Below are 143,802 nucleotides of genomic sequence, written 5' to 3'. Positions count from 1 at the left end.
TTCCCTTACCTATCTGTCCGAGGTGATTTTTGCCCATTGATGGAAGAAGGGCTTCAGACGTTGGTGGAATATGCGGATGGGTAGCTGGATGACATTGCTCGGAGGTGGATGCGTGCCCTCAACCGAAATATCAAACTTGCTGTTTGGTATTGGGTGTGATCCTGTTGCAGTTGTTGTTGTTGTTGTTGCATCGACATTGTGGCGCCTGGCGAGAGCGCTGGGTGTCAAAGGGCCTCTGAGGTTGCATGTGTTGTTGCAGCCACTGTTGACGGGCATAAGAGTAGTCGTACCTCCATTAATAAGGGATATAACGTTTTCTTCTAAATGGGGGAGTATCCATCCCAAGGGTGCACAATGTTATGCGGGAAACCTTGGAAGAATGTAGAACCGTATCAGTCTTTACAGTGAAGAGGTTGTCCCTTTCAAAAGGAAAGTCTTCAACCTTTGATTGTAACTCTTTGGGTACATCTGCTGAATGTAGGTAAAAGGCTCTGAGCATTACTATGGCAGTGACTCTGGAACGTGCCGCCGTGTCTGCCACATCGGTAGCCATCTGCAGCGATGTCCTAGCTGACGTGTATCCTTCCGGAATGATGGATTTGAGGATAGATTTCTTCGATTCCAGCAGGTAGTCTATGAGCGTAGTCGCGAAAAAGTGTCAAACACATGATTAGAAAGATGAGCTGTGTAGTTCGTGATACAAAGTATCAAGTTTGCAGATGTATAGACCTTTCTACCAAAGAGGTCCAATCTTTTACTCTCTCTATCGTTGTTCGGTTGTTTAAACTGTAGAGCCCTAGATCGTTGTTGGGCTGCGTCAACAACCAGTGAGTTAGGCTGATGCTGGAGTCTGCCAGATCTCATCAGCAATGTCAAGGAGCACTTCGTTCAAAGGAATTGCAAGGCAAGACCTATGCTGTGGCTGTAGATTTTTAAACAGCTTGTGTTGTTTGTCTTTGACCTCCTCAAGTGGTATCTCCTGTGTGATAGCAACCTTCTTAAACAACTCTTGAAATTGACGCAGGTTGTCCGGTGGTGAAACCTGGTCTGGAACAATTGCTTCATCAGGTGGTGAGGACTCTTCAGGAGAAATCTCGGTTGGTCGATCGTCGGGAGGTATGTGAGAGACCTGTGAAATCGTGCAAGGCGGCAGTGTGCTCTGGAGTGGTGGAGTAAATGGAGCAGAGAGAGGTGAATGTCTAGCGGAGTTGTAGCCGTATCGAGAACAGGAATGTGATAGAGAACGGTAGTAGTAGGAATATCTATTGTGAGGGTCACAGAAATAGCGGTCGTCCGCGTGATAGAGTCTATCCAAGGGCGATCATCTCTCAGGGTAGTAAGATGGGTGACGCTGCCAGTGATGAAAGCGTGGGGAACCCGGGGATCTCAATTGATGATAGGAACTCGCTGAAGGGACAGGAGAGAAGGAGCGTTGTCTATAAAGTCTAGTATCCCGCACGGGAAATGCCGCAAGAAAGGGAGATGGACTATCCCTTGGTGGATCAGGAGATTTATGAGGGCTTTGGAGATAGCTTGGGGATCGTGGTGCCGGAGGGGATGGCGATGGTGCCAGTGAGAAAATGGGCGAGTGAGACGTGCTTCGGCACGCGGGTATTGACGGTGCCGGAGTATCAACAGTGCCGGAGCATCGGTGCAGCTGACAATAGAGCGGTGGGAGACGTTCGTCGGTGCCGGTATGCCCGGTGCTGCTTCCTCTGCGAGGAGCACATCACGTGATGTCTGCCCCCGCACCACTTCCTGGGTCGGTGTCGAGATGGTGCTCGATGCCGACACTATCAGTGCCGAAGACGCCCTGGGTACCACATCCCTCGGTGCCGAGGGTTTAGTTGCTGATAGTCCGAAGCTACTCGCAGTGCCGGAGGCGGTTGTTTTGCTGAGGATATAGAGTGCGATGCCGACATGCCGGATGTGCCAGGCTTATCACTATGGCTGACTCAGCTATGGGTAGAAATCGGGAGAGACCCCATTGAAGATGGTCTGGGTCTCTTCTTAGACAACGGATCAGGCGATGACGACCTCGTGTTTGAATGCTGCTCAGATTGTGAAGAGCTTTGCTGTTGCACGGCCTTATCAAATCAGAACGTGCGTAAGTGTCGTTCCCTGTCTTTGTGTGCTCGCGACATTAGTTTGGAGCACTGTGAGCACTTCTGGGGTACATGAGATTCCCCCAAGCATTTAATACACTGGTTGTGGCTGTCAGAGGCAGGCTTTGCCTCATGGCATTTCTTGCACTTTTTGAAGCCCGGTGAGGATGGCATTCTAAGAGTTCTGCTCTCACCTCAGGCTTATTTACAGATTCCTTTTCCGTTTTTTTGGTTTTTTTTAAACAAGGTTGGGATAAGTGGGAAGAGAAATAACAGGGGAAACAAGGAATAACTCGCCAACGGGCGCAACAAGGAGATTTCTTTTTTTTGTATTTTCCTCTTTTTTTTTTTTTTTTTTAAACTAGGGTAGAAGGGAACAACCGGGGAAGGAAGGAGAGAGAAAAAACTTTATACAAATAGACTCACAGCAAGACGCCCGTTGCCAAAGAGCACAGTTCCATCTATCTGCAGCCTGAGGCGGTCGAAAGGAACTGGCGGGGGCCGGACCGCACCTCACAAAAAAGCGTGAATGCCGCGAGCAGCATGGCACGTGCGCGGTCCAGCCAGAGACTGCTTTCCAGAAAGATCTCCGTCTGCGGCGCCGGGGCAAGCCCAGCACCAACAGTGGAGCACCCGCGGGGACATCCTCGAAGAAGAAGCTTCATTCTCTGCACACATTTAAAACAGAACATCATGAACTCTTTGTATTGTTGACTCAGTACCTTCGCTCCATGTCCACATCCATCCCTGGGTAATAAGAAGGTAGTTACTATTTTCACCCTGGGGAAATTAATTTAATGCATTTCCAAATGGCACACTTACATGAAGTCCCTGCACTCCACCTTCTTTCATGATCTGGGTTGATGTACTGACTTCCCATCATACGATGGGACCCTAGGTGTTAAATTGGGATAAAGACTTTGATGTGGAAGACAGAATTCTGAGTAATACAGGACACAATTTTTGCTTAAGCCTCCACATTTTACACCCCCCATTTTGCATGCCTAACTAATAAAGCCTGCAAAATTTGTGTGACAACCTGGAGGCTGTGGTTGAAAGTTCAGGCTTACACTTATTAAAAAAACCAACAACCAAAACCTAAGTTTCTGGCCTTGAATTTTACATACTAAGTACAAAGTAAAGACAAAAATGGACATGAAGCCACACACACACACAAATATATCACACCGCAACATGGTCATATTCAAGTAAATAAAACAGACTTGGACACCTCTGCAGACTTTCAAATAAAAAATACTTTATTTGTATTAACCATTTGGTAACTACTGCAGGGTCACTTTAGCCTCCTATATAGCTGAAAAGCCTCCTGAATATCTGTTTTCATATTATAAAATGGAAAGTGTAAATATGCTGAAATGTCAACTTCTAGGTACTGCCGTAAATACATTCTCTTTGCATTACTGACTTCCATATAACCTTTAGTCTATGAAAGAAAATAGTCCCATATACATGATTATGTTAAGGGATCCAGAAATTCAACCCAGTAGTTCTCCAACATAATTAAAACACAGTTCAGTGTTCATGAGTAGCTGTGGTCTGAGGTATAGACCCCAGAGTACCAAGTAAGAATCTATTCTTATACTGAATAACAATTGAACTTACTCTAGTCTGTCTAAGCATTTACAGCACATTCACCTCTGTGGTATCTAATACTATACTGCAGAGCTATTCAACTTTGGAAGTCCCGGGGGCCAAATGATACTCTCAGCACATGCTGAGGGCCGCAACTTAAGTGTGGTTGTATATACATGCAAATATATATGCAAATAGCTTCTTTCACACTGATGGGCATGAATACAAAGCACTTCCCACAATGCCCTGGTGCTCCCAGCACCTCCTCCCAGGGGGCTAGAAATGCTGACACACTGTACCTGTCTGTTCTAGCCAGCCCAGCCGCTTGCATCTTTCAATGCTCACCCCCCTGGGAAACGCCTTGCCGTTGTGAAGCGTGTTCCCAGTGGAGGCCATGTTCAAAGGATCCCACCCGCAGGCTGTGTCTTGAGCCCCATGTAAACCCAAACGCACAGTGGGCTGCAAACAAAAGGGCCACAGGTGGCCCAGGGGTTGCATGTTGAGTAGCCCTGCTATACAGAATTACACATTTCACCACATAGTTCAATCACAGCTGCACTTTGGTTCTTTGGCCTCTTCCTCTGGATGGGAGGAAAAGGTTTACTCCCCCCTCCCCTTAATTAATGTCATTTTGTGGGAATGCTATAGCAAAGAGACATCATTCTGTCACAACAATACCAAAATTCATGGTCATTCTATTTCTCTCTTGTGGAAGCCCTAGAGCTAATGAGAAAGCAGTGTCCTGTTTTCCTGAGTCTCACACAAAGTCTGTAAAGCTTATCTTCTCAGGAACAAGAGCCTCAAAATAGCTAATGCAGAGGACTTGGGACTGTGACAGCTTGTCTGTCATTAAGTTAAGTTAAAGGCAAAGAAAAGTCTGAAAAGCATGGAGTTATTGCGGTGTGTCTTATTTCCTGCAAAGCTCAGCATAATTTGGGTTGGGAAGGAGCACATATTTAAATCATTTGGTGATGCTAACTCCTTTCTTGCTGTCAAGTAGACAGTGGGAGGGGCTCACGTTCCTTCAGAGAACCTGATACTTGGAACATCTGCTTTGCTTGGCAGACCTCACTAATGTGACTCTTCAGCTAACCATAGACTCTATCGTCATTTGGAATGCTCTTTACAAACAGTAAACAGAGCATTCACAGAGAGTAACTTCTTATACTGCTAATCTCGCTCTGCCAGAGTGGCTGTCTGAGAGCTGGACAGTTATGGACGCTTCTGGTGGTGTAATCATTACGCTGAAGTCTTTAGATTTTACTTTTATTTGGGCAAAACTGCCACTTCAAGATTTAAAGTAAAGACTTCAACAAATGTCTATTTAGCCTGTTCTTGTACTGCCCAGATACCTGATGCCAAGCACAGTTGTTAGTGTTAAAGTTAGAAGAATGCATAGAGAACAGTGTTAAAGTTAGAGGAATCCACAGAAAGCATCTTCCATGGGGTAGCTCGTTCATGCTTTAACATAGTGGTTTTCTAAGATGGGCAAAATGTAGCCCCTGGGTCAAGTCGGACCTGCCAAACATTTGGGTCCAGCCTGCTTCAGCCCAGTGGGACCATCAGGCAGGCTTCTTGGCTGCTGCAGCCCCACATACCGCTCAAAGGAGCTGGCTGCAGGGGCCAGCATATGTGTCTTTGTGCAATGCATGCCCCTTAGGGAGAGGGAAGTCTCTGTGCACTGTTCCCACTCCCAGAACAATCCCCGCAGCTCCCATTAGCTGGAAATCAGCCAATTGGAACTGCAGAGGCAGTGCTTGAAGGTGGCTGCAGCATATCGAGACCCGCTGTGCCCTCCCCCCAAAGGGCACACCACACACAAATACACATGCTGGCCCCAGGAGCCAGCCAATGTGAGCAACATGTGGGGCTGAAGTATTCAGGGAGCCTGCCCAAGGGTCCCACTGCCACCCTGCACCTGACACCCTACCCCCTTCCACACTCCAACCCATTGCTGCAGGTCACAACCCCCTCCTAAACCTCTCCCTCCCAGGTCAGAATCCTCTCCTGCAGCCCAGCCTCTGCCCCAGGTCACAACCCCCTCCTTCATCCAACCTCTTTCCCAAACCCCGCACTGCTTCCATTAATATAGTAGAAAAGTGCGGCTTTTGACCACTTACCGAATTCTTGCTGTGGCCCCCCCATCAAAAATTGTCTACCCCTGGTGCAACCTCTACTCCTATGAACGTTACATTTTAGTTTTGTATGCTCATCTACAGGGCTCAACACATCAGTGAATCTACTCGCCCATGGCGAGTAGATTTCAGCCGGTCACCCCGTTTACCAGGGGCGCGCGCATGCGCAATGTAGGTCTGGCGCATGCGCAGTGCGGGACTGGTGAGTAGATTTCACTGTGGTTTGTCAAGCCCTGCTGATCTATAAGGGACATAAATACTGCTAGAACGGTTCATATGCAAGTTCATCAATGCAAGTCAACCTGTTCTTCATATCTCACATTACTTCAAAAAGCTATGTGTTCTGTGCACATGGAAGGAGAAAAGGTATGCACTCATCATATATTATTCCTGGGTGCATTCTTCACAGTACATAAAGAGAAATAAGCATTTTACACAGGTTCATGGCCCCCATAAATCTTCCAGGCAAGAGAGAAGAGGTAATAATCAACACTGAGAAGAAGGAGCTGGAGAGGTCAAGACATGCTGTGGCATAAAAGAAAGGCAGAGTCTCATTCTTCCTAGAGTTTGCAAAGTGCTTTGGAATCTTCACACAGAACCTACTACAGAAATATAAAGTATCTTCATCATTAAGGGTGGGTTTATACTGCAGTGTTTTTCCGGAAAAACAATACTTACATCCACACTGCTATTGAGTTCTTTTGACAAAGTCAAAAGAACAGAGGTGTTTTTCTGATGGTGGTAAACTTCTTTCTACAAGCAAGAAGCCTTTTTCTAAAAAAGCTTTTTTGGAAAAGGGCATGTGTGGACACAAAAGAGGGTGTTTTTTCAAAAGAAGAGGCCTCCAGGAAATAACACAGGTGCCCTGCTGGCTACTCCATCCAAACTAATCAAAACTCTATAGTTCCTGTCTCCTGGCAGCTCTTAAAGCTGCAGCCACCCGGTACAAGCCTTGTGGCAGGGAGCCGGGCCTGGGAGCTGCACCTCACTGCACAGCTCTGACTGCCACCCATGGCTCAGCCACAAGCCCTCCCCAAATCCCTTTGGCCCTCACAGGGAGCACCACCAGCCTCCCAGGACCCAGCCAGGGGCACCAAATGGCATACACCCTCCTGGTCCGGGGCGGAGATCCTGTCCCTCCTCGAGCTGTCGGGGGAGGAAGAGACCCTGCAGGATCTCTGCTCCCAGTGACGAATCACCAACATATACAGCTTGATGGCCGAGGCTCTGGCCAAGAGGGGACAGCCCCTGGGACATTAGAACAGGTGAGAAGCAAGGTTAAGGAGCTCCGCCAGGGTCAGGGAGCGCAGCTCTCACTCTGAGGCAGAACCGCACTACTTCCCCTACTACCAGGAGTTCCACCAAATCCTGGGGGGGTACTGAAAGCTCTTTCCCCACCTGTGATGGTGGACTCAGGGCTACAGACATCTGTCATCGCCTGCCTGCAGCTCCCTGCCGAAGAGGAGGAGGAGGAGGAAAAGGAGGATGATCATCAGCTGCAGGAGGAGGAGGAGGACATGGCCAGCATGGTCACCCTGACCCTGGTTGTCTTCCAGGCATCATCTGAGGGTGGGGAGGGATTATCAGGTGAGTGCTCTCAGTTTTACACACACACAGGGCAGGGGAGGCAGACGCAGAGGGGATGGGGTGCAATCATCATTTGGCCTGCTTGGCCTGGACATCTTGCTGCAGTCCATACACATGGAAGCAAGTGCAGCGTCAGTCTGCACCACACGGCCTCAGGAAGCAGCCCCGGAGTACCTCCGGGCTCCTGCTCACAGGCTCAGGGGTGGCCACACACACGTCTGACCTCTGAGGGGATGCCCTCCCACCACCAGCCACCATTGGAAGCAGGCTGGGCACCAGGGTGCACGCACAACCCCACACAGACTGAGGAGTGCTGCACACAGCACATGGGCATGCCTGCCCGTGCGAGGCACCACCCTCTCCCACGGACAATGCTGCCAGATGCAGGTGTGTGTGCGGGCCCCATGGAAGACCAGGCTGCTCCAGGCCCCTCTCCAGCTCATGGGATCCCACTGTGGCCAGACACTTCCCTTGCTTGCTTGTCCGTGGGATGCGGGGAAGCAGGAAGCATGGTCCCCCTAGGCGCCTCAGGGCCCATGTGAGGCAGGGCCTGCTGGGTAAGCTACACATAGCCTTGCTCCCAGGACCTCCCTGTCCTCTGGCTCGAGGACTGTTGGTCGCAGCTCACAGAAGAGGGCACGGCCTCAGGGACTATGTCTGCATGGATGACTGACCGCCTCTCCCTCTTCATTCTCCACAGCTGGACGAGCCCTCACTGAGGGGTGATCCACGTCATCGGAGACAGCTGCCTGACCCTGGGGGAGCCACAAATGCAGGAGGATTCAGGAGGACTTCACGAGGCAGCACGTGGGCATCCTGCACAACATGCAGCAAACTCTGGCCCAGAAAGTCCGGGATGATGCTGAGTGGCGGAACCACATGGGGGACCAGCTTGTGCAGCAGGGCAAAAACATGTGTGCCACCATCCAGGAAATGATGGCACGCCCGACTCCTGTCCCTGCTCCTGCCCCCCTGCTATGCCTATGCCCCCTCCCACTGCCCCCTTGCCATACCTGACCCCACTCCAGCCCCCCCTCCTGCCCAGACCCCACCCAATTTCAAGTTCGCCAAGGTCCCCTAAAGGGAGGTGGCACTTCCAGCCACACCACAAGCCACTCCCAGCCCTGAGGCACCCTCCTCTCTCCCCCATCCAGGTTGTCAGCCCCATCCTCCCCAGTTTATTATAAAAATATATATACAAAGTTTGTTTTGTTCAACTCAAAACAGATGTGTTTACTGAGAGTACAGGGAAGGGAGAAAGGGAGGGCTTGTGGTGGGAAAGATATAGGGGAGCAAGGCACAGGCCCCTAGTGGGGAGGCCCTGGGGAGAGTTATTGGGGTCCTTGAGAGAAACTCTCCCTCAGGGCCTCCTGGATACCCACCCCCAACTGATGGGCCTGGCGGATGGCAGTTGTTCACGGCTGCTTGAAGGCCCTCCCTCCCCAGCCGGCCTCTGCCCCCAACCCCAGTAGGAAGGCCTCCCCCTTCCTCTGCACAATGTTGTGGAGTACACAACATGCTGATACCACCTCGGGGATGTTGTGCTCCCCCATGTCGAGGCGGGAGCATTTGACCTGAATTCAGGCCCGGCTGAGGTAGGCACTGAATTGTTCCCAGGTGGGGTCCAGGTGGCTGGTGTAGGGCTTCATGAACCAAGGCATTAGGGGGTAGACTGCATCCCCGACGATACACAGTGGTATCTGCACGTCCCCAACCTGAAAGTCACGCTGAGGGAAGAATGTGCCAGCTTCTGGTACAGGCTGGAGTTTCTAAACACATGGGCGTCGTGTGTTCTGCCCGACCACCCAACGAAAATGTCAGTAAACCGTCTGCAGTGGTCGACCAGGGCCTGCAGCACCATCGAGAAATAGCCTTTGTGATTTATGTATTGGGTGGCTTGATGATATGGTGTGTGGATTGGGATGTGGGTTCCATCAATCATTTCCCCACAGTTGGGAAACCCCAGGGTGGCAAATCCTGTGACAATTGGGTCCAGGTTTCCCACACAGATGACCTTGCACAGCTGGATGGAGTTGATGGCCCTCACAACCTGCAGAAGCATACAAACAAACACACATAAAACAGAGCATGAGAGGGAGTGCCTGAGCCCTTGGGAGGTGCCCACCCTCCTCCCCTCCCAAACACCTCAGGAGCCACCTCCTATGAGGCTGCCACACCAGCAGCAGGGCTGTGTGAGGGCAGGACGGCACAATCCCCCGGGGACGGGGCTTCCCCCCTACCCCTAACCCACCCCCACACCCCTTTCCCTAGGATCCCCCTTCCCAGGACTCCTCCCCCATGCAGGAACTGCAGCCTGAGAGTGCCTTACCTCCATGAGGAGGGCCCCAACAGTGGACTTTCCCACACCGAACTGGTTGCCCATCAACCGGTAGCTGTCTGGGGTGGCAAGCTTCTAGATGGCAATGGCGACCCGCTTCTCCAGGGGGATGATGGGCAGCAGGTAGGTTTCCCATCGACAGAGGGCAGGGGCAAGCCAGGCACACAGCTCCATGAAGGTGGCCTTCTGCATGCTGAAGTTTTGGAGTCACTGCTGGTCGTCCCACCGCTCCATGACCAGCTGGTCCCACCAGTCGGAACTGGTGTCCAGCCTCCAAAACCATCTCTCCACTGTGGGGTGCAGTTGCAAGGGTCTTGTTCCCACACACAGGGAGAGGGTCTCAAGGATGAGCTCGGTGTCGAGCTTGTGGAGGGACATGAAGGCAGCCTGCACAAACTGCTGCAGAAACTGCAGCATGGCATTGTGGGGCCATCACATACCCAGGGGCAGCTCCAGCTCCATGTCACGAGGAATAATGCTGTGGCATCCAAAAGCTGGGCAACCAGAGCATGCACTGCTAAAACTTTGCTGTCCCTCGGAGAGGTAGGCAAGCAGGCAGCAGAGGTAGCAAAACAGCTGTCCATGGGAGTCCCTTTAAGCACGAGTCTCAGCTAGCCTTAGGCAACAGTACCTGGAAGCAACTGCTGATCTAATGCCTTGCCTGAACTGGTTCCCGGTGGCCTTCTATGTGAGATAGCGACCAATCAATGTGGATGCTGTCTTTCGAAAAAGCAGATCGCTTTTTTGTTGCGTTTTTGCTGTGTGGATACTCTCTTTCGAAAAAAGTTTTTCCAGAAGATCTCTTCCGGAAAAGCTTCTTCTGAAAGAAGCTTGCAGTCTAGACCTTGCTCTTAAGGGTGTGTAAGCCAATACATGTTACTTTCCACTTACCAACTGAGTAACCAGCTGGTAAGTTTCAACAGTGATGCAAGCAACATATGAGGTAGGAATAAGGAATCATCACAGCTTGAAAGGGTGCCTCATGAAGCACCTGTCATCTGATTTTTGCACCAGCAATGAAGATGTGTACAATAAGCAGAAGAATTCTGAGGCTGTACAATAAGCAGAGGAATTCTGAGGCTGGCTCTATCAAGGTGACACAGCAGGAAGCCCTTCCCCTAGGGAAATCTGAGAGCTAGAGAAAGACAGCACAAAACAATTATACTGGAAAGTAAGTAACTGTACAATTACTGCTGTAAGGACAGTTTTAGCCATAAGCTAGTAAAGAGATGAAAAACTGACACTGAAATGAAAGTGCTGGTTACAGAGCTGAATTGCATGCAACACAAAAGTTAGCAACTGGATGGAAGAGAGAAGGAAAAATTATTCAAAATTTTCAGAGTCAGCAACATTTGGGGGAAAACCTCCAAAACAGATTGTGTCTTTAAAAAATCATTTCCAGTGATTTTCTTTCCTCCTGGGTTACAGCCTGGATGTTCTCATTCCAACTGAATAGGGTAATCTTTTTGCTGATTCAGAACACAGCTTATTGGTTCATTTTCAGTACAATGCACAGAGAATGAGGTGCACAATTCCTGTTAACAAGAACGGAGATTGTACCCTTCTCCTTCATTCTTGCACATCATGGAATAAATAATTATAAGCATGCAGTGCAGAATGTTAGACATAACTCTTGCTTTGGTTAATAGGAACTGGACAGTGTGCTTAAAAGCATTCTTATAAAAAGGAGCAATATTTCTCAATGTGGCAGTTCTTCCCATCTGCCACTTACAAGACTAGTGACTGGTCTCATTATGCAGGAGATGAATACAGCTCATCTTGCTAGCATCATGCTGTGCAAAAACACCTGAAAAAATGTCTGAGTTTTATACTGCCAGGAAGTAACGTCTTGTAATCTGCACATACATCCATTAAGTACAACATAATACCATTCAGGGCCCAATCCAACTCCCATGAGATCCAATAGGAACTGGATCAAGCCCTTATAAGGATGCAACTCATATTGACTTTAACGAGAGCAGAAGGGTACACTTCTGAAAGGTGTAGAGCACTTTCAACACCCATTGAACTCAAGGTGCTCATAATCCGCAGGGTTGGGCTCCAAGGGCCAGATGCTGCAACCCTGAAGTTAATGGGATTTTGGTCTTTGATGGAAGCAGGATTTAGGCCTCAGAAGAGGCAGCATTGGATCAACTGACATCAGAGAAACAAATTTGCTTTCTATTATGATTTAAAGAAACACATGAAATATTGGTGACAAAGGTTCTAACCTGACTATAGAATGACACTGCCTAAGGTTTTGTTCTGTGTTTTAACTAAATTTTCCTCTCTATGATATTCACAAAAGGTGGTAAACTAACAGCTTGGGAAAACAGACAACCTCAACCCAAACTTCCCCATGCAAGTAGGCAATATCAATCTACATTGCTCTGGACTAGAGGGATGATCTCCAGGGGTTAATGAGTTGTATGTTTTCTATGTCTAATCAATCCTTGACTGCCATGCTACTTTTGTGATAATTATGGTGGGTTAGTTTGTGATATGGTCACCTTTCCACTAATAAGGAGACTGAGACCACTGACTCATCTTACATATGCCTCCAAACAACAATCAGAAGGCTTCTCTCGAGCAACCAAAAGTGAAACCCAACCCAAGCACTGGAGTCCTCTGTTGTACTGGATGCAAGCTATAATATGTGTTACTTTTATTAAACAACTGAAACAAATACAACATCTTTCTCAGTGAGCTGACAAGCAACATAAGTTACACTGGCAAAAGTACAAGTATAGATTGTGCCATATTGGTGGGGGATATGCTCCAGCTGACATAGCTTCCATGGCTTATTGGGCGTTTCATTATTTTGACAGGAAAGCTCTCTCTACACAGAGTGACCACATGGGAGATCTTACAGCGGGGCAACAGCATGGGTGCAGCTGTGCCGCAGTAAATTCTCTAGTGCAGACATGGCCTTAGTCATCTTCATTGTGTCTTCCATTCCTTGGATCACTACTACTGCTGCATTCTGTATCTGTCATAGCCTTCCCATTGAAAGTTGGGGAAAAACAAAACCAAACAAATAAAAAAAATCTACCACTTCCCCAAACTCCTGTTTGCTGGCTCCCATGCTGCTTTTTGGCTGCATTTTATAGGACCTCTAATCAGGAAAGCCCCACTCCCTAATAAAGGCTCGGCTTCTCACAGCTCACTGCTCCCTACCAGCCTCTGCAAACTGCGCAGAACCCTTCCCTCCCCACACATACACACAAAACAGAAAAAACACACAATACACAAAATCTCAACCACTCACTATTCCTAAGGAACATGGACTTGCCTCCTCCTCAAACAGAACTCCCACTCAAACTCCCCTGGCTATGGCTCTGTTTACTGGGTCTTGTGCTGTTGCTCCTGTCATTAAATCCTCTAAGAAGAGAAAACAAAGCTTATTGCATTTGGGTTCTTCAATAAGTCTTGTTCCAAATTTGATCCTCAGAACAGGATTTCTAATAAATTGAAGCAAATTCTTCCCTGATTTAGGCCCCATAAGAATGCAGTAAGGGAGCATGGTGTGAAAGGGCTCATTTTGCTGAGAAATGGAAGGAAGCACAGCATCATTTTTTTTTTAAATTTAAACAAAACAGGGTTGCTAAAGAAAAGAGGGGCAAAATATAGCAATGATATCTATTATGTTTCAGGCCTGCGATAGTGTGCTTGCAAGGCACCTGTGCACCGCATAGACACAGAGCTATTCCCCTCACCCTCAAACAGAGTTTGCATATGAATCATGAATTCCATTTTGTTTGCAAGTCTAGAAACGAGTAATTTCCATACAGCACCAAATAGTGTCCCTGTCTGGAGTTCCTGTCACTGAGCCTTTCAGTGAGTCTATAAATAGAAAATCATCAACTCACCTAGTCTGAGCTCATCACATACTCACTTTAGTTCACTGTCCTCATGTTTGTTAAAGCTGTCACCATGAGTCAGATTTCTCCTATCAGATTCTGTGTGGGGTGTTCCCAGTCTATTATATGGCGTTGTGCAGCTATTAAGCTACTTAGGTTTATATCACCTAAGCTGCTTAGGTTTATATCATGAAAAATAATATGCTTTTGAAGAACTTGACATTTGAAGCAGTGTAATTATAGTCTAAGGTCTCAGAGCTCCTAACCGCTTAACTTAGCAGAAAGAATCTGTATCATTTTAATAGATATATCGAGAATCTAAAGAATTTGAAAAAGATAGGAATAAAATGCACACATACAAACAATGAAGAACAGTAAGACTGCAATGAAAACTTCATAATGTAAAATTGGTGAATTCCAAGGATCTATTGCCTTCTTGTGGAAATCTTTACTATGGATGGTAAAATGCATTTATTTAGGTAAAAGTGTGACTGCTGAAAAATTCAGTGGTTACTCATTTACACAGTGCGAAGGTGGCTCCTGTGGTACTGCCTCCCTCCGCCTACCCTCCATGCTGCTGCCTCTGTATCATATTGATACAGAGGCAGCAGCATGGGGAGGCCAGCAGCTTCATGGGAGTTGGTACATGCAGGGGGCTGGTTTAAAAGCTGGCTCCCTGTGCACGGGCTCCCGCCTGCCCTCCACAATACAGAAGCAGCAGTGGGGGAAAGGCTGCATGTAACAATGTACACATTTACATTTTCACATCTCTACAATCTAAAATGTTGAGTTTTAAAAAAAAATAATTTGAATTTCTCTCCTTTGTTCCATGGACTGCAAGAATATAGTTAACAACATAAAGCAACATGCTCAGTAGCCTTGGGGGACAGACTAAAATAGTAACACTAAAAAACAAACAAACAGATTCCACCAACCCTGTCCCTTCTTAAATTAATGAGGTGTTAATTTTCAAGATTTGTTATGATTCACTCAATTACAGTAATAGGAGTCCTAATCTAGCTCTCAAATTTATATCATGTTATTTCTAATGTACCTATCATACCACTAGACTGATTGCACAAGAAACCTCCAGCTAACATATGAGGTTGGATATCCCTGTCAGGTCCCACCTGATATTTCATTCATTTTAAGCAATGTTTCATAGGCTTCAGGTTCTGAATGTGCACATACTAAAATATTCTTTTGATCATTCATATAGTTGAAACATTCTTATCTGTCTTTAAAAATGAAGGAAAAAATGGTTTGTACTATGCAGTCAGCAGGACTGCTCAGTTCAGTAAGGTGATAGATACCTAGTGACTCACTTTGTGCTTTGCAGTTCATAGATGCATAGATTCCAAGGCCGAAAGGGACCATTGTGATCATCCAGTGCAACCTCCTGTGTAACATGGACCAAAGAATTTTCTCAAAATAATTCCTACAGTAGATCTTTTAGGAAAACATTCAGTCATGATTTAAAATCTGTCAGTGATGGAGAATCCATCACAATCCTGGATACATTGTTCCAATGATTAATGCCTAGCACTATAAACATGTACACCTTTATTTCCAGTCTGAATTTGTCTAGCTTCAACTTCCAACTCTTGGATTGTTATACCTTTATCTATTAGATTGAAAAGCCCATTATTAAATATTTGCTTCTAGGCAGGTACGTTAGCTTAATCAAGTCACTCCCTAAACCTTCTTTTGTTAAGTAAACTCAAGCAGCTTTATCTATCACTATAAGGCATGTTTTTTTAATCTTTTAATCGTTCTTGGGGGGTCTTCTTTGAACCCTTTCCAATTTATCAACATCCTGTTTGAATTATAGTCATAAGAACAGGACATAGCCAGCTGTGGTCACACACGTGTCCAATAGAGCTAAAATAATTTGCTTGTTCCTACTCACGTTTCACTTTTTTATGTATTCAAGGGTTGTATTTGCTCTTTTGGCCACTGCATCATACTGGAAGCTCATGTTCGGCTAATTAACCAGGACTCCCAAATCTTTTTCAGAATCAGCGCTTCCCGGGATAGCATCCCCCATCTTGTAAGTACAGGCAGTCCCCGGGTTATGTACAAGATAGGGACTGTAGGTTTGTTCTTAAGTTGAATCTGTATGTAAGTCGGAACTGGCATCAGCCGCTGCTGAAACTGATCAGTTTCAACAGCCACTGAATCTGGACACCAGTTCCACTTACATACAGATTCAAGGTAAGAACACCAGGCGTCCCCAAGTCAGCTGCTGCTGAAACTGATCAGCAGCTGATTCCAGGAAGCCCAGGGCAGAACAACTCTGCCTCGGGCTTCCTGTAGTCAGCCGCTGGTCAGTTTCAGCAGCGGTTGACTTTGGGACGCCTGGGGCAGAGCAGCTCGGGTGCTGCTGGTTTGGTCCAGTAGCGCGGCCGCTCCTCGGAGCTACTGGACCAACCCAGCAGCACCACAGCTGCTCTGCCCCAGGCATCCTGATTCAGCCACTGCTGAAACTGATCAGCAGCTGAATCAGGACGCCTGGGGCAGAGCAGCTGGGGTGCTGCCGGATTGGTCCAGTAGCGCCAAGGAGCGGTGCTGCGGGACCAACCGACAGTGCCCCACCTGCTCTACCACAGGCCCCCGGCTTTGCTCCACGTCTCCCTGGTCTGCTGGGAGGGTACTAGCTGCGTCCCCCCCCCCCCCCAGCAGACCAGGGAGACGTGGAGCAAAGCTGCGGAGGACCCGGGCCGAACCGTGGCGCTTCCAGATCAGCGCCGCGGTCCGGCCCGGGTCCTCCGCGGCTTTGCTCAGCGTCTCCCTGGTCTGCACACCAGGGAGACGCTGAGCAAAGCCACGGAGGACCCGGGCGGACCCACGGCTTCCAGATCAGCTGAAAGCGCTGCGGGTCCGGCCCGGGTCCTCCGCCGCTCTGCTCAACGTCTCCCTGGTCTGCAGACCAGGGAGACACTGAACAAAGCGGCGGAGCACCCGGGGCCGGACCCGCGTCGCTTCCAGCTGATCTGGAAGCGGCCGTGGGTCCGGACCTGGGTGCTCCACCGCTTTGTTCAGCATCTCCCTGGTCTGCAGACCAGGGAGACGCTGAACAAAGCGGCGGAGCACCCGGCCGGACCCGCGCCGCTTCCAGCTGATCTGGAAGCGGCCGCGGGTCCGGCCCCCGGTGCTCCGCCGCTTTGCTCCCGTCTCCCTGGTCTGCTGGCTCCGCCAGCAGACCAGGGAGACGGGGAGCAGCTTTTCTCACCCCGGAGAAGGCGGGCGGCGGGACCAGGCGTCCCGCTGCTCTAGTTCTCCGGGGCGAGAAATCCCCGTTCGTAACTGCGGATCCGACATAAGTCGGATCCGCGTAACTCGGGGACTGCCTGTATGCACAAGTTCTTTGCTTCTAGATGTATGCATTTACTTTCTTTTTTCTAACATTATTCTCCTGCCAATGTTGCTTCACAGAGAAAAACCTGTCTCATCCATTACTCTTTCATTTGTTGCTGCTTCCATTTGCTGTGTGGTGTTGAGATTGACTATTCTAACCTACTGCTAATATGTCTTCTTATGATTTCTCTTGGGTGCCCTCATTTCCTTCCACCAGTTGGTTTCCTTTAACAGCTTCATGTGGGAGGCTGTGTTGGCATCCAGTGTACATGCCCCAAACATATCTAGTGCTTCTTTCTGATTATGGTGAAAATGAGTTCTGGTTGGTCATTTCTCAGGCCTGGTCTACACTGAAAGTTTAGGATGAACTTAGCTGCGTTAGATCAATTTTCCAAACAATGAGTCTCTACCACTAAGCCTGTTCTGTTAACTTTAAGGGCTGTTAAAGTTGATATCTGTACTCCAGCTTTCACAAGGAATAACGCTAAATTCAGCCTTGCATGGCTGACTTTATAGTAGTGTAAGCAGGGGCTGAACTGCTGCTTGCTATCAGCCAGCTAAAAGGAGGGGTGGGTATGCCCGCTACAAGGCTATGTCTACACTCGTGGCTTCTTGTGCGAGTAATATGCAAATGAGGCTAAGCGTGGAATATCGCTGAGCCTCATTTGCATACCTAATGAGCCATCATTTTTTTCAGAAGAGGCTCTTGCGCAAGAAGGAGCATCTATACTGCTCCTTCTTGCGCAGGAAAAACTCTATTGCTCCATGCCGTTCTTCCTGTTAAGTAATAGGCGTAACGGCATTGCACAAGAGGGTTTTTCTTGGGCAAAAAGGGGCAGTGTAGATGCTCCTTCTTGCGCAAGAGCCTCTTCTGAAAAAAATGGTGGCTCATTAGGTATGCAAATGAGGCTCGGCAATATTCCATGCTTAGCCTCATTTGCATATTACTCGGGCAAGAAGCCGCGAGTGTAGACATAGCCCAATTGTTTAGCTCTGCAAGGTAACTAACTGTTAACTGTTGATATGTAAATACAGCTCAGGAGAGAATCCGAGGTGTGGCTATGTAAATCCCATTCAGCCAGGGCTGATGGAGGGTCAGTGTTGGAATGGAATGTGGAGAATTGTAAATAATTTGGGACTGTTGTTGGGGTCACTAATCATGCTACCCCTAAATGTGGGAACAGTAAAACATGCCACCAGTGCTTGCAGGAGAGACACCACCATCATGGTAAGAGATCTCGGAGGAACAAGACTCCCCCCTTCCAGAGTTGAGTGAATTGAGCTGGGAGGGCGGGGGAAGGGATAAAGGGCTTGAGGCAGCCTGTTTCACATCTGCCAGGTGTGAGCTGTAAGACTGGCCCAACCTGCCCTTTTCCCCCCTTTGTTTTAAGGACAGACCTAAAGCAAACTCCCTGAGGAGTCTTTTCTTTTGCTAGTCTAGTGGAAGCTGGATTCCTTTGCCAGTCCAGCTAGTGGCTAAAGAGTTGAAATCACTGAGAGCTGAAATTACTGGTTTGGCTGAGGGCCAGACCCATTGCAGCCAGTGAAGCAGTGGCTGGTGGGAATCACTGGCTGGTGGTGTAACGGGGCTGGTAGGAGTGGCGGCAGACAAGGAGTGGCGACCAGTGGCGTGGTGTGGAGCGGAGCGGCAGCAGGCGACCAGAGGAGTGTCCGGTGGCATGGGACGAGACAGTTGGTGGAGCGTGGCGGAATGTCGTAAGGTGCCCCCTATCTATTCCCCCCCACCCCCATTTCTACCCAGGTTGGGAGGTGAAACCCTGTGGGTGAACTTTGGGACTCTGGGTGGCACGGACCAGGGACAGAGACTTTTGGGGTGTTGGACTCTTTGGACTTCAGATGATTCTTAGCTGGCGGTGGGGGGCTTAGCTCATGTTTGGGTTATGAACTCTGTTTATGGTGTTTTTCCCAAGTTAATGCTGTATGACTTCTCTCTCTGTTTCATTAAATGTTTCTTTCCTACATTCAGACTCTGTGCTTGCAAGTGGGGAAGCATAGCCTCTCAGAGGCACCCAGGGGTGTGTGAATTTCCCAGATTACTGGGTGGGGGCTCGAGCTGGTTCTGTGTGAGATGGACCCCAAGATATTGAACCCAGCCCTGGTTACTGCCAGGCCTACCCGGCAGAAGGATTACAGTAGTACATATGCTGCACTGTGAAAGTTAATGTTCTTAGCCTCTGGAAGGTGTGCCATAATGCTATGCGGTGACTGCTCTGACTAGGACTTTCAACTCTATTGCTCTCCAGGTGAACAGGAAAAGCTCCAAGAAAATCTGAATTTCATTTCCTGTGGCTCCCGTGTGGTGAGCAGACCCCAGAGAAGGCAGCATACCGGCGCAGCACACCTGACCTTGAATTCCATGAGTTCCCAGAATCACAGAACTACAAACCAGCAAAAGAAACACTGATATCTCTGCCAAGATCGCAAAGTGCAGGGTGGAAAAAAGATGCTCTAGAGACGATTAGCAGTGCCGAGTGAAAATAAAGGAGCTGAGGCATACTAAAAGACAAAGGAGGCAAATGGATGTTTTGGAGAATCACCACAAACATGCCGCTTCTATGAGCAGCAGCATGCAATCCTGGGGGTAGAGGGCAACCAGCTTTCCAAGCCAGACTGTGGATTCCCCCCAAGTCCTCTATCAGCCTTGGGCAGCAGCGAGGAGGACAGTATGGTGGAGGAGGAGAATGGTCAGCAGGCAAACAGGGCAACCCATGTCGCTAAGAGCCGAAAACTTTTTATAATCTTGGAAAAAATCCCCTCCTTCCTGGATATTTCACAGTTGAGCACTGATCCTAGGAAGGGCGCCTTGAAACAGTCTGCTAATGTGTCTGGAGATGGAGCAGGAATCTTCCCAGCACATATCCATAAAGCTCTCTTACAAGAATTCTTTAATTCTTCTCTCACAGTTTCTGGGGAGGCCTGCCTTATTCCATCCTTCACAGCAAGCCACCAGGAGGGCTATGTCTACACTCGCGGCTTCTTGCGCAAGAATCCGCAGAGCATCTACACTGCCCATCCGCTCTTGCACAAGTAAATGTACAGTACGGCATGATGAGACAGCTCCTTGAGCAAGAGCTAGGCTGTTTTCTATCTCTTGCGCAGGCGCTCTTGCACAAGAGGGCAGGGTGGACGTTCGGCCAGCGCGTACTTGCACAAGAATTGGCCTCCTGTGAAAAACACAGGTGGCCTCTCCGACACTCCATACAGGCAATCACCACTCGTTGGTTCCCCCTAATTGCCCCCCCCCCCGCTTAAAGGCACAGGCACGGAGCACAGCCATTTGCCACGTGCAGCCCGGGTAGCAGCCAGAGGGAGCAATGGCAGCTGCTTAGCCTCAGCCAGGTCCCTCAGACACCACGGAGGAGCCACCCCAGAGCACTCAGCAGGCCCAAAGGGGCACCAAGCGGCGGGCTCCATGCTGAAGCACCGCTGAAGTGACTGCCCTCCTGGACTTCTGGGGAAAGGAGGAGGCCCTCAGGGACCCCAAGTCCTGGAGGAGAAATGCGCACATTTTCGCCCAGTTGGCCCAGGCACTGGCCGCAAAGGGACACCCAGCCCGGACCCTGGAACAGGTCCGGGCCAAGGTGAAGGACCTGCGCCTCACCTACGTGTGGTCCAGCAAGCATGGGGGTGGCGGAGCCACTGCCTGTCCCCAGTATCACCGCCTGCACCACTGCCCTGCTGTCCCGGGTGGACACGGCGGTGGCCACCTCAGTGGTCCAACCCAGGCCACCGGAGGAGGAGGAGGAGGAGGAGGGAGACTGGTCCTCGGATGAGGAGGAAGAGGTGGCAGAGGACAGCAGCCAGACCTCACCATCCCGGCCCAGCAGCAGTCAGGATGTGTCCCAGGCATCCTCTGATGCTGGCAAGGGATTGTCTGGTGAGTGCAATGGCTACCATTCACAAGTGTGCTGGAGATGGGGGGGAGGGGAGCGCCACAGGGTGGGGAAGAGGTAGCGGCACATGGCACAGCCTGGCCACAGGCTGCGCAGAGGCATGTAGCACGTGCAACCTCGTGCAGCTAGGATTGCCAGATTAGAACCGGACAGTCCAGTCTAAGCTTTCTGTTTGGGAAACAAATTGAGAGGATATAAATGAGAAAATATACGTCTGTAAATGGTCATGTAATGTCAAGTGTGTCCGGTATTTTTGTTGAAACCATCCGGCAACCCTATGTGCAGCCAGACCAAGTGGCACAGAGAAGCGGCAGCCAGCCCCAGCACATGCCTGGGACCCCAGGGATTCCGCTCGACCAGACCGGGGCGGGGGGAGAGGGAGGTTTGGCCAGGAGTAGGCCAGCCCCAAGGTTGCAGGCCTAACCCCACACAGCCTAAAGGGTGCTGCACATAGCACACATCCATGGTCACCTCTGGGACACTGTAGCTTCCCCTGGGGAAGGCACAACAGCCCCCCCCCCAAGCACATGCAGTCCCCCTGGGGGCTCCTGGGCCACCTTGGGACCCCCCCCTCCTGCTGCCCCAGGGGAATTCCCCCTCACCAGCCACACCTGTCCCCAGGCATTGTGACGTGCTGGGAGGAGGGAACCGGGCTCTGGAACACCATTTGGGGCAGGGCTCACTGACCATGTCGCTCTCCTCTGCTTCTCCTGCAGTGGGACCCCCTGCCTGCGAGGGACCTTCCAGCCCCATCCCGCCGGCGCAAAGGATCCAGGGCCTGTCACAGTGCTCCCGGGACCGCCACCACATCTGCGCGATTGAGCGTGCTCTGACAGAGAAGATCCGCGCCGATGTGGAGTGGCGGGATCGGGTGTGGGGCCAGTACCTGGAGCGCTGCGACCGTGTCTGCACTCTCCTGGGCACCATTGCCGACCGGATGGGCCCTGTGCAGCAGCCCAATGCTGCCAGGCCCCCCTCTGTCACCCCCAGCTCTCCACCTGCTTCTCCCCTTGCCTTGTCCATGCCCCCTCCTGAGGTCCCCCACCCTCGGCACCTCCTGGTGCAGCCTGCCCCAACCTGGCATGAGGGGCAGAGGCGCCCCCGCACCCGTGGGGGTGGGATAGGCCTCCATTATCAATCATGAGGCCCTCCCAGTTCAGGGTCCTGTCCTCCCCCCTCCTCCAAGTTCAGGGTCCCCTTCTCCCCCCTCTCCACAGTGCACTCCCTTCCCCACGTAAATAAAAAAGTGCCTTATCTACAGCAAGTGCATTTTATTTATTGGGAGGTGAGGGAAGGGTGGCAGGAAGGGGTGGTGATGGGAGCGGGAAGTGGGGGTATGGAGGCATCCCTGCGGTCAGAGGTGTAGGAGCGGCCTATTGTGGGGTCTGGTCCAGCATCACCTAGGGTATGTCTACACTACCCCGCTAGTTCGAACTAGCGGGGTAATGTATGCATACCGCACTTGCTAATGAAGCCCGGGATTTGAATTTCCCGGGCTTCATTAGCATAAGCGGGGAGCCGCCATTTTTAAATCCCCGCTGCTTCGAACCCCGTGTAGCGCGGCTACACGGGGCTCGAACTAGGTAGTTCGGACTAGGGTCCTATTCCGAACTACCGGTACTCCTCGTGAAACGAGGTGTACCGGTAGTTCGGAATAGGCACCCTAGTCCGAACTACCTAGTTCGAGCCCCGTGTAGCCACGCTACACGGGGTTCGAAGCAGCGGGGATTTAAAAATGGCGGCTCCCCGCTTATGCTAATGAAGCCCGGGAAATTCAAATCCCGGGCTTCATTAGCAAGTGCGGTATGCATACATTACCCTCCTAGTTCGAACTAGGAGGGTAGTGTAGACATACCCCTAGAGAGCTTCCCGGACCCGAACCCCATGGCGGTTGGTCTGCCGGGTGGTAGCCATGTGGGGCTGCTGGTAGGCCTGACCCTCACCTACCATCCACCCCGGGAGGAAGGCCTCCCCTCTCCCCTCAATAATATTATGGAGCACGCAAAATGCCGAGATGACCTCCGGGATGTGCTGCATCCCCATGTCCAGGTGGGTCAGGAGGCACCTAAACCGTGCTTTCAGACGGCCAAAGGCGCACTCGACCGGATTGCGGGCCCAGTCCAGGTGGCTGTTGAAGGTGGCCTGGCTGTGGTCCAGGTGGCCGGTGTATGGCCGCATCAGCCAGGCCATCGGGGGTAGGCCGCATCCCCGAAAATGCAAACTGGCATCCTGACATCCCCAATGGTGAATTCCCGCTGGGGGAAGTAGGTGCCCACCTCCAGCCTGTGGCACAAGCCTGAGTGCCTGAAGATGCGAGCGTCGTGGGCCCGCCCAGACCACCCCACATAAATGTCCTGGAACCGGCCCTGGTGGTCCACTAGCGCCTAGAGCACCACTGAGCAGTAGCCATTCCGGTTTATGAACCGGGCTGCTTGGTGCTCTGGAGCCCAGATGGGGATGTGGGTCCCACCTACGGCTCCCCGACAGTTTGGGAACCCAAGGCTGGCGAAGCTGGCAATTGTGGTGTCCAAATCCGGGGGGCGGATCACCCTCTGGAGCTGCACGTCATTGATGGTGTTGACGACCTGCAGAGGGGCACAAGGGAGCACAGGGGATGCATGGAATGAGACACAGTGTGTACATGGCCCCCTGGGGTGTGCTCACCTCCCTTTGATGGCCCCTCCCCCCATGCAGGCCAGCGCCCTCTGCCCCCTGGGATCTCCCCCACACACACCAGCGTGGCTGTGTGCAGGAGGGACAGCGTGACCCCCTGTGTGCGGGGCTTCCCCCTGCCCCTACAGCCTCCCCCCGCCTGGTCTGGCCCCTTTCCTCCCCCAGGATGAACCCGTGGTCCACGGAGGGCCTTACCTGCTGGACGACCGTGCCAACGGTGGACCTGCCCACCCCGAACTGGTTCACCACGGAGCGGTAGCTGTCTGGGGTGGCCAGTTTACAGAGGGCTATCGTAACCCTCTTCTCCACAGGGATGGCGGGGCGCAGGCAGGTGTCCTGCTTCCAGAGTGCAAGGGTGAGCCAGGTGCAGAGCTCATGGAATGTCCCCCTGTGCATCCAAAAGTTCTGCACCCATTGCTGGTCGCCCCATTGTCCCAGCACCAGGCGCTCCCACCAGTCCCCACTGGTGTCATAGCTCCAGAGGCGCTAGTCAGTGGTGGGGTGCGGGTGCCTGAGCCCAGCTGCAGCCGTGGCGAGGTCCTGCACCTGCTGCCCAGTCTCCAGCTCCTGCTGGAGCAATGTGGCTCCCCGGTGGAGGAGCTCCACAGCCTCTATAATGGCCATGAGGAGCAGATGTTGCTGGCTGGGGTCCTCCTCCGGCTCCATGGCTGTGACTGTGGCAGCGAGGGTGCCTGGGGCACTTGCCAGGAACAGAGGTGACAAGTGCTGTTGTGGCTCTTGCTTCCTCAAAAGGGTGCGTGAGCATGCAGCCACAGGGAAACGGCCGTCCAGGAGTTCCTTTCAGTACGTTTCCCAGTGGAGGTCCGGCGCATGCCCACAGATGCTGCTGGTGACCTCTTGACATGGCCGATTTGTTTCCGGAGATACGTTCTTGCGCAAGGGCTTCCCACCAGAGTGGACGCTCTCTTGCGCAAGAGCTCAGTGTTCTTACGATGCAGTTCTGGACAGTGTGGACCTTTTTTTGCACAAGTATACTTGCGCAAGATATTCCTGCGCAAGAACCCGCCAGTGTAGACATAGCCTAAGTGACTGGTGTCATTGCAGTATAAAGCATTGCAGCATAAGGTCCGGGTTTCTGGCCACATTCAATCAGCATCATCTCCCTCTCCCTCTGTTGGATTCAGAGAAGACTGATATCTTGCATAGCAACCTGGATGAAGCAGGGGAAGCAATTAGCCACTAGTTAGCAATTAGTGCGCTTCTCCACTGTCAGAGCAGGTCTCATTCAGGTGTTCCTATGCTTCAAGGATGTTTATTTTAGTGTAATAATTTTGAGTATTGCTTGGCCTGCTGTTTTTGTCAAGTTGTTTGTCTTTTACTTTTAGCTGTACTAAAATACATATTGTTTGCTTGCACTCAGCTTACCAAGCAATCCAGATCATTCTGTATCAATGATCTGTCCTCTCCAGTATATATCACACTCACAGATTCACAGACTCATTGACCAAACTCTCCATTAATGTTGACTGTCCTTTCTCATAATTAAAATGGTGTATGGCATGCACTAATATATTTTTGCACATACAAAATTGTGGGTTCGTGCACTAAATTACCTGTATTCAACTGATCAAAGTTATTATGAGCATCCTATGCTCACTGAAATTATTGACAAAAGGATTTGAGATGAACACTGGGGATCTGATTCTTCTTAAAAATGCAGAAATTAGCAAGATCTGTATTTGTTTATCCAGATCATAAATAGATGCTGTGACATTATTACCTGCAATACAGTATGGCAGACATAACTATAGTAGTTAGGGTACTGCCTCTTTGAGGTGCATATGCAAGTATTGTTATTGCCAAAGGTGGGAGTTTGTTGAGCATTCAGGTAACAATATATCCTTTTTATTTACCTGCTGTGTAAGCAGAACATCTGGGGAAGACTAAAAGCAGTAATAGTTGGAGTCTCTTTCAATTCTCAACTCTATCAAAAACCATTTTAAAGTTGAAAACATTTTGAAAATCATTTTCAAACTAACATCATAATGCTTGAGTGCAATTCAATAAAAACACCTTATGCATAATATTGTAATGACATTCTAGAATTGTTGTTTAGCTAGGTATATAAAGTATTATTTATGTTAGCATACTTGGATCCAAGTGACAGATTAAAAACATGTATTTGAACAAAACAAAAGGAAATATTTATTTTTTATCTTTTTGGAGGCAAACTGCACTGTGGGTCTTGAGTTCTTGGAGCGCCAGGACATGTACTGGAGACAGTTTGGTCTTTTGCTTGTGTGTGCCTAACTTCCTCATTTTTTAATTAAAAATAAAAAATGGTAAGAATAAATATTTATATTAAAGCATTATACTGTTGCCCATCATTGTAATTCCTGAGCTTTAAGGGCAATGAGGTCTCTAATGAGACCACTATTGTGCTGACCAGCATTCTCCTTGTATTCCCCTCCATCTCTTCTTCTAAATGTGTCTATTCTTACATGCAGACTATAAGTTCTTTGGAGAAGGAACCATATTTTTGTTTTGTGTTTGCACAGCACACAACACAATGGGGTCTAGTCCATGACTGAAATTCGTATGCACTATGGTAATAAATAATAAAACAAAGTATTAAAATGATAAAATAAAATGTAAATAGGATATTGGCCTAGCTATGAAACAGGCAGGGAAGGACCTTTATGTCAGTCAGTGAAAACTAGGTTCCAACCTGCTGTAAAACAGCAATATTCAGAAATCTTAGATCCTACATATATTAGTAATGTGGGTGTGTTGAGGAAGACAGCTACAAGTAGACAAGAAGACTCCTGCAGTAGAGAAATCTAGCTCCATATTAAATTAAAGTCATGTTCTCTCTCTAGTCTCATACATCTTTACAAAGAAAACGGCAAGCAATCTAGAATATTCAAACCTAATCATATTCAGATTTGTTTACACATAAATAGCATAGTCTAAATGAAAGATTTCCTCCAGGAACCATAGAGGAGCCCTCAAAAAGAAAATATTTAAAAACTGACTATGAAATCATAAGTCTTAGCCTCTACTTCAGGGAGTAAATATATCAAAAAGCACTACGAAAGGAACAAGAGAACTCTCACCATAATCCAAAACAAGGAAGATCTTTATTTATAGGTAAAATCCTGGCCCCCGTCAACCGCAATAACTCTACTGACTTCAGTGGGGTCAGGATTTTGCCTATAAATCTCAACTAAAAGAACAATGTCCAGTGTTGTTACTGGATGGCTTCCCATTTAAGAGCTAAAAGCCTGGGGCACTGCTCCAGCCCACCTATGCCACTTGAACAGCCTGGATTGGGCTTGATAGATGACAACTGATTCCCTTATAAAAGGCAGCAAAAAATAGAAGAAGGCTTCTACAAGGAAGACCTGGACAGTAGGGGAGTTAAGAAGTCAAAGCCGGGAGGCTTAACTTAAACCAGTAAACGCCTGCGAGTGATTCTGAATTGTGACCCAGATCTTGGAAGTAGTGCTGGGGACTCCCTACCAGGTTCCTTCTAACTGCGTGGCAGCATGGCCCTGCAGCTGTTTAATCAGCCCCACTAATCTAGGGGCTCAGGGCTCCCCTAATGGAGCTGCCTGGCTGGGAGAGGGGCAATTCTCCCACAACAACAGCAACAGTTCCCTACTGAGGACAGAGCAGTAAGTCTCTCCCAGCTGGTAGGGATAGTTCCCTCCCTCCCTAAGACTATACACGTAGGCTACGTCTAGACTGCTAGCCTCTTTCAAAAGAGGCTTTTTCGACAGATACTTTCGAAAAAGCCTCTTTCGAAAAAGAGCGTCTAGACTGTAAGCAGTACTTTCGAAAAAGCAAGCCGCTTTTTCGAAAGAAAGCACCCAGGCAGTCTGGATGCTCTCTTTCTAAAAAGCCCTGTTTGCATTCAAGAACGCCTTTTTTCGAAAGAGCACTTTTGAAAAAAGGCGTTCTTTCTCGTGAAATTAGGTTTACCGCCGTCAAAAGAAAAGCCGCGTTCTTTCGATTTAATTTCGAAAGAACGCGGCTGTAGTCTAGACGCAAGTGAAGTTTTTTTGAAAAAGGCTACTTTTTTCGAAAAAACCCTTGAGTCTGGACACAGCCTAAGAAAAATCGTTTCAAATGATAGTTCTCGCCCTATTTCTTATTTCAGGAAAAATCCTTCAAACCATAGCTGACTTTTTCTCTGGTCCGGGTCTAGCAGCTTTTTGTATATTTAGAGTTCTTTGTTTTAAGGCTTTTTCATGTGTGTCCTCCATAGGGTGGGAGAAGCTGTATCAAAAGCCAGCTAAAGACAATTGTTGCTTGCTTCCCATTCCTTAAACAGAATTTCCCGAGCAGGAATCCCCATCCCTATATAAAATTACCAGAACCAAAATGGATTCCAGCACCAGGTGGCATGATCACATGTCTTTGTAGGACCAACCACAGTCTGCACTTACAGTAAACACAAAACCATTTACAGATTGTTGCCTTGAACACTGGAGCAATAAGTCCTTTCAGCACCAATAATGACTCTCACTGGAAATTGTAGATTAATAAGTATATTTCATATTTCTAACTTCACAAACATGAATAATACATGCACACAAATAGAATATACACAATCTGGGGATTACAGGCTCTTGAATGATAGGTTACTTGACCTGCGTTGCATAAAGCATATTCATGTCATGTATATTCATATTCAAAGACATCTCTCTCTCTCTCTCTCTTTATATATATATATATATATATAAAACAAAAAAATTTCCTGTGAGATGACAGTGACATCATCAAGTCACTCTGCATTCACAGGAGCCGAGTCCCACCCACTCCGAGCTTGGCCCTCCCCAGGATCCACGTGGAGATCTGGGGTGCCCAGCTCTCCCCTCCACTTCCCAGCAGCTGGGGAGAGAGTCATAGTGGCTGCAGCCTTGGCCCAGGCCTCCCTGGTGGCAGGGCAGGGAGAAGAGACAAGGCTGGTGCCCAACACCTCCCAGTGGCCGGGGGAAAAACCAGGACTGGTGCAGCTTCGACCCGGCACCTCTCAGCGGCTGGAGGGGGACCAAGAGCTGTGGCTGGTTGGGGGGGCAAGAGCCAGGGTGGCCTCAGACCCTCCCCAGCAGCTGGTGGGGAGAAGAGCTGGGGTCAGGGGGGCCCAAGGAGCCGGGGGAGGCACCAAAGAGCTGGGGCCGGCAGGGGAGGGGATTGTGTGGCCTCGGGGCTGGGGCGGCGTAAGGGAACTAACATTTCTCTTATCTGTATTATACCTCAGCTAGCCCAGCCCTGGGTAAAATACAGCCCACGGGCTGCATCCAGCCCACCTAGCCACCAGATCTGGCCAGTGTACGCTGCGGAGAGCCCCAAACGGGCTCCCCACTTGCCATGCCCCACCCACATGCCGTTCAGAAATGCGATTTCACTTTAAAAACTGAGCCCAAAAGGAAGGAGAAGCTTTAGTACACAGTACAATCCCATTGGCTGGCTTCTGGCCAGAAACTGGCCAATGGGAGCTGCTTGTTTCAATAATAAACAGCCAGGAAGCACAAGGGACTGGTAGTTATTCACAGAGCATATGGCTGCAGCTTGTGTGGGGACAGGGCAGACGCAGACAGGGAGCCTGATTCAGGAATGGGCTGCTGGCGGGTAAGTCTCGTGGCCAGAGGCTGCCTCTGGCACTCCAGCCCCTCCCTTCCCCAACCTTTTGCTCCCCACTCCTGCACCCCTACTTCACATACCCAAATCCTCTGCACCCATACCCAATCCCAGATCCAGCACCCCAGTCCCCTGCCCCAGATCACAATACCTTCCTGCCCTAGCTCACAACCAAACCCCCTGTCCCCCTTCTTGCACTCCAACTCCCTGCCCTAGGTCACAATCCAACCCCCTGCACCGCAGTCCAGTGCCCCAGGTCACAACTGCCTCCTTCACCTCAACTCCCTTGCTTACCCCAAGCTCCCTTCTGCACCCAGCTTCCATCCCAGACCCCACACTACCTCCATTAATATCATGGAAGAGTGCAGCCCGTAACCACTTTCCAAATTCTTGAAGTGGCCCCGTCAAAAATTATTGCCCACCCCTGAACTAGCCAGACCTAAGCCAAGCTTCAACCACCCCAGACACTGACTCCCTTACAAATGAGTTATACAGTTGAGTGTCCTTTGCATAACCTGTATGCTTTATCCCATTTTTCCTTACTAACCATCCTCACTCTTTGTATATGAGTTGAAACATAATCTGGGACCAAACATAGGCTAGAGACTACAGCCTAGATTACCACAGCTGCTTTAATACCAGCTGTTTGATTATTTATCCAAAGGCCAGGAGATTCAGAGTTACCTGATAGCTAGTTGGTGAAATCATCCTTATTATGGATTAATTTCTTCACTAGAAATCTTTGCTGTCTGAGAGCACCTGGCACTCTCAGAAAGAGGTAGTGACTTTATCATTGCTGACCTTTAACAGCCAGAAGGGATATGCAGTGGCCTCCTGAAATGCCACAAATACTTCAGAGAAAGACAGCGGCCATGAGTCAAACAGAAAAAACTCTGCATTTGTCCCTATAAGATTCTACCCAGCAATAAGTGTCATGCAAATTCATCTTAATTTGCATGCTTTCAATCTCGTCTGTTCTCTTTAACCTACAGAAGAAGCCAAGCAAAACAACAACAAAACAACACACACGCACAAACAAAAAAACAGCAACAACAAATTCACCTAGAGTGAATAACTTACCTACTCCAGTCCTTCCCCATTCAATAAAGATCCTGCTCTTCCTCTCACTGAATTTCCCACTGACCAACGCCTTCGGTTTCACTTAGGAACAGCATCATGTCCATTGCATTTAACCACAAATACTTTCATTCCACAAATTCTGGCTCAAATTTAGTGTCGCTTTAAAGATCTCTGTAAACAATAAATTTCAGATTCCAGGGATATCAGTAAAGGAACTTTCACAAGCATCAAATGTTCAATTTGCAAAATAGTTAACGGGTTTCAACGGAAACTAGCACAATAAAAACACTTTAGTAGATCATGCAGTGGCCCATTAAACAAATAAATTAAGCAGCCTTTTTAAGTGACATTGGACTTAATCTGAAATCTAAAGATGATGAAAGAAAACCTCTCACTAACACATCACAAGGTCAGTAATGTGTAAACAGATAATAGCAAGAGCTGCATCACTCATAATTAATCAAAAAGAGAAGACATTTCTTTTTGGTTTAGTAACAAAAGACAAACCACTCCAGATACTGTACATTAAAGGGCTGTTTTCAAAGTCTAACCTCCCACAACTCTACTTCCACCATAATATCAAATAATAATACATCATTTACCAGACATTTGCTTGAATGACTGAACTCTGGCAACAGTCCCAATCCTATGGTCTTCTCTCAATACCCAATGAGGTCTGAATGAAAACAAAAGAAAATAAGTCAGTAAAGCATGCATTACCTAATTTAATGTTTCTAAAACACTGAATAGAACTTTTGAATGGCTGTATGAACATACTAAGATGGAAGACGTCACATAAGTAAGGATTCAGGATGAGCTTCCTTTAATCACAGAAAGGAGGATATAATTCACTTGTATGCATATTTAAAATCCACATTTATGTCTAATCTATGGAAGATAGGAGCATGTTAGAACTACAAAACCTTAGCTCACCTTAGTTCATGCTTTTAGCTCTACAGGTACCCAGTGTGTCATCCAAGATGGTAGCTGTCATAATTACTCAAGCTGGAAAAGACACAGCCAGCACCCGTTTAATATCTTTAAAATAATGAATTTTAAGATTTATTACTCAATTTTACAGATGGGGAAACTGATGAAGGAGTTAATTAACTTGCTCAACATCAGAGAAGTTAGTGGCCACATTGCTATTAGAACTAAGGTATCCTGAATTTCAATCCAGCCTCATCAGACCACCAGCTCCTATATGCAATAGCTTCACTTTAGATGACTGTGTTTACAGACAGGAATAATTCAGTATACATTGTCAGATTCCAGATTGTCCCATGCTGGAATTGACAAAGTATTTAATTAATTTTACTGGTCTTCTCACTGGTTAACAAAAACCATGCTGCATGCCTTGGAAGAGCAAACAAAATCAGAAGGAAAAAAGGCACAAATTGCTGCATTTGGGACATAGAAGAACATCATTTGTTTTAAGAGTCTTATTCTTACTTTTTAAACAAGATACAGTTTTCGCATAATCTAATTTAGAAATGCCATATAACAAATATAAATAACAATCTGACACAGCCATGGGGAACTGGAATATTAATGATTGTTGGCAGGATAGTTCTAAGCACAGAAGATAGTCCACTTTAAAATCTATTGGTACTGCAGAAACATATAAAAATGATAGAAAATCTCTGGAGAATATAGCAATTTCCATAATCTTTTTATATCAATTACAGCTGTTATGACAGATATTCTAAAGTTGGGAAGGGCATGTTATTTGTTCTCTGTTCATGGTTACTGTGATTTGATAGCTTCAGAGGGGTAGCCAAGTTAGTCTATATACTATGGAGTTTTTCAGTGGTCGATAGGAACATTGTCCAAAGTCACATGGCGTGAGGAGGCACCACCGTTAGGCTGTTTTACGCCGTGTTCACAAGCACGTGGCGCATCATCCATACTGTCACCTAGGACGCAATTGTGTTGTGTTGCCAAGTACCACTCCCAACTTTGAAAAGCTTGTCAGTGAGAAGAGAATCCAAAAATCTGTTAGTAAGAAATAAATTTCAAACCAAAATGTTCGTTGTCTGCTTTTTTATATCATGTCTCAAAAAGGAGATGGCCCTCGAAAATTTTGTGATTGGCCTGGTGGTCCATGGACTGAAACGAGTTGAGAACCACTGCAAGGAAACAACAATAGACTAGTAGCACCTTAAAGACTAACAAAACATGTAGATGGTATCATGAGCTTATGTGGGCACAGCCTACCTCTTCAGATGACAGGAGTGTTAGAAGCCCAGATCCAAGAATAAATAAGGGAAGGAGAAGGGGGGAAAGAGAAGGAAAAAAAGAGAAAGAAAAGGAGGAAAAAAGGAGGGGAGGAAGAAAAAAGAGAGACATTGAGTAGATAAGCTTCAGAGGGGTAGCTGAGTTAGTCTGTAACAGGAAAAACTTAAAAAACAACAAATAGTCTAGTAGCACCTTAAAGACTAAATAGTTACAAGAGGCTGATACCATTAACACCTTCATTATTTGGTTGGTAGGTTAAGTCATAGGATGTGGAAAGTAGTGTGCAAGCCAGCCGATGTCTTATGCAAATGGCATGAACAAAGAATTAAACTTGTAAATGAAGTTAAGTTCCAATCCTTCTCTGTGTACTTGGCTTACGGAATTTGCCTGAAACAAAATGGTGACCTGGAGATCCATTAATGAGTGTCCAGGTTGATTAAAGTGTTCTCCAACAGATTTTTGTGTATTGCCTTTTTGGATATCTGATTTATGTACATTAATTCTTTCCCACAGAGACTGTCCAGTTTGCCCAATATACATGGCAGTGTGGCATTGTTGGCATTTGATGGTATAGATCGCATTAGTGGATGTGCAGTTAAATGAGCCTCGGATCTGCTGGCTGATGTGGTTGGGTCCAGTGATGAAATCGCTGGTGTAGATGGGTGGGCAAAGTTGGTACCACGGCTGATTGTAGGGGTGGGTTCCTGGATGATTATGGTGGAGGTATGCTGCATGATTACTGGAAAGAATTTGTTTAAGGTTAATGAGTTGTCTGTAAGCGAGGTTTGGCCTTTCCCCCAAGGCTTTTAAGAGTGAGGGGTCATTTTCCAGGATAAGTTGTTGATAATGCGTTGGAGGGATTTAAGTTGTGAACTGTAGGTGGAATTCTGTTGTTTTCTCTTTTTGGCCTGTCTTGAAGTAATTCATGTCTGGGTACTTTTTTGGCTCTATCAATCTGTTTTTTCACTTCTTCGGGTGGATATTTCAGTTTTATGAATGCTCTACATAGATCCTGTAGGTGTTTGTCTCTGTCTGCGGGATTGGAGCAAATACGGTTGTATCTTAGGGTTTGGCTGTATACAATAGATAGAGAAATGTGTCTGGGATAGAAGCTAGAGGTATGAAGGTAAGTAGGGTTACAAGATGGTTTTTTAAAAAAATACCAGACACACTTGATCTCAGATGGGGGTGAAAGGACCTGCCGGGGGGGGAGTGGGGCTGGCCGGGAGTGGGCCAGGGGGAGCAGGGCTATCCAGGTGAGATTGAGGGGTGGGGGAGAACCGGCCAGCGGGAAGCAGGGCTGGCCGGGGCGGGGGGTGGGGTGTCAGGGAAAGCGGGCCTGGCCAGAGGAGATGTGGGGGGGAGGTGGAACTGGCCAGCAGGGAGCAGGGCTGGCCCAGGTGCATGCAGATCCCGGAGTCCTGCCCGTCCCGCGCATGGTCCCGGCGGGGTGCACAGGCGAGTCTGGCTCTGGGATTCCATCCTGCCCCACCCTCCTCCTCTCTACTGCGTAGTTGCATACTGCCTGGTTGGTAGACACGCTCACGCAGCGTGAGTGTGTTGTGTACAGCCAGGCAGTACACAACTGCGTACTGATACTCATAATAGTAATAAAAACTTAATTAGAAAATACCAGACATTTATATGTCCGGTATTTTCTCAATTTGTTTCCCGGATAGAAATCTCAAATACTGCACTGTCTGGTTCAAAACCAGACACCTCGCTTACCCTAAAGGTAAGTGTAGCAGTCAGTAGATTTCCAGTATAGGGTGGTGGAAATTTGTCCATTACTTAATTGTAATGTAGTGTCAAGGAAGTGGATCTCTCATGTGGATTGATCCAGGCTGAGGTTGATGGTGTGGTGAAACTTGATGAAATCCCTCAGAAATTCTTCCAAGGGTCTCTTCAAGGTGCAAGAGGATCACTGGGGTGAGGAAGGAAGAACAGTCCAAAGTTTGAATGTCATCTTGATTCTTAAATTCTTGTATCCAAACTTGCTAGAGCTTTTCAAAATTCCTTTATCATCCAGCTCAAACGTCACTACTTGCCCTCACTAAGAGAAGTCATACTGAAGTTCATAGAGTAACATATATTCTGTTTTTAAAAGAATTACTCTGTCCTTTATGTTTAAAATAATTTGAGAAGTGGGAAAATGTTTGGAAGTAAGGCCTTTTATTTAATTCTTATCTATTTCTGAGTCTAGCTCCTTTTTCCTTTTCCTCTACAGTACTTTTCTTTAAATAAGCAAAAGTGTTGTAGAGTTTAGGCTGGGATTGATAAAGGTATTTAGATGCCGAAACCTGAGGTGCCCAAGTCCCAGTTTTAGGCTCAATTGCAAGCTACAAAATTCCTGTCAAACCCTGGAGGTGCCTAAACTCACTTGGCACCTAAGTTTTCAGGATAAAAGTTCCCTTAGCACTTATGCCTGAGAGAAGCACATGTACTATTGCTTCCAAGTAAGCTTCCAAATGCCAAACTCCAAGCTAAGCCCCAGAGCAATTCACAAACCACAAAAAGGTTGAATGTGAGGCCCGTTCCAAAAGACATGCTTCGTAGCTGCCTACCAGACTGGATCCTATTAAAAACCAGCTAATGGAGGATGAGGAGGTGATGTTTCCAATGACTACCTTATAACTTTTACCCCAACAGTTAAGAACACTCACCTGGGATGTTGGAGACACACCTTCCTCTGCCTGAGGAGAAAGCATTTGAACAGAGGCCTCCCACACATCCCAGGAAAGTGCTCTATGCAGGGACGGATATAGGGCAGGGCGAACGGGGCGGCCGCCCCGGACCCCGCGCTTCAGAAAGCCCCGCGCATGCGCCGTGGCGCCACCACACATGCGCATGGCGTTACTGCGCATGCGCCGTGGCAAAGGGGGGCCCCGCGGAATTATGCTGCCCGGGGCCCTGCAAAACGGTCATCTGCCCCTGGCTCTATGAACTGAGTTATAAAATACTCTGTCTTACCTATCTTATTGAAGCTAGCCACACTGGATAAATGTTGGAACAGAGCAACTGCACCAGGAGTTCTCACCTACCAGGCAGGTGCCCTAACCAATTCAATAACAACTTAAAGTGTTTACTCCACAGTGATGAGATGGTTATGCTGCCTCTTACTGGACACTTGTCAAGTACTACACTCTCTGAACCTCAGGTTGCTTTTATCACAGGCTCAATGCAAAAATATTTCAAAATCAGTGTATCTGTTCCTATCTAGTAGGCATTTTTATGATACCATTACCAGATTATCTAAGCATCATTCTGATGGGTCAATTTTTTATTAGGGATAGAGATGCAGCTGTGTTAGTCTGGTCTAGCTGAAACAAAAGACAAGACTATGCAGCACTTTAAAGACTAACAAGATGGTTTATTAGTTGATGAGCTATCACCTAATAAACCATCTTGTTAGTCTTTAAAGTGCTGGTTAGTCCTGTCTTTTTTATTAGGGACCTACTAATTGCTAAATATCTAAAGATATATTTGTTTGACACTTTGAACTCATTATTATTTCAAAACCTTGCATTCCCACAAAGCAGATAGGGATGTGCCATCAAGCTGTGACTTCATCACATCCCACAGCTTAAGGCCTTGATCCTGCAAACACTTTTATGCACATGCTTAACTTTACTAGTCATTACTGCTCACAATAGTAAAGTAAAACGTATTTGTGTTTGCAGCATCAGGACTTAAGTTTTGGGCAGATCTGTTTTGGTGGTTCAATATTAGGTACTTCTTCCTATGACTAAATTCTGAATCTGGGAAAAGGACAACATTATGGTCAAAGCCAAGGATCGAGAGTCAGGAGAAATTTACAGATTTGGATTTGCATTCTCTGGTCTATTACTGACCTTGAACAAGTCATTCAAACTCTCTGCCTCAGCTTTCACATCTGTAAAATAGGGCTAACAACACATACCTACATCATATGAGAGCTGGGAGGATTAATTTAATGTTTCTAAACTGATTTCAGACTTTTATTTAAAAGTCTATGGAAAGGAAAGCTATTATGAACTTTTTTATTATTAATGAACCAATATCTCAGAGAAGATATAAAAGCCTACCTTGATTACTAACTTCTCTTAATACTGTCGCGAGAATCATGGGTCCGATGATGAATACCCAAAGGGGGAAGGACAGAACCAGGTGGACAGTTTTATCAAATAAAAATTATTTATTTATGACAGTGGTGAATGTATAGTATTTATTCTAAGATTTTTAATAGACCATGTTAATAATGAATTTACAGTTTTTATTATATTTATTCTATGGCTTCTAGTAAAACGTGTCAGAGATATAAGGATGGGAATGGCAAGGGGAATAGTCTCTAATCTTAAAATATCCAGCTACAGTAATTAAATAACAGTGATAACTACAAACTCTTATGGACTACCCAAAAACAACTACAACACTAAGCTTATACAACAGGAAAAAATCAAATCATACATACCAACTTACACAGCACATGGAACATTTCACAGATATTGGTTCGGTTGCGAAGGCCTTGGTTACGCCCGAGAGTCGGGGGAGGTGGCTGGTCGGTTGATCAGGCCGGCAGCGCTTTGAAGTATGCGAGAAGGCACACGTACGGTGGTACGTGTGTTGCGAAGACCTCCTAGAGCGAACTGTGCCATGGGTATTTATCCCCAAATCTGCACATCGCTTTCCTTCGCTTGCATATTACCATATATGGCCCAATGGTCACCAAGTGGGGGGGTCTGTGTCCCAGGGGTTGGGCCGAAACTGTGCAGGTTTCATGCGACCAGGTAAGCCCTGCAGTTCTCACGCCAAGGTGACGGGTGGGAGAGTCAGGCTATTTTCCCCTTTTCACACCTTCCCCTTTTCTAAAGGCAATGGTATGCAGGAAGGGTGCAACCGGTTTCTCTCAAGGAGTCAAGAGCAGCCTGGCCAAACTTTTTTAGTGGGGGGCAGTTTCTTTTCTCTAACAAATACTAGCAAATTCCATTTTGGTTTATTACATTCTGCCTTGCTAAATTCATTTTTTGTAAATGCAAAAAGAATCCAGAATGAATAACCTCTTCAAGAAGACCAGATGGGAGCTCTTCATTCTTGTGATCATTTTTAGGCATCTCTATTTACTGTGAAATTTTTATATTGTTTAAAATAGTTTGCTGCTTAATTTCAGTGGATGTCCCCTTGATCTTGTATTATGAAAGGGTAAAGAATACCCCCTCATCACATTACCTCCCATTCATCTGCTCTCTAACACTAAATAATCCTTTTTCATTGCCTTTGTAAGGCTTTCCAACTTCTAATAACTTGTATTGGTCTTCTTTAGATCATTTCTATATACTTTTCTAAATGAAGTGCCTAGAACTGGACCCAACACTCAGAAAGAAAGCACACCATCAATTTACATTGTCCTTAATATATTTTCCATTATTCATCCCTTTTTTGATCACTACTGAACATTTTTATGAGCTAATCATGGTGATAAGTTTTTTTTGCAGAGTGATTAATGCAGAACTCAGCAATATGCATAAATAGCTCAAATTGTAAGACCCAACATACATCCCCAGGTACCTCTCACAGTGAATTTCATAGATGCCAACATGTCATCTAACCCAGGCCTGCACAACTTGGAAAGCGGCGAGGGCCATATTACTCCAAAGAAAACAGCTGTGGGCCAAAAGTAGGGATGCTCTCCCAAAAAATACCGAACACGTAGGCTAAAAATTTTGGTCGAGCAAAAAAAAAAAAAAAACCACACTTGGCCCCCTGGCATTTGTCCCTCCTGCACCCTACCCATTGGTGCTTTCCCCTTTCTCCCGACCTGACCCCCTTCCCTCAGCACAGGCCCCTTCCCCTCCCCAACCTGGCTTCTGCCTTCCAGGTTGCAGGGCTGCCGGAGCCTTTTTTAATCCGGCAGTCGCCGGCCGTGACGTCACAACGCCACTTCATACAGGAAGCCCGGCAGCAAGAATCGCTGCACTTCCCCCTCCCCAGTGGCGCTCCGCTCCTCCGCCCAGCTGGCGGATCAGATGCAGCCGCGCCACCCGTAGTCGGCACGGGCCGCACAGTGAGCCCCTGCGGGCCGCATGCAGCCCTCAGGCCGTATGTTGTTTAGGCCTGATCTAACCTATAAGTGCCAGCTTCCTCTGAGCCCAGAGAGAGCTCAGCTCCCCACTCTGCCCCTGCTCTGGTCGCTCATTATTTGTGTAAAAATAAAAGAGATTGAGGAATACACATCAGAGTATTTTATAAATAACTCACTTCTTAGAGCACTTTCATGAAAGGTGCAAGAGCCCCCATCAAATCCTTTCTTCTTCTCAGGGAGAGGAGTAATTCCCCTCTCAGACAGATGCTGAATGTGTATCCAGTCCCCACTCCTCCTTCATTGAGCCTCCAGCATCTCCAGCATGCTGAGTGGGAAGCACTGGGAGGGAGAGGAGTTAATTGGGTAGGCTGCCTGCCTGTGCTAGCTGTAGATGGGTGCTAAGCACCCACTAATTGTTTTTCCTGGAGTACCCACTGAATCAGTGCCTATGATCTAATCTCCTAGCTTTATAAGGATTTTCTAACCTTCTACACACTCTTTCTGAATTTGGAGCAAGGATGTAAAATCCCATTTAAATAGTTAACCCATTAAACGTTAGGGCTACGTCTACACTGGCCCCTTTTCCGGAAGGGGCATGTAAATTTCATGAGTCGTAGTAGGGAAATGCGCGGGGGATTTAAATATCCCCCGCGGCATTTAAATAAAAATGTCCGCCGCTTTTTTCCGGCTTTTAAAAAAGCCGGAAAAGAGCGTCTACACTGGCCCCGATCCTCCGGAAAAAGCGCCCTTTTCCGGAGGCTCTTATTCCTACTTCAAGTAGGAATAAGTGCCTCCGGAAAAGGGCGCTTTTTCCGGAGGATCGGGGCCAGTGTAGACGCTCTTTTCCGGCTTTTTTAAAAGCCGGAAAAAAGCGGCGGACATTTTTATTTAAATGCCGCGGGGGATATTTAAATCCCCCGCGCATTTCCCTACTACGACTCATGAAATTTACATGCCCCTTCCGGAAAAGGGGCCAGTGTAGACGAGCCCTTTAGGTGTAACTTATTAAGCAGGATTCCTGGCGAGGAACTGCTCCAGTCTGGCTGAAGCAATCCCCAGCCCACAGGGCTGCCGGCTCTGTCAGCATCTTGTGGGGCTCCTATCTCCAGCCATAGCCCACAACATAGTGGAACCTATGGGGTCTGCTCCCAGACACAGGTTAACCATTTTCTGAACCAAAAATAAGGACAAATTAGCCAGGCCCCCCCCCCCCCCGGCCTCATTAGTCACACCCCTGATCCCTTAGGCCCTGCCCACCTGATACAAGAATTCCCTTCCCTAGAGGGGGATCTGGGATCAAGATGGACACATACCGAAAGTATAGGATGTTCTGTGACCCCTCTAAGAACTTCTCCCACTGTCCTCTACCAATAGGTATGGGTTTGGGGCCCCATACAATTATGCTGCAATTGCATTAATCCAACTTGTATTACATTAACTCGGGGTATGTCTACACTACAGCGCTAATTCGAACTAACTTAGTTCAAATTAGTTAATTCAAACTAAGCTAATTCGAACTAACGGATCTAGACTAAAAAACTAGTTCGAATTAGTGTTTTGCTAATTCGAACTAGCATGTCCACATTAAGTGGACCCTGAACCAGGGTTAAGGATGGCTGGAAGCAGTGCCGGCAGGGCATCAGATGAGGACTTAGAGCGTGGAGCTGCTGCCTCAGGCTAGCCGAGGGCTGTGCTTAAAGGGACCCAACCCCCACCCCGGACAGACAGTTCTCAGGGGTGCCCCGCTTGCAAAGCAGTCCTGGCTTCTGGTACAGGCAGTGGGGGGAAAGTGGCACTGCAGAGATCCCCCCAGCACCAGCTATTTCCCCCTCCTTGCTGCCTCTCATAGAGTGTCCACTACTCCCTAAGGGTATGTCTACACTACCCCCCTAGTTCGAACTAGGGGGGTAATGTATGCATACCGAACTTGCTAATGAAGCCCGGGATTTGAATTTCCCGGGCTTCATTAGCATAAAGCCGGCGCCGCCATTTTTAAAAGCCGGCTTGTTCGAACCCCGTGCCGCGCGGCTACACGCGGCACGGACTAGATAGTTCGGATTAGGCTTCCTAATCCGAACTATCTGTACGCCTCGTTCCACGTTCCACGAAGCGTACAGATAGTTCGGATTAGAAGCCTAATCCGAACTATCTAGTCCGTGCCGCGTGTAGCCGTGCGGCACGGGGTTCGCACTAGCCGGCTTTTAAAAATGGCGGCGCCGGCTTTATGCTAATGAAGCCCGGGAAATTCAAATCCCGGGCTTCATTAGCAAGTTCGGTATGCATACATTACCCCCCTAGTTCGAACTAGGGGGGTAGTGTAGACATACCCTAACATCCCTAGTTGGGTAGTCGACTACTCCCTAACATCCCTAGTTCAGGGCTTCTCATAGGTCAGATTTACTTTTCTGGGATTGCAGAGTTAGTGAATTTTATGGACCCCCTTAGGTTCTGGTGCAGGGAGAAAAAGAGGAGTTCAGTGTGCAGGGCAGGGCTGCAGGATCTGGCTGGGAGGTTGGGTGCAGCTGCAGGCTGGGGGTAGGATCTCTGGCCAGAAGGGAGAGTGCAGGAGGGGGTTTGAGGTATGATGTCTAGCCAGGAGGGAAGGAGGGAGGGAGGGAGGGAGGGAGCAGGAGCAAGGGAGGGTACAGAATCTGGTCAGCGGGGAGGTGCAGCAGAAGTAAGGGAGAGTGTCAGAGCAAGCTGAAGGCGCAGGGTCTTGGCAGGGGGAGAGAAGCGAGTGAGGGGGATTTGGGTGCGGGGTCTGAGCATGAGGGGAGATGCTTACTTGGCTTTGCACCTCCTTGCAGCAGGCTGTCATTCCCCCAGCAGGTGGGAAGGGGGAGGGATCTCAGTCCCCTCCTCCATACAGAAGGGATCCCAGGGCAGCTATGAGGCTGCAGCACTAGTAAGATCGGGCTTCCTGCTGTGAGGGTGTGGGAGCTGCAAAAAGAGACCCTGCCCCTCCCAACCCAGACCAGGCTCGCTGTCATTCCCCCAGTGGGGTGTGGGGGGGAGTGGCAGGGGGAGAGAGAGCGGCAGTGCAAGGGGGGCACCAAGCCCAATCTGAGGGGGTGGCAGTTCCCCACCCAGGTTCCGTGGCCCTGCTGGGGCTCAGGCAACAGTTCAAAAGCACCAAGGTCCAGGAGCGGCTACTCGATGCCTTTTGCCTCAGACCCAGCCACCTCTCCCTCCTAGCAGCAGCGGCCACTGTAACAAGAACAAGCTGCCACCTGCACATGTGGAGGAGGAGGCTGCGTGGCTGGACCACGGTCCCTGTGCAACAGAGGGGCTATGTCTACACTGGCGGGTTCTTGCGAAAGAATGGCTGTTCTTGCGCAAGAACCCACAGAGCATCCACACTTCCCGTCCGCTCTTGCGCAAGATTTACAGTACAGCATCGGAAGAGAGGGCTTCTTGCGCAAGAGCTACGCTCTTTTCTAACAGGAGTAAGTCCTCTTGCGCAAGACGGCAATGTGGACGCACAGCAGGGGTTTCTTGCGCAAGAAAGCCCTATTACTAAAACGGCCATCAGAGCTTTCTTGTGCAAGACGGCGTCCACACTGCCATGGATGCTCTTGCACAAAAGCATATGGCAGTGTGGACGTGTTCTTGCACAGGAAACCTTGCGCAAGATGTTCTTGCGCAAGAACCCGCCAGTGTAGACATAGCCAGGCAGTTCTGTGGGGGAAGGAGGAGGCTGCGTGGTGCGCAGTGGTGGGGCTGTGGGTGGTGGAGTGGCCAGAAACCATGCGCCACCAAAAGTCTGCTCTAGCCGAAAAAGCTCCAATAAAGCCGCTTACACACTCTCCAGGAGGTGGGGGAAGGAGGACGCTGTTCTGTTAGGCTGAGTCATGCAAGGAACAATGGCAATGCACAGACCCAGTCACTTCTTCCTGAAAGTTGGTGTCCCCATCAAGTAGTGAAATGTCCGGTGGGGCTTTCTGGGACATTTCAGTACTTGATGAGGACACCGGCACATAGTACTTAAGATTGGGACAGTCCTGGAAAATTCGGGATATTTGGTCAGCATACCATTATGCAGTCACATCCCTAGTTCAGAGCAGTGGTTTTCAGCTCACTACGTGCAGCCCATTCAGCACACAGCTGCAGTTCATGATATCCACATAGTCAGACACAGGGCTCGCCAAGCCATGGCAAGCCCCACTTGCCAGCCGCACTGTCCGGTGATATGCGCATGCGCAGATCGCCCAAACCAGGCTCTTCCGGGTTGTAATCTACTCGCCACGGGCGAGTAGATTACATAGATTGTTGAGCCCTGGTCATACAACCAATATGCCTTGGCTTATTGGTTAATCTTGTCAACTATATGCATTCCCCCTCTCACCCGCTGCCTCTGTATCAAAGATAGTAGAGGGTAGAGTGGTACCTGTGAGGAGCTGGCTTAAAGCTGGCTCCCCACGAGCACTGGATCCACCTGGCCCTCAACCCTTGTGCTGCTGCCTCTGCTAGAGGCAGCAGCATGCAGGGTGAGTGGGGTAGGCTGGAGCCAATATGTGTGGGGAACTGGCTTTCAAGCCAGCTTCCCATGTGCATCGGCTCCAGCAGGCCCCCCTCCCCCTTGCTGCCTCCTACAGAAGCAGTGTGGGGAAGGGGGCAGGAAGGAGCTGGTGCTGGAGCAGCCAGCTTACAAGCTGGTTCCCCCCAGCACCAACTCTTCATTGCTGCCTGTCCTCCCAAGTTGACATAGCATGTTTCTATCCGCGGGGAGCTCGGGCCCCTGACAGACAGGGCTGCTGCTGCCACCCCACACTGCTGCCTCTGTATTAGAGGCAGCAGCACAGCATGGCAGGCAGTTGGTCTGCATGGAGATCTGGTTTTTAACTCGGCTCCCTTGCCAAACAGGAGCCAGTTCGCACTCTGCACTACTGCCTCTGATACAGAGGCAGCAGCGTGGAGTGGCAGGGGGCTCCCTGATAGTGGGCCAGGAGTGCACTGGCTGCCAGCCCCACATCCAAGGACTATTGAATAGTCATTTAACCTCATGCAGTTAGACAACTATTCAATTACACGATAACTAACAGCCCTAATGTAGGTAGTTTATATATAGTTTGGATGTGACCCACATAACGCAGACAGCTGCATGAGCAATCCACAATGGTAAAGAGATTGAGAACCTCTGGTTTGGAGCAAATTTTACCCCTTCATTATTCACCCCTCATTCCAGATCATCAGCATAGCTTGTAAGAACATAAGAACAGGCACACTGGGTCAGACCAAAGGACTATATAGCCCAGTATCCTGTCTTCTGACATCACTCAATGTCAGGTGCCCCAGAGGGAATGAATAGAATTGGCAAATCATCAAGTGTTCCACCCTGACACTCATTCCCAGCTTTTGAGAGACTAGGGACACCATCTCTAACCATGTTGGCTAACAGCCATTGACGGACCTACCCTCCACACATTTGGCTAACTCTTTTTTGAACCCTGTTAAAGTCCCGGCCTTCACAACATCCTCTGGCAAGGAGTTCCACAGGTTGACTGTGTGTTGTGTGAAGAATTTAAACCTACTAATTTCATTTGGTGACCCCTAATTCTTGTGGTATGGGAAGCAGGAAACTTTCCTTTCCCTAGTTACTTTCTCCACACCAGTCCTGATTTTAATTGACCTCTATGGTATCCCCCTTCTCATTGCTCTAAGGCAAGCGCCAGCAGGATTCCTGAAAGCATCCCCTTGTTAATCTATGTCCTCCCTGAGAAGTGACCATTCATGGTTCCTCTGTGGGCCCGATTCTCTCGAAAGCGGGGAGTCATGCCCGGGACTAGTCCCTGAGGCGGCAGACGCGCCCCGCAGAGGCGGGGAGAGCAGCGCCCGGTCTCTCGGCGTTAGAGTTGCGCCCCCAGGTGAGGAACTGGGGCTGTGTCCGCCCCGCACCTGCTCCTAGCGGGTCCGGGCCGGGCCTTCTGCTCGCAGCGAGCCTGGGGCGGGTTCCCGCTGCCCCGGCTCCCGCCCGCACTACCAGGCACCTGGCGGTATCCGCTGGGCGGCTCCAGCCCGCGCCCGGGAATAGGGCCCGCCTAGCGCGTCAGGGGCAGCCAGGGCCCAAGGGCGAGTGGGAGTAACGTGGCCACGGTTGCTAGGCAACCTCTCCCCCCCCCCCCGCAAGGGGCCTCTCAGCACCGGGGCTCGGACCTGACCCACCCCCAGTGAGCTCGAGCCCGCCTTGGGCCGGGGCTCAAAGGTGGCCGAGGTCTTCCAGGGCAGGCGAGTTCGCAGGGCAGAGCGGCGGTTGCGTGGGCCGCTCTAGCCCGGCGCGTGCGGGGGGGCTCTGTGGCAGCCGCTTCCGGTGGGCGCTGCTCGGTGGTGGCGGGATGGTGGGGGAAGAGGAGGAGGCCGAGTTCCCCGAGCGCTTCCGCGCCTACTCGGAGAACGAGCGGCACTGGCAGGCCCGCCGCGAGTTCATCCTGCGCAACCTGCCGGCGGGCGGAGCGCCGGAGCCCGCCAGCCGCATCGACCAGCTGCTCTCGCTCTCCATGGTGTGGGCCAACCACCTCTTCCTGGGCTGCAGGTGCGGGCCGCTAACCCTGCCCGGGCCTGGGGCAGGGGCCCCTCCGCCACCAAGAGCGTTGGAGGCCGGTTTCGTCCCCAGAGGCAGCTCCCTGAACCAGCACCATCCTTAGGATGTAGGGGGCCCTGCGCAGCACTGAGGGCCCTTTGCGGGGGGGGGGGGAGTGTTTTTAGAGGTGTGGCTCTATAATTTTCAGCAGCACACTATTTTAAACTAAGGTCCTGTCGGCTAACGCAGTAAATTCAGAAACGGAGAGTGTGTTATCTCGGATTGGCAAATGCCCGTTAGCTGGCTCTTTCACAGACAGGTTCAATGTCTGCTAATAGGTCTGGCAGGCTTTTTCACTTTTAAGTTGACTAGATCCTCTGGGAGGAAGCAGAGCCACAGAACAGATAATAGGGTGAGACACTGGGTGGATTTTAAGACCCAGTGGTACCCCAAAATTTCAGGTTCCTTTTGCAATTGCATATAGGTAAAGATGGCCCTACCCTGAACCCACGCTGGGGCAGAAGGTTCTTGGGGAGAACTCTTATGCCCAGGGATGTTGCTCTTGCATCTCTCATTGGTTGCAGTTCCCTGCAAAACAGGCACTTGGGTGGGGGCTGGGGCAAACAGGGACCTGGCAGCTGCTTCTAGGAGCTCCATGGAATGAGGGCAGGTAGGATGCCATCTTAGCCCTAGGAGAAGGAGGACTTGAAGGGGAGGAATTAATCAGCAGAGCCTAAGGACCCCCAGTTTGAGAAATGCTGTTGTAGAACTAAAGCACCTTGTCATCAGTATGTGTGTACCTTGGGATAGCTTACATGCATTTATTACCACCAAGAAAAAAAAAACAAAGCAGCTGTTCGTCCTAGCTGTGTTAAATTGAATTAATGCATCTCAGCTGAGCCTAGCTCCAGTCAGTATTGCAAAACAACACTTAGCAGCACAGAAGGACCAGATTAGCACACAGCTGAGTGAGCAGTGCATTATGAGCGCCAGTGTCAGTAGCATCCAAGCTTCAATATGTATCCCCAAGTTGAAAGCACTCCTTAACTCAAGCTAGAGATGTGTGCGCTTGGACAGCAGCCTGGCTAATAGTAATGCTTGAGTTACTGCTCAAGCTAACACTGCAGGGAAAACTTTCTATCTGAAACCCACAATCAGGACTAGTACTACTGTGTGGGTGCATCTAGACTGGCAAGATTTTGCGCAAAAGTAGTCGCTGTTGCGCAAAAACTTGCCAGCTGTCTACATGGCTGCTTGAATTTGCGCAAGAGCACTGACTTTGTAATGTACAAAATCAGTGCTTCTTGCGAAAATACTTTCATGCTCCCACTCGGGAAAAAGCCCTCTTGTGCAAGAGGGCCAGTGTAGACAAGGAAGAACTGTTTTGCGAAAAAAGCCCCGATGGCTAAAATGGCGATCGGGGCTTTCTTGCGCAAAATTGCGTCTAGACTGGCCACGGATGCTTTTGCGCAAAAGCACTTTTTGCACAAAAGCACCTGTGCCAATCTAGACGCTCTTTTGCGGAAATACTTTTAATGGAAAAACTTTTCTGTTAAAAGTATTCCACAAAATCATGCCAGTCTAGACGCAGCCGGTATGTATAGATGTGCAAAAGGTGGTTGTTATATAACTTTTGTTTCAATGCTGCTGCTGCTGCAGAACTAATCTGGAACACCTGTGCAAAAAAACTTTATGTATTTAAATTTTGATAGACCCACACTAATTGAGAGATGCATGTTTCATTCAGTTTTATAATGGAGCTGAATATACATCCTTGCCATACTGAGATATTTGAGGATTGGTTTATAATACAGTGCACTGTAGTTTCTTAATGTGGGATCAGTAATTTTTCACGGGCATTTATCTTTATTATACAGTTACAGCAAAGACCTTTTAGACAAGGTAACTGAAATGGCTGAGGGGATTGAAGTTGAAGATGCACCACAGTTTACTTCACGAGATGAAATAATGAAAAAGGTAACTATTCACTTCAGAATTTTAGAACTTGTTTTGTGAGGATGATGCTATCAGAATTTTTAGGTTTGTTCAATGTACAGAACCAATAGGTCTCAGGAACAAGGATTGAGCATACTTTTAAGTTCTGCTTTACTACTCTAAAATTCTTTCCTCTCATTCTTGTGCTACTTTGAACATTCTTCCTAACAACATCCCAGAAGTAGAAATATATTAACACAAATTGGTGGTGGAGCTACTAGCAAATTCGCAATATTTATTAGGTTTTAGTTACTAAGAAAATGTTGGTCAAATTTATTTCTACAGTTTTTAAAAGCAATTTTATCCATTCTGCTGATTAGAAACCACTAATTTCATTTTTATGTATTTCACTGGAAGAATTGCACTGCAAGCTTTGCAAGTGCTATGTTCTCCAAAACATACAGCAATGAGAAGCTAATTCCCAGAGGTTTAAGGCCCCAATCCTGAAACATTAATGCATATGCTTAATTTTAAGCATGTAAATAGTTCTATTGATTTCAGAGACTACTTATGTGTTTTGAAGTTAAGTATATATGCTAGTGATGGCAAGATCAAGGCATAGTCTTATTTGGCTGCGGTGTGGTGAGCTAGAACACTGTGGACAGAGGCTGCTCCATGAGATGCTGGAGCAGCCTCTGTGCACGGGAAGCTCAGGCCCCCTGCTGACAGGCGCTGCTGCCTCTGTATCAGAGGCAGCAGCGTGAGTGGCAGGCAGGAACTGGTCTGCATGGGGAGCTGGTTTTTAAACCAGCAGAGGCAGCAGCACAGAGTGGCAGGAGGCTCCCCAGAAGTGGAGCCAGGAGTGCACTGGCTGCTGGCCCTGCCTCCAAGGACCATTAAGTAACCATGTAACCCCTAAGAAATGTAGCAATTATTTAAAATAACCCGCTTTCTAACATCCCTAGTTGCTTGCAAAGTCACTTGAAATTTCAAGACAAGACTCTGTGCGCGCACACATTGATGCACTTTTGTTCTCATTTAATGAGGATTAAATAACTACCTCTTGAAAACTCTACACATTACACTGGAAAGAAATGAAGTTGTGTTAAGTCTGTATTCTGTTATATTAAGGAAATCTTCTAAAACTAATAGGTAAAGTCTACTGTGCATTCCTCATGATGTTTAAAAGTTGTTGAAAACAGGACGTAAATGGTCATTAAGTGCCAAAAAATATTGAGCAGGTTGGTTGTTTTACTTTCTTGATGACCATATTTTTATAATTGGAAAGTGCATAAAGTTCAAATCCCACAATTATTTTACTCAGCACCACAGCCAAATTTGAAAATTGCTCTATCGGGTTTGCTATTTTTAATTTAGAACAATGTAATCATTCAAGTTACTGTACTACTGGCTGATTTGGGAGTACGCTTTTATTTCAAATATTTTTATTTATTTCCTGCAGATGCAAAATATGTATTCTGCCTTGTGGATAAAAATAAATAGGTTCTAGCTAATGAAAAGAAAATCTGCAGTATTCTACAGCACTTTCTGGTGCAAAATATCAAAGTATTCATATCTTCTTCCTAGCTAATGGAGTAAAAATTCAAGTATCATTTGCTTGTATTACAATTAGCATTTTCATATTACAAACACATTACTTGTTTTCTTTTTCTTTTTAGCATCAGCATTAGAACATGAAAGAAGAGATCTCAGGGTTTTGTCATGATACAAGATCAATTTATATGGAGGACCCACGGTTAATTTAACATAAGATTTCTAATATAAGGACTTTGTATGCTGGACCCTAGGGACAGGATTTTTTTCTAAGCTTGTTCCATTATGATTTTGGATATCCACTTCCAAAGCTTTTTTAAAATGAATCAGATTTTTAAACAATTTTACAACTCAGTGATTGATAGTGCAAAGAAAAATATATGATGAATGATATTGACCCCTTTCATGTGAAGATAGGAAAGAGTAATAATGCCTAGAAAAGGGGTGGAGAGGGAGCTGTAGCATTCCCTCCTCTGTTTGGTCATTAAAAAGATTACAGAATTGTAATCAATGAGTCCAATGTAGGATAAGAGATCCTGGGGAATACTTGCCTCAAAGCACACACCCAGTTAGGAAAGTGGGGGCTCACACTTCACTCTCCATTGAAAGTAAGAGGCTGTTATAATGCTGTTTTTACCTAGGACTCATTCTGTGTAACAGGGAAAAGGGAGGGCATGGTACACGAAGTGGCCGTTACCCTGCTCTTCCCCTTCTCTTACATGCTCCTTATTGGTCTGTGGTGATGTCCGACAGAGCTGATTTCCCCCTTTGCATGCCTGTGCCTTTCTCTTTTGCAGGAGAACCCTAGAGTCTAAAAATAACACCGAATATTCTCTTAAGTCTTTATTCTTTAATATTTTATGCCATATTTTAAAAGCTTTTGGAACACCTAACACCTGGATTCATTCAGTCACTGGAAGAAGTGGGTCTTTGCCCACGAAAGCTTATGCTCCAATAAATGTTAGTCTATAAGGTGCCACAGGACTTCTTGTTGTTTATGCAGATTCAGACTAACATGGCTACCCCTCTGACATTGTCACTGGAATGAAAATTTCAGTCATGGAAATCTGGATAAATGTCTTGATTTTTATCAATAAAATAATGTTCCTTTCATGTAAAGTGACTTCCCTCTCTAGAAGATTTATATGTATCTACTGCTGTTCTGCCAGGGTCTGATCTAAAGACCATTGAAATTGAGGCCATGTAATGCTTTGCCATAGACTTTTTCATATGCATCTTGTAATTTCTGGCAAATGTTGAAATGCTGAAGATCTCATCTGAACAGAGGCTTTTAAATAGCATATGTGCCAGACAGGTAATCAGAAAGCACTGCCTCCACTGGTAAATTGTCTTTCTGAAAAGCCCTTTCCAATCACTGTTGAGTTATAGTAGCAAAGGCACCATGTAGGTGGACAGTCCTGGATGAGGGGAATGCATACCCTCCAGTTACCCCCTTTCATTTGTCTGGTGCTTGTCTCTCTTGTGTACAGTTCTATGAGATGCAATCCCATTTCAGGCACATCATATTTTCCTGGTAAAACCACATCCTTACCTTGCTTTAAGTTATAAAAGGAAGGTATATACCAAATTTGGTGGTCCAAGTTCTCACCATTTAGGTGTTCTTGAACAGACAAACTCTCACATATATAGTAGATTTAAACATCCTGCTCTTAAAGTTTTGTTTTAAACGAGCAAATAGTCATAGCTTTCACATTTCTAGAAGTAATGAAATTTATGCACCCCTTTTGTTATCAGCATCTTTGATTAGCACATTTCTTGGACTGAAGTTATGCATTTTTGAGAGTGGCTGCTGCAGCCCTAGAAGAAGAAACTTTCATTGGCAGTTTGGTTTTTAAACATTAATAATGTAGCCCATGCCATCCATGTCTGAGAGGAAGGTCAAAAGTGGTAATAACACTCACTCTCATTCTTCCTACAAGAGAACAGGTTTTAAGTGTTATGGTAAAAAGATGTAGCCAACAGAGCAGGCTGACCATTGTTGTATAGTTGACACCCCCATCATTCTTTTCATCCTAAAGTATTTACAAACTGGGATTCTGATCCTGTCACCATTTAAGCACACAAGTATATTTACATGTTAGTACCAGTGAAGTCACACACTGCTGTCATGTATATGCACAAATAGCATGCTACTGCTTTAATCTACTTTTGAAGGATTGAGGGTATACATCCACCTACCGTTTGAACCTATGGATGCACAGAATATGTTCTAAACTGATACCTAGACCAGTAAGCTATTCCTTTCTAGCTATCCTGCATGCCCAACTCTCAGAAGTAGGAGCTGTATGTACATCATAATTGCAGGATTGGGCCCTAAGTGTTTTTCAACAGTTTTACTTTGTATTTCCCAATTGCTTTGTAGGCTCTTTTGCTAAAGAGCAGCAGCAATCTTGCACACACAGCTTTTTGTAAATAAATACACGCTTTAATTTGCATAGTTATTTGCATTCACTTTCCTGTAGGTGGCTAGTGGTCTGCTTACCTTTGAGACACAGAACTACGTTGACAGTGTGTGTCCTGGATTTTGGGAGCCAAACCACTTTGCTTTCTAAAAAATACTCCTCCCTAGAGATGGCACAGGTTTCTTCCTAATTTATTCTCTTGCACCTGTTTTACCAGAAGGGAAACATACAACTGAGTATATTTATTAACTTTCCAGTAGGGGAGATCAGCATTAATGGTCATGTGACCACCTTTTTAGAAAAATCACGTTTTTTAATCTTTTCCCTTTTCTTGTGCTTCGGTAGCAATGAAGAAAGAAAGCTATAGCTGAAAAGTTACTAAAGTTGGTACAGTGACAGACTAACAATTGGCAAGGACTTTTAAGTGGAAGAATGTAAGGTCTTTATTTTACATTTGTTCAAGTTACCGTTCCTTTAAAATAAGATGCAGAAAGATCTAAAAACACCTTCACTATGCTAATGTGCATCTTAGAACAATTTCAAGCAACTACGAGCAATGATTTTTGTAACTCAAGAATGGAGAGAAATAGTAACTACTCTAAGGCCAGGTTTACACTAGACCCAGAAGGTTGTCTTATGGTAAGCAAATCCAGCAACATAAATAATGTAGCTGGAGTTGACATCCCTCCCGAGCTTGCTACCATCTTTACAGTGGAAGGCCAATGGGATCAAATGTTCCTGTTGGCTTCCCAGTTGCGAGGAGTACCAGAAGCACCATCAGTGTTAGATTTAGCAGGTCTTAATTAGACCTGCTAATCTCCGGAGTGTAAGTATAGATATGGCCGAAGGCAGTAGTAATTATAGTAGACAGTGGAGGGGAAGCTCCCATTACACCAGCCAGAGAGGGAAAACAGTGATGAACTCTATTTACCAAAGTCAGTAAAAGCTGCTGTCCCCGCTCAGCATCATAAGAACAAGTAGACGGAGCACTAAAGAGGTTCCGTGTACTGGTCTTCCGTGCACTGGTCTTATAGCCTTCACCTCATTTCATCCTTCCCTCCTAAAAATTAGTACTTATCTTTCTGTCCATCATAACCATTTGAACCACTCATCCTCATTTTTGCTCACTCCAAAACAGCACCTACCTGATCTCAACAGTGATCCTGTTTTAACTCCCAGTGCTGATCTAGATTCCACATAAAGAAATGTCCAGCGCACACCCTCTCTCACTGCTGCAGACCAGTGCTACCTTGGCAGATGGAAAGGTGTCTCATAGAAAAGGTTAGCTGAGGAGAGGGAATATTCCTAAGTAGGGTAGGTAAAGAAAGAGTGGGACTCCCTCTGGGCAGTAGGCTTCAGCTAATCCCTCTTTCCAACAGACAGACCTAGTTTTATCTCTATTATGATGCCTCAAAGCCCTTCCAATTACCTATTGCCCAAATTGCATCCCCCAGTCTTTTAAGCATTATAGATCTGCTTCTGCAATGGCAAACCTCTCCTTGAATGGTAATAGGATAGTAGAAGGAGAAGGCCTTATTTGGCACTTCTGTTAATATAAAAATTGTAAGTGTGACACTTCTACATCCACATCTCAGTCTACAAGTATTGCTCTGCAATGTTATCCTGAACATAACAAGGCCCATGTTTGGAGAGTAATCAAAATAAAACTGTTATATTTGCAATGGGCTAGCCCAAAATCTGACTTCTGTACAGTCATCTTTCTTGGATATTATCTCTTAAATAAGCCACCTGGATTACAAAGACGACAAATAGTCTGTTTAAACAGATTATATCCAATTCAAAACATTCCCATTCCTCAAAGTTTCTCAGTATTTTTAAAGAAAAGCATGTATTTACGAAGAACTTGAAATATAGTACTAGTCTAAACTTGTGGCTATAGAGGAAAGTTACATTAATAAATTACTCATCTAAATAGGTCTTATTGTAACAGAATAGAACATGTTCTTCAAATGATTTTAAGATTACTGTAGGAGTCTTAGGAGCTTAATTTCTAATATCCCTGCTGTACACGAGATTCTCCAGAAACAACTCTACAAAGTACTCTTTTTTCAAATAATTAATTCCAACAGTCCACCCTACCCTTTCATCTACAAGTGGCTTCTCCAGCTCATTTTGAATCTGAAACATAGCTGCACCTTAGTTCAAACATAACCAGCACTCTGGAACACTCCCTATTGTTTTAGTATCTTTTTGAGGCAGTGACTTAACTATTATTTGTACAAATATTTCCTCATAAACTGAAGTTGTCTTTGGCTTATTGCCTACCTGTAAATTGATAGCTTCAAAACACCTATTATTGGCAGGGCATTATTTTGAAATGCTGTGCTGTTCGGAACAGTAATTTGAGGGGGGTTTTCCAATGTGGAGCTATAGTTCAAATTTATCTATTATCAGCTATAAGCCTTCAACGTCCCATGCTTCTGTTATTATTTGTGACAGTAGCACTGATGGACTCCAGTGATAGATCTGAGCCCCTGTTCCAGTCCCCCATAAACACATAAAGAGACTGTCCCAAAAGAAGAGTTTGCAACTTAAGCATTAGATGAGAAACTATGAGCAAATACCTTATGCTTCCCTCTCTACTGTAACAATGAGAAAACACAGGTCAGTGTAATAAGCAGCAGTCACAGGAAACCAACTGCCTAACCATTCTCAAGTTTTTACATACCCACAGCAGAGAATTAGAAGGACAATGAGGTGGACTTCATTAACTATTCTAAATAAATACAGTCCATCTGTGGTTGGAGGGATGAAGAGGAACATGTTAAGGATGACCAACACAAGTTTATTTTCACTATGTACCATAACTGGCTGAGCAAAGTGAGGTCCTACACTAGATGGCATTTCTCTGTTGGGCATATATTGTTTGTCCTAGTTTGACATCTAATATCAATAAATGCAAAATTCATGTAAATAATTCATGAACAATTATAACAACTATTATACAACTGTTTACTGCTTCAGTGTACCAATAAAAGCAGAGATTATGTTTATCTGCCAGCATTTCATAGTCTTTTCGCTCTTAGCTCTGGCCAAATTAAGCTTCTGTTTTTAAGGGGAGTATTGAGCACTATGCTAGCATATATTTAGATTGCTCCCTTTTTACTACTCATTCATACAATGTCAAACAAATTAGTCCTTAAAATGCAGTTTGGCAAAGTGATTAACATCAGTACCTTTGTTACATTGATTCCCCATATATTTTCAATGTATGTCATGAGCCTGTCTATGTGGAATTAAGTTGACAGCAGCTGCTGCACACTAGCTATTCTGCATTGATGGCCCCAGTTGACTCTCTTACTGCATACTCAGAGTGTCTTTATGCACAGTAGCTTACTGCACTTTGGAAGTTCATTAAACTAAATTATCCACAGGTATTCAATGCACAGTAAGTGTCCACATGGGTGCCTGGTAGGCAGTAACTAGTGTGCTTTAAATTCACACCCTAGCTTAGTTTGCACTTGCTTTCCTGTATAGACAAGTCCTTAGTTTAATCATGCATCCTCAGCAAAATTGTTAGCTGACAAATGCAGTTTATCATGACTTATACTTGTGCAACCCTCTTACAGATTGTGTGGTTGTGCACAGGTAAGGGAGAGTGGAACCTGAAGACTAAGAGATGGCATGTGCATCACTGGGAATACAATAAGGCCTGTAAAATCTTTATTACAGAGGATGTGATATTACAGGGACTCAATCTAACTTTCGGCTTGCTGGGAGAAGTTATTAAAAAAATAACCTCACTTTAATTATAAACTGAGCAAGTTTGATCTGCAGTCTGTGAGAAATAGACACGGAACTACATAATGTCACTTTCACAGTCATATTTAAAATGCAATTCTCTGAAATTTTTGTGTCTTGAAGTAGTTTGTTTTCTAAGTGGAATGGCTAGGAGACCCAAATGTTTAACTGTCTACATTTAGAAAATAAACATATAAAATAAATCTCAGTAACAGTATGTGATGCCTGATAGATTTAGGAAACATTTTTCAATTTGATACTATTCAGAAAATCCCATACACACAACTCATGTAAGAATATATTATTATTATTATCCCATTATGTATCAAACCTGTACAGTAATACACAAAACTTTTTATTTAGGAATTAATACATTTTGGGCCAGAGATCAAATTATAGGGAATCTGTTTCATATACCATGTATACTCATTCATTAGTTGACTTTTTTTTCGAAATAATTCTGCTGTGAAGAGCGGGGGGTCAGTTTATGAATGGGTTCTAGAAGGCAGAGCAGCAGCAGGAAACCCAGCACAAGCTGGCTGTGGCAGCACATCAGGGTTCCCCTGCCTTCATGCCACTACAGGGATGCAGAACAGACTCCACCAGCCAGTAGAATAGAGGGAGTTTATTGCTTCTCCAGGATACAGCACAGCATAGATGTAATCCGGTTACAGGGCCAGGCCTAGGATGCCTCAGCCCCCCCTTGAGATGGGGGAGACTGGGCCCCTAAATCCCAGCCCCTTGCTTAGGCTACCTCCTCCATGATTCCAGCCAGAAACTAAAATTCTCTTCCAGCCCTGCCCACCAGCCAGGTACTGGTCTCCACCTTCCTCCCTTTGTCTCCCTCCCTGGGAGGCTGAGCCTGGGTGTTTGGGTTAATACACATTTGGGAGAGTCAGTGAGAATCTCCCATCACAGCGCAGGGGGACCCCGGGTCACAGAGCAGACAGCACCCCCACTACGCCACACTGACACACAGCAGTCCCAGCTTGTGCCGGGGCTCCTGCTGCCACTCTGCCTTTTAATGGAACCCAGTGCAACCCCCCAAACTTGGAGAGAAAAAATGGTAAAAAGTCACTGGCCTGTTTATAAGGTCCTAGACCACTGTATTCTGGAGTCAGCTTATAAACAGGCCAGTGACTTTTTACCATTTTTTCTTCTGTAAGTTTGGGGGAGGGAGGTTTGGCTTATAAACAAAGTGGCTTATGTTCAAGTATATATGGTATGTTAATGAGATGTGAAAGACCTGATATCATTAACATCTTCCCTGCAAGTGAAACTATTAAGCATCTTATATTGTATGTAACTGATTCTAATAAAGTTTATATTAATGAGAAAAAGAATGGCCTGGGGAGCAAAACACAGGACAGAGCCAGGTGATATGGGTTGTTTGCAGCTGTGCCACCAATTTGCATCATGACTTTGGACAAGTCACTTATCTGTGCCTCAGTTTCCCTATCTGTAAAATGGGACACATACTTCCCTAACTCATACAGGTGAGAAAACTTACAGGGTCAATTTATGCTCCAGTGTAGGTAGGCATGTCTCCACTGAAGACTATTAATGAGTAACACATCACAGCAAAGTCTTCCTCATATTTGTAAAGTGCATAATATTAGTATTTATCAAGAGAAAAAGATTCAACTCTAAAACTAAGCCCTTTGAAAGAGATACAAAGGAAGGTAACAAAAGAAAGTCTTGCACTGAGGTTATGTATTTAACAGTTTTACATGTAATATTTATATATAAAAACTTTAAGTGCTTTTCTCCAATTTAAAAATCTAAAGAATTCAAAAATAAGGCATTCAATATTTGAAAAAGTACAGATTTACAAAATGTGTATATTCTTCATGAAAACTCCACATCAACATTATACACTTGGAAAAAAAATACAAACAGGATATATTACAAATTTATGTAGCAATAACTTAGTTCATACCATGCAATAAAAAGTACATGAATCAAGATACACAAGCTTTTAAAGTTTCTAAACTGAAGGGCTTAATTTTTTTGCAAACATGTTTGTACGCAAATCTTTAGAACTTGTGTGGCACTTAAAATTTCTGGTAGCCTTTCTACTGAGTGTTAAATTGTACACAATGATTATGAGGAGGAAGATTAACAAAGTAGTTATCTATTATGAATCGTTCCAGCTTTGTTCAACAATAGCTGAAACTCTTTTCTCATATTCACGTTTGTTTTCCTGATAAAGTTGTGCTGCCTGACTGTTTGCAGGACTGTTTGGATTAGGTTCATCAAGCAGAGACTGTGAGAGGATGGGGGAAAGAAAAAAAATTAGATACTTGTTCTAGATAATTTCATTTTTAAAGAAAACCATAACCACTAGGGGGAACAAAAAGATGTTGATGCTACAACTAACTCAAGCCCTATACTCCTGGGGGAATTCTGTGCCACTACACAATGCAGAATTTCATGTTTCCCCTGAAAATTTGGGGCTGCAGATTTGCTGGATGTCAACAGGGACCACTGGACTCTGCTGAGCTCACTCACAGTGACACATCCATCTTCCTCATTCTGTGTACAGGAGTGGGCTTGGAAAACTCTGGTCTGGCAAAGGGCAAGGAAGGGCAGGGCTGCCCCACACCATGTCCCCAGGGGGAAACAGTGAAGCTGGGAAACTAAAGGGTCTGGGGATGTCCCGCAAGTGAGCTCTGGTGGATAGGGGTGCTGGTGTCTGGTTCAAAGAGTGTCCCAGGGCTGGGCCCTGAGCAGAGGGAGTGCAGATATCTGGGTTCAGGGGGCCCAACACAGTTCTCTCCTACACTCCACAACGTGAACTAGATTGTCATGGGTGTTCTTTAATTCTCCACTCCTGAGGAAATTTCTATTGTTGTGTGTGTTGACGACAAGTATTTTGAAATAAATTACCAAAATAATTGAAACTGGATTATATTGTATTCTTTTGACAAAATATGTAAATTTTTGCAAAATTTTTTAAACATTGTACACAAAGTTTAATTTTTTTTTTTTGGTGCAGAATTCCCCCGAAAGTAGCCCTAATATATGAAATAGTTCCCTTTTAAATTAATACAGTCCAATTAGCTGGATTCTAGAAATACTGGCTCCCTAAGAATTTCATATGCATAACAAAAACATAGGCTTCAAAATAAAATAGTTAAAATTTCTCTCACATACCTTGGCCTTCAATACACAAACATTACAGACACCAAATATCATATATGGAATAATAATGGTCAAAAAAAGAATCTAAATAAATGTCCTCCTATAAACATTCCCTGCCGGGATTATTTTTATTGCTTAGAAATATAGCGAATATATATAGTTTATCAACTAACTAGTCTTTCAAATAAGTTTACAAGCTCTTGATTGTTTCAGTTTTTTGGAGTACAGTTCATTGGTGTGGATGCTGTCTGGCTATGTCTCTATGTCATCAGTTTTGTGAAGAATGGTAATCATCATACATTTAGCTTGCTAAAAATTACCTGAATTGAAGTTAAAATAGATGAAACATCATATGTTGGACTCCAGCGATTCTGAAGGATGTCTAAACATATGCTACCATCAGCATAAACTGTAAACAGAACACAGGGATTATTTAAAAGTCTTGCCATCTTAAGTCTGTTGTGATTAAACACTGCATGAATGGATGCACTATTTATATTGTAATATGACAATTCAGTTTCTGTTTCACTAAACATTTTAGGAAGTGTGATAGAGAAATAAAGTGTATTTCTAAGGAAGCATCTCTGTAAGAATCAGACACTGATTTTATATCTTGTATTTAGCAAATAAATACTTTACTTTCACTAACATAAGAGCATTGTAAGGATAGTCCAAGTCATCTGGGCTAGAGTCTGAAACTTGGAAGCTCTGGGTTCAAATCCCACTTTCATTTGTGTCACCTTAGGTAAGTCTATAATCTCTGAGACTCAAGTTTCGCATCTATAAACCTGGGATAACAATATTTCCTACCTCACAGTTATTGTGAGGCAATTATGTTAAAGGATTGTGAGGAATTCTCATACTATGGTAAAATGGCCATATGAAATACCTAAAAAAAGAGATACTGGAACTATTCATGTTTCACATTGGGGACAAAGAAATGAGGAGGCAGATTTGACTTTGGGGAGGGAATGCCTACATTACTCATGGCCCATGTGATGGAAGAACCTTCCTAATACTACATCTGCCCTGTGCTGAATCAATCTGATGTGATGCCAGTGATCTTCATTCAGCATCTGCCCGACAGGAGCACTAGTATTCTAGAGAAACAGGGATATAACTACACTCCTTTGTTGTTTATTAGAGAAGAGGAAAAGATACAATGTATCTACCCCAAGGCCAAGTTTCATATGAAGCACTAAGGATGAGGCACTAAGGATACAATCCTACTCCCAGTGAAGTTAACATTTTTTGCTACCTTTGAATTTGTGTAGGATTTTGACACACATGAATATATAATAGGAATGTCAAATCCTGTTTAATTGGTTAACCAGTTAATTGATTAAGGCGGGGGAGGCCATTTCAGCCCAGCCAGGTTGAAGCAGCCCCCCTGCTGTAGCTAGGCTGGAGCAGCTTCCCCACTGCAGGCAGGGGACACTCTGCCCTCTTTGGACAGGGGCTCTCTGGCTGGGCTGGAGTGCCCTTGTCCACAGCAGGCCCTGCAGAGCTGGTGCAGCCCCGTGCCCACAGTGGGTGGGGAGATGCTCCAGCCCCCACTGGTTAACCATTTATCACATCCCTGATACATAAAGAAAGTGTAACCTTGATGAAAGAAGAGAACAGAGAAAAAGAACTAAGAGCAAAGGAGAGATGTGCACAATAAAGGAAGTCACAACTCAGGTAACCAGTGACAGGGAATAGGTAAGGTCTGAATTCAGTCCCTTGCTGCTTGGGCCAGCAGTACTTCAGAAATAGTTCATTCAGTCTTTCAGAGCATAATTATATCATCATTCTAGCTGGCTGAAGAAGCAACACTGGTAAGCTTTGTCAATAAAATACAACACACCACAGTCTACTCTGCCAAACAGAAGACTCCTCCTATTCAAGACAGGTACATGCAGTGGAACAAGGAAGTAAAAAAGGATGATTCAAAAAGACCTTCTAAAAAACAAAGCAGCAGAAGGGGGAAAAAAAGGAAAACAATTAAATGTTTGACTTTATTTCTGAGTCTCTTGTCTCACTAAAGCTTCTTGCTAAAATGGAGAGTTCCCAAATACAGGCAGTCCCCGGGTTACGTACAAGATAGGGACTGTAGGTTTGTTCTTAAGTTGAATTTGTATGTAAGTCGGAACTGGTACATATTGTAGGGGAAACTCTAGCCAAACATTTCTCCAGAGCTCAGTTTTATTCTCTCACACCTCACTTCCCTCAGTCCTTTATTCTCAAGCTGAGGTGTCTGCTGAGAAAAGTCGCTCTGCGTCTTCCTGGTCTGCTGGGTGGGGCGCTAGCTTCGCGTCTCCCTGGTCTGCTAGGGGGAAAAGCAGCTAGTGCGGGGTTGTCTCACCCCGTTTGTAAGTAGGGATCTGATGTAAGTCGGATCCATGTAACCCGGGGACTGCCTGTACACACATTGGCTATAAGAAATTAAGATGCCAATAATCTTCAGAAATATTTCATTTCCTCATCAGTTAATATTTGCATTAGCTAACAAGGCTACACAATGGTTACAGAATACAGGAGTAGCTTCTAACTAACTTTCCTAGCATCAGGATTTTTATTGAACATCTGATGTACTGTATATCTGCCTTGAAAAAAATGTTAAACATTGCTGAGCTTCACAGGATATATCACATCACACTATCCTATTAAATATTTGGTTTGGCTATACAAGTATGAATACTCACCATTTGGATGAAACATTTTTGATAAAAACCTAACAGTTGGAGGCTTATTTGGATATTCTTCTGAAAATTCTATTATTAGTTTAAAAGTACCTGTCCAAAAAAGCAAAAATACAAACATCATGTAGCTATAATTGTATCAAAACATCTTTGTGCACTTGACAACCCATTATTTATATTTCAAATGCTAATAAAACTGATATGTATTCCTATGAACAAAAATAGCACCAGCATCTTTGTAAAATTTAGAAGCTTACTCAATGCATAGAAAAACAGCTATTTAAATAGAGTACAACTTCAGTTATCTAAAAATTGTAACTGACACTTAGTTCAGACCAATGGAGGATTTTCTATGTTATTACCAGATATTGGGAAAATGCCAGTAACAGGAAGTTTTGGATAACCATATGCTAGGGGTCTCAAACTTCCAGCCTGCATGCCATCTCCAGTTGGGGGAGCCGGGGACAGAGCAGCTGGGGTGCTCTGCCCCCAGCTTCCCTAAGTCAGCTGCTAGTCAGTTTCAGCAGCGGGGGACTTGGGAAAGCCGGGGGCAGAGCAGCTCCAATTGTCTGGCTGGCCGAAGCACTAGTTCCAGTTGGTACCGGACTATCAGGAGTGCTGAACCCACTGGATGCCGGACAATTGGGAGTTTTACTGTATGTATTAAGGACCAGTGAATATGTTTGCCACATATCACCAATTTCCATCCACTTCCACCCACCCTCCCTTCTCACCCCCCATAAAAAAAACAACTCAGTAAGTCATTTTCTGACTTGCATAAAAACTAGAGAGCTCTCTTCTTAATCACCATTCCTGGCAGTTCATTGCAATGAGTTTCTGACAAAGAATTCTTTAACTAACATATACCCTTTTTTGCACATACAGTAGATATGACACTTACGCAGCACTTTCATGTTCGTTTACAATTTGATTTTTTTCATTAAAACTGTTTTATAAAGAGATCAAGATTATTTCCTCCTGCTCTTAATGAAAAGAATGCAAATGTGAATCAGAATCATGTGCTAAAGACAAAGCCATATGTAGCCAGAGAGTGTGTGAAAATCTTTGTGGTTAGGCATAAGATATATGAAACTGTCTAATAGTTTAGCCTCAACATTCCCCTCTCCATGTATATAAACAGTTCTAGATATGGCCATTGCTTCACAGGTTTACAGTTAACCACCAACCACTACAGAGGTTAGACAATGCATTGGCAGGAGTTTTGATCAAAATACTAAAGTCTCTGTTAGACAGCAAGCCCTTACCAACTCACGTTGTTTATTAGCTTGCTTTTTCTAATTCAGAAATAAGTTCTGTGTGCATTATAAAAAAAAACCCCAACACACAGCATTATATATAGGAAATATGAAAATCCTTCTTGAAAGCCATTTTGGAACCATTTATGAAAGAGGAAGGGGATAAAAAATAGTTACCTACCATCCTCAAAAGGGGTACCTTCTGGCCTAGAAATAAAAAATTTAAATATATTATCTACTTCTATACAGGCACCCATACCCACCCACCCACACCCTTTTCAAATTAGAAACAGAGATAAAATTTAAAGAGTAAATAATTGAGATGTAACTCCTTGATCTTTCCGAGGTTACTCTCCTAGTGAACTAGAAACCTAGTTTTTAATCCAGAAATTGGGGATTTCTCACAATGATCTAAGACAATACATGTATTTCAAAAAATAAGGATGACCAGAATCAATGGGGATATTCAGATTCCACTAAAACTGCAATAAGGTTACTAGCAAAGTACTAGAATTCATGATAAAAGAAAGACTGAATTAGTTTCCAATCTAGGGGATATGTAATATAGCTAGACAAGCTCTGCTCATAGAAGTGTGTTGGAAACCGGTCTGGTCAATACTAACACATCTAGATTTGTCTGCTTGGAACATGGAATGTGTATGTGCTTCTGAGAGGGAATCCTGCATTTTCTTATTTTCCTGCCCTATCTTCAACATAACAATCACCTTACTTTCACTATGAATTGATATAAAATTTTAAAAAGACAAAAAAAGTACATTACAAGGCTACATCAGAACAAAAATGTAGCTGTTTTGTTTGCATGCTCTATTGCAATGGTTCCCAACCTTTTTAATACTGTGGACTGGCAAACCCATTCACAAACTTTTGGCGGACAAGTAACATCATATGCAAATAAAATATTACCGGTCTGCCAAAAACCCCAGCCCCCACAGTCACCGCAAACAGCCATGAGGTAGGTGGCTACAGCAACTGAAGCTGGTTGTTTGCAGAGACTCTGGGGGCTGGGGTGTTCCCCATCCCCCTAAAGCCCCCAGTGCCAGCCCTAACCCCTAGACACCCCAAGCACCAGCCACTGACTCCAGAGTCCCCTGCACCTAACTCCCCAGTGTCAGCCCCCATCTCAAATGCCTCAGTGCCAGCCTCCGCCCCTTAAAGCCCCCCGACCAGATCCCCTCCGTGTCAGCTTCCTGTTTCCAGAACCCCACTGAACCCAACTCCTCTAGAATTCCCCCCAGTGCCAACCCCCATCCTCAAAATTAACCCCCTACCCAGAGCCACCCAGTGCCACCTCCCCACCCCACATGCCCTAATACGCCCCAGTGTCAGCCCCCTGCCTCTTAGAACTCCCCACCCCTTAGAGCTTCCCAATATTAGTTTTGTCCCCAGAGCCCACCAGTGCCAGCCCCCCACCTCCAGAGCCCCCCCAGCACTAGCCCTGCTCCCTAGAGTCCCCAGTGTCTGCCCTGCCCATCTTAACAAGCCCTGCACTGCCTCCAAGCAACCAGCTGAGGGCTGCTGCCCAGGTCACAGCTGCTCTAAGGCAGCAGCACAGCAAACTGCTCTTCTGCTCGGCACTGGTTGGCTGAGTGGTAGAGAAGGACACACCTCTTCCAACACCCGCAGCAGAAGGAGAAGCGCTGTGAACCTCAGCCCCGGCCCCCAAAGCTGCTGCAGCCTGGCATCCAGCAGTTTTGCAGCCCGGCACCGGCCAACGGACCAGCAGTTGGGAACCACTGCTCTACCGTGCCTCAGTATTCAAGGCTAGACCCATACAAACCTATTTCCCCATAAAAACATACTTCTGACAGTTTGTCTCAGACTCAGGATTTTGACTTAGTACATATGCCTAGTCTCAAGCATTTCCACAGAATAGGAATGTTAAGAAGCGGGAAATCTGCTAAACGTGTGTAGTCAATAGAATTTTTATTGACTAGTCCAGTGTTTCGCAACCAGTGGTATGAGTACCTTAGGGGTACTTGAGAGAAGTCTGGGGGGGTATATCAACACGACTGAAATTTGGAGAAAACTGAATTTTTGTTTTAAGTTTTACAGTGCTTTATTATTTTTGTTCTTTTCACACTCAAAAATTTAATCACCTGCCTGGCTACGATTAAGTTGTTTAAATAAATGTGTTGCAAAGGTAGAAAAAAATTGTGTGTGTCTGAAAACTTTAGTTACTGGGGGGACTTACAATTTTTTTTTTAAAGGGGGACTTTATAAAAAAAAACGTTGAGAAACACTGGACTAGTCGATAAGGGAAGGCAGCCTGGCTCAGTCCCAGCTCATGCCAGATCCAGGACCAACTCCCGCTGCGGCTCTGCATTTAAAAGGTAGTAGAAACAGGCAGCCCAGCTCCTACCACCATTTAAATTCAGAGCTGCAGCGGGGTTTGGTCCCCCGCTGGGGCTCTGTATTTAAATGTGTCTAGTTGATAGCATTAAATGATACACGCTTTTGCTTATCGGTTAATCGAGTACACTATTACATCTCTACCACAAAATCAGCCATTTTTTAACTTATATTTAGCCCTTTAGTATCATCTCTACAATGAGCAAAAATCCTCTTACCCAAATATAACTGCATTCCATTGCATAATGTTATTCTCAGAGGGTGCACCACTGACACCCACAGGAGGGTCTTCTTGCAATCTAACAATTAAAAAAATTAGACTATTAAAAGATATACATGTTACATTTATAAATATATACACACACGCAGGCAATACAGGAAAATACTCAGACAGAAAGGAGTTAAGCATCCGGAGTTTGTACCCATTTTCTCCTTCAGGACAAGAGAATCCAGGCTGTGCTTTGGAACACAGACTACATACTTCAGTGTTATATGTACGTTAAATATTCCAGAGACAGAAGCCTACCAAGATCAGGATTTTCTCTTCTATATAATGAAACAAATCCACACGAAATAAATAAGTGAAGTATGTGCGTCCTCATTCATAGAGCACAGCATCAAATACAAGAGTAGTTATAAAACGTCTTGTACATCTGGGTTTACAGTCTCACATAGCAAATGATGAAATGAACATTCAGAACAACACTTGCTGGCTACAGCAGTGAACATTATGTATAATCACAAATTGATACATCTAAGCTGTATCTATCTATTGTGGAAACCAATCAGTTGTATTTGTGTGAAAAAAATATTGGTACCTAGTAGAAGAAGAGACACATGTTTTTTTTATGTTTCTGATACTATTGAACAAATTGAGTCAGACCACATACTCCTATTTTGGCTAGTAACCTGTTCTCTGAGAAAGTTCAGTTCAGACAGCTAGTCTACCCTACAGCATGGGCTACCTACCACTTTGGCCAGGAAAAAGAGTAATATGACTTCTTCCTACCTGATTGCCAGACTGCATGCCAAGACCTAAGCCTCAAGCTCCATAAGTGTACTTCAGAGATAGCTTTGGCATTTAAATCAAAATTTCACACACGGAAGGTTTTTTAACTACAGAGAATGTGTGGCCTGAACTGGAAGCTTCACTTGCTTGAACAGAGTCCAGAAATATTTAAGAGCTAGGAACAATATGGTATTTATAGCATTCACATACCTTTTCTATATGCAAAACTAAATGCTCTAATTACATTCGTTTTTCTCTGTAGTTTTATGCAAATGAACCAAAGGGAGGAAAAAAAACAGTATTCAGGTATGGAATCTGTCAAATTTCTCTCTCATCACCACTTTCCTGGTCACTGTACAAACGTTATATTCACACAGTAATCAGAGTTAATAGCCAGACAGGGAAGTTGAATGGTCCTGACTGCTATGTCTGCCTAAAGTAGGGGTGGGAAACCTCAGACCTGGGCTTTCTTGGATCCAGCCCCCCCGAGAATCAGGGCTTCCCCCGCAGCATTGGGGAACCTGCACTGGTGCTCCAGCCCCTCTAATGCTGCACTGCAGGGGCTTGAGAATATAAAATCTACTAGCTTGGGCCCCTTGTGCAAGGGGATTGTCTTTCTCCTTCTCAGTCAGAATTGATTTTTCTGTGGGTCAGTGGCTCTGACCCAAAGAAAGTTCACCACCTTTGACCAATGTTCCCTCTAATACTTTCCACCCATGAGCAGAGTGAGTTTTGTTTTGTGCACCAGTATTGATTTTATGTGCATGTGTTCAGCTGTATGCCATTGTGGCACCCAAGTTATTAATAAATATCTTATAAACCTCTCCTTTTTCACCTCTGCTGCCATATCTTCCATCCTCCCCTCGCCCCATCTGCTCCTCTGCTGCTGCCCTCCACCCCTCACCCTGCTCTGCTGTTCTGGCTCCAGCCTTTCTCACTCCCCTCAGCCCTTTGGAGTCCTGCTCCCCTCCTCATCCTCCTTGAGCCCTGCACACACCCTTCTCTTCCCCCATGCCCACTCCTACTCTAGCACTTACACATGACTTGCTCCATCTCCTGCCTTTCTCATGCCCAGCCCTCCTTTTAACCCCTCTTTTCCTGGCACCCACTCCTCCCCTCCCTCTTGGCCCCATTGTCCCTCCCCTTTCCTCTCCCAACATCACTCTGTTCCCTCCCTTCTAACACCTCCACTGAAACCTTCCCTCCCCTCCACCTGCCTGCCCTTTTCCTCATTGTCTCCTCTTGGCCCCCTGGCATTTGTGTCTCCTCCACCCTGCCCCTTGGTATCTGACCCTTCTTCTCCTGTTCTGCCCTCTCCACTTCCCTCAGCACAAGCTCCTTCCTCTTCTCACCCACCTTCCCCTTAGTTCTCCTCCTGTCCCCTTCCCTCACCTGCTGCCTTCGACGTGGAAAGCAGTTTGCAGGGGCTGGAGCTGGGGCCGCAGTGCTATTTTTAGCACGGTCCTGGCCCCAGAAGCTCCCACAGCCCCAGACCCAGCTGCTCCCGGGGCAGGATCACGTGCTGGGACTGGAGCAGAGGCCACCCATGGTGCTATTTTTATTACCGCAGTCCTGTTCCCCATTGTACTTCACCGCAGGCAACCCTGGCTCCAAACAGAGTAAAGCAGCAGCTGCACAAGGCCCGTTCCAGCTGGAGCAACCTCACTGGAAAAGCCTCACCTCACGCTCCTTAGCTCCAGGCTAAGCAAAAGGGCAGCTGCCCGCCACCAGGAACTCACCAGCTGCTGCCACCACCACCACCACTCACTTTCCTTCTAGCAGGAAGGTAAGCAGTGAGTGCTGCTGCAGGGCTCTTAAAATGATGTGGGTGGACCTAAAATTTGTAGTGTGCAGCCACACAGGTGCGCACCTTAGAGGTAACACTGCCCTCGGCCTAAAGAAACAGAAAAATGACCTCCGCCTGGTTGTATTTTAAAAATGTGTGATCTCAGTTTGCAAGCATACTATGAGTAGATTGTAAGTCTGATAGACTCCATTCCATGTTTCATGATATTTATTTAGATACACTTTCCCTTCAAAATTTAAAATCTCCCTTTTACCTCTAATTTCAATAAGAAAATAATTATTTCCAGCTATTCCTTTTCATTGGTGTCATAATTACTTTAATTTTTACCCTCTATACAAACCACTACAGGTTAAACCTCCTAAACTCTCTGGCCTGGCAACATGGGGAGTGAGAGCTGGCCGGGAGTCCAGTGGGGAGGAGTCCCACCAGCGGGGCCAGCAGCAGGCAGGGGCCCCATTGCTGGGGAGCCCCATCTGGGCAGGGCAGGAGGGGGAACTGGTGAGCTCTATCCCTGGGTAGTCCTGAATAGGCGAGGCAGCGGTGAGGCTAGCAAGCTCTGTCCCCAGGGAGCCCTAGTAGGGCACAGCTGCAACAGAGCCAACACGCCCCATCACCGGGGAGCCCCAGCCATGCAGGGCAGAAGCGGGACAATGACAGCTGGGGAGCTACACCCCCAGGGAATCCCAGCCAGTCCACTGCACCTCAGCCCGGTAGCAGCAGGACTGCAGCTCAGTACCATGGGGCTGGAGCAGAGCCAGCCACAGGGAGGTGCAGCAGACTGGGAGGCTGATGGCTGGGGACCCCCCCTCATCGAGCAAATTCCCTCATTTGGAATAGGTCAGGTCCAAAGGGTGCCGAACAGGGAGACCCAACCTGTATAAGCAAAAAGATGTAATAGCCTATTTATGTTTAATGGGAAATAATGCAATGCCTGGATGCAACAGGTAAGGTAAGTAGCAGCTAGGCATCAACTCAATGGTTCCTAGTTTTGTAAGTTCAAATCAGGATTTTAATATTGTTTTAGAAAGTTGTGTGTAAAGCTACATATGTATCATACACATATGACAACTGCTTACAGATGTAATTTTGCAGTACCTGCACATAGAGCTATCCCTAAAAAGAAACACTATCAAAGTTAAATTATTGGAAATAAGTCATCAGCTACGTTAATTCATATCATGTTGAAACAAAGCATACAATTTAAAGCCTATAACAATTAGCTTTTAATTTTTTTCTACATGCACAACAGATGTAGTATATAACATGTAATTAAATGACAAACTGGAACAGTTGCTAAAAGAGTCTCTCTAGCTCAGCATGTACCATTTTTAAACAGTCTCAGAGGCTATGTCTACACAGCTTCCCTCTTCTGCAAAAGCCTATATTGAAGCACATATTAGCATACTGCAAATGAAGCACATAGCCATGCTTCATTTGCATAATTAGGAGCCCTTTTTGCACAAAAGGTTTTTGTGCAAAAAGGCGCCATCTACACAGCGCCTTTTTGCGCAAAACCCCTCTCTTGAGCAAGAGCCGTTCTTCCTGAAAAAATGAGGAAAAACGGCTCTTGCACAAGAGGGGGGTTTTTGCACAAAAAGGCGCTGTGTAGACGGTGCTTTTTGTGCAAAAACAGCTCCTAATTAATTATGCAAATGAAGTGAGACAGTATGCTAATCTGCGCTTCATTTGCCCAGGCTTTTGTGGAAGAGGGAAGCTGTGTAGACAGCGCCAGAGGGGTAGCCATGTTTGTCTGTAACTTTAAAAACAACAAGTGGTCCTGTGGCACCTTCTATTTCCATTTGTATATTAGCAAAAACATAGTTATATTCTGTTTAAAAATGATGAGTAGTCCTGTGGCACCTCAGAGACTAACAAAAATATATATAGTATCATGAGCTTTCGTGGGAAAAACATACTTCATCAGGTGATGAACAGAGGAGCTGATGAAGTGGGTTTTGCCTATGAAAGCTCATGATACTATTTATACTTTGTTAGTCTCTAAGGTGCCACAGGGCTACTCATAATTTTTAAACAGAATATAACTATGTTTTTGCTAATATATAGCAAAAGGTCCTTGTTTACACAACATTTTAAACAATGTGAGACAGAAGTTATCAACCAGAATAGTATGTACAAGAGTCCAGAAGTGTTTATCAGTTCAGTGTGCATAATTAGGTGCCCAGACTGAGACAAGCTTTCATTCAGAAGGGCCAAGAATCTGACACTTCTATTCACTTCAGCTGGAGTTGTGGCTCTTCAGCAGTGGGAGGATAGCGGCAGGAAGGGTAGAAGACCACCAAAAAACTATCTCAAGGCAGGTTCCCAAAAACTGAGGACTGTCCCACCCATGAGGGAACTCATCTCTGAAAAATTTAGCTTTACTCACTAAGCATTTCACTTCCAGGCCCACAAAAAAGTTACTAAAACCAACAAGAGAGAATGTTGATGCCGGATCTCCAGAGATGTTTTTTAAAAAAACCAAGATATTTGAATAATGAGAGTACAGATGGGCATTTGAAACCTGCATAAATATTTACAGGCTCAATATTCTCTCCTCTGTCAAGTTCCAGCCTGAAGCAAAGTTTGACATCATAGAGCTAATTCCCTTATATTAGAGAGTTACTGCATCATGGAATCTCTGATATAATTATAATGTACTACTTTAAATGTTATAAATAAACGCTTGGTCTATAAACAGTGGCTTTTAGGAATGATACAGGCTGTCTAACAGACCACATGCAATATAATGAAAGGCTCTTTGGACATTTCTCATGTTGACAGAAAAAGGAGAGTGGCTATTGCTTTAAAGACATAAGGCATCCTGAAGACAGGAATGAGCAGAGAACTTTAGAGGAAGTAACTCTAAATAAAAACAAAAACAGACTCCTTTCTACAGAAGCAGAGGTTTAACCAATATCTTTAGTGGGATAGGAGATGTTAACTTTCTTATTGATGTGCATGTGTAGGAACAGCATTTACCATATAGACCCAAGTCCTTTCAGCATCTCCGTCCCAAGGAATTCAGGGGTAAAAGGCTGCTTATCCTGTAGTCCCAACTCCAGTAACAGACCTTTGACAAACCAGCATTTTCCTTTACCAGCATAAAGTGAGGTTTTTGCATTCTAGATCGTGTCTGCTCTCAAGGAAAGTGAAGTTTGTTTCTGTGTTATTAACTCTCTCAAAGAACAGTCCAGCATAGGGGAGGAGAAACAGGACAAAGATAAAGCAGATTAAATCCTGTACCTGGAGAAGCCCTAGACTGAAGTACATACTTGATGTAGTGGGGGGAATTAAGGGATTCAATGTAGTCCAGTGAATAGGGCTCTAAGCTGGAAGTCAGCATATTGGATTCTATTTCTAGCTCTGTTATTGACTTTGGGCAACTTGCTTCACCTCTGCAGACTCCATTTCCCCATGTAAAACACAAGGCAGCCATATGGACCTGTCCTTTGAGGAGAGTGCTGTTCAAGAGCCAAGTGTTACTACTGGCCTCCAGACCAGGTCAGGCTGGTCTTGAAGCAGATACCCAGGATTCATGATGGATCTGCCTACACCCTGCACGGATCGCAGGCTTGGACGGGGCACTTCCTGGGTGCCAGCCTCAAGTGGGTTTGGGACAGCTCCTTAGGCGTTACTCTCCCAGCTCACGGGGCCAACCTCAGCTCAGCAGCGGGCGGAAACAAAACAGGGAACCCCCTTGCATCTCCATCCCCACGCCAGGGAGAGGAGCTGCTCCCACTCCTCAGCGACAGGGGGGCTACCCGCCGAGCCCTCCAGGAACACACAGGGGGGGCTCCTGGTAATATGGGGGGTGCACCGACCCCCTGTCTCCCCGCTATTTTAATTGCTGAGAGGTGGCCCCCCCGCACTGCCTCCCTTGGGATGCAGACCGAAGGGGCTCCTACCCCTCTCCCCACACAAAGCAGCTCCAGGAACTTGGAGCTCAGCCCCGCAGGGCGGCTCCTGCCTGGGCCCTGCTCCGCGCAAGGCATAGCGGGGCGCCAGCGAGACCCACGGGGGGGAGCTTGGTGCCCCCTCGGGGAGGGGGGGGGCGATCCCAGCGCGCAGCCTCCCAGGCGAGACGCTCACCTCTTGAAATCCCTCATGAGCCTCCGCCTGGCCGGAGTGGACATGATCCTCTCTGGGAAAAGAGTCCCTGCCCCCACGGAGCCTCGGCACCGCTCACCGCGCCGCGGTCTCCCTCCCCAGCCCGCAGCGGCTACACAAACAACCCTGCAATGGCGTCTCCCTCCGCCGGGGGGAGGGAAAGTCACAGGCTCCTCCGCGACCGTACCACTCGCTCTGCCGAGGGGAGGGCGGAGAGAGAGGAACGCACCACTACCGGGAGGGGGAGGGAGCTTCCACCCCTCCAACGTGCCGCTGGGGGGCGTCAAGGTGCAGACGGTCGAGCCGCAGAACGCGCAGCGGCCCCGCACGGGGTGGGGGGAGCTGCTGCGCTGTCCGCGAATCGCGTCCCCGGACCTGCCCGGCTTGCAGGGAGCAGCCCTGGAGGCAGGAGAACGCTCTGAAGGCGCCACTCAGACCCTGCCTGACAGGTTCCCCGGGCTTTAGGAACATGAAGAAATAGCTCACACCCATGTAGGTGCCGCTGGAGCTGGGGGTGTTGCCCATCACCTGGCTTGAAGAGGCTTCCATCACAGAGGGGGTTTACAGCTTAATTCATTGGCAGGGTCTGGAAGAGAGTTTGGCGGCAGGAGAGGGGGTGGGGTGGGGGTACGAGAGGGAGTTTGGGAGCCGAAGGGGGCTGGGGGAGTATCACAGAAAAGGCGAGAGGATGAGCATGCAGCCAAATAGATAATTGAGGAGGGAGGCAAAGAAGTGGGGAGTAAAGGAAAATGCAACTTCTGCAAAGTAAAAGTGTCATCTTGCCTCTGTTCCAGCCTCACTCTCCCCTCCCCCCCCCCATCACCCCATGTCCCTCTGTGCAACCCCGCCCTGTGATGGGATTTGCAGCCTCCTGGGAGTAGCACTGGGGCAGAGTCTCTTCCCTGCCCGGATCAGCCCTTTGCCTGCTGGTAGTGGTTCTGGGGTTGGGGCAGGCAGAGCCCAAGGCTGGCTCCATGCAGCAGGGCACTGGGGAAGGGGCTCCTCAACCCCGCACACAGCCCGCAGGGAACAGCGTGGCATAGCCCATTCTCTACCATGCCACGTGTGCCACCCGCCCAGCCCTCGCTCTGCAGAGCAGGCCCAGCTCTGCCCCCTCCTGGAGCAGGAGACAAGAGCTGGGGATGCATGCCTCTTCCCATCCCCCTCGCCAGCAAGTTAACAAAGAGGGGCAGCCACCTGGGCGGCTTCCCCTTTTTGCTCCAGCCAGGGCTGGATCAAAGAGAGGCAGTTGCCCATCGACTCCTAGGGGCGCTGCGATCAACTGGTCGATCACGATCGACTGGTTGGTGATCACCATCCTAGGCACATGAGCAGTCTTGACAAATTCCCACCTATCCTACTCTCAACAGCCAGGTGTGAGGCTGGGCATGAAAACTTCATAGATCAGTAGGGTGGGGAAAGTGGGCAGCAGCTTCCCCCGGCCCTTCCCTGCCTTTCACGCTTTGTACCTGGATTGAATTAAACCAGAGAAAGACAATTTCATTCCAAAATAAAAAAATCCAAACATGGAGCTTTTTGAAAATAGCTACTCTGCTTTAAATTCACACTTATTCCAAAATTACTTTCATGTGTAAACCAGACCTAGTCGGGGATATTATACTCAGGACATAGTTAATGCTGCTTCCAGCACAGTTCCCCAAGAAGCTCATATTGTTGAAGCTGCGCTTATGCTACAGGGACTATACTGGTATAGCTATATTGCCACAACATAACCCAGTACTAAAAACTCAACCTACACTGATAGAGGGGTTTTCTCATCTGTATAGAAACAGTAACTCCCTGAGTGACATATGTTAGGGCAATGGAAGCATTCTTTCAATGACAAAGATGTGTCCACACTAAGGGTGAGGTTGGCATCTCAGAAGTATGGATTTTTCAAGTCCTAAGTTAGGGATGGGCAACCGAGGCTAATAAGTGGGCTGCATGAGTGGCCCTCCTTCATCTCAATGGGCCACAGGATTGTTGTAACAAAGACAGTCTCTTTGGAGTGGGTAGTTTTGGTAACTGCACTTGCGTACCTAGAATTTCCAGGGTGTGCCAAATGAACTGTAGCAGCCATTTGATGAGCTGCAAAGAGAGTGCAGGGCTCTCACACATCACTTTAGCACATACATCACTTCATGTGCCCTTGCTTTAAGCTTAAAAAACAAGATGGACAAAACCCAGCAGAATCTGGCAAGCCTGTGTGTGGGCAACAGTAAACAAAATGTCTTGTAGGTCCACACAGAGCCCCAATGGGCTGTATGCAGCCCTCGAGCTGCAGGTACCCACTACTGCCAATGTGGCTACATCAATATAAATTTTAAATGTAGACCATGCTCAAGTCTTAAATTGCCATACCGTAATTACCATTAAGCCTCTTCCCCCGCTGCATCATGAAGGGGTTTCTGTGGTGCCCAAAGGCTGTGGGGTAATGGGATGTGCAATTTAATTGTTTCTCCCCCTTTCTTTACAATAGTGCCAATCCTAAGCATTCAAATAAACTCTGGTCATCTGAAGAAGTGGGCTGTGCCCACAAAAGCTCATGATACCATCTACATGTTTTGTTAGTCTATAAAGTGCTACCAGACAATCTGTTGTTTTTTAAGTTTATCCTGTACAGACTAACTCAGCTATCCCCTGAAGCATTCAAATATTGTGACCCAAGGCTCCAAAAACTCACAATAGCCTTATAAATAATTACATTTAAAAATAATATATTTTGGGTAATACAGTTTTGATATAAATTTGTTTTGGGGAGTATTTTTGTTTCTTTTTTTGACAAAACAAAAATTCAGTGTCTGTTTCCAATGGAAATTTTCTAGTTGTCATATGAGAACATTTCAGTTTTTAGGTTTTTGATACAAAGTCAAAATTTTCAACAGAAAAAAATCTCAATTTTCTGACCACTTCTAATTGTAGGGTTTTGTTTGTTTGTTTGTTTATCTAGTGTTTAAGCCTTTGACGTATACTTGAATTACATTTCAAAACTTCGCCTGCAAACATGAGGACTAGAAACTTAAAAAAGAAATTATAGCTGAGTTTCTCGTGTAATGATATGACTCCAAAATAGGGCTTAAAGAAAAATTCAAAAAATCAAGAAGCAAATGGTCTGGCAGCACTTTATAGACTAACAAAACATGTAGACGGTAAAGTGCTACCAGACCATTTGCTTGCTGTTTTTTTTGTAACAGACTAACTTGGCTACCCCCTGAAGCTCCAAAAATCAAGAGAGGTGTGATAAAACTGTAAGGCTACGTCTACAATGCAGGCTTCTGCAATGTCTCTGGGGAGGACAGGAGCAGCGTCTCAGGGTGCATCTACACAGCAGCGTTATTTCAGAATAAAGACCGTTATTCCAAAATAAAAATGCAAGCGTCTACACAGCAATTCCATTATTTCGAAATAAATCTGAAATAACGGACAGCTTATTCCGACTTCTGTAAACCTTATTGCATGAGGAATAACGCCTATTCCAAAATAGCTATTTTGAAATAGCAGTAGTGTGGATAGTCCACTGCTGCTATTTCAAAATAGCTCTTCTGCAGGGCCATTCAAAGTAATTACTCCTCAGTCCATCCTGGGGCTCTAAATGGAGGTAGCAAGTCTACATTAGGGAAGCCTGCCTCAGACTAATTTTGAGGATTCCCTATAGCAGTGGTCTCCAACCTTTTTACACCCAAGATCACTTTTTAAATGACAGAACAAGCCAAGATCTACCACCCCGCCCCTTCCTTGAAGCCATACCCTCTCTATTCTCCTCCTCTCCATCACTTGCTATCCCCAATCCTTATACTGCTGCTTTTTTCCCCAATTCTTCTGTAGGAAGAGGTTTTTCCAACATTTGGCCTGTCTAGACTGGACCAAATGTCAGAAAACCCCCTTCTTTTGGAAGCCCCCTTATTCCTCGTGGAAAGAGGAATATAGGGGTGACCGAAATATCATGTTTGCTCTTCCACTAAAAAGCGGAAGAACAAACATCCCTGGATGCAGAAGAGCTTTTCTGGGATATCTCCAGAATCATGAAAAACTCCTGCAGTCTAGCCGTACCCTCACTGGGTTGAGACAGGATGTGTAGGCTCTGGGGTGGGAATGAGGGATTTGGGTGTGGGAAGGGGTGAGAGGTGCAAGCTCTGGGAGGAAATCTGGATGCAGGAGGAGGTGAATAAGGGGACGCTGGCTCAGGGAGGGGGCTCCAGGCTGGGCAGTGTTGGGGTCAGATGTAGTGTTAGGATACTAAGCAAGCCACAGACTTCTGGATGTTAGGGTTCAGGAATTTGGGTTGGAGTATGTGAGGGGCTCAGGGCAGGGGGTTCCAGTGTATGATAAGCTCATATGTAGGACCTAGGGGAAAGGGGAGTGCAGGAGTGTTATGATGCTGTAGCCAGATGGGGGCTTGGCCCCAATTGGGGGTTTGTTGGCCAGGCTTCATTTTTAAATAAAATTCTATGTCAAACACAACAAGTTTCTGCATTGTCTTTATTTCTGAGAAGGGCAGGGAACCTGTTTTAAGTCAGGGGTCACTGACCCACAGAAAAGTCAGTTGGGGCCACACAAGTGAGGTACAAAAAAACCCTTCTCCAACCCCCTCCCCCAAGCTTCACTAATGTAGCCCCAACTGTGTTGGTGGGAGCAGGGGACATAGTACTGGGGAAGGGTGCTAGTGGGTGCTTTGGCAGGGGACAGGGTGCCAGTGGGTACAGAGTTCTGCGGCTGGGGGCAGGGGAGAGGGAACAGGGTTCTGGGAGGGGAGAGGACAGGGTTCTGCAGCAGGCGACAGAGTGCCAGTGGGGACAGGTTTCTGCAGCTGGGAACAGGGTGCCACTGGGGACAGAGTACTGTGGCTGAGGACAGAGGAGTGGGGACAGTTCTGTGGCTGGGGACAGGAGTGGGGACAGAGTTCTGTGGCTGGGGAATGGGAAGAGGGGGCAGGGAAGAGGGAACAGGAAGGGCAGAGGGCCGGGGTGCCAGTGGGGGCAGGGAGTCTCCTGCACCCGCCCCCTCCCTGGATTTCCCCCCCTCCCCCGAGGGAAGCTGGCATGCGCCTCTTCTGGGAGGGACTCCCCCCTCCCGTGGGGAAACCCCCACACGCACCTGCCCTGGGGCCGACTCACCCCTCCTGTGGCGCAGGGAAGCCACTGCGCTCCTCCTCCGGGGCCGAGCCATCCTCTCATGTGCCTGCCCCAGGGCTGACCCCCCTCCCATGCACGCCTGCCCCGGACCTAACGCACTCCTCCTGCGATGCAGGGAAGCCACCTGACTCTTCCTCTGGGGCCGACGCCCCCTCCCGCAGCGTGCTGGCATGCCTCAGACCTGTGGGAGGGGAGCAGTCAGCACACTTCCGGAACCCCCGGAAGTGGCGCAAAGCTGCAGGGCCTCCATCCACTCCGCGGGAAGCCGGCACTACCTCCATTGTTGCTGGAGGTAGGCAGTGGGGCTTCTCGGTATAATGGGGGGGGGGAGCGAACGCCTCACGATTGACTGGTCAAGGCCTCGCGATCGACTGGTGGATCGTGATCAACCGGTTGGTGACCACGGCCTTATAGTGTAGACATGCTATTTTGAAATATGCTATTTCAGAGTATTTCTTCTGAAACAGCTTATTTTGAAATAAGTGTGCAGTGTCGATGTATCCTCAGGGACAAGACAGTTGTCTATAATCCTACACACCCCAAGCACCTAACATCAAGTGAATGAATAATCAGAGACATTGTCTTAAACTTAATTTGTTACTATAATGTCTACACAGCAGAGTTATTTCAGAATAACATCCCTTATTCTGAAATAACATTATGCGCTCAAGACACAAGAAGCCGTTTATTTCAAAATAAATTCAAAATAATGAACTTCTTACTCTGGCCTCCTGTAAACCTGGTTGTACAAGGACTAAGGAAGACAGCTGAATAGCAATTTATTTTGAAATAAGCGCTGTGCGGACAGCGCCACATTTCAAATGTAAAAAATAAGCTCACTTTGAGTAGCTTATTTCAAGGTACACTACGGCCTCACTTTCTGCATGTAAACAAAATAGGCTGAGCGAGCTTGTTCAGTAGGCCAGGTTAGTTCCTATAGAGCGAGAGAGACGGGCAAGAGCTGATCAGCGGTTCATAATTGCTGTTTGTATGCGGCACCAGCAGAACCAGCGCAAACTCCCAGACAGCCTCAGGCTCGGGGCTTGCCTGATGGGCGAGCACACACGGCGCTGCACCTCTATGGCTGCGATGACGTGACACGCGTCCTTTGGGCAGGGCTGGGGGAGGGGGACAGGGTGGCCCTGTCTATTAAGCCCAGCCCCTCCGCCCCATCACACCGCCCAACACCCGCAACCCCGTCCACACGCCCTCCGCCCTCGTTAGCAGCCCCGCCTCTGCCGCCCAGGGCCCGGCGCCTCGCCGTCACTTCCGGGTGGAACGCGGTGAAGTCACGGAAGCACCACGGCCCGCGGGGCGGAGCCTAGGAGCGCGGTTGCTGTAGCGGGTGGTTGCTATGGGAACAGGGCCGGTGGAGAGACGTGCCCCGCGGGGATAGAAGGGCCCAGCATGGAAAGCGGGCTCGAGCAGGTCAGGTTAGCGCAGGCAGGCTGGGGCTTGGCACTGCCCCGGCCAGGGGGAGAACCGCCGAGCTGGCAGGGCAACCGGGAGCCTCCAGGAGGCTGTGGTGGCGGGTTGCGTCAGAGGGGACAGGTAGCTAGACCGGGCGAGAGGAAGGAGGCGGGTGCCCTGGAGGGGTAGCGGGGGCTGGGGCAGGAGGTTGGTTGCTAGGCTAAGGGTTGAAGTGGATGGGTAGCTGGGAGTGAGGGGGGCTGGTAGCTAGGCCAGGGGAAGGGCTTGCCCTGGGGGAGTAGCCAGGGCTGGGGGAAGGGGCTGGCAGCTGGCTGGGAGGGAAGAATGCCCCGGGTGGGGACTGGTGACTGGTCCGGTCAGCAGGAGATGTTGCCGAGGCTGTGGGGGGAGAATAAGGAGATTTTGCTCTGGAGCCTCAAGAGCAAGGGCTCAAGTGATGAGTTTTGCCATGGTCCCTCTGGGATTCGGGGGTATCTGTCACTCAGTCAGGGCCCTCCTCAGGTGTGTAATAAACCTAACAACACGTAGAATGGAATTGTTCTCTGTGTAGAATCCTAGTGACTGGCAAGAAGGGCCGGTTTGGATTCCTGAAGAATCATGTGCCCCCGTGTGGGGGAAATGCAGATACTACACTAAGTAGCGCCTAGACAGTTAGATCAGGCTTTCAGGGAGGATTTCGTTCTCTTTTTTTCAGGCATTGTGGGGGTGGGCGGTTCCTGGGAAGAGTTTCAGGTGAGAGACCCATGTGGCAAATTCTAGGCAGAGTTCCTTCCATTAGGTAGTCACTGTCTGTCTGAATTCTTAAGAGTCACCTGCAACCCATAAAATGACGTAGGGTAGGTAGGGTATGTCTTAAATGTTTCCAGATCATGGAATTTGAGAGTGAATGATAGTGTTATTCTGTTTTGCTTTCACCACACCCCAATAAATGTAGAGATTTTTGGTCCCACTGACTAGTCAGTGAAAGGACTGTGATTTTCTTATTCTTACACACCTGTTTCATGAGTAGCTAAGAGCAAATTTAGTCTATTCAGGTAATCAGTGGTACAAATTATGTAGAAGTCGTTATTCTTGCCGTGGTTAAACCCTCCATATCTTGTAATAGTTGTTCAAAAAGTAACTCAATCTTATGCACCTTGGCTATACTATGAAAAGAAGATAAACTTTTTAATAACTAAAAATGGTGTAGGCTATACATTTAGCATAAAGATAGCTAAATTAAAAACTTGTGGTGATATTCAGAAATTCCAAACAGAGATTATAAGGAAAATTCTGCTTTCTAAACTAAAGAGATTCCAGTGAAATAATTTTTATCAGCACTCTTTGGACTGTGATGTTTATTTCATTGTTGGAGTGAACCTTCCAAAATATGTTAAATTTGATTTTATTTTGGTTGTTCAAAAGTCTTCTTGTTTGTTATTTTTTGCCTTACCCTCTTACATTTTTTTAGAATTGTATAATGATATGAATATTATCACACTAACTGTTGCATAGACAATACTGTTTCATTGTTTATTCCTTTACTTTTGATAAGTTAAACACAAAAATTGTTTTAAATGTAATGTTATTTAATATTTTCTAGATATTATCTATGAGCCAAATCCAGTAGTTAATTCCTTTATTGAAAGCACATTTGAGATAAGATGGTAAAATAAGGCTCCATGGGACTATTACAGTAGTTACTGGCATAAATTTCATACATAGAAAAACATATTTAAAATTTTATAATGGCATTATTACTATCTGTAGAAGTAATTTCACCTTGCTAGTGTGTCTGCATTTTTTAATTTAAGAAAACTAAAAAACAGTGTTTGCTTCAAATAATTTTTTAATATTTTCTCTTTCTATGAAGAAATAAAAATCAGACTGGAAGATGGAGATGTATGAGACCCTTGGCAAAGTGGGAGAGGGGAGTTATGGAACAGTAATGAAGTGCAAACACAAGGAAACAGGACAGATAGTAGCCATTAAGATATTTTATGAGAAACCAGAAAAATCTGTCAACAAAATTGCTATGAGAGAAATAAAGTTTCTAAAGGTTTGCCTCTTTTGCCTTAATCATTTTGTAAATCAAAAAGGAAAGTGCTTGGAAATCAAATTGACATCATTATTGGCATATATCTATCACTCATGGGCTATTATTAAATACATAAAATATACCAAGAAAAAACGTGTTGTTTGCTTGATTTGTTTTATTGTCAAGACTTTTAAAACAAAGTGAATGTAAAAAGTAAAGTAAAAATAAAACTTGTGGTTTTGATTTTACATGAAATTTAATAAGTGAAAAAGTCCATATTTAACATATTAACCCCATACACCTTGTTTCTCTAATATTTAAACCAGTAGAATGCACAAGATGTGAATTTTGGTGGGGTTTTAATTTGACACAGTTTTGCAAACCATTAATCTGATGTGTAGTCCAATGGACTTTTATACACTGTCACAAAGGTCTGCTGATGTCAGCTTTTGATGTAGCTGATGTGGATATATTTGTAATTTCTTTACCACTTGTCCCCCCAAAATTATATGTCAGTCTATTAGAATACATGGAAGCTTTGCTGAAGATTCTCAACTGTAAGAGAACTATAAAGTACATTAACCTATTTCTACCAATCTACATATATATTTGAATTACAAAATTAAAACCTTCTCCATTTTTAATATTGGGTTGGAAGTCATGGAGTCCCATGCTTGAGTCTGCCATCGATTTACCATTTGTCTTCAGCTAGCTCATGTGGATTCTCTTTGGGACTAAATCCAAAGCTGCATCAGGCAAGTGTTTAGAAAGAGCAAAAGTGGCTGCAATACCACGTTTTGTGACTTTCCAGTCCAACTCCATGTTTGCAGCTGGATTCAGCAGCCCATAGGAGGCTGTTCTGGGAGCTGCTCATCACTGGAATACATCAGTACCCAGGTCCCTTCTCCAGTATCAGTTTCCTATACCATCACAAGGGGTGTGATATAGTCATTGTCCCAGTTCTGTTTCACCTAGGAACAGATGAGGAATCTCTGACTATTCTCTCCCAGAGATTCCCCAACATCATTTTGTGACAGTGAAGGGGTTTCCTACTTACCTACCTACCCTGAACCTTGTGGATTTATGAGAGGCCAAAGCAGTACACCAGGAACATTTGCAAAAATGCTAATGCAGACATGTTTTCATATTAAATATATTAGAGATGGCCTGGGTCAGATTCCTCTTTCACCAGGCTTGCCCTCCTCTCTCAGCCAATCCAGCAAATTCAAAGCCTATTATTTAAATTCATTTTTCATAATTAAATAACTGGTTCAGAAAGTCTGACTTTCAACGCCAACCCCACTCCTTGCCCTTACTGGCCATTTATTATTAAATTTGATCCTTATCAATTTTTAATTAAGACTTGGCAAATATACAATATGCTAGATTATGCTAAGGGCCTGATATTCCAACTTGGATAGAAGTCAATGGGAATAAAGTCTCTAGCTATAAATCTAGACTAATTTCCATGTGCCTAAGTAGTATTAATCTGAATGAGTACCTCTATAACTGAGAAGGTAACCAAAATTATTCAAGATGGTTATCATTAAAAAGTTGAGACGCATCATCTTTGTAGACTGTTAATAAACAACTTAATAAAACTTTACAAATATTAATACTATAATATAAATAAAAATAAAATATGGCGCTTAATATGAAATTGTGCATATTATAAAAAGTTTTAGCTTTTGTTCCACAGAAGAGGCTGATTTTCTGGGACCTTTACAGCATGGATTTTCTTCTTAATTAGGTCTAATGGCAACAGCAAAGTTTTAGCAATTCACTATAATATTTCAGATTCATTTTGGTGATATAGCTGAATAGCAATGTTTTAAATATTGGATTCAGAAGGATAACTGAGTTAGTCTATAACTGGAAAAACTTAAAAAAACAACAAATAATCTTGCAACACCTTTAACACTAACAAAACATGTAGATGGTATCATGAGCTTTCATGGGCTCAACTCACTTCATGGTACCCATTGATGGGTTTTTTATGTCATTAGGATGTGGAATGTAGCAGGCCATCCAGCCAATGTCTTTAGTCACATCTTTGTGATAGGAATCAAACCTTTAAATGAAGTTAAGGCAGGCTGGAACAGAGAGAATACAAAATTTTGAATATTTGCAAAATGATGTGTATCTTTCATATCTAGCTTTGCAAGCATATCTTAGTCAAGGAGAAAAACTGTCCCAATGGAAATAAATATGGAAAAGCTATAGTAGAATGTTTTATTTTCTCTCACCAACAGCAATTTCGCCATGAAAACCTGGTCAACCTGATTGAAGTATTTAGACAGAAAAAAAAAATTCATTTGGTGTTTGAATTTATTGATCATACAATTTTAGATGAGCTACAGCATTACTGTCATGGATTGGATAATAAAAGACTTAGAAAATACCTCTTCCAGATCCTTCGAGCAATTGAGTATCTCCACAGCAACAATGTAAGTGCTCCATAGAAGCCACAAAGTAAGATTAAAACAAAATGGCACTATATTTTCTGGTTTTACATCGTGTTTTGTCTTTCAGAGTTTGAAAAATTTAATTTTTTATTTAAGGAAACTCTAGTTTCATAATAATGACCTACATGCTTCCAACTGAATTTTAATTTTTAAAAGTGAAGCTCTTGTGCACTGAAAGGTGAAATGCATTAAAAGGTTATGTACTGTTATTCTCAGTGGTGGGCTTTGTCCACATTGTTTGAATTCAGATAGAGCCATTCTTAGGATTTATGGGGGTTTATGCAATGTTATAGCAGTTCAATAGCAGCCGAGGAGGGGGCAGTTTTTTAGAGATGAGATTTTACAATTTTCAGCAACACACTAATGAAATATTTTTAAAGCAAATTTTAAACTAAGGTCCTGTAGACTAACATAGAAAATTCAAATTCTGACAGTATGTACTGGGGATGGGGGGGGGGGGGAGGGGGGCTGGCAATTTCCTGTTAAATGGTTTCATTACTATTTGAATTGCTCTTTCATGGGTTCAGTGTTCTGCTAACAGGTCTAGCAGGCTTTTTCACTTTTAAGTTAAATAGATTCTCCCCATAGGAAGCAGAGCCACAGAATAGGGATAGTGATAGAAATGTAGCCGTGTTAGTCTGGGGTAGTTGAAGCAAAATGCAGGACAATGTAGCACTTTAAAGACTAACAAGATGGTTTATTAGATGATGAGCTTTCGTGGGCCAGACCCACTTCCTCAGATCAAATAGTGGAAGAAAGTAGTCACAACCATATATACCAAAGGATACAATTAAAAAAAAATGAACAAATATGAAAAGGACAAATCACATTGCAGAACAGGAGGGGGATGAAGGGGGGGGGGGGAGGAAGGAAGGTAAGTGTCTGTGAATTGATGATATTAGAGGTAGGGAGAGTGGGATGTTTGTGAGTTAATGGTATTAGAGTAGAGTAGTAGAATAGGGATAGGAAGACATGGGTGAGTGGACACTAAGACCCAGTGGTGCCCCAAATGTTCAGGTTCCCTATGCAACTGTGTATTCTGTGCCTAGGTAAGGACAACCCTGGGTCCAGATCTGGACTTTGGTTATGGTTCTTGTCCATTTCTAATTATTTATTGCTTTCTTATTAACTGACTACACCATTGTAGCTTCCAGTTTCAGATTTTCAGGGCAGTTTCTTTACAGCACATTGCTTTACATCCCCAGCTCTGTCTCTTTTTTGCAGTTTCTTTCCTGGCCTTCAGGGTGACTATTTTTTTCTTTATTTTGAAGTGTGGGTTGGCATGCATTGTTAGTTCTCTTTTTCTCTTCACCCCATACACCAGAGGTGGGGAACCTAAGGTTCAAGGGCCCGATGTGGACCCAGCTTGTCTGGATCCAGCCCCTGAGGCTCGGGGCTTTCTCCTAGTATTGAGGAGCCCATGCTGGCACTCCAGCTCCTCCATCACGTCCCACTGAAGGGCTAGAGCACACAAAATCTATTAGCCTGGGCCCCCCAGGGTGTGGTGTGCAAGGGGAGTATGGAGAGTGTCTTTCTCTTTCTCATATGGGGGCCACTTCAGTGAGGGTTTGTTTTTTCTTTTTTGCTTCTCACTAGTGTGCAGCCCCGGACTGATTTTTCTGTTGGTCAGCGGCCCCTGACCCAAAAAGGCTCCCCACCCTTGCCATACATGTTAGGCTGTTGCTGTTGCTGTGATCAGAAGTGGCAACATTTATGTGTTTGTTTCAGTCCATGCTCTTTGAGAGTAATCTTTATTTACAGAATCCCTTTTATTATTAAGGTAAATTTGGCTTTCCTTCTTTTGTCCAGGTCATACATCGTGATATCAAACCTGAGAATATCTTAGTTTCACAGACGGGAATTACTAAACTATGTGATTTCGGTTTTGCTCGGACATTAGCTGCCCCTGGTGATGTGTATACAGATTACGTGGCCACACGATGGTACAGGGCTCCCGAACTGGTATTAAAAGACACCACATATGGGAAGTATGTGTTTTTATTTATATACCTTATTATTAAGGTGGCATGGAGAACGATTTTTAGACCTTACATTTTTTAGTGCACTATAGTACTACAGGTGGTCCCTGAGTTACGAACACATCAACTTATGACTGTTTGTACTTATGACCAACCTCCCATTAAGCGCATTACAGCCGATCCCCAAGTTATGAACGCGCGATCCACACTTACGAACAGCGCGGTCACATTTAAATGAATGGAATCCAACTTACAAATAGATCGAGTTACGACCAAGTGTTTGGAACGTAACTCGTTCGCAAGTCGGGGACTATCTGTATTGACAAAATCCAGAAATTAATTTACCCGTATGTGGAATAATTTTCATATAAAAATCATGTTAAACCAACAAAGCAATTTAAAATCACTTCAACAAATTAAATCCCTAGTGTCTGGGCATAGTAGGGGCACCTTAAATATGCTCTGTCACATGTTTTAAAGAGTGGCTTTTGTTTTGTTAGGGGAGAGTAAAATAATAACAGAAATGCATTCCCAATACCCAATAAAATGTTCACATATATGGGCTCACTTATATGAATTTATGGCTTGATCTTGAAGCAATTGAACTTTTACTGACTTCAGTGGTGCATAGTCTACCATTAAACAGAATACTCTAAATTTGTAGACTATGCAGATTCTCAATACTTGTTGTATAGTTCCTAGACAGATGGTAATCCTTTAAGTGTTACTATACCAAAATCATAATCTTTAATCAGATTAGGGATATTATCTGAGTCACAAAAAGAGGATTAAGAGAAATGTCATGAAACAAGATACAGAAATATTTAGCAATTCAATATGAATATGCTAATTAAAGTTCTGCTGTTAAGTATAGCTTTTGGAGAGTAATATGCCAAATTCACTCATAATACATGTTAATGCTGCTACACACATGTAAGGACTGTCTTACTAGATAGTTTTGTAGCTCTTCATATACAATTGTAGGTCTTCATATACAATTACACAAACTAAAGGAATTTCTCAGTGAAATGCTGCAATATTATTTTTTAATTGGGAAGATATTTTAAAGTGCGGCTAAGTCTGTTTTATCCTTTTGTATTGTCAAATATTTTGCTATCTTAGGGTGTGCACTCGGAGCTCGAAATAAGATATGCAATTTGAGCTGCACAAATTGCGTAGCTTATTTCAAGTTAATTTTGAAATAGAGCACTATTCCTAAATGTCCCTTCCTTCTTGTGGAATGAGGCTTACAGGGACGTCGGAATAGCGAGCCTGTTGTATTTCGAAATAACAGGTTTGCTCAAAAGACGCGGAATAGCTATTTCGGGATACTTTCAGTATCCCGAAATAGCGCCACAATATAGACATAGCCTAAGAGATATTTTAATTCTTTTAAAACATTTATTTTAAAATATCAGTTCTCTTCAAATATGTTTTATCTTAGCATTAGTCTTTATGTATTGTTGAACACTTTGTTCATTTCCTGATCTTAGACCTGTGGACATCTGGGCTTTAGGTTGTATGATTATTGAGATGGCCACTGGAAATCCTTATCTACCCAGCAGCTCTGACCTAGACCTACTCCATAAAATTGTGACAAAAGTAGGTGAGTATTGCTGGGGTATAATGCAGACAATATTTAAGAAAAACATTGTTACAGTATATCCATTTGATTGATGATTCTATAAATCATAGAAATGTCAGGTGGAAGGGACCTTTAGAACTCATCAACAAGTAGTACTCCTTGACCTGTCCTAGACCAAGCCTTTTCTTTCAAACCTCCAGTGATGGAGATTCCACAACCTTCCTTGGAAGCGTATTCAATAACTTAATTACCTTTATAGTTAGAAAGTTTTTCCTATTATCTAACCCAATTCTCCCTTGCTGTAGATTAAGCACATTTATTCTTGTTTTACTTTCAGTAGACCTGAAGAACAATTGATTCCTGACTTATTTATAACAGTCCTTAATATATTTGAAGACTGTTATCAGAATCCCTCCTCCATCTTCTTTTCTCAGGATTAAACATTCCTACTTTTTTAAAATACATCCTCGCAATCAGGTTTTCTACACCTTTTATAATTTTTTTTGCTCTCATCTGGATTCTTTCTAGTTTATCTAGATCTTTCTTAAATTGTAGCACCCAAAATGGACTCTGTACTCCTGTTTAGGCCTCACTAGTGCCAAGTCGAACAGGACAGTTCCCTCCCATGTCTTACATACGACACTTCTGCCACCGTGGAATGATTTTAGTCTTTTTAGCAACTGCATCACATTGGTGATTTATATTCAAATTGTGATGCACTGTAATCCCCACATACTTTTTGACAGTACTACTATCTCATCAGTTATATCCATTTTGTAGTTGTGTATTTGATTTTTCCTTCCTAAGTAAAATACTTTGCTTTTATCTTTATTGAATTTCATCTTGCTGAATTCAGGCCAATTCTCTTATTTTTCAAGGTTGTTTTTAATTCTAATCCTTTCCTTCAAAGTGCTTGTGTCCCCTCCCAATTTGGTGTAATGTACTAATTTTATAAGCATTCTCTCCACTACATTATACAAGTCATTATAAAAATAACAAAACTGGATCCAGGACTCACACCATTATGACCCCACTGGATACATCCTCCCAATTGGAAACAAATAATCACTACTACTATTTGAGTACTGTCTTTTCTCTTTTGCACTGAGCTTCAGATCTGCAGCAATGTAAGTCCTGTTTATTTTATCCTCTGAACACTGAAACTATAAGAAGGAGAATTCTAATTGTAAAAATCCTTTCATAGTGAATATCCTTATTCATGCTGCTGGAGTAGTTTGTTCTGATCATCATCAGCAGCAGTTATAAATGCAAATACTGGACAGATCTGCTTTTTATGTAGTTTGCTACAAGTCTGAAACTATATAAAAAGCAGATACCTTCAGTAGAGAGTTGTTCTACACTGCAGATAATATTTGCTTTCCTCTTTGGGAGGGAAAGCATAGAGGGAAAAACAGAAAGCTGACATTGTTGCTGAATATTTTTCATCTTTACTTTGAAAATTAAAGGCATTTTTGCTGAGAGATTTTAAATTAAACTAATCTTAGCCATCCTTATGAATAATAGAATAAGAGTACTGTATTTATAGTCAATTATATGTATTTTAAGCACACTAATTTATTGACTGTTCACAGTGAATTTTGAAAACTGTATTTTCTTTCAGGGCATTTGACACCTCATCTTCAGAGTATTTTTATAAAGAGTCCAGTTTTTTCAGGGGTGGTCCTTCCAGAAGTCCAGCACCCTAAAAATGCAAGGAAAAAGTATCCTAAACTCTGTGCACTACTGGCAGATATGGTTCATGTATGTTAGAAGAGGTCTGAGTATCATGCTTGCTGATGATTATTATTTGTAACTATACATAATGTGTAGTACAGGGTTACTCAATTTTGGAAGCCCCGGGAGCCACAATGAGACTCACAGCACATACTGAGGGCTGCAACTTAAGTGTGGTTGCATATCCATGCAAATATATATGCAAATAGTTTCTTTCACACTGACGAGCATGAATACAAAATACTTCCCACAATGCCCCGGCATTCACAGCACCTCCTCTCTGGGGGCTAGAAATGCCAACACCCTGTACCCGTCTGTTCCAGCCAGCCCATCTGCTTGCATCTTTCAGTGCTTACCCCGCCTGGGAGATGCCTCACCATTGTGGAGTGTGTTTCCAGTGGAGACCTTGTTCAAAGGATCCCACCCTGAGGGCTGCAAACAAATGGACCGCATGTGGCCCGCAGGCCACACGTTGAGTAGTCCTGGTGTAGTATCATAGAATCATAGCATGCTAGAACTGGAAGGGACCTCGTGAAATTATCAAGTCCAGACCGCTGCCCTCACGGCAGGACCAAGCACCATCGAGGTTGTATTTCCCTAGTTTATTGATAAGAAGGTCATGCGAGACCTTATCAAATGCTTTACTAAAGTCTAGGTACACAACATCTACCACTTCCCTATTATCTACAAGACTTCTTATCCTATCAAAGAAAGCTATCACATTGGTTTGACATGATTTGTTCTTTACAAATCCATGCTGGCTAGCACCTTATTATCTTCCAGATGTTTGCAGATGAATTCCTTAATTATTTGCTCCATTATCTTTCCTGGCACAGAAGTTAAGTTGACTGGTCTGTAGTTTCCCAGGTTGTTCCTGTTTCCCTTTTTATAGCAGGACACTAGATGAAAATAAGATGTAAAGGAGAGGGCACTTAGGACCTCTGAGGAAGATGAAACCTAGATAGAAATGATGGGCTTCACCATAACCAAAGTGCTAATAAATAGGGTTGCCAGATGGTTTCAACAAAAATACGGGACACACTCGACATTACATCACAATCTACATTACATCTTATTTAGAAAATACCGGACATTTATATTTTCTCATTTATATTTTCTCAATTTGTTTCCCAAACAGAAAGCTCAAATACTGGACTGCCCGGTTCAAAACCGGACACCTGGCAACCCTACTGACAAAGGAAGCTACCATGATTTTGGGCTATTATTTAAATGAGGACCTGAGAGAAAATCAACAGGTGCCAAGAAGCACTCTGATTAGGGATGTCACTGGTTAATCCGTTAACTGAGAGCCCAGCTGGGCTGGAGCAGCTCCACCCCACCTGTGGTGGGTCTGGCCCAGCCATGACAGCCCACGTCCACAGCAGGCCAGGCCTGGCTGGAGCAGCTTACATTGCAGCAGGCCTGGCCCAGCCCAAGCAGTCCCCACCTGTGGCAGGCCTCACCTGGCCAGAGCAGCCCACAGCACAGCAGGCCCAGCTGAGCTGAAGCAGCCCTTCACCCATGCCATAGGCAGGGGACTGCTCCATTCTGACCAGGCCTGCCATGCCATGCCATGAGGCCACTCCTGTCCCCCTATGTTGGAATGGCCCCTCGCCCATGGAGTCCATTTAGCAGTTAACAGTTCTATTTAAGTATTAAACATTATGTTTTATCAATTACTGATTAAATGGGATTTTACATCCCAAGCTCTGATTGGACAAAGACATCTGGAAAACATCTAAGGATGTTAGTAATACAAAGAAAACTGCATCCTATAAAGGATAGGTCATAAATTATACACAGCATAGAGGAAGGCCAGGTTGAGACTGCTTAGTTAAATTCAAGAATAGCAACAAGGTATCAGAGTAAGGAGTTAAATGAACAAAGGCACACAATCAAATATAATTATGGAAGGGCCAGATGCTTGGTCACTTAGGCTTCCTTGATAGTGTGAAAACTGCCCTAAAGAGAAAGTAAAGGCACCCCCATTCCCACCCTGATGGGAGAAAATCCTTGGTTGGTTTAAGTTGCTAGGACCTGCTTGATGTCACTCCCTTTTCCAACCCTCTTAAGTAGGAGGAGATAATGATGGCTTAGAGCCATCTTCCACCCAACTGACACTGAACAGAGTTTGGTTACAGCTAGAGATCTGTTCCTAAAATATCTATACCAACACAAAAAGCTTTACAGTGAAAATAATTGAACTGGATTGTATAGCTGTAGAAGAGGACCTAGATGTAATAGGCAATACTGAAGCATGGTGCAATAACAAAAAAAATCAGTGGAATAATGTTATAGAGGACTTTCAGCTGTATAGGAAGAACAGATGAGAACATAGAGGCAGTGAATAGTGAAATACCTGAAAGATGCTTGGACTCTTAATGAGACATTATATCTAACAGGATTGGACTATACTATAGAATTTGTATGGCTACAAATCTCAGGTTGTGTGAATACAAATATACTAACAGCTCTAAAATTTAGTTAATTGCAAGCCTGTGTTACACTATTATTACAGGCAGTAATACACAACATTGCTTATATCAGTGGTCTCCAACCTTTTTACACCCAAGATCACTTTTTGAATGACAGACCAAGCCAAGATCTACCGCCCCACCCCTTCCTTGAAGCCCCGCCCTCTCTATTCTCCTCTTCTCCATCACTTGCTTTCCCCAATCCTTATACTGCTACTTTAAAAAAAAATTCCCACCATTTCTCGCAGCTACTCATCTGTGCTGTTGCTTGGTGAGTAGCTGCTCCTCAAATGAGGAAATCTAATGTAAATGTACTGCGCAGGTGCACAGTTCAGAGAGGGCTCAAGAGCTACTCTTAGAGCCTCCGAGATCTACCAGTAGATCGCGATCTACTGGTCGGTGACCGCGGGCTTATATTATACTTAACATATGTGATTAAAAATTCCTTCTAAAATAATCCTTCTAATGTTTTACAGGCATGTCTACAAATGGATCCCAGTGATAGGATCTCTTCTACAGATTTGCTGCAGCATGACTATTTTACTAGAGATGGATTTATTGAAAAGTAAATATTTTGTTGGCCACTACAACATCAAAAGCCTTTTCGGATTTTTAATAATTTATATGAGTGTTGTAAGAGCTACAATACATAAGGAAGTATGTGATATACAAATATACAAGGGTAATAATTGAAACCAAATGTATTTCTGTGAAGTTATAGGAACATTCAATGACTGTCTGTTTTATCCTTAAGATCTAAAAGAATTCAGCATCCTTGTAGGTAGTAGATCATGATGAAAGTTATGCTTCATTTATTTCTTGAACCCACTCTGCCCAGTTGGTGGATCTAGAGTAGATGAGGACATAAATTACAGCTGTTCTTCCTGCCAACAGTAAACCAGAGATGGGAATAAGAATATGGAAGTGTCCCCAAAATTGAAGATGAGGCTTTTAGGAAAAAAGGTCTATAAGATAAATTGAGAAATGTTAGCTGTTATGTCCTCCCAAAAGGCTTTGATACAGGAGTGATTTCAGAAATTCTGATCATGGCCCTATTATAGTGGGCCAGCTCCTCCAATGTGGTAAGTCATCATGATTGTGTTGACTTTAATAGTGCTGTGATAACTTACACTAGTTGAAGGACTCAGCCCTTTGTCCATCATAAAATAATCACTGCTAATTCTGCATAAATCACAGAAAATGAATTTTACCCCCATATGAGATATAATTGAATATTCCCAAGCCTTTATATAACATAAAAACAAGGGACATTTTACTTCTCTGTCATTTTGATTTGGTGATTCGTTTATAAAGTAAAAATAGCAAATTAAATGGAAGAAATCCTGGAATTCAAAGCACTGATACAATTACAGAAAATCTGAAAATACTGCCAAGAACATAAATAGTAACGTATAAAGCTACACATCTAACCAGAAAAACTACTGTATAATTATAAGCGGGGGTGGCAGCACTCTCTATTATTAAGGTTGCCCAACAATTCTCACTATAAGACCTGGTTTTCAGTTGCTTTAACTTCTTGGGCTAATATTTTACATGCCAGGTGTCTACCACTGGCCGATTGTTTTTCTTACAAATTTTAGTAAAAATGGTTCTGTTGTTTTTGAGACTGAAGGAAAAGAAAATATGTTTTTGCCTGTGTTAAAAAATACTGGCAATTTTTGCTTTGAACAGCACTGTCACAGCCATTGTTTGAGAACAAGACCTTGACATTTGTCTCATGGATATACTTTTTGCTATCCTAGTAAAAATCCAAGTCTGAGCAAGTTACAAGCCTTTGCAAAATTACTTTGTGTGCGCTTGAGACTTCTTTCATTTTAGTAGCTAAAATTTCCAAAAATTCCATCCTAAGAATACTTCATCTACTCCTAGGTCCTGGTATTGACCAGTCTCTGCATATGCATTGCCACAGAGTGCCTGAGCATGTTCCCTTCTTCCCAAAGCTCAGGGGCAAAACTGGGATTTCCCTTAATGGCTCTCATCTGCTCTGGGATGAGGTGAGACCAGGCAGTGGTGCTGAGAGCAAAGAGCCTGTCTCTTCACAGCCTTCAGTGCCCCCTGATCTGGCTGACACCCAGGCAGGATGGAGGAAGAAGCCATCTTCAAATGCAGTGGGGACAGAAGCTGGACCATGGGGTAGGAAAAGAGTAAAAAGAGGCAAGCAGTCAAATGGGATTGAGAGTGGGGGAGAAGGAAGAGAAATGGAAATAGGTGGGGCAAGCAGATTAAAGCTATGAATTGAGGGGAAAAGAATAATGAGACTGGGAGGAAAGTCTGGAGCCTGAGGAGGGAAAGGGAGTTTGGGACTGGAATCTGGAACAGGGTGTAGTGGGAGGCTGAGAAAGGAGATTAGGATTGGATAAGTAGATGGGGAGAAATAAGCGTGGTAAGGGGAATTTGGACTCAGAAAGCAAGTCCCAAAGCAGACTGTAGGATTGGAATGAGAAACTTGTGGAAAAATACTATGTAATCATGTTATTAAAGACTGTATCATAAAGCATATGCACAGGGGATCCAAATTAAGGTCACCTTAATTCTGGCATTTCCTAATTTAGGCTACGTCTACTCTGCAACACTATTTCGGGATGCCTGAGTATCCCAAAAAAGCTATCCCATATCTTAATAGCAAGCCTGTTATTTCAGGCTCACTATTCCGATGTCCCTGTAAACCTCATTCCACGAGGAGTAAGGGACGTTTCGGAATAGCGGGTTATTTTGAAATTTGGTGCTGTGTAGACAGTGCCAAATTACAAAATAAGCTATTTTGAAATCTGATTGAAATAAGACACTGAATTTGCATAGTTCAAATTGGGTATCTTATTTCCAACTACAGTGCGGTGTAGACATAGCCTTGTAGAGCTTGACTTTGCAACCTTAAAAATGTTTCAGTAGCATTTTACAAATTCTAAAGCATTTTGGAAAATAGATTTTCTCTAATACGTAGGCTAAGTCTAGACTGTAGAGCTTTGCTTTGCCGCATCCAAGGAACACGTTTGCTTTTTTGGAACAATTTCTGAAAAGGTGGACGCATTTTTTCACCATCCCTGTAATCCTCGTTCTACAAGGAAGAATGGATGTGCTGAAAGAGGAGGTTTTTCCGAAATTTGGCACCGTATAGAGGGGCCAAATTTGGGGACAGCCTCTTTCAAAAGAAAAGCAGAAAAAGATATACAAATTGCAGTTTGCAATTTGCTTATATTTTTCAAACTTTTCTTTGCAGTGTAGACCTAGCCATACAGAGGACATGATGGTGTTGGTAGAATAAAGATTTTATCAAAATTCTTTTGGGCTAGCCTTTCTAATTTACTCTTAATTTCATCACTCATCGGTAATGCAGCCATTCCTAAAACTTTGTTATACCACACTGCTTTATATTACACCACACTGTCCGGTATGTCAGTAGTTAGCCAGCTTTACTTATAGGACCTGTTCTGATGCCCACTGAAGTTGGTTGGATTTCTGGAGTTTCATGGTGTTGTAATTATAGGCTTCCTGACCCAAAAAAGGAGTTGGGGAGCGGGGGTCACAAAGTTATTGCAGAGAGGTTGCAGTACTACTACCCTGACTGCTGTGTTGCTGCTGGTGGTGGTGCTGCCTTCAGAGCTGGGCACCCAACCAATCGTTCTCTCTCTCTGGCTGCTCAGCTCTGAAGGCAATACAGGAGTAAGGGTGACAGATCGTGACTCCCCTGTAACTCTCTTGTAACCCCACTGTAACTCTTATTTTGTTAGGGCCCCCAATATGAGAAAAATTGGTCTCTATCATGAAACTGGTACAGTATAGGATAAAAGCACACAAAAGACCATATATCACTGTGGTGGAAGACCAGATTTCACTGTGTGTGATGCTTTTTCTGTGATCATGAATTTGGTAGGGCCCTGTTTTTGACCTGGGGATGCAATTCCCAATGCGCATACACATTGACTCATTAATTCCCATTCAGCTAATGTGCTAAAAATAGTAGTGTAACCATGGTAGCATGTGCAGTGGCAAATATTGGCATGGGCTAGCCACCCAGAGAATGTACCCAGGAGTTATACTTGAGGTGGCTAGTCCTTGCTGCTGCTTGCCACTGCCTATGCTACAGAAGCTACACTTCTGTTTTATCTCAGTGAAACCTAATGCAAGTATGTATATGTGAGCAGGGGAATTACATTCCTTTTGCATGCAAAAATGTATATTTTTTCCCAGTATACACACCCTCAGAGAAGCAGGCATAATGTCTACACCTAAAACACTACAGCAGCACAACTGTGTTTCAGCTGAACTGCTGTAGTGCTTCATGGGGTATGTCTACATGTAAGATCCTACATCTGTCTACTCTGGGGTTTAAGTCACCTTAGAGTAGTGATGTTAAAATGTGTTTAATTATGTGATTGTATAACTTCTGAAATTTCAGCAGTTATACACAGGAGGGGGCAGATGGCTTCTTCCTCCCACCCTACACTGCTGCCTCTGATGGGGGCAGTCTGGAGTCGGTGCGCATACATGGTGGGATGGGTGTCTTCATATAACGTGTAAACTGTTACACTTTCATATTCCTACCTTAGGGGCATATTTTTTACACCCTTGAGTGACATAGTGCTGTTTTAGCAAAGACAAAACAAGAGTAGACATTACTTATGCTGAAGGGAGAGTTTCTCATATCACTATAGATTATTTGCCTCCCTGAGAAGCAGTAGCTAGATTGATGGAAGAATTCTTTCATCAACCTAGCACTGTCTACACTACAGGGTAGGTTTTCTATAGTTATGCTCTCAAGGATGTGGATTTTTCTTGCCATTGGAAGATGTAATTATACAGATGCAAGTTTTGAGTGTAGATGAGCCATAAAAGTTTGATATTCCAGCTGTCTGTTGTACCAGTTGTGTACAATAATTTCAATAGTTTAGTTTCTCTGTGTTATAGTTCTGAGAACTAGTGTCAGCCATGCTTCTTGAAACTGATTTCTAGTGGCCAGAAAAAAAACAAAACAAAACATGAAATTGAATTAATGATTTAGAATAACACCATACTTTTCAGTTTGTAAGTATAACTAACTGCTAATTAGACCTGATGCAAAACAATAGTATGCAAACTATATAAGTGTGAAATTTCCTTTTTGCAGGACTAATTATGCTGGTTTCAAGAATTTAGGGGGGAAAAAGAAACCATAAAGCATATCTTAAAAATGTTGCAGAGCTAGTGAAACATTTGTTGAATCAGTCAGAGCTCAAAAGAGATCTTGTTACTATGTGAAGTCAAGAATTTTCCTTGGACTTTAGAACAACAATAAATAGGCTGGTACATAATTTGTCAACATTAAAATTGAACTTGAATACATTTTGCTGTGTGAAAAAGATTTTATAAGGATCATAGTTTGCTTAATACCAAACACTTTTTGAAAACCTTTGTCCAAAGAGCCAAAATTAAATTTGTAAAAGATACTACGTCCTTTATTGACATGCTTTATAGTTTATAGCAAATATAGTGTCATCATGTATATATCTGCTAATGAGATATTGGGCAGGTAAATTTGTTATGTAAAGAATTAAGTATTGGCCATAAAATGTTAAGAAAAAAACTATATATATGAAAATAAAAAGAACATTTCACTTTATCAGATTCTTACCAGAATTGAAGGCTAAATTATTTCAGGAAGCAAAGTTAAATTCTCTTTCAAAACTCAGAGAGAATAATAAAGAGATTGAACTAATAAAAGATGAAAAGAGAACTGTTCAGATTAATATCTCTCAGAATGGTCCAGTGGCTGGGAAGGTGAGAATTAACTTTCTTAAAATATTTATTGCTGGCCTAAATTATCATCTTAAACTGTAAAAATACAATATAGAGGTATAATAGAACCTTAGAGTTACAAACACCTCATGAATGGGGACTGCTCGTAACTTTGAAATGTTTATAACTCTGAACAAAACATTACAGTTGTTCTGTCAGTGGCTGAACATTGACTTAATATAGCTTTGAAACTTTACTATGCAGAAGAAAAATGCTGCATTCCTTTTTTTTAGTAGTTTAATACAATAATGTACTGTATTTGCTTCACGCCCCTTCCCCCCCGCCCCCCGCTTCCTGATTGTGTATTTCTGGTTCCAAATGAGGTATGTGGTTGACTGGTCAGTTTGAAACTCCTATGTTCATAACTCTGAGGTTCTACTGCAATAGATTGGACTGTGTCTTTGAAGTCAGTGTAGTTACAGTAAGAATTAATGTGGCCTGTTACATTTAGAGAGACGTATGTTATCAAAATGAAACAAAATTATTAATCACTACAGCCTCTCCCCAAGTTACGAATGAGTTACGGACCAAACACTTGGCCGTAACTCAATTTGTTTGTAACTCGGACCCCATTGAGTTACATAGCGACCGCGCTGTTTGTAAGTGCAGGTCACGTGTGTAACTCGGGGACCGCCTTTACGACCGCTTCATGGGAGCTTTGATCATAAATGTGAACAATTGTAACTCGACCGTTTGCAAATCGGGGACCAGCTGTATTTTATATTTTGATATATTCATTGGGGCCCTAATTCAGAAGTCAACCCTAATGAAGCAAAGCATTTAAATACATGCTTAACTTTAGGGAAAGTCTTAAGCAGATGCTTAAATTCTTTGATGAACTAAACGTCTAGATGTCTGTAACTGGAGTAAATCTGATGAAAAGGCAATGAAAGAGGGAAGCTTCAAAGACATTCTGAGGGTCCTCTGTGACTTCCTAACCTACATGCTAGCTACCTGTATATATAACGCTTTCTACTGCCATTCATACTACAGATGTTTTGGGACAATAATACCAAAGATACTTCCAATTGTAAAGTGATCCTCAAACTAGGGAGCAGAAAAGTTTTCTTTGGAGATTTGCAAATTATTATTTATTCATATTGTGATAGCACCAAAATTGTGCTAAACACTTTCCAAAGACAGATGAAAACACATACCCTGTCTTTAAAGGGACGTTTGAGACCACTGCCATTAGAGTAATCTATAGCGTTAGTGTTGTTCAGAAACACCAATAAAATACAAATAGCAACACTGACACTATATGGAGATGCTAGGTTCTGGAATAATCATAATATTCCAGAAACAAATAGCACTGTCTTAAAGAGACATCATTAATCTAAAACCCAGTCAATTTCAAAACAAATTAAAAGTACTTCGCAAATTCTATGGTTTTGCAATCGCACCTCCCTATTTGTAAAAAATTTTTTTGTTTAATGTTCTCTGTTGTGTGAATGACCAACACAAATTAAACAAGAGTTTGACTGGTTATAAAAAGATGAACTGACCTTACACGTAGTACTGTCAAATGATAAAAATAAAAAAATAGAGGATTTTGTCTTTAATTGCTTTTAGTTACAGTAAGTAATTTTGGTTGTTACTTGTAGCAGTATTCTGACAGAAGTGTTAATTTTTTTGTTGACTGCGTGTCTCTTTAAAGCATGTTCCTTTTGTTCCCCTAGCTACACTTTTCAGGTTGGAGAGATCCTTTAATTCCAGATTCCATTTAGAGCAGTAGAAAAATATATTCAAATGAGTGGTCTAAATTTAGTTAACGTTTTGTTTTTCTCAGGCCACATCCTATTTCCTAGATGAAGGCATTTATGAAGGTTATTCTGCTGATAACATCCTGACCAGAAGCTAATTGCCTACTGTTAGGTAAGTGATATTTTCCCCTCTCCTTCCCTTCTCTGGGTCTAGCGAGGGTAGACAGAGAGGAAGATCAAAGTGTTAGGCTCAGTTTGTGGGTGGGAAGCCAAAAATAAAAGTGAGTCCTCAGCGGGAAGGAAGCCTTTGACAGGGCAAACAGCTGCGTCTGCCTATGCACTGTCTCTCTCACTCACATTCACTCATTCTCTGTTTCTCCCCTGAGTAGCTCCTGTTCTGTTCTTCCTTCTGTTGGCAACATGCTTCCCTCACCAGCTGATCTACAACTTAAAATTGGGGGAATAAACCTATTTGGGGAATAGGAGATGAGCTGGTGAGTGAAGCAAGCTAGTGCTGATCGAGAGCAGTGAGGCCTAGGAATGACCTGACTTCTGGCACTAGACTCAGAACCCTTCAAGAGATAAAGGCACTTCCTAATCACTATGTATAGAAGTGATTGTTTGGCCTGTCAGCAGCTACCTTTTGTACATATGTTTGGTTCATTTGTTATGTCACCCTCCAACCAACCCTAGGACTGTAGTCCTCCTAAAAGACACAGAACAAGAATCAAATCAAGGGAAATATGGGGGAAACATAGTTCTAGTAGCTTGCTAGACCTTCATTTAAGAGATGGGGGAAATGTCACTTACCTGTTGTTGCAATGTCCCAATATTATTGTTGGTATCCTATCTGCTCTGGCCAGTCATCATCAACAGAGTAACCTCATCTCTGAGGAGCAAGGACTGGGAAAAAGAAAATGAGATCTCACATTAAACTACTGACTTGAAACTTTTGTTGTTATTAATTTTAAGCGGTAGCTGGAGTTTTATTCTGCTATGTGGCTGCCAAGTTAAATGGTCCTTTTATTAAAACTTTGATTTTTAGAAGTTTTCAAGCTATTAAATGGCAAAGGAGTTTCCATGAAACAAACTTGGTGTAAAAAATGCAGTTTGTTTTCCTCTAGTGGGACAGCTATATAATAGTTTATTATTATTTATTTTAAAATGGTAAAAGGGTATTGGCATCATCATTTAATGCTTGAATTTGAAAAAATGAATTTAAAGGTTCTAAAAATAGACCTTTGTTGTTCTGAAAAGAGCATTAGGACTTCCAAAGCATAAACAATGGTAAGGCCCAGACTTGCAGGGCAGTAAGTACTCTCCACTCTCACTGAACTCAATTGGAATTGGAAGACACTGAACCCCTCACATGACCAGGATCTAGCAGACTCAATTTGGTGACATTTTATGTTTCAGACTGTATATATATTTTGATGTAGTATCTGTTCCAGGACATTGAAAAGGACAAAAAATCCAAGGACTTAAAAGTAAAAGGTACAAAACTGAAAGGTGGGAAACCAGAGATTACAGAGATAAAAAAGATTGAACAAGAAGATGCAGTTAGTCAATGGACTCCCTCCTCACAGAATCCTCCCAGTTTTCCTCAAGAGAATAAACCTGCAATCACTGATATAACCACCACTGTAGCTGCTAGCCATGATCCCAGCGGTGTGAAGGAAGATGCTCCACTAATAGCCGTTTGTATAACAATGCCACCCATCAATCCAAATTGTGGGAACCTTACAGCTGCAAATTTCAATTCACCTTTCCCACACTCCAATACAAGGTTAGAGCCGATTGCTTACATGGTGAGGTAATGCTTGAATAAATAATCTTTATTTAATAAAAGTATATTTTGAAATTAATTCAGTTTTACCATATTTATGTACCTAGTGATGGTTCGATCAAATGAATAATTCTTTCATTTGGATAATGTTCTGTATGACTTAGGCTCAAAGGCCAGCTGTGACAGTGACACTTGACAGTGCATCCCTTGTGGCTGCTTCATCTTTAGTACAGAGATGGAGCCTGGGAGATTACCCATCCTGATATGGTTTGAGCCAGGTCAGGTTTCTTGGGTCAAAGATAGAACAGTCATTTCTACAGGTCACACCTCTATTGAAATGACAGCAACTGGTCTTTCAGAAGAAGATCCCTATAATAGACTACTTTTTTTTTCAAATGTAGCTTTTCAGATTTTAACAGGTTGGCAATGTGGTCCTCTGGCTGGAGGGTGAGCAGTGCAAAAGTGGCTGCAGTATGGTGATGGTGATGGGTATCTGTAAATATTATGGGAGATGTAGATAGATGCATTGTCAGAGGAAAGGTCTCAAAGCTGGAGCTTCTGCATATGAATCCTTTCCCTAACCGTGACTCCCTTTATGATCTTAGATCAGTGACCTTAGCCTTTCTTTTGTCTGTTTCCCATCCTATTGGGAATAATATTTCCTATCATCTTACAAGAATGGTATAAAATGAATTAGTTAATGTCATTAAAATAATTAGAACATGAATGTTGTGTTTAAATGCTAAATATTACTATTAAATAGCAGCGTCCAGGGCTTTGTTGAGATATAATGATAGAGATGCAGCCATGTTAGTCTGGTCTAGACACTTCGCCAAAGAATCAATACACACAAAACAGACATAAGACTCTCTCACAGAGAGAAAGCTGTTGCTTGCCATTTCAGCCAGACTGACCATTCTCTCAATGACCTTAAAACATGCATATTGCTTCAAAGAGATTTTAACTCCAGACTTCAAAGAGAAGCTTCAGAATTGTCATTCATGCTTAAATTTGACACTTTATGTATGGGTCTCAACAAAGATTCTAATTATCTCACCCATTACAAAGATAGCTTCCCTAATTATCACCCCTACTATCATTACCTCACAGACACAAACCTTCCCCCTTCACTCCCACTCTGTTCTAAAATTTGATTTTTCAATTTCATATGTGTTAATTTTTTTTTATTGTATCACTTTGGTGTATATGGTTGTGCCAACTTTATTCCACAAATTGATCTGAGGAAGTGGGTCTGGCCCACGAAAGCTCATCACCTAATAAACCATCTTGTTAGTCTTTAAAGTGCTACATAGTTCTGTCTTTTGTTGAGATATGTCTGTTCTCAGATGCAGACACCATCCCCACCAGCAAATCTAATTTAGAATACATTTGTGAATGTGCATGTTTGTTTACACAATGAGAGCTTATAGTACTTAGCCAACAATTAATGTTGCATATTATAGTCATATTTATTTATAATAGGCTACCCGAAAAAGCAAAGAAAAGGAGAAGCCCTTGGCAGTCAGTGGGACAAATAGGTCCAAACAGACAGGATGATGGAACACTGGCTCAAGTATGTTTACAAAACTGGTAACTTATAAATAAACCTGTTCTCCTTTCCATAATAGTCTGCTTTTTATCCTATTGTCTTATCTATTTTTATGTTTCCTGTAGACAAATAATAAGATGTCTACATTGTGAAACTCTTATATAAGAACAGGAGAGATAAGGCTTCTGGAGACTCCCAGGTGAAGGGGGCAGCTCCAGAAACTAGAATAAAAGAAATTCAGACTCTGGATGAGATCCTGGACCCATAAATGGGTGTTTCACCATTGACTTCAGTAAATCCAGATTTTCCCTTATATTTCAGAGAGAGTTTTACACTTTCACTTACATCTTTCTCACTAGCATTCAGTTTTCTCCATGATAATCCTTGACCAATTTTCATAACCCTATCATCCTCCCAACAATCCCACTTTTTGGTATTAACAAATACACTTATCTGCTGTGTCTCAGGTCAACTGACCATTCCCACCTGCAAAGAGGTATGGCAAAATAATTGCATGCTTCTGTTCTTCATCTTTAAATTAGTAAGTTGGCTAACTATACATGGTGATGTAAATGCCTATGTCCCCAGACACCATCACCTAGAAAGAAGCAAGATTTACAGTAGTATGATAGACCGTTTTTGAAAGATAAAAATTCTAAATGTTCTCTTATCTCATAATGGTGATTCATAACTGGAAGTAATATATAGTTAGCTTTCTCTAGCACAGTGTTTCTCAAAGTGAGCTGCAGGCTGCACCGCTTTGTTTACCTAAAGTGTCCATAGTCCATTGACCCCGGTTTGCTGTTTTCAGCCAAGGGGAGCCGTAGGAAGTGGTGGCCTAGACCATGCCACTTTCCGCGGCTCCACATAGCTGGAAACAGTGAACTGGAGCCATTCGGAGCTGTGAAGTTCCGTGGTTACCTACCCTTTAGGTAAACTAAGTGGCACAGGCCCACTAGTAGCTTTCCAAAAGTGGGCTCGTGGCCCAGTTTGAGAAATTGTTCTAGCACATGAAGACCATGGCTTTTGGAACACTATTGACATTTGAACTTTTAATGTATTTTACTCTGTGTAGTTGAAACATGCCAAGAAACATACAGATAACAGCCATACTCATATCAAATACAGTTTTAAATATATTGTGATTTCCATTTAGACTCAAACAGAAAAAGTCACAATGTATGAACGAGCTGCTCAGATTGAGCAGACAGCCAACCGAAAGAAACGCAGTATTTCAAAATCTGAGAAGAAAGACATCCATTTCCCAGAACTGACAACAACAGCACAACAAAAAGAGATGAAAGGAATGGAAGGTATGAAATTATAATTGACTTTTGCTGTTTTCAAATCTGCATCAAGTGCTAGTTGAAGAGAAGGGTTAATCTAACCAAGACTTACATACCAATATGTGATTTTGATGGAAGGTGCTGAGGAAAAAAAGGCATCAAATTAGACAAAATCACTGCTGTGCATTCATCTGAGTCTTTGAACTGGATAAGCATTCTCATTTGCAAATCAAAGTTAGCACCATCTTTTAAAGAGGTCGTTTATTTTTAACTTGTTAAATAAACCTTCAATATAGTTCGGAATTTTTTGTCAGATTATTTTTATTTTATTTTATTTTATTTTATTTTATTTTATGAATGTGAAGTGCCAGACAAATAAGCTTCAATGTGGATTTCTAGAGAAACAGCAATATCTTCCATTGTTATAGGCAGTTAAAATGTAGCTATGCTGGTACCAGGTTATTGGAGAGACAAGCTTGGTGAGGTAGTATCTTTTATTAGACCAGCTTCTGGACAAGAGATCTGTGTAAGCTCAAAAGCTTGTCTTTCTCACCAACAGAAGCTGGTCCAAGAAAAGATATTACCTCACCTACCTTGTTTGCTTTTGGAAAATAATGACATCTAGAGTCCAATTTAAGTAACAGCAGGTGTGTTTCCAAATGGACACCTTTTATAGTGTCCTATAATTGGATTTTGTAATTATAAAATGATCAGCCTGAATTTAAATGGGAACTGAATCTCATATTCAGTTACGGTTGTCTTCTTCTGTAATCTCCATACTCAAATTTCAGTATGACCCTGGTTTTCTTCCTCAACACTATTTCAACAGTAATGAATTAAACGTAGAAGATGAAACTGAAGGAGCATGTACAAAGGAAAAATACAATATGTGGAAATAATGAGGTATCTATTTGTAAAAGTTAAACAGGTAAAAGTGCTGAAGAGAGAGTCAAAGAAATCTGAAGTATCTAAAATACCATCTTTATTAAATGTGGATCAGAATCAAGAAAAACAAGAGGTAAATTAATACTTTATCTTGAAGCTTCAGGGGGTAGCCAAATTAGTCTGTACTGGATAAACTTAAAAAACAACAAATGATCTGGTAGCACTTTATAGAGTTTTGTTTTTTAAGTTTATTTAATACTATATGTTTGTTTAGTAAAGAAGTTTTGCAGGGTGGGCTGTTGACTAACTATGTGAACATGAGGGAAAATCAAGTTTTGTGTTTTAGTCAACTTAGCTGGAAATTGGATGAAAACTTAAAATCAAGATCTCATTAAAAACCAGATATTGTATCTCTAGTCCAGCAACCTTGGGACCTGATTGGTGCTGAACCAGAGAATTTGCCAAACTACAGGATGTCAGTATTGTCCCTCTAGCAGCATTACCAATACTTCCACTGTTTACTGGGCTCTTAGAAGACATTTAGGAGTAAATTAGAGCTAATTAACAGCTATAAGTTTCCCTTGTTCAGTAACTTTCTAAAAAGTATGTTGCATAATTAAGTTTTAAAATAATTATAGCGGTTATTAGCCACATTTCTAACAAAGTATCAGAAAACATAGCTACTGCTTCAGAATGTAATGCATGATTAAGAATGGGAACTTTACTTAAGGTGAAGATAAATTACTACAACTGGCAAACAATTGTTCTACTGTCAGAATCCATGACTGTAGAGAATACATTGAACATAATATACAATAAACCAGTTCAGACTTGGTGTCATCAGGTGCCACTAAATAGACTTTACTGAGCTGGTAGTGATTTTGTTCACTATTTCCCCCTGAAACTACTTGCTTCCCATTTTCTGACAATGCAATCAAAAAGGGTAACTGTTCATGCTACTGTTTGGAAGGTCCAGAAGCAGATCTGCCAATTGTCTGAAGGTTTCTCTGCACTCAAGCAGGGCATAAAAATCAATCCAAACCTTTTTCTGCCCTGTAAAGGAAAGGGATTTTCAAATTTGCATTGCCGCCAAACACATAGTAATTATTCACTCCAAAGCTATACAGGCAGTCCCCGGGTTACATGGATCCGACTTACATCGGATCCCTACTTACAAACGGGGTGAGGCAACCCCGCACTAGCTGCTTCCCCCCAGCAGACCAGGGAGACGTGAAGCTAGCCCCCTCCCCCCCCGCAGACCAGGGAGACGCGGAGCGGCTTTTCTCAGCAGACACCTCATCTTGAGAATAAAGGACTGAGGGAAGTGAGGTGTGGGAGAATAAAACTGAGCTCTGGAGAAATGTTTGGCTAGAGTCTCCCCTACAATATGTACCAGTTCCGACTTACATACAAATTCAACTTAAGAACAAACCTACAGTCCCTATCTTGTACGTAACCCAGGGACTGCCTGTACAAATCTGGAAGAGGATAGAAGGATCAGAGTATGGTATCCTAGATGCTAAACACAAAACCATCTCCCTTCAGTATTTCCCAATCTAAATTTATACACAGTTCTAATATTTAGCAGTTCATAGTTCTGAAACACTGTACAAATATTAAACTTCAGAATATCTCTATGAAGCAGCAAAGTATCATTTTCTCCATTTTTCCAGAAGGAGAAATTGAGACCCAGAAAAACTCAACACAGGTCGTCGCTTGCCCAAAGAATCATTTTTAATCCATGTTAGACTAGGATTCGAATTCAGGAGTTTCTGTTCCACTAGGTCACACTGCCCCTGGGTATCATAGGGCACGTCTAAACTGTGTTTACTTTCAAAAGAAGATATGCAAATTCGGTGGGAATTTTCATATCGTCTTCCGATTGCTTTTTCGAAAGAGTTTTTTTCAAAAAAGCAAGCAGTCTAGACATGGTTCTTTCGAAATCCCTCTTCCCCCCTTTTTTTAAAGAACCTTCTTCCTCAAGAATTGCGGTTTACAAGTTCTTTCGAAAAAAGTTTTTTTTTCTAAAGAACTGTGTCTAGACTACTTGCTTTTAAAAAAAAAACCCGAAAAAACAATCAGAAGAAGATATGCAAATTCCCACCGAATTTGCATATCTTCTTTCGAAAGTAAAATGTAGTCTAGACATGCCCATAATTAGGTACTGTATGAAATCCATTGATGTGTGTGCAAGAAGACCAGAATTTCAGTAGATAATGCATTGTTCCATGATGGTTCATTTTTAGCATAGACAGTGTTTAATAGAAGGACATGATCTTACAAACCGTCACCTATAAAAAGAATAGATCTCATGCAGTGTCCCTTGTGCTAGACACTCCATTAATTCATGTATACTGTCACCAACAGCTTAGGCTTTAAATGTAATAGAAGAAAGAACAAGCATTGCAACATTTGTGGGCATGTCAGTGAATAAAATAGTGTACCAAACACACCTTCTTTTTGCCTTTACCATGCTAGATCACATGGTTATGAAATTATATTAAATATTACTTTATGGTAAGAAAGACTGAAAACATAGATTTGCAATCCATTGTAAAATGCATACTTTATGCAGAAATTATTATAAAGTCTGTAACTTATATGTACTGCATATTTTGTAGTATAACCTTAAATTCTCTGTATCGCAGTTCCCTCAGACATAAAATGAAATGATCATCCTTAGCTAATCTTTTTTGAGGAAAAGTGATGTATAAATGTCAGGTTAAGTAGGCCATATCCTGAGATTCTTACTCCATTTTTATTGAGGTCAGTTCCCACTAGAGACTTACTACTTACCTGAGTAAGAGCTGACAGAAAAATTGAGTAAGGGCCTAAGGATTTTTTCCTTTATTATTTGATTGTATTTTCCATAATTTTCAGACTTCATATATTTACACAGTGAGAACTGAACTGTGCCAGATAGAAAAGTCCAGCCAGCTTCCATGATATAAAATGCTTCAGGGGTAGGGATGTAAAATTTAGATTAATGGGCTAATCGAATAGTTGATGCAATTTGCATTGACTATTCAATTAGTCCATAAGGGCACCTTTGCCTTTGAAGTGTAGCAACCACTCCAGGGTTTAAAGGCGAAAGCATTGCAGGAGCACAGGGCCAGTGGAGGACTCAAGCAATCCTCCGCTGGCCCCGAGTTTACTGTGGTGTTTCAAACTCTGAGTCCCCAGATGACCCTAGGCTCCATGTGGCGCTGCTGCTTTGAAACGCTGCAGGGAGCCCAGCATCAGGCTCCATGCAGCATTTCAAAGCAGCAGCACCACATGGAACCCAGGCTCAGCTGGGGAGTCCCCAGCAGACCCCGGGCTCAATACAGCTCTGCCACTTTGAAACACCACGTGCAGCATAGGGCCAGCTGGGGACCTGGGCTATATGAGGTGTTTCAAAGCGGCAGACCCCAGGATCCACGTGACGCTGCTGCTTTGAAACGCTGCATGCAGCCCATGCAGCTTTTCAAAGCGCAGCGCCGTGTGGAGCCCAGGTCCTAACCCCAGGGTCCGTGCAGTGCTACTGCTTTGAAGCACCCTCTTTTTCATTCCCCCCCCGTTTGCTGCCTCTTTCTGATAGAAGCAGCAAGAGGGGGAAGCCACTAGTTGACTAGTATGTTGACTGTCTGATAAGCATTTGCTTATTGGATAGTTGAGTAGTCCTTCACATCTCTGTTCAGGGGTATCCTTGTTTCTGTGGGTGTATACTCTGAAGAATTGTTGCACGCCTGAATCCTAACATCTTCATGCACAAATATTACAAGAGTCAAGAAAGGCATAAAGCTGAATATAACTATATGCATTTACATATGGGACAATGTTATATGTTTTAAAAAATGCGACATTGAATGAAATGTTTGGGGATGACTGCTGAATGCTTCATAAGCAGTACCTACTCATGACACCAATAGTTATTAAGTGACTAATCTGGCTGGTTGGGTGGAAAACAAAAGACACCATTATCTTGTCAAAGGCTATAATCTTTATAATCAGATAAGGTTTGATGGAAGAAATGAGCTATAAGAGCATATACTGCTTTATTTAATCAAGTTTGGGTCTCTAATAGCTATTCACACTAGTGAAGAGGAGTTTGGGAATGGTTAAAAGCATCATTTTCTATTAATTCAAAAATTTGACAGCTTTTTAGCACTTAGTGCTGCGATGCAAAAACTGTTAATGCATTATATGGAGAAATAGTGTTAATATAAAATAATATATACATAAATTAATAGTTAATTAATTAACTTATCTTATCAATTTAATTTTTAGAATACTGGAAATACACCAAATGAAAATAAAACCAATCTGCCAGATGTGGAATGAGCAGTTTAGCAGCATGAAGCTTGAGAGACTGCAGACTCACAGTACAGTAAAATCTGTGCTTTTCTATTAACCTTTCATAAATGAAGATATTTGGATATTTCTGCAGAAAATTTTATAGACTTCATATAATATTGTGGTTATTCTCCAAGAAATTATTTTAGATGCATTAGTCCTAAAATGGCTTATATAAATGAAGATTTCATTAAACTTTTATGGAATATGAAACACATAAACTTATTTTTGATGGCTAAGTACCAACATTAAGCTCCTTCCAGTGCTTATGCATAAAATCTGTATATTTTACTAGATGTCCAGCTGATCTAAAATTGGCTGAAGATCATTAATTAATCTAAAATTTCTATAAGAGCCTGTTACTATTTTCTCTGATAGATGATGACCTAAGACTTCTGTAATAGTATATTGGATAACAAGGGATCATGAAATCGGTTCAGATATTTTAGGGTAGCAAGGACCACATTTTCTGGCTGTTTAATTTTAGCACCCATTTTTTCATAAACAATTTATTGTGACTGCATATGTGGTTGTGTACCCATTTTACATGTGCGGATTGGGCATTGACCATCTACCCTGTTTTTAAACTGTTTTTGTATGCAAGGCTGAGGTATGTACATTTTAGCATGTACAAAATTGGGTACAAAAATCAGAGATCAGAGATAAAAACCAGGTCCTTTGTGTTTTCAGATTTATCATTTAGGACAGTAAGCTGCATACATCCTTTGCTCATTAGGGTTCTTTGTACTATTTCTGTTGTGATTTCTGAAAATTAAAGAAACTAAATCCAGAAAATTATTTGTGCTGAAAATACTCATGCTCTTTGAGTAAGCAACTGTTAAGATAACTTACCCTAGGTGTAACACTCAGATAAAAATATTTGGCTCGTATAATTCCTGAATTAGAATAGTCAGTGCAATCATTTTAGTTGAGTTTTTAATATTTTATCATTTTAAGGGAAACCAATTGAAGGATGGAAAACATTTTCCTTACATGCACTCTGAACAAAGACTTTGGAATAGGTGTGATATTTAAACAAAATATTTTTACAAAAGGTTTCTACAGAACATTGTTTCACAGCTACATCTTTTTTTTTTTATTTATAAAAGGATCTGGGAAACATGTAATAACAAAGTTGATGTTAAAAGGGAGAAGGAATATATTTTCTGTATGTATGCAGAATATAACCAAGTTCTTGCTTCACAGTATCTGCAGGGAAATACTACAGTTAACTGTCTGTTCTCTATTATTATTTTTTTATTCCATTGAACCATAAGAGTTCAATCTATGTTGAAATTTGTCTCAGGCAAGAAGGAATATTTTAAACTAAAAAAAAAATTGTTAAAGTGTGTTTGTAATTCTTAGAAATAAAAAGGCTTCCTCAGTTTATAGACTTCTTGTGCTCTGATATATTATTTCAAAATCTTTAATTTAGTTAAATGGGTTTCACAAGCTGGCAGTCCACATGTGACTTGGCCATTGTGGTATTTAAAATAACAAAAATATATCAGGCTTCTGATAGTAATAGTAATATAGTAATATTTTACTATTGTAATATTTTAGCCGTTTCTCTAATTTGCATGTCTGAATTAATTTAACACATTCATGGATTAGACTCATTAGAGGGATCAATATACATATGTAAGAGGAACCTGCATAAACTACAAGTTTAACAAACAATAGCACACATCTGTGCAAAGGAAAATGTACTTCAGGAAAAGAGATGCATACTAAAGAACAGAGAAAGAATATAACAGATCTTTAATAGATACTTTGTATTCCTTATTGTTATTTCCTATGTTATTACTCCTGTCTTTATTGACTATGGGTCATATTCAACAACAATGCAAACAGTTACACATCATGTGCAAGAGGGTGTGACCATGTGCAAGAGAGTGTGAGAGGTGAGGTAGTGTAAATTTGAGTGATTTGGCATTTAGCAGGGCTATGTTTACAAAGAAGCATTTTGGAATGTTATTCTGAAATAACACAGTGCACATCTACACAATGAGCCTTTATTTTGAAATAATGTTGAGCTGGAGGACTTCTTATTCCAACTCCTGGTAACCCTCCTTTCACAAGGAGTAAGGGAAGTCAAAGGAAGAGTATTTTTCCCTTAACTTCCTGCTGTGTAGACAGCTCCAAAAGCCAATATAAGCTATTTCGACTTCAGCTACACAAGTGATATAACTGAAGTTGTGCATCTTAATTCCATTTTAGCCCTACTGTGTAGATGTACCCTAAGTGTGCAAAATTAATGCAAATTGTAGGCAGAGGAGATGGAAGGATAGATGGCATGTCAGGAATTAGGAAGCACATACTAACTCTTCCTTCCCTAATTCTTATTATTACATATTTTAACTTCTCTATTAACTATATTTATTTTATTTTCCAGAAGATCATTGGAGCAGCTGGAAAAGTTGTTAGATCATCACTGACTGGATGAATCAGGATTTCCTTTATTCCTTGTCTTTGTCTTTTCTCCCAAAACTATTATTAGAGCACAATAAACAGGAGTAGGTGAAAGCTTCCTTATGCTATCCATACAAAGGTGTAGCATCAAAATTTGAAGTTTCTAAGTTCTATAAAAACAATTTAGCTAACTGCATCAATGGTTTGTGGTGTATCTTAACCACTGCAAGCAGGGAGAAGAGGCCATGACTACTTGATAATGAGGACCTTGTTTTCCTTCTTGTCTTTTTCCTTAGAGACAAGGAAGAAAAATACTTGGCAGTGAAATATGTAAAACTTTGTAGTGAAAAAAACCCAAACAGGGAGAATTAAACTTAACTTAAGGCTAGGCATTTGTGGCTAAGAGAAATCTAAAGAAATCTTGATGACTTTTTAACATTGTGACTTTAAATCTAGCAATTAAAATCTAGTACTGATATACTGCGAACATTTTAAAAGGAAGATTTTATGGTAGCAAAGCAATCAAACAAATATTACTTCAGAATAGTTACATTTATTTTTATTTAATGACTGAGGTATGCAGATTAAATAAATATGTAAATATACCATGTTTCATACAGTTTCATCTTAAAATTTGCTGTAAGCCAATTATGCAGCAGTGACATGTTAGCTGTTCTGACATGTTGACAGGTTTAAATGGGAAGTATTTGTCTGACAGGCCCTAATTACAATAAAAATCAGTTGTTTTTGTGGGCTATCTCAACTGTGAATGTGAATAAACTGTACAGTCCAGTACACAATGCAGATTTGTGGTAAGCAAATATGCAATGATATCACTAGAGTGTAACTAAGAGTTTGAAATTTCTGTCCAATGTGTGCTGGATGTTCCATTGCTGCCTCCTCACCAGCAATGAACCAATACATTCCTAGAGTAGTCCTGCGATTATACTCAATGCTCGCGTAGTGGGGATATTTGAATTTAGAGATGATAGACTATGTTGAGATTTGGAAAGGTGGGCGATATTCCTTAGATGCTAGATCTCTCAAATATCATCTTTTTCAAATCTCTCTCCTTGCAGGTCTAGGGAACCATTTCTTATTTTAGAGGATGTGTAGTAGGCCCACTGCAGCCCAATCTGAAAAAGGCCTTCTTGGAGCTGGAGGTCAAATTTGGGAGGAAGAAGCACACTAACTACACACCCAACCTCAATATAGAAGATGGGTGAGCATCTGATGCTCAGAGTAAAGGAACTGAGCGATCTGGCTCAAACACATGGTGGGGGGAGAAGAAGGAGGGAGAGGCTGCAAGAATAAACAACTACAGATTTTCCAGTTATAGCCTACTGTAGTCATCTGGGACTCAGGGTGCATAGATTCTGTTCCTAGTTATGTTAAAGGCCTGTCAGCTAATGTGGGATAAGTGACTTTGCTGTGCCATGCCATAGTTTTCTCAGCTGTAAAATGGAGATGACACAGACATCCTTTCTAAATTGCCTTGAGACTCCCTAATGAAAAGGGCTTTTAAGATGTAGGTATTATTTACTGAAAACAATCAGATTCCCAAACAGGGCTGATATTTGGACTCTTCTGGAAGTCTGTTTGCCCATCCTTGTTAAATACAGAATTTGACAGGACGGGAAAAGAAGCCCTGATGAGAGACATAAACAACTTGCCAGTTTGTTTTAAGAAATTCTTCCCATAAGAACAGCCATCCTGGGTCAGATCAAAGGTACATCTACCCCAGTATCCTGTTTTCTGACAGTGGCCAATTCCAGGTGCCCCAGAGGGAATGAACAGAACAGGTGATTCCTCCCCTGTCACTCATTCCCATCTTCTGACAAACAGAGGCTAGGGACACCATTTCTACCCATCCCAGCTAATAAGCATTGGTGGACCTATCCTCCATGAATTCATCTAGTTCTTTTTTGAACCCTGTTAAAGTCCTGGTCTTCACAACATTTTCTGGCAAGGAGTTCCATAGTTTGTTGCATGAAGAAATACTTAATTTTGTTTGTTTAGAATCGGCTACCTATTAATTTCATTTGGTTACCCCTAGTTTTTATGTTATGGGAGCTGTGGCGGGGTAGCCCCGCCCCTCCCGGGAGGCGCCGGCACGCCGCAGAGAGGGGGGGAGGACTCAACCCCCGGGACGGCACAGCCCGCCGCCTGCGGCTTCAGCGCAGGGAAGCCGGCGCCCCGGCCGGGGAACGAGCCGGGGCGGGCGGGGGCGAGGGAAGCCGCCGCGGCACAAGCGGCCGCGCACGGGGCAGGAGCGGGGGAACCGGCACCCCGGCCGGGTGACGAGCCGGGGCCGGCAGTTAGCGGCGGAGGGGGACGAGGGCGGGGTGACGTCAGGGGGACGTCACCTGACGCTCTACCCTGGGAGGGGCCGCAGGCAGACGAAGGCGCTGACGTCATCTGCCTGCGACCGGCGGCCCGTTCAAAAGCGGCCGGGCGGCAGGCAAAAAGGGGGGACGCCGAGGAGACGTTTCCCCCGCAAAGACCAGCGAGCGTAAGCTGGTGTTGGAGGCCCTGGGTGGGGGCCGAGGGAACACCCAGGTGAACCGCTGGTTCCGGGGGGGGAAGAAGTGGCCCAGGGCAGGGATGTGGACCCTGAGAACAGGGGAGTTTAGGGGCCTCGACCCCCCCTGTTAGGTGGGGAGTTTTTCCCTCACCTTAGGGCCCTGGGCTGGGGTCCGGAGCGAGGGCGGGCCCGGACCCCCTTCCCCCAACCGCCGCGGGGCGCACACCGAGTAAGTTGCGGGCAGCGGCAAACAACGCGTTGGTGACTGAGGGGGCGGACGTAAGCCCCCCCGGGGGGTCAATCCCCTACACGTGGTGGAGAATGTGGGCACAGTAGGCCCCGGAACGGGGGCCTGGACGGGGTAAGCGAAATTAACAAGGTATCGATTAGCAGGACACGATGGATGCAAACAAGGTCTTGGAATGGTGGACGGAGACCCAGAAAGGGCAACAGCAGCAACAAATGCAAGCGCTACAACAACTCCTCAACCAGTTTCAGGAGCGGCAGGAGCAGATGGCGCGAGGGACACCAGTGACGGTACCGGGGGCAGCTGGAGGGACCGGAGGGGCAGAGGGGGTCGGCACCCAACTACCTATACGCCTCACGAAACTGGGGCCGGACGACGACCCAGAGGCATTTCTGGTGACATTCGAGAGGGTGGCCACCGCTGCGAAATGGCCGCCAGAACATTGGGCGACCCTCCTCGCACCCTACCTATCGGGGCCGGCCCAATTGGCCTACCGGGGAATGTCTGCCAACGACGCCTTATGCTACTTTAAAGTCAAGGAGGCCATTTTAGATCAACTCGGGGTCACCCCGGAGACCCACCGCCGCCGGTTCCGCGAGGCCAAGTACGACCCTCGCGAGCGACCGCGGGCAGTGGCTCAGCGGGTAAAAGAAGCAGGGATGCGATGGCTCGAGCCGGAGGCAAAGACGGGGGTCCAGGTGGCCGACCTAGTGATACTGGAACAATATGTCCGCATCCTCCCAGCCGAAGGACAGCAGTGGGTCCGGCGGCACCTCCCAGAGACACTGGACGAGGCGGTGACCCTTATGGAACACTACCTGGCCGCCGAGGGGCCGGTAGGGAAGGAAGCCACAGGAACCTCGAGAGAACCTCGGAGGAGCGAGACAGGGACGGCCAAGCCGGCAGGGGCCCAACACGCCGGAGGAGGATCCGGGGGCTCCCTGGGGCCCCTCCCGACAAGAAGGTTGGCACCACGGTGGAGCCGCCCAGGGGGAGAGGCCAGGATAGACCGAGCAACGGAAACGGGGCCGGGCGCCCCACTGCCCGAGGGGGCCCCGAAGGTAGTCTGCTACCAATGCGGTCAGGAGGGCCATTACAAAAGGGACTGCACCCTGATGGACTGCACCTTCGGGCAGAGGCGCACGGGAGGCACGGACAGGAGGACGGCTAGCGTGGCGCAGGTAATCCGGAGACTATGGGTCAATGGGAACCCGGTGGAGGCCATATTAGACTCGGGGTGTGGGCAGACCATCGTCCGGAAGGACGTGATATACCCAGTGCGGGTCCGGGGCGCGCCGATAGCCCTCCGATGCGTTCATGGGGACATCCACTACTACCCCACAACCCAGGTACGGATAGGGGACGGGGAGGTGGAAAGGAACTGCATAGTCGCCGTTGGCCCAAGATTGGCATACCCGCTCCTGCTAGGACGGGATTGGCCCGGCCTGAAGCAACTCCTGGGCCGGGGGGGCAGGGGCCGGGACCCCGGACAAGAGCCCGAGGTGGGGCAAGGGACCCTGGTAGCCCAAGGAGAACAGGAGGGGGAAGAAGCGATCCCAGGGGTGGCCCCGGCGGCTGAGGCATCAGGGCAGACCCGACTCGACGTCGAGGAGGGGGACTTCCTTACACAACAGCGGGAAGATCCTACCCTACGGGCAGCCTGGGAGCAGGTGCGCACTACGGGAGAAACTCCAGGAGAAGACCCGCCCAAGCAACCGAACGGACCTCGGTTCGAGGTAAGAGACGACCGCCTTTATCGAGTGTCTCCAGGGGAACTCCCAGGGGAGGAGAGATGGCAGCTTCTGGTCCCGAGGCCGTACAGATGGAAGGTCCTGGAGCTAGCGCATGAACACCCGTGGGCCGGACACCTGGGCACGGAGAAAACCCAGCAGAAGGTACTCCAGAGATTTTTTTGGCCCGGGGTGTACCAAGAGATTAAAAACTTTTGTAACTCCTGTCCACAGTGCCAGCGATCATCCGGGACTCGGGTCCCACCGGCGCCCCTTGTCCCCCTGCCAGTAGTAGGGACCCCCTTTGAACGGGTGGCATTGGACCTAGTGGGGCCACTGGAGAAATCGGGGCGAGGGCACAGTTACATCCTAGTCATCATAGACTACGCCACCCGTTGCCCCGAGGCGGTGGCCCTGAAAAGAGCTACGGCCCCCGCTATTGCTGAGGCACTGGTCAAGCTGTTCTCGTGGGTCGGGCTGCCCAGGGAGCTGCTGACGGATCAGGGGACGAACCTAACCTCGAAAGTTATGACAGAACTGTGCAGGACTTTGCAGATCCGGAAGCTCCGGACGTCGGTATACCATCCCCAGACCGACGGGCTAGTAGAGCGCTTCAACCGCACGCTGAAGGGGATGCTCCGGAAGTTCGCCCAAGACGACCCCAGGGAATGGGACAAGCTGCTCCCCGCACTGATGTTCGCCGTCAGAGAGGTACCGCAGGCATCACTCGGGTATTCCCCTTTCGAGTTGTTATACGGGCGGAGGCCGCGGGGAATCCTGGACCTGGTAAAGGAGGGATGGGAAACGTCGGTCTCCCCCGCCTTGGGGGCAGCCCAGTACGTGCAAAAACTGAGGGGGACCCTCCATACCCTGGCGGGCCGGGCACGAGAGAACTTAGGAAAGGCGCAAGAGGGGCAGAAGGCCTACTATGACAAGAAGGCGCAGGTGAGGGAGTTCGAGCCCGGCGAGCAAGTCCTCCTATTGCTACCCAGTGGGGAGTCCAAGCTCTTGGCCCACTGGCAGGGGCCCTTCCGGGTAATAAGGAGGCTGGGCCCGGTAGACTATGAAATACGGGTGGACCGCAACCGGCGAGACACGCAAATTTACCATGTAAATCTTTTGAAGAAGTGGCACCCGCGGGAGGTCCTCCTAATTGAACCCAGAGACACGGATATCGAGCTGGGTCCGTGGGGGGAGCCCGAGGTGAAAATCGAGGGAGTAAGGATCGGAGAGGAGCTACCGGGCCCGAAGCAAGAACAGCTGCACCACCTCCTCGATCAGTTCAGGCCAGTGTTGACTAGCCGACCAGGGCAGACCACGCTGGTGCAGCACGAGATCGAGACAGAACCCGGCAGAGTGGTGAGGGACAATATGCGCCCCCTTCCGCGAAAGCTATGGGGCACGGTGAAGGAAGAACTCCAGGCCATGCTAGAATGGGGGGTGATACAAGAATCCCGTAGTGAATGGCGAAGCCCCATCGTGTTAGTACCTAAGGCGGATGGGTCAACCAGGTTCTGCATCGACTTCCGCAAAGTCAACGCGATTTCAAGGTTCGATGCGTACCCTATGCCCCGTATAGACGAACTACTGGGACGCCTGGGCAGAGCCACCTACCTGTCAACCCTTGATCTTACCAAAGGGTACTGGCAGATCCCGCTCTCGCCCGAGGCCCAGGCAAAGACGGCGTTCGCCACACCGTTCGGGCTATATCAATTTAGGAACATGCCATTCGGGTTGCACGGGGCCGCAGCCACGTTCCAAAGACTCATGAACCAGGTCCTGCGAGAGCACCAGGACTACGCGGCAGCGTACATTGACGATATTGTGATATTCAGCGAGTCCTGGGAGGAACATTTAGGTCACATAGCAAACGTGTTAGGAGCCCTGAGGAAGGCAGGGCTGACGGCCAACCCAAAGAAGTGCCAATTCGGGAGGGCCGAAGTCTCATATCTGGGATACACGGTGGGGAGGGGAAAGCTCAAACCCTTAGTGGACAAGGTTCAGGCAGTACGGGACCACCCAGTCCCAACCACGAAAAGAAAGGTGCGGCAGTTCCTGGGGCTGGCAGGTTACTACCGGCGGTTCATCCCTAACTTTTCCTCGCTAGCAGCGCCTCTTACAGACCTTACACGGAAAGGACAACCAGAAAGGGTAAGGTGGACCCCAACCTGTGAGGGCGCATTTCGAGAACTAAAAGGCCGGCTGGTAAGCGCCCCCGTACTAGCTCAACCGGATTTTAATAAGCCCTTCACCCTTCAGACGGACGCGTCCGAAGTAGGACTGGGAGCGGTGTTGACGCAAGAGGAGGGGGGCGAGGAACACCCCATCCTCTATCTAAGTCGCAAGCTCTTCCCTCGGGAGAGGGGGTACGCGACAGTGGAAAAGGAGGCCTTGGCCCTCAAATGGGCTATTGACTCACTAAGATACTTTCTCGTAGGTGACGAATTTACCGTGGTGACGGACCACGCCCCATTGCAGTGGATGCAGCAGATGAAGGACACCAACCCACGGATTTTGCGGTGGTACCTCAGCCTGCAGCCCTACCAATTTCGGGTCATACATCGCCCGGGGACCAACAATGGAAATGCAGACTGGCTGTCCCGCGTGGCCGAGAACTCGGAAACAGAGACGGCGAGTGGGGCACCAGACTTAAGGGGGAAGGCGTGTGGCGGGGTAGCCCCGCCCCTCCCGGGAGGCGCCGGCACGCCGCAGAGAGGGGGGGAGGACTCAACCCCCGGGACGGCACAGCCCGCCGCCTGCGGCTTCAGCGCAGGGAAGCCGGCGCCCCGGCCGGGGAACGAGCCGGGGCGGGCGGGGGCGAGGGAAGCCGCCGCGGCACAAGCGGCCGCGCACGGGGCAGGAGCGGGGGAACCGGCACCCCGGCCGGGTGACGAGCCGGGGCCGGCAGTTAGCGGCGGAGGGGGACGAGGGCGGGGTGACGTCAGGGGGACGTCACCTGACGCTCTACCCTGGGAGGGGCCGCAGGCAGACGAAGGCGCTGACGTCATCTGCCTGCGACCGGCGGCCCGTTCAAAAGCGGCCGGGCGGCAGGCAAAAAGGGGGGACGCCGAGGAGACGTTTCCCCCGCAAAGACCAGCGAGCGTAAGCTGGTGTTGGAGGCCCTGGGTGGGGGCCGAGGGAACACCCAGGTGAACCGCTGGTTCCGGGGGGGGAAGAAGTGGCCCAGGGCAGGGATGTGGACCCTGAGAACAGGGGAGTTTAGGGGCCTCGACCCCCCCTGTTAGGTGGGGAGTTTTTCCCTCACCTTAGGGCCCTGGGCTGGGGTCCGGAGCGAGGGCGGGCCCGGACCCCCTTCCCCCAACCGCCGCGGGGCGCACACCGAGTAAGTTGCGGGCAGCGGCAAACAACGCGTTGGTGACTGAGGGGGCGGACGTAAGCCCCCCCGGGGGGTCAATCCCCTACAGGAGCAAATAAATGACTTTTCGTTATTCACTTTCTCCACACCAGTCATGATTTTATAGACCTCTATCATAGTCCTTCTTAGGCATCTCTACACTACAAAATTCTTTCAAAATAACTTGTTTCGAAATAATAACTCCTGAAATAATTTCAAAATAGCAGGTTCACACTATGGGGAAGCCTCAAAATTAGTCCAAGACAGGTTCTGTTGATGTGGATGTACTACCTTGTCTTATAGCCCCTGGAAGCACGGGGGAGTAATTAGTCTGAATTACTTCTGGGGAGTAGTTATTTCAAAATAGCAGCACCAGAGCATCCATACTGCTGCTATTCTGAAATAACTATTTCAAAATTAGTATTATTCCTCATGAAAAACAGGAGTTATTTCAAAACAACCAGCTCATTATTTTGAAATAACGGGTTTGATAGTGTGAACATGCCGCTTATTATTTTGAAATAAGAGGAATTATATATATAGTAGCCCAATGTCTGTGACTCTGTAATGCTGAAATGCTGGCTGTTCCTTCTGGGCAGCACTGTTGCCTCCCTCCTATCTTTCGCCTCCCACCATGGCGCTTGGCTGACTTCTGCACCGCTCAGCTGGGCCACCATGCAGGAGCAAGTGGTGCAGATGGCCGTTTGGACCCCACGTTCCCCATGCAGCACGGGGGTGCTGTATGGGGAGTGCGGACCTCAAACGGGTGCTTGCTCCCCCACAGCGGCACGGCTGAGTGGCGCAGAAGTCAGTCAAGTGCCACAGCAGGAGGCAAAGGGGGGCGGGGCAGTCTTGTGCATGGCCAGGGACAGGGCCTGGACGAGCGTTTGTCTCTGACGTCACAAAAGGGTGCTGGATTCAAAAGGAGGAAAGTGGAGCAGACACAGGACGTGGAGGAGACAGAGAGGAGAATGGAGGACAGCAGAGACAGACAGAGAGAGAGAGTTAGAGAGATGCAGCAGGAGGAGGAGAAGAGAAACACAGAGTGAGAGGTGGGAGGGGAAGAAGATAAAGAAAGAGATGGAGAGAGAGGGAGTAGAGCTGAGAGAGAGAGGGGGCAAGACAGTAGGAGGAGAGAGAAAGAGAGACGGAGTGGAGAGAGAGTGAGAGGCAGGAGGGGGAGGAAACCTGAGGGGGAGGAGAGAGAGAGAGAGACGGAGCGAGAGACCAAAGGCTCAGGAGAGAAGACTGACGTGGAGGAGAGACCTGAAAATCCCATCTTATGACGGGCTAATTGGCTAGTTTCAAAATAACTTCATAGTGTAGAGGCTTAGTTTCCTCTTTGATAAGCTGAAAAGTACCAATCTTTTTAATCCCTCTTCATATAGCAGCCATTCCCTTTTCTGGACTTTTTCCAATGCTAAAGTATCTTTTTTTTTTTAGATGAGGCAACCACATCTGTATGCAGTATTCAAGATGTGGGCGTACCATGGATTTATACAGGGGCAATAAGATATTCTCTGCCTTATTCTTGATCCTTCTTTTAATGAATCCTAATATTCTGTTTGCTTTTTTGACTGCTGCTGCACATTTAGGGAATGTTTTAAGAGAACTATCCACAATGACTCCAAGATTTCTCTTTTGAGTGGTAATAGCTAATTTAGTCCCCATTTTTTTGTACATACGGTTGGAATTATGTTTTCCAGAATGCATCGGAGAATACTCAAGGAGCTGATAGAGGAGGTAACTGAGTCTTTAGCTATCGTCTTTGAAAAATCATGGAACATAGGAGAGATTCCAGAAAACTGGAAAAGGACATATATAGTGCCCATCTATAAAAAGGGAAATAAGAACAACCCAGGAAACTACAGACCTGTCAGTTTAACTTCTGTACCAGGAAAGATAATGGAGCAAGTAATTAAGGAATTCATCTGCAAACACCTGAAAAATAATAAGGTGATAGGTAACAGCCAGCATGGATTTATAAAGAACAAATCATGTCAAACCGATCTGATCACTTTCTTTGATAGGATAACAAGTCTTGTGGATAAGGGAGAAGTGGTGGACATAGTATACCTAGACTTTAGTAAGGCATTTGATACGGTCTCGCATGATCTTATCAATAAACTCAGAAAATACAACTTAGATGGGGCTACTATAAGGTGGGTGCATAACTGGCTGGATAACTGTTCTCAGAGAGTAGTTATTAATGGTTCACAACCCTGCTGGAAGGACATAACAAGTGGGGTTCCGCAAAGGTCTGTTGTGGACCAGTTCTCTTCAATATCTTCATCGACAATTTAGATATTGGCATAGAGACTACACTTATTAAGTTTGCAGATGATACCAAACTGGAAGGAGTTGCAACTGCTTTGGAGGATAGGGTCATAATTCAAAATGATCTGGACAAATTGGAGAAATGGTCTGAGGTAAATAGGATGAAGTTTAATAAGGACAAATGCAAAATGCTCCACTTAGGAAGGAACAATCAGTTTAACACATACAGAATGGGAAGCGACTGACTAGGAAGGAGTACTGCAGAAAGGGATCTAGGGGTCAGAGTGGACCACAAGCTAAATATGAGTCAACAGTGTGACGCTGTTACAAAAAACAGCAAACATGATTCTGGGATGCATTAACAAGAGTGTTCTGAACAAGACACAAGAAGTCATTCTTCCGCTTTACTCTGCACTGATTAGGTCTCAATTGGCGTATTGTGTCTAGTTCTGGGCACCACATTTCAAGAAAGATGTGGAGAAATTAGAGAAGGTCCAGAGAAGAGCAACAAGAATGATTAAAGGTCTAAGAACATGACCTATGAAGGAAGACTGAAAGATGACCTATGAAGAAAACAGTTTGGAAAGGAGAAGCCTGAGAGGGGAGATGATAGCAGTTTTCAGGTATCTAAAAGGGTTTCACAAGGAGGAGGGAGAAAAAACCTTTAACCTTAAACTGCAGCAAGGGAGGTTTAGGTTGGACATTAGGAAAAACTTTCTAACTGTCAGGGTGGTTAAATACTGGAATAAATTGCTGAGGGAGGTTGTGGAATCTCCATTTCTGGAGATATTTAAGAGCAGATTAGATAGACATCTATCAGGGATGGTCTAGATGGTACTGGGTCCTGCCATGAGGGAAGGAGACTGGACTCGGTGACCTCTCAAGGTCCCTTCCAGTTCTAGTGTTCTGTGATTCTATGATTTATCAACATTAAAATTCATTTGCCATTTGGTTGTCCAGTGACCTAGTTATGTAAGATCCTTTGAAGCTCTTTACAGTCTGCTTTGATTTTAACTATTTTGAGCAGTGTAGCATCAGCTGGAAATTTGCCACCTCACTGTTTACCTCTTTCTCTAGATCATTTACGAATATGTTGAATAGGATTGGCCTCAGAACAGACTCCTTCGGGACACCACTAGTTCTTCTTCGAGTAGTGTCCCCGTGGGTGCTCCACTCTAGGTGAAGGGTCGCCCTGAGCCACAGATCGGAGCTTTTCAAAGCAGTTTTCCCCCTGTTGAGCCACGCATGCCCAGAGGGCGTCTCGAGCCCTTCCCGCCCTCTGCAGCGTGCGGCTCAACCCCCTCCCTTTCAGTTCCTCTTTAACCGCCCTCGTCAGCGGACGGAGCGAGCAGGAGCTCCCTCACAGTCTCTCAGACTGTATTTTTCTATTAGTTAGGTTACATAGTTTTTTCCCCTGTTACTCCAAGTTAGTTTCCCTTATTTTTCTCTTTGAAATAATAACAACAAAATATTTTTTTATAAGAAGAACGAAACTGACAACAAAATCCCCCCTCGGGGACTAAAACTCCCTTCAGACCGGAGCCCCGGTTGAACCGGAGCTCTCTCTCTCTCCTGGCTCCTCAGCCAGAGAAAAACACATAAACCATATGAAAGAAAAAGAAACGAAATACCAACACTTTAAAGAAACAAGCAGCAAGATATGTCTGCCTCCTCAGGCTTTAAAAAATGCGACCAGTGCCGCGAGCCTATGCCGGCTTCTGACGGCCACACGAAATGTATCCGCTGCTTGGGGGAAGCTCACTCACCCCGCAGCTGCACACACTGTGCTTCCCTCACGGCGAGAGCTAGAAAAGATAGAGAGCTCCGCCTGAGGATGATTTTATTTGATAAGACTCTGCAGCCTTCAGAGCAGGGGGAACTGCAGCATGAAACCCCCCTGCCAACGAAACCTACGAGGCAGAGAGCCTCACCATCTCGCTCTCTCCCGCCTTCTTCCTCCCCCAAAACCCAGGGAGAGGGGCAAAGAAACCCGAGGACCCCTGCTAGTAAAGCAGAGGGAAAATCCTCGCGGTCCACATCAACGTCGGTGCGCGCTGCTTCTGAGCCCTCCCGGGAACGCATTGAGAAACCCGGGCGAAAAGAAAAGCCGGCGCCGCTTCAAACCGCAGCGCCGCTGCAAGCCCCGGCACCGCGAAAAACCCCGGTGCCGCTTAAAGGAACGGCACCGCTAAAACAACCCGCACCGCAACAAAGCAAGGCTAATACACAGCCGGCACCGGTTGCGACCACAAACCAGAGCTCGGCACCGGCACCGGCAACAGACAATGAGAGGCTTCTTCGGGAGTCTGCTGCAGAGCTCTCTAAGACTCCGTCTGACTCTCACAGCAGGCAGCAACAGCCCTGCCCCCCTCCCATTGACTGCTCACCAGGGACATCCTTTGCAAGGCATTCCCCTGCCAGATCTGTGTCCCCAGTGTCCTTTCATGGCGCTCCCTTTCTAGAGGATGACCGCCATACGACATATTCTTCGCGACAGACGTCGCCAAGAGGGTCTCGTTCCTATTATCAGAGAGATGGACCGCAACAAAACCCGTGGCACCCCTACTGGTCTTACCCGCCCCCACCTTATCCACCCCAATGGGGGCCCTGGGACCAATGGGACCCGTACAGACGCCGGTCCTCAGTCCACTCCACACCATCTCGGAGAGGTCTGCCTCATCCACAGCCCCTACCCCCTGCATCACACACAGAGCAGGAAGAGGAGGAGGAGCGCTTTTCGGATAATGAATCCGACATTCAATCTATAAACGTCACTCACCCAGATGACCTGACTGCCCAACAGGACGATGCAGCGATACCATCAGATACCGTAGCGATGGATGACCTCAAACAGTTCCAGGAGCTATTTAAGCGAGTAGCAACAAGTCAGCATGTCTCCCTACAAGAAGTGCAAAAGAAACAACATCACTTATTAAAGAACCTGCATCCTGCGCTGCATAGTAAAATTGCCCTGCCGATTGATGAGGCAATCATGGAAACATCTGAAGATCTGTGGAAGACACCAGCATCCATCCAACCGACTAACAAAAAGATTGATAGGAAATATTTTGTTCCACCGAAAGACAATGACTTCCTCTTTACGCATCCACAAGCAAACTCCTTAGTGGTTGAATCTGCACAGCAAAGAGCGAAGATACCGCAATACAAGAATGGCAGTACCGACAAAGAACATAGAAAGCTAGACTTCTTTGGAAAGAAAATATATTCCTCTTCTACGCTACAACTAAGAATATCAAATTATTCTGCCCTCTTAGCGAATCACGACTTTGATAATTATTCGAAGCTCGGAGAACTGATACCACATCTCCCTGAGTCCAAAAGAGCCATCTTGAAAGCAATAGTCCACGAAGGCCACACCATCGCTCGCACTGCCCTCCAGACGGCAATGGATGTTGCTGACACAGCAGCTAGAACTACAGCCACTGCGATAGTCATGCGCAGAACTTCCTGGCTACAATCATCTGGAGTTCCCCGCGAACTTCAGCCAAAAGTAGAAGACTTGCCATTTGATAAACAAAAATTATTTGCAGCTTCTACAGATGAAATGCTACATAATAGTAAGAACTCGAAAACCACACTTCGCACACTAGGCATGTATACACCGCCCTTCAAACGCAGGCGATACACCCCATATAATACGTACAATCGTTATAGATATGGGCAATACAACCGGCCACAGAGACCCTATGAGGACACTAGGCCAAGGCAACGACCTCAGAGAAGACGACCTAATCAAGGTCGCCCACCAACTACCCAGTCCTCCAAACAGCAAATTTGAAGTCGTGGTCGAGGGTCTGCACTACCTCCCTCACGATCTAGCAATAACACAACATGGCTGCCTATTTACCCACCGTTTGCGGCCGTTCCTCCCACAATGGGAATCCATAACATCGGACCGTTGGGTTCTAGAAATAATTCGAGTAGGATACACTATCCCATTTACCACTACCCCACCTACCCTTCCCCCTACCCCGTCCCTTTTCAGGGACCCCTCTCACGACACTCTACTAAAACAAGAGATCGACCGCCTCCTTTCTATCGGAGCCATAGAAAAAGTACCAGTAGAGTTCCACGGGAAAGGGTTTTACTCGAACTACTTCTTGATCGAGAAAAAAACGGGAGGCTGGAGGCCAATATTAGACCTCCGCAAACTGAACAGGTTTCTCAAGAAACAACGCTTCAAAATGGTCACACTTACAACAATCATTCCTGCGCTAGATCAAGGGGACTGGTTCGCAGCCCTCGACCTACAAGATGCGTATTTCCATATAACTATCCATCCCGCCCACAGACGCTATCTACGCTTTACTCTCGGCCAGGATCATTTCCAATACAATGTCCTCCCCTTCGGCCTCTCGTCAGCTCCAAGGGTATTTTCAAAGGTACTAGCAGTCGTCGCTGCATACCTCAGACGCCAGAATGTCATCATATTCCCCTACCTAGACGACTGCCTTTTGAAGGGCTCAACACAGGACGAAACTGCCTCCATGATAAGTCAGACCTAATATCTCAGAGCAATGGAGCGATACTGCACCCACAGCTCCACACCCTACACCTCCAGGCTTGGCTACTCTCTGGTTCTCGGAGATAGAAAATCACTGTTCCCAACAAGTGAAAGATATCCTCCTCCACAGTAGGAGGCAGTCCACTCGAAAAACTTACCTACAGAAATGGACTCGATTTTCCCTCTGGTGCCAGCGAACCAGGATAGAACCCCGTGATGCACCATTACATATGATTTTGGACTACATTCTAGACCTTAAAATATCAGGACTCTCAATTTCTTCTTTAAGAGTACATCTTTCTGCAATAACAGCGTTCCATACTTCCATTGATGGATTCTCCATATTTGCCCATCCTATCACTAAAAGATTCCTTAAAGGGCTCCACAACGTATACCCACCCCATAAGGCACCACCCCCCTTATGGGACCTAAATCTTGTTCTCCACCAACTTACTGGACCTCCTTTCGAGCCTCTGGCTACAGTAGCACTCCCATTTCTCTTTATGAAAGTCTGTTTCTTATTGGCTATCACGTCTGTTAGACGAGTGAGTGAAATTGGGGCATTAATGGCAGTACCCCCCTACACAGTTTTTACGAAGGATAGGGTCATACTTAGACCTCATCCAACATTTCTGCCAAAGGTCTGTACAGAATTCCATGTAAATGAACCAATTGTACTACCTACCTTTTTTCCGAAACCGCATGCATCACAGAAGGACGCCACTCTGCATACCCTGGACATTCGGAGGGCTCTCGCCTTCTTCCTGGAAAGAACAAAACCATTTCGTAAATCTGAAAGACTTTTTATATCAATCGCTGAGCGTTCTAAGGGAACACCCCTGTCATCACAACGAATCTCAAAATGGATCTCCACATGCATAGTCAAGTGTCATACTTTGGGCAATAAACCACTACAGTGCCCCCCAAGAGCGCATTCCACTCGAGCCACGGCCGCTTCTACAGCCTTTTTGAACAATGTCCCCTTAAGGGATATTTACCGAGCAGCAACGTGGTCTTCAGATCACACGTTTGCCAGACATTATGCAATCCTACCGCAACTTACACAGGACTCAGCAGTAGCTACAGCGGTACTCTCTACCACCGCTAAACATTGACTCCGGCTCCCTCCAGCCATATACTGAACACTGCTTTGTAGTCACCTAGAGTGGAGCACCCACGGGGACACTACTCGAAGAAGAAAAGGGAGTTACTCACCTCGTGCAGTAACGAGTGTTCTTCGAGATGTGTGTCCCCGTGGGTGCTCCACGACCCTCCCTTCCTCCCCTCTGCACGGAGTCTAAACTACTCGGGCGGAGACGAGGAACTGAAAGGGAGGGGGTTGAGCCGCGCGCTGCAGAGGGCGGGAAGGGCTCGAGACGCCCTCTGGGCATGCGTGGCTCAACAGGGGGAAAACTGCTTTGAAAAGCTCCGATCTGTGGCTCAGGGCGACCCTTCACCTAGAGTGGAGCACCCACGGGGACACACATCTCGAAGAACACTCGTTACTGCACGAGGTGAGTAACTCCCTTTTACCTCTTTCCATTCAGCTGCGGCTCTGCTCCCGTGTCCCTGGTCTCCTGGGGGGGGGGCGCAGTTAGTGTGCCCCCCCCCCCCAGCAGACCAGGCTTTTGTTTTGGACCCTGGGGCAGAGCAGCTGGGGCGCTGCCGATTGGTCCTGCAGCGCCGCTCTGGGCACTACTGGACCAACCCGGCAGCACCCCAGCTGCTCTGCCCCAGGTCCTGATTCAGTCGCTGCTGGTCAGTTTCAGCAGTGGCTGAATCAGGACGCCTGGGGCAGAGCAGCTGGGGTGCTGCTGGGTTGGTCCAGTAGCGCCTGAGGAGCGGTGCTACTGGAGCAACCCAGCAGCACCCCAGCTGCTCTGCCCCAGGCGTCCCCAAGTCAGCCGCTGCTGAAACTGACCAGCGCTGACTACAGGAAGCCCGAGGCAGAGTTGCTCTGCCCCAGGCTTCCTGGAATCAGCCGCTGATCAGTTTCAGCAGCAGCTGACTTGGGGAAGCTTGGGGTTCTTAAGTTGAATCTTTATGTAAGTCAGAACTGGCGGTCAGTTTCTTTCTTTTTGAGTTTTTATAGCAAAACTTGAATTTTTCAGCACTGAGTGATTGGCTGCAGTTCCTTTCAAAAGGTTATAAAAATAGAGTAGATCAGCTCTAACAAAATAAATCATAGTTTCTTTGGCTAGTTGGCTCAAAAAAAAGTGTTGATTAATTCTTTCCTTTGTTGTGCTGCACAGAGGTTGTGCAGATTACAGAGAGAAAAAATTACATCAGCGGTACAAACATCCACTCAAAATTTAGAACTGGGAGCTTCCTTTGAATTACTGATATATAGCTGTTAACTATCTGAACAAATGTTTTTATTGCAATTTAAAGGGCAGCTGATGCCACATAAGTAACTATATTAGGTAATATAGTCTTTTTATTTACTTTGAACATTTACATTAAAACAACCTTTGCTTTTTAAGGAGAGGACACATAAGCTAGTTAAAGAGCATTGGACTGGGAGTCAGGAGGTTTGGATTTTTTATTTGTATTAGAGGAGCACCTAGTATTCTCAGTAAGGATGGGAGCCTCATTATGCTACATGCTGTACAAATGCATAAGAGACCATCTTTGGCCTGGAAAGCTTACAGACTAAATACACAAAGCTGACAAAAGATGGAAAGGGAAATAGAGCTGAGGTGATTTGCCCAGCATCATACAGAAAATATGTGGTAAAACTTCATAGTCTCCTGATTCCCAGTCTATTATCCTATGCACTAGACAACATAGCATCTTTCTCTGCCACAGTTGTACTGTGTGAACTTTGACAATTGTGTTGCCTCCCTGTGCTTCAGTTTCCTTTCACAATAGGAGTATTTGGAAACATCTATCATTAGAGTTTGTAAAGTGCTTTGAGATCATTAGATAATGATAAATAAGGCCATATTAAGATATGAAAAGTAATTCTTCTCTACTCCACATTGATAAGGACTCAACTGGAATATTATGTCCAATTCTGGGCATTACAATAAGAAAAGATGTGGACAAATTGGAGAAAGCACAGAGAGGAGCAACAAAAATGATTAAAGGTATAGAAAACATGACCTATGAGGAAAGATTGAAAAAATAGATTTGTTCAATCTTGAAAAACGAAGACTGAGATGGGAAATAACAGTTTTCAAGTTCATAAAAGTTTGTTACAAGGAGGAAAGCAAGAAATTGTTAAAATATATGGAGACAAAGCAATGAGTTTAAATTGCAGCAAGGAAGGTTAAGGATAGACTGTAGGGAAAATGTCCTATCAGGAGAGTTAAGCACTGAAACAAATTGCCTAGAGAAGTTGTGGAATAATAATGTTATTTGTTGAGTTAAAAGGAAATACAGTGAAATGCTGTATAGTGTATGTGGCAGTCCCTTTAATTTCTTTCATCAATCATTGGACCAATTATGTGTTGTGTAACTTCCATTGGAATAACAGGTGTGACAAGGACTAATTTGATCCATTGTTGGGGTTTTGTATTTAGTCTTATGTCGTTTTTCATAACGATTTCAACCTTTCTCCAAGGTTTACATATTGGAGGAATTTCCTTTTTTATGCAGAACACTATACTGTTCAATCCTGTACTAGGTATAAGTGAGTTCCTTGGTTGGGATATAAGCATTATGACATCCACAGCTGTAGCTGGTGAAATGTATTGTGAAACATTTTCTGAAATATCACTCTAGCTCAAGAGGAGAATTTAGTACCCCTCAAAAATCAGAGGAATTCAGCATTTAACAAAAAACATTAGCTGATATCCAGGAGAACCTAGCACAGTTCCACTGCTACTTGTGAAATTCATGGCTTTATTTTCAGATGCTTCCATCTCTGTTAGCCATGGAAATAGAAATCTCCATCTCATTTGCATTTGAGATACCCATAAGTTAAACATAAGGCAGCTGCAATGAGCATTTAAGATAGTGTCTAGAAACATGAAGAAGCCTTATTTGTATATTATTGGTGAACGGCCTTCCCCATACCATCTTCTTGAGGTGTTGTGATTGCATGTTTTCAGCTGTGGGTCAGCTGTGGGTAAGTCTGGCTCTTTCTCTTAAGTTTTCTTTCTGTTAAGGAAAACTTTCTCTGCTCTTGACTAAATTATGAACATTGTTATATATGACTGAGTCCTTTACAGTTATTATCTTCATTAGTAGACATTAAAAGAGATGGTTTGTTAATATTTGCTTCATTTGTTTTAAAATGCAGTTAGGATACATTACTTTGTTTTACATGATAACTGCAGTTATATAGAGGAAGTAGGATGCATTTAGGCTAGCACGAACATACATATACAATATATTGGTATGAAGAAATACCATTTTTATACTGAACTGATCATATGATTGTTATTTGGCACTGACATGACCCCTGGCGTATTGAAATACAGTAACTTTAAAACTCTTCATAAAGTAAACATCTAGTTTACCAAAGTCTAGTTTCTTTCCAGTACTGTTTCACTGCAGCAAAAGTGCCATTATACTATCATACTCCATTATACTCATGTGGAAACATAGCACAGGTTAATTTAATGGATGCTGCACTTTAAATTAAGTCTTCACCATCTGTTTCACCTTTAATTACAAATACTCAATTCACCATTGTGTCAAAAAATCTAGAAGTGATTTAGTTACACAGGTATGTTTAATGTTCCAGACTGCAAGTATCTGTTATAGAAATGGTTCTACCTGACTGGAAGCCATTGTTATATAGCATCATCGCTAATAAAAAATATTCCTTAGGAGTTTCAGTTGGTTAAATAGGTAACTCCCTTCCCTGAAAATTGTGTTCTCCAGTGTTCCTGCTTTGTTTCTTTGAGACACAGCTGCTTTAAGGGTGGGAAATGCCATTCTTAGTGAACCTTCTGGACAAAAAGTGACAGAGAAATGTAATAAGGCGACAGCCACATTTGGGCAGTATTTTCCATCCCAAACTACCATCCACAGAAAAAATAAATGACCCTATTTTTCTTAAGCTTAATTAACAGTATGATTTTGTTTTGTTTGACTTAAACAAGTTTACCTGACACTGATCTTATGGACCTCACATATTATAAAACATGACCATGTTATTTTGTTTATGGCAATAAAGCATCTACCATAGTATTTTTCTTAAAAATGCAAGAAAATACATAGCAAAGAACCTTAAACAGAAAATTCAGGTTTGTCTGAATAGTGGTGAACTAATTTGGTTCCTAAAATGTAGACCCAGGCTTGATTAAAATTTTAAAAAATCTGTCTGGAAGGTGGCTCCTGGCTCATCTCTAACATCTGGTCAGACCCTTCCTCTTCTTCCTAATGCCAGCTACCTATTCACTGGGCATCTTTCTGACCATTTATGGCATGTGAAGGGTTCCAAGTGGTATGAAGAGTTATAAGTAAACTGCTAAAGGCTGGTGGACATGGGAAGAGCATTTAAATTTTCAAACAGAAAAATAAAAAGGTGGATATTTCCACTTGTCATTAGGGTCACATGTCATTGTCATCCTGTTATCCTGTATCTAAAACTGAAGTAGAATGTATCAGAGGGGTAGCCGTGTTAGTCTGAATCTGCAAAAACAATGTGAAGTCCTGTGGCACCTTATAGACTAACAGATTTATTGGAGCATAAGCTTTCATGGGCAAAGATCCAGTTCGTCGAAGTGGGTCTTTACTCACGAAAGCTTATGCTCCAATAAATCTTTTAGTCTGTAAGGTGCCACAGGACGTTCTCAATGTTTTTTAAGTAGAAAGAGAGCTGTTTTTTCACTTAATAATTAGAGAAACATGGTTTTCTTTTTAAAGAAGTGTAACCCCCTTTTTCCTCCCCGAGTTACTGGGGAGCAGGTCACACTCACAGGTGTGCCTGGGCGCCTGATGTTTTAACCTAAAAGAGATCCTGAGCACCCCAGTGGTGATGGTGTTTAGTTGGGGAAAGCCCTATCCACCCCCTTGCTGCAGTCCCTTGCTGGCAATGAATGTAAAATGGCGGTGCCTCCACCTGGCTGGCCTTGTACACCTTCACTGGTGTGCCTTGAGAGCCTCCAGGAACATAGTCATTCCAGCTATAATATGGATCCAAAACAACAACTACAAATCATATACATCTAATAGAATACTTTAAAATAAACAATCTTTACTTAACTTAAATAAACAGGGATTAACAGATTAGCAATGAATAGCATTAACAAAACACATAATAATAATTTAAGTTTATATAGCTACCATTTGTACTAATAGTGACCCCACCCCAGAGTGTGCACACCCCTAGACTCAGTCCCAGACTTGCTTGCCTTGGCGCACTGATGTTGGAGCTGTAGTGGAGATTTGGTCCAGGCTAAACAGCAGCTCTGTCCCAGGCAGCACTTTTCCAACAAGGCCCAGAAACTTACTGCATCGTGCTGTGCCTATCAGAAGCAGCCTGCTAAAACCCAGTTCCAACAGGCATCTAGTAGCTGCATCCAACAGCCCCTGCACTGGATCAATGTCCTTGGCAGCGGCCTGGCTCCCCCTTTGGTTCCAAACTCCAAGGCAGAGTCCCAGACTGCTAGACCTCTTTCTTCAAGCACATGGAGAGAACAGTCTTCTCTCCCACCAGAGTCCTTCCCTGTTTTTTTTCCAAGGGCTCATGGGAATTGTAGTCTGGCTCATAGCACACAGGGTCTTTTCAGAATAAAACAGAGGCCCCTTTAGTAAGGGGACTACAGAAGCTTTATATTTTGCAGGTATATCTCAGTCAATAACATCTGAGATTCTAGCTATCTTAGGGTGCGTCTACACAGCAGTTATTTCAAAATAATTTTGAAATAATGGACATCTTATTCCGACTTCTGAAAACTTCATTCCATGAGGAATAACGCCTATTCTGAAATAGATATTTCAGATTAGGACATGTGTAGATGCGGCAGGTGGAGTTATTTCAAAATAAGGGGCCTCTAGGAAATCCTACAGGTGCCCTGCTGGCCACTCTGTGAACTCTTATCAGGACTCTATAGTTCTTCTTTCCCTGCAGCCCTTAAAGCTGCAGCCACGGGGGAAAGGGCTTGTGGCAGGAAGCTGGCCCTCGCAGCTTTCAGCCACAACAGAGCTGCCACAGCAAATTGTTGGGCTAGAATGAGCAACCCTTGAGCCCACCAAGACCCTCCTCCACTCCCAGGGAGCACTCCGATGGCTCCCAGGAGCCTGCCAGGTGCCGCAATTGGCTCACACCGTCCTGCTCTGGGGCAGAGATCTTGCCACATGGACCACAGCCTGGCTTCAAAGGGCCACATCCAGACCCAGGAGCAGGTCCAGATGAAAGTTAAAATGTTCCAGCAGGCATATGCCAGGGCCAGGGAGGGCAGCTCCTGCTCCGGGCAGAGCCACACTCAAGCCCCTATTATTAGGACCTACACTGCATCCTGGGGGGATGGTGCAATCTCTTCTCCGCCCCTGGTGGTTGACTCAGGGCTGGAGACACCTCTCGTCACTTGCCTGGGGGGGCAGAGCCGATCGTGGGGAGGAGGAGCAGGACCCCGATGCAGCCAGCTCTGTCGCCACCCTGACACTTGAGCTGGTGCCCCCCAGCCTGGATGTGACCCAGGCATTCTTTGAGGCCAGGGAAGGAACATCAGGTGAGTGACCTTAGGTACCTGACACAGACAAGGTGGAGGTGGCGGTTGATGAAGGGCTGTGGCTCACTTCTCGCTAAGCCTTCGCAGCCTGGGGCCCACGCTGCAATCCATGCACATGGATGCACGTTTAGCACCAGTCTGGACCACACAGCCCCAAGAGGCTGCACCAGAGCAACCCTGGACTCCTGCTCACAGGATTTGAGGAGGCTGGTCACACTCCTGACACCCAGGAGGGACACCGTCCCACCACGAGAAGGAGTCTGGGAGGCATGGTCCCATACACTCAGGAATGCCACACACGGCCATTCCTGCATGATCAAGGCAGCACCTGTTCCCCGTGACAGCACTGCTACAGGAGCATCAGCCGCTCGCACACACCTTCTCCCCTACACTTTGACTCCCTCTCCTGTGGACAAGGATACAAGTCCTCTCCCCTGGGGACGCCACCACTGCCAGACCCACAGGATCCCAGTGTGGCCAGCAACTTCCCATGACTGCTCATCCCTGGAATATGGGATAGTGAGGCTCCCCACCTCCAGGGATATCTGGGCCTCTGTAGGAAAGGGCCCGGTGTCCAGGCCACAGATGGCCTTGTTCCCAGTACATCACCTTCATCTGACCCAAGAACTGTTGGTCTCCGCCCATAGATAAGGGCAAAACTTCAGGGACAGTGTCTCCAGAGATGACTGACCATCTCTCTTTGCTCCACAGCTGGATCAGCTGTGAGAGGGGGTCAGGCAACATTATCCAGGGCAGCTGCCCGACACCTGGGGAGCAGAGGCACTGGAGAATGCAGGAGGAACTGCTGTGGGAGTAAATCTCTGTGCTCCGGGCCCTCTATGAGACACTGGACCAGAGGCTCTGGGAGGACATGCAATTGCATAGAGAGAACTGGAAGGAGTTGCTGCAGCAGGGCTGCACCAGGTGCATAACCGTCCAGTGTCTCCTTGCCAGCACAGAGCCAGCTCCTGCTCCTGCCCTAGCCCCAGCTCTTGGTCCTGCCTCACCTCCCACGCCAGTTCCTGCCCCACCTTCCATGCCAGCCCCAGCCCCACCTCCTATGCCTGACCCTGTTCCAGCTCCACCTCCTGCTTCTCCTCCTAGCTCCCTGTTCCTGTGGTTGCCAAGATCCCTGCACATGAGGTGGTGGAACCAACTGAGCCAGGCACCCATTCCACTCTCAGCCCTGAGCCTCTCCTCCCCCATCCTCCCCTCTCAAAGATTCTCATCTCCCCGCTCTTCTTCCCCCAACTCCCCTCTCCCAGGTTATTTCCCCAGTCTCTCTGCAGTTACTTTGACCGCAAATAAAAGCCACACCCACTTTATTGTTTAAAAAAAGAGTCAGTTTTATTGTCTCTGCAGGAGAGGAGGAGAAGAAAGGGATCAGGGAGGAAAGGCAAAGAGGGGCAAGGCAAAGGCCCCTAGTGGGGACGTTCAGGGGAGAGTGTCACTGGAGTCCTTGTGAGAAACTCTCTCTTAAGGCCTCCTGGATGCACACACCTGATGGGCCTGCCAGTGGTAGCTGTGCAGCTGCTCAAAGGCCCTGCTGATCCACTCGGCCTCTGTGCAGCACACAACACAAGCAGCCACCACTTGGGAGATGTCCCATCCCCCAATGTCCAGCTGGATGAGGGGGCATCTGAACCTCACCTTGAGATGCCCAAAGGTGCCCTCCACCACCGTGCGGGCCCGGCTGAGCTGGGCATTGAAGCAATCCTTGCTGGGGTCAAGGTGTCCAGTGTAAGGCTTCATGAGCCAACGCAAGAGAGGGTAGACCACGTTCCCCATGATGCAGGGTGGAATGTCCATGTCCCCGACCCTGATGGTACAGTCGGGGAAGAAAGTGCCGGCTTCCAGCTTCTAGAGGACTCTGGAATTTCAGAACATGCAGACATCATGCACCTTCCTCAACCAGACGACAAAGTTGTCGGTAAACTGCCTGCTGTGGTCGATGACAGCCTTCAGGACCAACAAGAAGTATCCCTTGTGGTTGATATAGACAGATGCCCAGTGGTCGGGGGCCTGGGTAGGGAGGTGGGTGCTGTTAATATCCCCCCTGCAATTGGGGAAACCCTTGTTGGCAGAGCTGGCAACAATGGGGTCCACGTCACTGTGGAGGATGACCCTGCACAGTAGGACGGTGTTGATGGCCTGCACCACCTGTAGAAGGAGACAAACAGACAATCAATCAGAGAATCACGGGGGTGCCAGAGCCCTTGGATCAGTAGCTATCTAGTGTGGCAAGCTTCCACACAGTGATGGCGGGTTGCGTGTGTGTGTCTCATCACGTGAGGGCAGGGGTGAGGCAGGCACACAGCTCCAGAATAGCCTCCTTCCACATGCAAAAATTCTGGAGCCACTGCTGGTTGTCCCACTGCTCCATAACAAGCCAGTCCCACCAATTGGAACTGGTGTCCAGCTGCCAGAAGCAGCGGTGCACAGTGGGGTGCAGCTGGAAGGGCTGTGCTGCCAGACAGATGGTGAAGGTCTCCTCAATCAGCTGTGGGCTGCATTCCTGCAGGGCCAGGAGGGCAGCCTGCAAAAACTGCAGCACGACAGATAAGGGCTGTTGAGTGTCCAGAGGCAGCTCCGGCTCCATGTCTGGCAAGCTGAGGTGTTCACAAGGGCAACCACAACAGTCAGAGCAAAGGCTTTGCTGTCCCTGAAGGAGGTAAGCAAAGGTGAAGAACCTGAGGGTATGTCTACACTAGAAAGTTAGTTCGAACTAACTTTCCTATGCGCTACACTAGCGCTCCGTTAGTTCGAACTTAATTCGAACTAACGGAGCGCTTAGTTCGAACTAGGTAAACCTCATTTTACGAGGACTAACGCCTAGTTCGAACTAGCTAGTTCGAACTAAGGGCTGTGTAGCCCTTTAGTTCGAACTAGTGGGAGGCTAAGGCTTCCCAGGTTTCCCTGGTGGCCACTCTGGCCAACACCAGGGAAACTCTATTGCCCCCCTCCCGGCCCCGGAGCCCTTAAAGGGCCACGGGCTGGCTACTCACTTTGTGCCAGTTGCAAGGCTGCAAGCACCCGTGCCTGCACAGCCTGCACCTGCCACAGGATGAGCCAGCCATCCGAGGGCTCCCAGCCCTCCACTGCTCCCCACGACCAGCCTGGCGGCTCCCGGGAGCCTGCCCGGGGGCGCAAAAGGCGGGCGCCCGCCTGGTCAAGTGTGGAGATCGTGGACCTCATCGAGGTTTGGGGGGAAGCCTCAAATGTCTACGATCTCCGCACTAGCCACCGGAACGCGGCCGTCTATGGACGCATGGCTGCCAGCCTAGCCGCCAGGGGCCACCAGCGCAGCCGGGAGCAGGTGCGCTGCAAGATTAAAGACTTGCGGCAGTCCTACTCCCGGGCCTGCCTGCCAGGGGCTGACCCGGAGGCCTGCCCCCACTTCCATGCCCTGGACCGCATCCTGGGGCCTCATGCCGTCCCTGCCCCCCGGGACGTGATTGACCCCGGGGCAGAGGGACCGCTCCTGGACACCGAGGAGGAGGAAGAGGGCTCTGAGAGCCAGGAGCCTGCCGCCAGCCTTCCCAGGACCCGGGACCCCCGAGGCACCCCACAGAGCCGCTCGCCTGCATCATCAGAGGCCGGGGAGGCGTCCACCTGTGAGTACCCTCGTGTTCCCCTTATGTGTACGGGGGGCTGGGGCGAGAGGGAGCCCCGGGACCGTGCGCCTGGGCCTTGCCCACCACGGAGCAGCAGCTGGGGATCCTGCAGGGGCCCTGGCCTTGCAGAGGGGAGATGGGTTTCACACACCTGGGCCCCTGGGGTAATTGACCGCTGGTCTTCTTGCACCACAGCTGCAGCACCGGGGCCTGCAGGGCGCACCACACCGCCTGCAGCAGCCGCCCGCGCCCGGGCAAGCAGGACAGCCAGGAACCAGGAGGACTACCAGAGGCGGCATCTCCGGTTCCTGGACCGACAGCTCCGTCTCCAGGACCACTGGGTCCAGGAGGACCTCAGGCTGCGCCAGAGGAGTCTGGAGGCCCTGGAGGAGCAGGGCCGTGCCCTGCGAGGCCACCTCCAGAGCCTGCTGGACCGCTTTCCATTTCCTCCTCCCCCTGCTCCCCCTCTTGCTCCCCCTTTTGCTCCCCCTCTTGCTCCCCCTGCTCCCCCTCTTGCTCCCCCTCTTGCTCCCCCTCTTGCTCCCCCTGCTCCCCCTGCTCCTCCTGCTTCCGCTCCTGCTTCCGCTCCTGCTTCCTCCACACCCCCTGTCCTCTCTGCCCCCCCCTCCACAACCATTCCCCACCGACGCCCCCGGACCCGCAGTGTGGCGAGACGGGAGAGGCACCCAGACTCCCACCCCTGAGCTTTCCTTTCCCTTCCTCCCTTCCCTCCCCTCCCCTTCCAGCTCCCTCGTCCCAGGTTTCCCCCTCCCTTCTCCCACCTTCATTCCTCCCTCCCCCACCCCAGTTCTCTGAAATAAACAGACGTTTTTGTTTGAAAAACAGGTGTCTTTATTGTACAGTAGATAGGGAGGGGAAAGGGGAAGGGGGGGGGTAGGGTGGAAGAAGGCCCCGGTGGGGCATGCAGGGAGAGGTCAGTCCTCCTCCTCCTCCACCTGGAAGCTCTCCCGCAGGGCTTCCCGGATCCGGATGGCCCCCCGCTGGGCTTCCCGGACGGCGGCGGTGCGGGGCTGACCGTAGTGTCCAGCCATGCGGTCAGCCTCAGCCATCCAGGCTGGCAAGAAAGCCTCCCCCTTCCGCTCACACAAATTGTGGAGCACACAACATGCCGCCACCACGGGAGGGATGTTGTGCTCGGCCAGGTCCAGACGGGTGAGGAGGCATCGAAAGCGGGCTTTCAGTCGCCCGAAGGCCCCCTCCACCACGATGCGGGCCCTGCTCAGCCTGTTATTGAAGGCCTGGCGGGAGGGATTGAGGTGCCCCGTGTAGGGCTTCATGAGCCAGGGCTGCAGTGGGTAGGCGGCATCCCCCACCAGGCAGACGGGCATGTCCACGTCCCCGACCCTGATGTGGCGGTCGGGGAAGAAGGTCCCGTCCTGCAGCCGCTGGCACACGGAGGAGTTCCGGTACACCCGGGCGTCGTGTGCTTTGCCGGACCAGCCCACATTTATGTCCGTGAACTGTCCCCGGTGGTCACACACGGCCTGCAGGATGACGGAGAAGTACCCCTTGCGGTTCACGTACCGGGACGCCTGGTGTTCCGGGGCACGGATGGGGATGTGCGTCCCGTCGATGGCCCCCCCGCAGTTGGGGAAGCCGAGGGCGCCGAATCCCCGGATGACGGCATCCGGGTCGGCGAGGCGGACCACCCTGCGGAGCAGCACCCGGTTGATGGCCTTGACCACCTGCGGAGAGAGACACAGCAAAGCGTCAATCAGTGGGGCGCCCGGGTGGCTGGGAGCATTCATGCCCTGGCAGTGCCCCGCGCCCCACTCCCGGAAGCAACCCCCCTGGCGGCGTGTAGTACGGCCGGGACAGCCCGACCCCTCCGGTGCGGGGCGCCTTCGCCTCCTCCCGCCCCCCCCCTTTGTCCCTGGGGCGGCCCATCCCCTCCTCGCAGCCCCCTCCCCCCCGGCTCGGTGGCTGACGAGCGCCGTACCTGCATGAGCACTGCTCCGACAGTGGATCTCCCCACGCCGAACTGGTTCCCGACGGATCGGTAGCTGTCCGGCGTGGAGAGCTTCCAGAGGGCGATGGCCACCCGCTTCTGGAGGGGGATGGCGGGCCTCATGCGAGTGTCCCTTCTTTGCAGGGCAGGGGCGAGCCACTCGCAGAGCTCCAGGAAGGTGTCCCTCCTCATCCTAAAGTTCTGGGTCCACTGTCGGTCGTCCCAGTGCTCCAGGACGATGCGGTCCCACCAGTCGCTGCTGGTGTCCAGACGCCAGATGCGGCGGGGCACGCCGGTGCCGGGGCGCCGCCGCGGCTCCTCCACGGCCCCCAGGGCGGCCAGGCGGAGAGGCAGGGGGCTGACGTTCCCCAGGTGGTGCCAGGCAGCCTCGAGCCATTGCTGGCAGGCTTGCAGCAGCAAGTCCAGAACGTGCACCAGAAGGTGCAGGGCGAGCCGTGGCTCCATGTTGCCACCTGCGGCGGCCCCCCCGAAGGGAAGCACCGACACAGACGGGCACAGAGACCGACGCTTTGCTGTCCCTCGGCGAGGTTGGCAAGCAAGCAGGAAAAGCTGAGAACCGGCTGTCCAGGGGGGGTCCCTTTAAGCACGAGCCTCAGATAGCCTCAGACAGCAGCCACACAAAGCAACTGCTGACCTGATGCCCTGCCAGAACCGGTTTCAGCTGCCCTTAAATGCCCCCCTGCGTCCAATCAGTGTGGACGCGCTAGTTCGAACTAGCAAAACGCTAGTTCGAACTAGTTTTTAGTTCTAGATGCGCTAGTTCGAACTAGCTTAGTTCGAATTAACTAATTCGAACTAAGTTAGTTCGAACTAGCGCTGTAGTGTAGACGTACCCTGAGACACTTCTGTATGGGGTAGGGGGATCCCTTGAAGCACGAGCCTCAGCCTCAGGCAGCAGCTCCCGGAATTAACTGCTGACCTTATGCCCTGCCTGAAATGGCTCCGGGTGGCCTTTAATTCAAGTAAGCGTCCAATCAGGGTGGACACTGTACTTCAAAATAGCTAAGTGCCATTTCAATGAGCTTTTTGTGTGTAGACGTGCTATTTCGAAATAAGCTATTTTGGAATATTTCTTCCGAAAATTGCTTATTTTGAAATAAGCGTTCAGTGTAGACATACCCTCAGGTGATTCCCATGACTGTGGTATCAGAGTATTCTTTATTTTCATAACACAGCTGTGAGGTGGGGAAGTGCTACTAGACTCATTTTACAAATGGCATAGTGAAGTACAGAGGGTAAAATGACTCACCCAGAAATGTGCAAGAAGTCAGTGATAGAATGGGAACTTGAACAAATCAAAGACTCGTGTCCTGACCACAGAACCATCTTGAAATATTTCCTCTTTCAATTCAACTGAAATTGCTTAGGTTATAGCATTTTTTCTTCATATACTGTAGTATATATATATATATATATCAGGATATATAGTGTTGCCCAAGAAACAGTCCCTGGATTAGAATAAAAAAGATGGATTGCATTTCCATTGTCACTGGCTTTGTATATTACGTTAGGCAAGTGACTTCAATTCTCTGTTTCCCTTTTAGAAAAACTGGATAATAATCTATCTTTAAAAGGACTGTCAGATGTAGAGGTGAAAATATTAAATATCAGGCATTTTATTACATTAGTAACACTACATTGAAGTTACATAACTTTTGTATCTACATATTTCAAACATGTACAAGGTGAATAAGTAGTAGTATGCCATTTTACGAAAGGAGAACAGGCTGGAAAGGGGAAGTGACACTCCAATTCAGACAGCGAGTGACAAAACATAGCTCTTGTCTCCTATACTGCACTGATAAATCATACTGCCTCTCACTGCAGTTTAGTGTGGTGGTGTCCGTAGAACAAGAAATAGCTTTCCTGAACACTACAGTATATTACGTAGTCATATGAAACCAGTAGAACTTGTGTTGGAAAAAGCCCCACCCCTGCCTCAGGGTTACAGTAACAAAACATACACACCTTAATTTCTGACAAGCTTATATTTTTTTGTATACATCTGCTTGAGTCTGGGAGTCTCTTCTGCTGGATCGATCTCCATTATCCCTGTTTTATTTGACCCTGACTCCTTCTAGAGTTGCAAACTGTGCCATGTTTTTTAAAAAATAGCCCTTGTCTGCCCTGGGGTAATCACCTCTCCTTGGAGCAGTCTGGATACTGAACCCATCATCCCCAGACCCACCCCAGAGCAATGATTAAATGAAGAAAAACAAAAATTAATTGAGTTAAGGACCTGAGCAATGCTGGGTAATCTAGTGAAAAATAAAATCAAAGTCCTGACTCTCCCCGCTCCCCGCCTCACACCAGTAAACTGCATAGTGATCTGTTTGCATCAGCAAGATAAAGGATTGCACTGAGACAGCTGGTTTTTGGCTCTTTTCAGAGGAAGTTAGGTATTCTTATTTATGCTTCCTTTACTATTCATTCCAGCCAGTTGTCATTAGAGCCACATGTTTTTAATTGGTTTCTCATACAACATAGCACCAGGAAATACCATGGCTTTCTGCAAAGAAGAAAACAAAGCTTTGAGATAAGGGTGAGTCTATATTTCAACTTTAAAGAAAACCTCTATCTAATGGTGATACAGTGAGGAACTAAAGAAACTATTTCTTCGGGTGCGTCTACACCGCAGTGTTATTTCCGAATAACAGCTGTTATTCCAAAATAACAATGCAAGCATCTACATAGTAATTCTGTTATTTAGAAAAAATTAGAAATAATGGACGCCTTATTCCAATGTCTGTAAACCTCATTCCTGAGGAATAACACCTATTCCGAAATAGCTATTTTGGAATAGCAATAGTGTGGATGCTCCAGTGCTGCTATTTCAAAATATCTCCTCCCCAGGGCCATTCAAAGTTACTCCCCAGTGCCTCCTGGGGATCTAAAACAAAGTAGCATGTCCACATTAAGAAAGCCTGCCTCGAACTAATTTTGAGGCTTCCTTGTAGTGTAGATGTGCTATTTCAAAATAAGCTATTTTGGAGTATTTCTTCTGGAACAGCTTATTTTGAAATAAGCATGCAGTGTAGACGTTTCCTTAAAGACATAAGTATTGGCAAACAAATAAACTTTGCACTGCTTCTGCTACCATCAAAACAATCCCTTGCTAAGTCCACAACTCAAAGTGCCCAGACAAATAGCTACTAACTAACCTCTCCTTCCATGCTTTAGTAGCAAAACACCAGAATAGTTCCTTAAGTGGACAATGATTCTTGTTCTGAGATCAAGCCTTCAGCACATTGTAAAACAAAAAACACTTTTTACTAGCAACCTCGTGTTAGTCCTACTGTGCAATAAATCGGGCAATGCAACCATATTCATTCATACTTCCATGTATTTGGGCCCTCTGTATAGGAGTTAAATTAGTACAAACTCTTTTGTCTACTTTTGTTGATAATATTTGACTAAAAACATAAGAAAAAATCAAATGAACAGTTACAAAATAGGGAATAACCAGCTATGCAATGTTACTGCTGAAAAGGATCTGGGATTATAGAGGATCACAAATTGAATATAAATCTCCAATGTGATGCAGTTGCAAAAAAGGCTGATCTTCTGGGTAAAAATCTGAGAAGTAAGTAGCCTGCTTTACTCAGCACCGGTGAGGCCTCAAATGGTATGCTATGTCCAATTCTGGGAGCCACACTTCAAGAAAGATTGGATAAATTTGAGAGAGTCCAGAAGAGGGCAATAAATACGATAATGCTTTAGAAAATCTGTGATCTCGGAGGAAGGATTGAAATACTGGGCATACTGAGTCTTGAGAAAAGAAGACTGTTGGGAGACATGGTAACAGTCTTCAAATATTTTAAGAGGTGTTATAACAAAAACAGGGATCAATTGTTCTCCATGTCCACTGAAAGTAAAACAAAAAGTAATGGGCTTAAAGTTATTAGGAAAATCTTTCTAACTGTAATGGGAGTTAAATACTGGAATAGGCTTTTAAGGGAGGTTGTGGAATTTCCTTTAGTGGAGGCTTTTAATAGGTTATAGAAACTATGTATCAGACATGTGTTTAGATTTGCTTGGTCCTGTCTCTGTACAAGGGGCTGGACTAGATGATGTCTCAAGGTCCCTTCCAGCCCTATTTCTATGATTCTGCAACTTCTAGTTTCCAAAGAAAGCATAGAATTGCCAGTGCCAGCCAGAAGAAGTAACACTGGCATCATTTGTGCACAGATTTAAGCCCAAGAATAAGCTTATACTCACTATTATATTTGTTGAAACAAAAAACAGGACTATGTAGCACTTAAAAGACTAACAAGATGGTTTATTAGGTGATGAGCTGTCGTGGGCCAGACCCACTTCCTCAGATCAAATAGTGGAAGAAAATTGGCACAACTATATATACCAAAGGATGCAATCAAAAAAATGAACACATATGAAAAGGACAAATCAAATTTCAGAACAGAAGGGGGATGGGGGAGGGGTAAATGTCTGTGAGCTAATGATATTAGAGGTGATAATTGGGGAAGCTATCTTTGTAATGGGTAAGATAATTCATGTCTTTGTTTAGACCTTGGCATAAAGTGTCGAATTTAAGCATGAATGACAGTTCAGAGGATTCTCTTTCAAGTCTGGTGTTAAAAGGTCTTTGAAGCAGGATGCAGGTAATCAAGTCGTTGAGACAATGCCCTTTCTGGTTGAAATGGCAAGAAACTGTTTTTTCTTTGTGATCCTGTCTAATATCTATTTTGTGGGCATTGATTCTTTGGCAAAGTGTCTGAGACATCTTGTTAGTCTTTTAAGTGCTACATAGTCCTGTTTTTTGTTTCAGCTACACCAGACTAACACGGCTACATTTCTACCACTACACTATATTTGTTGTTATACTAAAGGCAAATGGCAAAGCCATTTTAACAACAAAACAGTAAGTCCTTAAGTTCTCGCTCCTGCAAGCCTGTTATACAAATGCTTAAGTTTAATCATACTCAGGATACATCTAGACTGCAGAGTTTTTCCAGAATCCCAGAAAAGCTCTACCGTGTCCAAGGAACGTGTCTGCTTTTCTGAAAAAAATTTCGGAAAAGCAGATGCCTTTTTTCGGCATCCCTGTAAACCTCATTCTATGAGGAAGAAAGGATGTTCCGAAAGAGGCTTTCCCCCCAACATTTGGCCCAGTGTAGATGGGCCAATTGTTGGAAAAGCCTCTTTCGGAAGAAAAGCGGAAAAAGATACGCAAATAGAACTTTGTAGTCTAGACACAGTCTCAGTGTGGATGGAGTGGATTGTACCCACAGAGCGCTGCAACCCAAAACCTAAGATAAATCTAGGGCTGAAACCAATAGATGAGACTGCTGGGTTGTCAAGACTGGGAATTTCTGCCACAGCTATCAGGGTGCTCTTGAATGTGCTTTTCCTGGACCAAATAGCTATATTCTTTCTAGTCAATGCAATCAGTTTTCAGTGAGACCATTTTTTTTTAAGTAAAACAAGAATTACAACTCATAGAGCTAAAATTTTTATTCAATAGCCCATGAATTTTCAAGGCCTGACAACAAGGCTTCTGTGAAGTAGAGAAACACCTGTGTGTTGCTGGCAAACTTCTGCCTCCCCTCACTGCGAAACTAATTGAGCAATGAAAAGAAGGCTAAAATACTGCTGCAAGGGACCCCCATATCTCCTTTGTCACTCATAAATCCCCCTAATAAATTTAAACTAATTACATGTTTGAAAATTTTGCAAACAGTTCAAATTGCCTAGGGTAATGATAGCTTTCTGAAACCCATTCCTCCTCCAGACAAAGCATCTGATAGTATTAGATAATTACGGAATTTCAGCCAGTGAAAGCAACCTTCTTATCATTTGGAAAGAACATTTTCATTATCTTTACTGTCTGCATTCTGAGAAAGAGACACCATTCTGTGGAGTCATCCCAGTTAGATACAAACAAAGGCACCAGATTAATATGAGAGACCTGGCTACAGGAGAGAACACTGCCACATCTCATCATGTAAGATTAGCACCAGTTAAAATAATGACCTTGTGATGGGGTGAATCATGACCCTCTGTTGAAGACTCTGCTGCTCTGCTATATTACCCTTACTCCAGGGAGTAACAGGAAGGAGAAAAAGAGTAGCAAGATCAGTTCCCAAGGTCTATCTAAAGAGACCTCGCTACAGTCGCCATTTTGGAAGACCTCGACCTTGACCTCCAAGACCTAGAACAGGACTATTCAACACGTGGCCCAGGGCCCTCATGCAGCCCGCAGCCTGTTTGTGGCCTGC

The 143,802-nt window shown here is 45.6% G+C and overlaps 4 protein-coding genes and 1 long non-coding RNA gene across 14 annotated transcripts; 3 read left to right on the top strand and 2 right to left on the bottom strand.

Annotated features, from left to right (window-relative positions):
• Positions 1-22,751: 22,751 nt before the first annotated feature.
• LOC102445137 (uncharacterized) lies at positions 22,752-31,279 on the bottom strand. Its single transcript, XR_012896364.1, has 5 exons — positions 31,183-31,279; positions 30,852-30,925; positions 30,250-30,420; positions 23,758-24,733; positions 22,752-23,474 (listed from the first exon to the last, which is right to left on the bottom strand). It is a non-coding gene; the product is annotated as an uncharacterized LOC102445137 (long non-coding RNA).
• Positions 31,280-44,828: 13,549 nt separating this feature from the next.
• On the top strand, positions 44,829-49,674 carry CDKN2AIPNL (CDKN2A interacting protein N-terminal like). The gene is made up of 3 exons (XM_006116056.3): positions 44,829-45,074; positions 46,940-47,039; positions 48,677-49,674. Exons 1-3 carry the CDS (start codon positions 44,878-44,880, stop codon positions 48,686-48,688), a joined length of 309 nt encoding a protein of 102 aa, XP_006116118.1. The 5' UTR covers positions 44,829-44,877; the 3' UTR covers positions 48,689-49,674.
• Positions 49,675-56,431: 6,757 nt separating this feature from the next.
• On the bottom strand, positions 56,432-71,296 carry UBE2B (ubiquitin conjugating enzyme E2 B). Its single transcript, XM_006116057.4, has 6 exons — positions 71,093-71,296; positions 64,406-64,486; positions 61,999-62,024; positions 60,565-60,654; positions 58,201-58,289; positions 56,432-57,002 (listed from the first exon to the last, which is right to left on the bottom strand). Exons 1-6 carry the CDS (start codon positions 71,134-71,136, stop codon positions 56,874-56,876), a joined length of 459 nt encoding a protein of 152 aa, XP_006116119.1. The 5' UTR covers positions 71,137-71,296; the 3' UTR covers positions 56,432-56,873.
• A 5,924-nt stretch (positions 71,297-77,220) lies between these two features.
• On the top strand, positions 77,221-120,944 carry CDKL3 (cyclin dependent kinase like 3). 10 transcript variants are annotated; one of them, XR_012896362.1, is made up of 15 exons: positions 77,233-77,670; positions 79,526-79,711; positions 81,943-82,137; positions 83,965-84,143; positions 85,628-85,740; positions 87,341-87,480; positions 90,404-90,492; positions 95,549-95,702; positions 98,875-99,209; positions 100,692-100,782; positions 101,915-102,071; positions 102,965-103,062; positions 107,199-107,293; positions 109,660-110,898; positions 118,976-120,944. XR_012896362.1 is itself a non-coding variant. In XM_025181217.2 (14 exons), exons 3-14 carry the CDS (start codon positions 79,547-79,549, stop codon positions 107,250-107,252), a joined length of 1,770 nt encoding a protein of 589 aa, XP_025037002.1. In that variant the 5' UTR covers positions 77,231-77,670; positions 78,368-78,405; positions 79,526-79,546; the 3' UTR covers positions 107,253-108,651. The 10 variants fall into 10 exon arrangements, 8 of the variants coding, with proteins under 8 accessions (XP_025037005.1, XP_025037002.1, XP_025037001.1 ...); XM_025181217.2 differs by lacking the exons at positions 109,660-110,898; positions 118,976-120,944 and adding an exon at positions 78,368-78,405 and having other exon boundaries at positions 77,231-77,670; positions 107,199-108,651; XM_025181214.2 differs by lacking the exon at positions 118,976-120,944 and having other exon boundaries at positions 109,660-111,744.
• LOC142818776 (uncharacterized) lies at positions 112,060-123,608 on the top strand. Its single transcript, XM_075900731.1, has 4 exons — positions 112,060-114,888; positions 115,303-116,946; positions 122,272-122,434; positions 122,521-123,608. Exons 1-4 carry the CDS (start codon positions 112,600-112,602, stop codon positions 123,606-123,608), a joined length of 5,184 nt encoding a protein of 1,727 aa, XP_075756846.1. The 5' UTR covers positions 112,060-112,599.
• The last annotated feature ends 20,194 nt before the right edge of the window (positions 123,609-143,802 follow it).

Source organism: Pelodiscus sinensis, chromosome 17 (genome assembly GCF_049634645.1).
Source record: "Pelodiscus sinensis isolate JC-2024 chromosome 17, ASM4963464v1, whole genome shotgun sequence".
NCBI lineage: Eukaryota > Metazoa > Chordata > Testudines > Trionychidae > Pelodiscus > Pelodiscus sinensis.
This window is presented reverse-complemented; position numbering and strand designations above follow the sequence as displayed.

Bases quoted from the DNA above. Each gene is read 5' to 3' on its own strand.
- CDKN2AIPNL (XM_006116056.3), top strand. From the start codon at position 44,878: ATGGTGGGGGAAGAGGAGGAGGCCGAGTTCCCCGAGCGCTTCCGCGCC. The intron at 45,075-46,939 runs GTGCGGGCCGCT...TTTATTATACAG, and splicing joins CACCTCTTCCTGGGCTGCAG to TTACAGCAAAGACCTTTTAG.
- UBE2B (XM_006116057.4), bottom strand. From the start codon at position 71,136: ATGTCCACTCCGGCCAGGCGGAGGCTCATGAGGGATTTCAAGAG. The intron at 60,655-61,998 runs GTAGGTAACTAT...TTTTTTGGACAG, and splicing joins AGGTACCCCTTTTGAGGATG to GTACTTTTAAACTAATAATA. The intron at 58,290-60,564 runs GTGAGTATTCAT...TTCTGTTTACAG, and splicing joins AAAAATGTTTCATCCAAATG to TTTATGCTGATGGTAGCATA.
- CDKL3 (XM_025181214.2), top strand. From the start codon at position 79,547: ATGGAGATGTATGAGACCCTTGGCAAAGTGGGAGAGGGGAGTTATGGA. The intron at 87,481-90,403 runs GTATGTTAGAAG...AATGTTTTACAG, and splicing joins TACTGGCAGATATGGTTCAT to GCATGTCTACAAATGGATCC. The intron at 90,493-95,548 runs GTAAATATTTTG...TCACTTTATCAG, and splicing joins AGAGATGGATTTATTGAAAA to ATTCTTACCAGAATTGAAGG.
- LOC142818776 (XM_075900731.1), top strand. From the start codon at position 112,600: ATGGATGCAAACAAGGTCTTGGAATGGTGGACGGAGACCCAGAAAGGG. The intron at 116,947-122,271 runs GCAGGGAAGCCG...CTCCCTTTCTAG, and splicing joins CCGCCGCCTGCGGCTTCAGC to AGGATGACCGCCATACGACA. The intron at 122,435-122,520 runs GTACAGACGCCG...CATCACACACAG, and splicing joins CCCTGGGACCAATGGGACCC to AGCAGGAAGAGGAGGAGGAG.